At 39.8% G+C, this 137,241-nt stretch overlaps 14 protein-coding genes and 1 non-coding gene across 24 annotated transcripts in view; 7 read left to right on the top strand and 8 right to left on the bottom strand.

Moving 5' to 3' along the window:
• The window catches only part of kdm5ba (lysine demethylase 5Ba), a 19,162-nt gene extending 4,571 nt beyond the window's left edge, over nt 1-14,591 (top strand). The window contains exons 2-27 of the mRNA XM_086292076.1: nt 195-272; nt 637-759; nt 1,606-1,776; nt 3,752-3,877; nt 4,558-4,651; nt 4,777-4,883; nt 4,993-5,151; nt 5,290-5,409; nt 6,510-6,668; nt 6,998-7,179; nt 7,463-7,625; nt 7,806-7,925; nt 8,105-8,299; nt 8,541-8,722; nt 9,083-9,207; nt 9,308-9,458; nt 9,785-9,905; nt 10,100-10,455; nt 10,899-11,037; nt 11,120-11,299; nt 11,446-11,604; nt 12,109-12,528; nt 12,692-12,782; nt 12,873-13,057; nt 13,145-13,408; nt 13,527-14,591. Coding sequence (XP_086148202.1) covers nt 195-272; nt 637-759; nt 1,606-1,776; nt 3,752-3,877; nt 4,558-4,651; nt 4,777-4,883; nt 4,993-5,151; nt 5,290-5,409; nt 6,510-6,668; nt 6,998-7,179; nt 7,463-7,625; nt 7,806-7,925; nt 8,105-8,299; nt 8,541-8,722; nt 9,083-9,207; nt 9,308-9,458; nt 9,785-9,905; nt 10,100-10,455; nt 10,899-11,037; nt 11,120-11,299; nt 11,446-11,604; nt 12,109-12,528; nt 12,692-12,782; nt 12,873-13,057; nt 13,145-13,408; nt 13,527-13,664 — 4,308 coding nt within the window. The 3' untranslated portion in view covers nt 13,665-14,591. The remainder of the gene's footprint in view (nt 1-194; nt 273-636; nt 760-1,605; nt 1,777-3,751; nt 3,878-4,557; nt 4,652-4,776; nt 4,884-4,992; nt 5,152-5,289; nt 5,410-6,509; nt 6,669-6,997; nt 7,180-7,462; nt 7,626-7,805; nt 7,926-8,104; nt 8,300-8,540; nt 8,723-9,082; nt 9,208-9,307; nt 9,459-9,784; nt 9,906-10,099; nt 10,456-10,898; nt 11,038-11,119; nt 11,300-11,445; nt 11,605-12,108; nt 12,529-12,691; nt 12,783-12,872; nt 13,058-13,144; nt 13,409-13,526) is intronic.
• Nucleotides 14,592-16,968: 2,377 nt separating this feature from the next.
• On the top strand, nt 16,969-23,609 carry nelfcd (negative elongation factor complex member C/D). Its single transcript, XM_086292074.1, has 15 exons — nt 16,969-17,179; nt 18,697-18,809; nt 18,894-19,003; nt 19,104-19,213; nt 19,302-19,409; nt 20,289-20,441; nt 20,581-20,711; nt 20,832-20,997; nt 21,088-21,222; nt 21,305-21,444; nt 22,197-22,311; nt 22,397-22,492; nt 22,597-22,737; nt 23,023-23,152; nt 23,266-23,609. Exons 1-15 carry the CDS (start codon nt 17,123-17,125, stop codon nt 23,298-23,300), a joined length of 1,740 nt encoding a protein of 579 aa, XP_086148200.1. The 5' UTR covers nt 16,969-17,122; the 3' UTR covers nt 23,301-23,609.
• Nucleotides 23,610-25,151: 1,542 nt separating this feature from the next.
• LOC147330492 (cathepsin Z-like) lies at nt 25,152-31,071 on the bottom strand. The gene is made up of 6 exons (XM_086292075.1): nt 30,802-31,071; nt 29,053-29,216; nt 28,728-28,907; nt 28,168-28,318; nt 26,124-26,286; nt 25,152-25,928 (listed from the first exon to the last, which is right to left on the bottom strand). The coding sequence occupies exons 1-6, from the start codon at nt 30,927-30,929 to the stop codon at nt 25,803-25,805; spliced, it is 912 nt and encodes a 303-aa protein (XP_086148201.1). The 5' UTR covers nt 30,930-31,071; the 3' UTR covers nt 25,152-25,802.
• A 695-nt stretch (nt 31,072-31,766) lies between these two features.
• On the bottom strand, nt 31,767-36,272 carry LOC147330491 (cathepsin Z-like). Its single transcript, XM_086292073.1, has 6 exons — nt 36,083-36,272; nt 34,887-35,050; nt 34,567-34,746; nt 33,705-33,855; nt 32,744-32,906; nt 31,767-32,548 (listed from the first exon to the last, which is right to left on the bottom strand). The coding sequence occupies exons 1-6, from the start codon at nt 36,208-36,210 to the stop codon at nt 32,423-32,425; spliced, it is 912 nt and encodes a 303-aa protein (XP_086148199.1). The 5' UTR covers nt 36,211-36,272; the 3' UTR covers nt 31,767-32,422.
• Nucleotides 36,273-38,422: 2,150 nt separating this feature from the next.
• Nucleotides 38,423-48,447, bottom strand: npepl1 (aminopeptidase like 1). Its single transcript, XM_086292072.1, has 12 exons — nt 48,231-48,447; nt 46,916-47,101; nt 46,543-46,713; nt 46,342-46,431; nt 45,889-45,970; nt 45,116-45,258; nt 44,447-44,524; nt 44,051-44,151; nt 43,706-43,829; nt 43,420-43,596; nt 41,368-41,478; nt 38,423-39,420 (listed from the first exon to the last, which is right to left on the bottom strand). Exons 1-12 carry the CDS (start codon nt 48,378-48,380, stop codon nt 39,262-39,264), a joined length of 1,572 nt encoding a protein of 523 aa, XP_086148198.1. The 5' UTR covers nt 48,381-48,447; the 3' UTR covers nt 38,423-39,261.
• A 716-nt stretch (nt 48,448-49,163) lies between these two features.
• Nucleotides 49,164-64,565, bottom strand: ankrd52b (ankyrin repeat domain 52b). Of its 2 annotated transcripts, XM_086292071.1 has the most exons (28): nt 64,426-64,565; nt 63,303-63,386; nt 63,100-63,178; nt 62,882-62,952; nt 62,590-62,790; nt 62,223-62,310; nt 61,450-61,592; nt 59,876-60,088; nt 59,704-59,782; nt 59,477-59,591; nt 59,238-59,320; nt 59,024-59,135; nt 58,540-58,608; nt 58,325-58,465; nt 57,786-57,842; nt 57,379-57,490; nt 57,213-57,284; nt 56,910-57,111; nt 56,631-56,718; nt 53,915-54,032; nt 53,567-53,786; nt 53,291-53,378; nt 53,109-53,192; nt 52,581-52,726; nt 52,263-52,345; nt 51,856-51,938; nt 51,287-51,378; nt 49,164-51,185 (listed from the first exon to the last, which is right to left on the bottom strand). In XM_086292071.1, exons 1-28 carry the CDS (start codon nt 64,450-64,452, stop codon nt 50,995-50,997), a joined length of 3,141 nt encoding a protein of 1,046 aa, XP_086148197.1. In that variant the 5' UTR covers nt 64,453-64,565; the 3' UTR covers nt 49,164-50,994. The 2 variants fall into 2 exon arrangements, 1 of the variants encoding a protein (XP_086148197.1); XR_015129089.1 differs by lacking the exon at nt 49,164-51,185 and having other exon boundaries at nt 51,288-51,378; nt 52,162-52,345.
• A 434-nt stretch (nt 64,566-64,999) lies between these two features.
• Nucleotides 65,000-81,861, top strand: slc11a2 (solute carrier family 11 member 2). 5 transcript variants are annotated; one of them, XM_086292067.1, is made up of 17 exons: nt 65,000-65,150; nt 69,473-69,557; nt 71,427-71,563; nt 71,681-71,800; nt 72,528-72,647; nt 72,735-72,841; nt 72,919-72,989; nt 73,072-73,139; nt 73,220-73,375; nt 73,536-73,694; nt 73,813-73,899; nt 74,349-74,468; nt 74,573-74,722; nt 74,823-74,896; nt 75,603-75,756; nt 76,679-76,732; nt 79,994-81,861. In XM_086292067.1, the coding sequence occupies exons 2-17, from the start codon at nt 69,524-69,526 to the stop codon at nt 80,069-80,071; spliced, it is 1,689 nt and encodes a 562-aa protein (XP_086148193.1). In that variant the 5' UTR covers nt 65,000-65,150; nt 69,473-69,523; the 3' UTR covers nt 80,072-81,861. The 5 variants fall into 5 exon arrangements, with proteins under 5 accessions (XP_086148193.1, XP_086148195.1, XP_086148192.1 ...); XM_086292069.1 differs by having other exon boundaries at nt 65,000-65,154; nt 69,504-69,557; XM_086292066.1 differs by having other exon boundaries at nt 65,000-65,154.
• A 710-nt stretch (nt 81,862-82,571) lies between these two features.
• On the top strand, nt 82,572-85,017 carry LOC147330487 (uncharacterized). The gene is made up of 2 exons (XM_086294204.1): nt 82,572-82,709; nt 83,459-85,017. Exons 1-2 carry the CDS (start codon nt 82,588-82,590, stop codon nt 84,687-84,689), a joined length of 1,353 nt encoding a protein of 450 aa, XP_086150330.1. The 5' UTR covers nt 82,572-82,587; the 3' UTR covers nt 84,690-85,017.
• Nucleotides 85,018-87,234: 2,217 nt separating this feature from the next.
• cnpy2 (canopy FGF signaling regulator 2) lies at nt 87,235-88,783 on the top strand. 2 transcript variants are annotated; one of them, XM_086292064.1, is made up of 6 exons: nt 87,235-87,370; nt 87,547-87,653; nt 87,755-87,870; nt 88,080-88,277; nt 88,377-88,473; nt 88,584-88,783. In XM_086292064.1, the coding sequence occupies exons 2-6, from the start codon at nt 87,554-87,556 to the stop codon at nt 88,625-88,627; spliced, it is 555 nt and encodes a 184-aa protein (XP_086148190.1). In that variant the 5' UTR covers nt 87,235-87,370; nt 87,547-87,553; the 3' UTR covers nt 88,628-88,783. The 2 variants fall into 2 exon arrangements, with proteins under 2 accessions (XP_086148190.1, XP_086148189.1); XM_086292063.1 differs by lacking the exon at nt 87,235-87,370 and having other exon boundaries at nt 87,377-87,653.
• Nucleotides 88,784-90,583: 1,800 nt separating this feature from the next.
• Nucleotides 90,584-95,971, bottom strand: LOC147330485 (uncharacterized). Its single transcript, XM_086292062.1, has 2 exons — nt 95,666-95,971; nt 90,584-95,326 (listed from the first exon to the last, which is right to left on the bottom strand). Exons 1-2 carry the CDS (start codon nt 95,749-95,751, stop codon nt 91,192-91,194), a joined length of 4,221 nt encoding a protein of 1,406 aa, XP_086148188.1. The 5' UTR covers nt 95,752-95,971; the 3' UTR covers nt 90,584-91,191.
• A 2,294-nt stretch (nt 95,972-98,265) lies between these two features.
• LOC147330483 (EEF1A lysine methyltransferase 3-like) lies at nt 98,266-100,436 on the bottom strand. The gene is made up of 3 exons (XM_086294203.1): nt 100,229-100,436; nt 100,018-100,129; nt 98,266-98,715 (listed from the first exon to the last, which is right to left on the bottom strand). The coding sequence occupies exons 1-3, from the start codon at nt 100,388-100,390 to the stop codon at nt 98,318-98,320; spliced, it is 672 nt and encodes a 223-aa protein (XP_086150329.1). The 5' UTR covers nt 100,391-100,436; the 3' UTR covers nt 98,266-98,317.
• On the bottom strand, nt 99,677-99,749 carry trnaf-gaa (transfer RNA phenylalanine (anticodon GAA)). The gene has a single exon. It is a non-coding gene; the product is annotated as a tRNA-Phe (tRNA).
• A 2,113-nt stretch (nt 100,437-102,549) lies between the features above and the next one.
• On the bottom strand, nt 102,550-112,613 carry stx16 (syntaxin 16). Of its 3 annotated transcripts, XM_086292059.1 has the most exons (9): nt 112,130-112,613; nt 108,204-108,215; nt 108,004-108,111; nt 107,773-107,913; nt 107,401-107,563; nt 107,199-107,287; nt 106,079-106,222; nt 105,384-105,464; nt 102,550-103,828 (listed from the first exon to the last, which is right to left on the bottom strand). In XM_086292059.1, exons 1-9 carry the CDS (start codon nt 112,253-112,255, stop codon nt 103,727-103,729), a joined length of 966 nt encoding a protein of 321 aa, XP_086148185.1. In that variant the 5' UTR covers nt 112,256-112,613; the 3' UTR covers nt 102,550-103,726. The 3 variants fall into 3 exon arrangements, with proteins under 3 accessions (XP_086148185.1, XP_086148186.1, XP_086148187.1); XM_086292060.1 differs by lacking the exon at nt 108,204-108,215; XM_086292061.1 differs by lacking the exon at nt 108,204-108,215 and having other exon boundaries at nt 112,175-112,612.
• A 2,272-nt stretch (nt 112,614-114,885) lies between these two features.
• dgkab (diacylglycerol kinase, alpha b) lies at nt 114,886-125,079 on the top strand. 2 transcript variants are annotated; one of them, XM_086292058.1, is made up of 24 exons: nt 114,886-115,037; nt 115,738-115,823; nt 117,087-117,163; nt 117,456-117,600; nt 117,993-118,067; nt 118,222-118,271; nt 118,600-118,674; nt 118,831-118,947; nt 119,053-119,170; nt 119,350-119,438; nt 120,362-120,472; nt 120,780-120,878; nt 120,964-121,014; nt 121,161-121,234; nt 121,380-121,454; nt 121,554-121,639; nt 121,721-121,810; nt 121,897-122,057; nt 122,172-122,236; nt 122,374-122,464; nt 122,569-122,749; nt 122,865-122,985; nt 123,095-123,126; nt 124,101-125,079. In XM_086292058.1, the coding sequence occupies exons 2-24, from the start codon at nt 115,751-115,753 to the stop codon at nt 124,127-124,129; spliced, it is 2,085 nt and encodes a 694-aa protein (XP_086148184.1). In that variant the 5' UTR covers nt 114,886-115,037; nt 115,738-115,750; the 3' UTR covers nt 124,130-125,079. The 2 variants fall into 2 exon arrangements, with proteins under 2 accessions (XP_086148184.1, XP_086148183.1); XM_086292057.1 differs by having other exon boundaries at nt 123,095-123,155.
• Nucleotides 125,080-127,937: 2,858 nt separating this feature from the next.
• Nucleotides 127,938-133,985, top strand: LOC147330480 (putative nuclear hormone receptor HR38). The gene is made up of 7 exons (XM_086292056.1): nt 127,938-128,201; nt 129,579-130,420; nt 131,064-131,193; nt 131,435-131,598; nt 131,735-131,937; nt 132,051-132,229; nt 132,324-133,985. The coding sequence occupies exons 2-7, from the start codon at nt 129,581-129,583 to the stop codon at nt 132,584-132,586; spliced, it is 1,779 nt and encodes a 592-aa protein (XP_086148182.1). The 5' UTR covers nt 127,938-128,201; nt 129,579-129,580; the 3' UTR covers nt 132,587-133,985.
• The last annotated feature ends 3,256 nt before the right edge of the window (nt 133,986-137,241 follow it).

Here is a 137,241-nt window from a genome sequence, read left to right as displayed (position 1 = left end):
TCATTTGAGTGTAATGATGATGATTACTGCAAGTAGACTTGGAATCTTGCTGTATATGATGATACCGCTGAAACTGAAAAATGTGCAAACAAAAGCATGTTTCAGTGAGTCTAATCGTCACAGCTTTAGTCTAATCTTGCTTAAAATGGTCTGTCTTTTTATTTTGTTTTTTGTTTTTCCTTTACTCATTTCAGGATTGGCAGCCACCGTTTGCTTGTGATGTCGACAGACTTAAATTCACACCGCGAATACAACGGCTCAATGAGCTTGAGGTACATTTGTCATCTTTATATATTTACAAAATCCAGTTTTGCTCATCTCTTGTATTCAGGTATTGCCTCACTCGCTGTGCTTTTGTTCATTGTCCTTCAAAAAAAAAAAAAAATGGCAGCATCGTCAAAATATCTGATTCACTATCATGTCATGGTGAGCCGTGAAAAGACTGCAGACATATTTCCCTCTTTTAAAAAATGTTAATACTAGTAGGAGAGAATCAAAAAGATAGTAACTCAGTCATTTTGTTTCTTTATTTTTTGTACTCTTCTTTTTGGAGCACTTAGTACTTCTCAGGTTATTTTCTTACAACTCCAATGCTTATTGTTTGAGGAGCTAAACAATTTTTCTTTTTTCCTTAAGGCTCAGACCAGAGTTAAACTCAACTTCCTGGATCAAATAGCAAAATTCTGGGAGCTACAAGGATGCAAACTGAAAATTCCTCAAGTGGAAAGAAAGATTCTGGATCTGTACCAACTGAATAAGGTGTGAAAATCCCCACTAGTGCTACAGTTATGAATCTAAGAGGGTGATCATGAATACGTTACAACTGAATTACAATTGATTTTTATGACTTGTGAATCAGCAGATGGGTGACAAATTAAAGGAAAAACCTGAACATTTAAGTACTACAGTGAGGAGCTGTGAGGCTAAGTATAAGAGGAGGGGGGGATCATTTAGCTCAGTGGCCTCAAACTAGGGTTTGTGAGCCACAGATTGGGTAATTACATTAACACGTTATGGTACCTGGCATGTAGTGGCACGTAAATGCATCATCTGCAGTTGAGCTAATTAGCACAATGGAAAAATATTTAAGTCAGTTCACATTACTAAGTAATACAAAAGCCAAACCAGCTAAAATTAGAAAGTATGACAACATTTACCTCGATCTTGGCTTTATCGAGAATGGCAATGGAAGACCAAAATGTGTTGTTTGTCTTCGAGTGTTAGTAAATGAAGCCAGCCAACCTAAAGCGGCATCTCATCACAAAGCACCCAGAGTTTTATCAGCATGAGGATTTTAAAGGGGTTCTTAAAATTTTTTTACACCCCTATAAGGGTGCTTAGTTAATCTGATTTAACTAAGATTGTTTGGTTTCACTTGTCCTGGTGAAAGTAACACCCTCAATAGTGGCTTAGACTCCAATCTGAGCTGGGAAAAACCTGCACCCCAGCTGGGAGCAGAGACTTGGAAAATGATTTTCCTACTAAGACAATTCATCTCCATTATTTATTTTTTTAAATTTGTCACTTGTCAGTACAACAACTTTCTACACCAGTGAACTTGCCTTACTTGATATTTAATTTATTATTTCACTTATTTCACGCAAGTTGGTGAACGAAGAGGGTGGTTTTGATGCAGTCTGCAGAGAACGCCGCTGGACTAAGATTTCCGTCAAGATGGGCTTTGCTCCAGGAAAGGCTATTGGCTCCCATCTGCGGGCACACTATGAGCGAATCCTCTACCCATATAACCTTTTCCAGACTGGAGCCAATCTCCCTGTACGTACTCTCACCTGTTTTCTTTTTACAGAGTAACAGTAGGCAGTCTGGTTCACAGCTGGCTGGATGTTTATTGGAAGACTCTGCAATCCATTAGTTTCTTCTAAGATGTACACAGGAGATGAACTCAGGAGCAATGACCGGGGACTGCTTGTTTGCAGGCTAAATGCACATGAAATTATTGGTTGGATTATAATGACAGAAAAATAATTATTTTAATGGAATAAATGTGGAATATGATGGAAACAACAGCCTGGTCTTAAGCACTTTAGTGTCTTATTGAGTCTTCTCACCCACAGTGATACTGTGCACAGTTATCAAAGAGTAACGGGGGGGTTTATTTTGTGATTTTTATTTTTTTATTTTTTTAATTAATTTATTTATTTTGTGCTTCAGAGGTTAGATCAACCAGAAGCCTGTAGTACAAAGCAGGCATGTGAAAGTAACTCCAGGGTTAACCCTGGGTTTTCAAAATTGCAATAGCAGTTCAATTCTTGCTGGAGTACATCTCCATGGTAACTTATACTGCAGACCTAACTGCCTCCTGAGTAAGCTATGTTCTAGTTTAGAGGTCAGCAGGTGTGAAATCTACACTTAGTGACTGATCAAATCTCTGGAAAATGGCGTCACAATTCCCAGAAGATTCCACACGGAATCAGTGTGGATGGTCTAAAGAACAGGGCACCTATTTGTGCTTGTTGACCTTATATAAAATTTGCAAGTAGAGTAATTCTACATGTGAACGATGTCTCTATATTTAATCCTTACACTCATATTGTCAAATACCACTGCAGCTGATGGATTGAAAAGGAAAACTATCATAAGCACATCTAAACATTAATTTAATGGAACAACAATTATATTAACTGTCAGACACTCCCACGTCTTAATAATACAGCTGTGATACTAAGAAGGTTGTTAACTTGCAGTGTCAGCATTTTTGCCAGCTTTCCTTCCTGGTTTTAAATAGGCTAAACTTTATTAATGTAGTAGACCTTTTCCAGTCTCACTGGCCAAAGAGCTTTTCGGTGCTTATCCTGTTACAGACATTCGTACCACTTATTTGTAATATACTTTAAGCTTGTTTTATGTGTTAATTCTCCATATTTTTCTAATAGATTTAGCTTTCTTTGTAAAGCCAGCCATTCAGCCAGTGGACCTGTCCATGTTTGTTACTGGTCAGATGCCATTAATGTCACCTCTTTCATGTTAATGTGCTGGTAGCTAGATTGGGGGAAACCCTGGGTTATACTTACTGAGTTATGCGCTCAGCTTCATGTGACCACGTAACCTGATTGTTGATCTTAGGGTAAGTGAAACCAGATAACAGACAGGACATCCTGGTTATGTTAAATTGGCCTTGTAGTACAGACCTCAGGACTACAAAGCATGTAGTACTGTTGCTTAACCTTCATCCAGTACACACCAAAAACGGTGCAGTTCAGTCTCTTGACAGTGTCTTGAAAGCAAATGAGTATGAAGGAATTTTATTTGCACTTGATGTGCTTTTATTGTAAAAGTTTCCACCATGTAAATTCAAGTGTTTTATGACCTTCCATTATGCACACACCAAAATAAGGTATTGTCAGAGTGACTTTTCCAGTGTAAGAAAGACTGATTTTATCAAACACAAATTCCTAAAAGTTAAAACTGACAGTAAAAATTCACTGGGAACAAATTTAGTTGCAGGTATCTTGCAAGTTTGACTTAAACTTTGAGATCTGTTGACAGATCTACACTCTGACTGACATTTCTTTTTTTGATGTCTTTAAATAGAAGCATCACAGCGGTAAAACTTTTGACTTTTTGAAACTCATATACTCAATTCTGGTACTTTCAAATGTTGACAACCATGTTTGAATGTAGAGATCCTCAGATATTTGATAATTAAATCGTTGCCAGTTTTTAATCTTTTTTGGGGGGGGGGCAGGGGGTTCTGTGTGTTTAATTTGGTGTCATTCACTTCTTCCTACAGGCAGCCACCTTGACCAATGACACTAAAGATAAGGAGTACACCCCTCACGACCTGCCGCAGCGCCAATCTGTCCAGCCCCAGGAGACCTGCAGCATTGCTCGCCGAGCCAAACGAATGAGATCTGAGGTGAGTCTGTCATCTTTGACATTTCCCTCTGAATCATAACTTCTTTGTGTTATGGATTTTACTCTGAAATTCTTAAAACTCTATTTAATTGTTAGGCTTTGATTAACTCATTTTCACCTATAAGGTCAGGTCAATAATTGTTACTGGCTGCTGGCAGTAGAGTTCGTTCTCCAGATTTGTGGTTACTTTAAACAACGATGGCCTCCTTTAACCATCTGATCTCCAGCGAAGCTAATTGATGCCTTTGAAGCAGGCAAAGGCTATAAAAAGGTAGTTTACACTGACTGTAATGGAGGATAAAGGAACTGTGAAAGTTGCAGCAAAACAGCAGGAACCAGAAAACCACATGTCTGCTGGGCATTTAGGCAAAACACAACTCCCTGTTGACTGCAGAAGAACTGCAGGAAGGCTTAGCTGACGCATGAGTAGTGGGCACTGTTCCAGTGTGCAGCATTCTTAATGACTCTGCTGCATGCGTTTTTTTTTTTTTTTGTTTTGTTTTTTTTAATTTATTATTAATTTTTTAAAAATAAAGTGTTGTGCATTTGTCTTGACAGGCTTTTGTTTCAGCTCTAAAACAAGATGTTTCTATGTCTTGTCATTATGACAGCATTTTACTAGTTATATTCCCACATTAGTTTTGAAAGTACAGCTGACTCTGTTTCTGACTCTTGCTGCAGAGGGGCTATGTCAAAAGTGAACCCAGAGAAGTTCGTGAGACTCGTCCCAACCTGAGGAGGAGGATGGGAACATTTGTTGCCAAGCCAGAACCTGGTAAGAAAAATAAACCTGACCTGTACTGATATATTTATAAATAGAAATAATTGGTTTGTGTAATGGGTCTGAGTGTTATTGGGGACTCCTGAAGCCTCCAATCAATCTTCGTCCTTGTCTTTCAGTGAGAATGGCAGTCACTGAGGTGAAAAAGGAGCCCATTGATCACAAGGATACAACTGAATATGAAGAAACTGTATTAGATAAAATTATCAAACCTCCAGTGAATAAAGTAAATGTTTCCCTATGTACTAAATTTATTGGCCAACTACTTTTTGTTACATGATTCAATGGATCTATTTTGTACACAGTACATCCTCATAAGTGTTCTGTCTCATCAGGTGGACCACTACATGTGTCTGGTGTGTGGCAGTGGAAGCGCTGAGGACCGCCTGCTATTATGCGACGGCTGCGATGACAGCTATCACATCTTCTGTCTCATCCCTCCGCTCCACGATGTTCCCAGAGGCGACTGGAGATGCCCCAGGTGCCTGGTTGAGGTGAGCTATACCTCCTGCCCCCTCAGGAAGCTCAAGTCACCGTGAACTGGAGTGTAGTCTCCCATCTGACATGTACAATTATAGTATAATCCCAAGTGGCTTGTTTTAACTTCATATACAATCTTTTGGTTTTGACAGGAATGTGGCAAACCAGCTGTTGCATTTGGCTTTGAGCAGGCCAGCAGGAGCTACACCCTCCAAACTTTTGGAGACATGGCTGACTCCTTCAAGTCTGATTATTTCAATATGCCAGTTCATGTGAGTTTTCATCACACATACACTGAGTAGCCTTTAGTCTGTTTTGTTGATACTTGCAGTTCATTTTAGTCAAAAGTAAAGTCTTTAAGTTCCAGTTTCTTGTTTCTGTTTATTGATGTCAGCAGCTTAATAGTTTAGAAATGTAAGCGTGAAGGTTCTCTATATACAACAAAAACGGGCTAAATGGACACTCTCTGAATAATTCCTCTTTTTCAAACCATTCTCTATAAACAGAGGTGGTTTTGTGGGGAAGATTTCAGCACATGAAATCCTCAAACCAGTCAGACTGGCACCTACAACCACACATGTTCAGTGTCATTTAAATCACCTTTCTTCCTCATTTGCGATACTCATTTGTGATAGCTGCTGCCATGTGATTGGCTAATTAGACACCTGCATTAATAAGCAGTTGACCAGACCTATCTAATGAATTGGCCAATGACTTTATGCTATAATAATGTCTTTTAACCAACGATCAACATAAATGAGAATTTCATCATATTTTTCAGCTCAAACATATGAGCACTAATATGAAACACATACTAGATTAAGTTATTACTAAGTACAATTATGATAAGTTGGGGAAGTGGAAGGAATTTATTTAAATTTATTTCACTATTCAGAAATTTTAAACACACACATACAGGCCATGATAGAAATAGAATAACAACAATCAGAAGTGAAAACAAAACAAATTGAGAAATTCTTTAATATGCTCCAGTTTGCTGCTTTTTTTTTTTTTTTTTTTTTTTTTAACCACGTTGTAAGCAACTTTGAGTATTTCTTACATTTCTTACCAGAAGTGATGTAAATCTAGTTTTCCCACAACTTTATTTATTTATGCTATTGAATGTCCTCCAAATGTGACAGCTTGCACAATCAAAACAGAGGCTGCACTGGCTCTTACTAACTGCTTTGTGCGCAACACCATAACAATGTACAAAATGAAAGTATTCCAGTGCACGAAAGTGCCGTTTTCATCATAAACCAGTTTTTTTTGGTTTTTTTAAAAAAAACAAGGAAAACGGCCCTGGATTCCATTATGATTATAAATGCTTTAATATAAATCCTTCATTTATTTTTTTCTTAATTCTATTAAGATGGTGCCTACTGAGCTGGTGGAGAAGGAGTTCTGGCGTCTAGTGAGTACCATCGAGGAGGATGTGACTGTGGAGTATGGAGCAGACATCGCCTCCAAGGAGTTTGGGAGTGGTTTTCCCGTGAGAAACGGCCATTTTGAAGTTTCTCCTGAGGATGAGGTACAAATTGTCTGTCATGGGAATGTATTGTGCCTTCTCTCTGTGAAAATGCTTTGTCTCCTTTTGTTTTCTTTAAAGCATTAAATATCAATAAACAATAGAAAAAAATATATAGTTGTCTATATAAGACTAATATTTTTATGTATATTAATGTTTTTAATTTCTCAAAGCATGGTAACTTTTACAGCTGAATTATCACCAAAAGTGGTGTTAGATTTCTGGCAGGCAACAGTAAAAATAAGCGTGACTGATGTTTGCAGTCGCATATTAAAAGTTTTCTGGGCTATATCTGAGTGAGTGGAGTATTTAGACCTGTGTCTTACCCGCAGCATTACCTGACCAGCGGCTGGAACTTGAACAATATGCCAGTCCTCGATGCCTCGGTGCTGACTCACATTACAGCCGACATCTGTGGCATGAAGGTACCCTGGCTGTACGTGGGCATGTGTTTTTCCTCTTTCTGCTGGCACATCGAGGACCACTGGAGCTACTCCATAAACTATCTTCACTGGTACAGTGGACTTTTTAACTCTATTGTGTAACTGTGATGATGATGATTTTTAATTTGGGAGTTTGGATTTTTTTTTTTTTTTTTTTTTAACTCTAAAAGCAGTTTTGTGTGTGTGTACATTAGAAACTCATCTCATCTGAACTTCAAAATCAAGGAAAAACCAAACGGACAGGAGCGTGTCACTCCATTGTGAAACTTATTTATAATGCATAAAACTGTGTTACATGCGGGGTTACCGTGATTGGGGTTTTTTTGTTACTAAGAGGTTTGTCCACATGTGCAGGGGTGAGCCTAAGACGTGGTATGGGGCTCCTGGTTATGCTGCAGAGCACCTCGAAGCGGTCATGAAGAAACTAGCTCCTGAGCTGTTTGAGTCTCAGCCAGACCTCCTTCATCAGCTGGTCACCATCATGAATCCCAACACGCTGATGAACAACGGCGTCCCGGTAAATAAAAACAGTGAAGACAAATTTGCGCATACATGATTTTCTCACACAATTATGGAAATCAAATTAAAAAGATTTAAATGTCAACATTGTTTAAACTGTTTTACTCATTTGTTTTGAGATTGAATTCATTTTAAAACGACTTCATGGAACATTTCTTTCTTGTATTTTCACCTGTAGATTTATCGCACCAACCAGTGTGCAGGTGAGTTCGTCATCACTTTCCCCAGAGCTTACCACAGTGGATTCAACCAGGGTTTCAACTTTGCTGAAGCGGTCAACTTCTGCACAATGGACTGGGTAAGAAATGTTTTATTATGTATCACATAATACTATACTTAGTTTTCAGTTTGTTTCACTAAGCTTAATCCAGGATTAGACCCTAAACAGAAGCTTGTTGTTACTAATATTACTGTTTTGGCGCCACATGATTGACTCATTCCTCTTGAACACCCCTTGATCTCCATGTTTTCTGATAGATGCCCTTTGGCCGTGGCTGTGTGGCTCACTATCGTCAGCTGAACAGATACTGCGTCTTCTCCCACGATGAGATGGTTTGCAACATGGCCATTAAAGCTGACACGATAGATGTCAACCTGGCCGCCACTCTGCATGAGGATATGGTTATCATGATCCAACAGGAGAAGGAACTACGAGAGAAAATCACTAAAAAGGTGAGGAGCTTCATCCTCAGTATCCAGTGTTTTTAAACATGCACATTACAACCATCAAAAAAGAAGCACAAAATAACAGATTTCATCTATCAGACTGAAATAAGGGAGAACTTAAAATTTTTAAAGATGTTTGTCACAATATAAGTTTCCACTCGAGAGATCTTGTTTTTTAGGTACACATATGTCACATTTGGCTCCTCTGTCTCTTGTGCTGCTCTAACGACTGAATCTGTGTCCCCAGGGTGTGATGCAGTCTCGACAGGTTGATTATGAGGTGCTCCCAGACGAGGCGCGGCAGTGTTTCAAGTGTCTGACCACCTGTTACCTGTCTGGCATCACCTGTGCCTGCAGTCCTGACAAGATGGTTTGCCTGTACCACACCCAGAACCTCTGCTCTTGTCCTCCTATCAACCTCACACTCCAGTAAGTAATTAATCAGAGGAACACTGCATACTCATTTTCATATTCATTTCTCTTCTCATGTACTGTCACAGCTGTGTGGCCTACTTTAAATGTTACGTGAAGTAAAAGTTGGAGCAAATTTTCCCTGAAAGCAAAAACATAAAAAATTAAGCACTGTTTCACAAAAAAAGTAACTTATACTTTCACCAACTACTAGTCAACCTACAAATATTAAGCTGTGCAAGGCCAGCCTGCCTTTTTTATAAAGACAAGGTTTGGAGCTTGCAATGTTTGGCAGAGGCGATTATGACTTTCTGCTGAAAACTGACATGGCAGTTATCAGTTTATTCACCAAGTTTTGTTTTTCTTTTTTTCGTCCAGTTACAAGTTTACACTGGATGAGTTGTACCCATTGATGGCATCTGTGAAGCTGCGTGCCAATTCATATAAAGACTGGGTGTCTAATGTCCAGGACATTGTGGAAAACAAAGGAACCAAGAAAAAAGGTGCCACCACAGTGATGCACTTTCTGTAATCTCAGCGAGTTACTCAAATGTTAACGTGTAGTTTGGACTCTTCTAAGGAACTCTTGTTTTTCCTGGTTAGGGTTGGAGGATCTTCACATCCTGGTAGAGCAAGCGGAAACAAAGGCGTTTCCTCAAAGCAGCCTCCTGGATCAGCTGCGTACAATTGCCTCAGAGGCCGATAAAGTTTCTGTGACGGCACAGCAGCTTCTCAACGGGAAGAGGCAGACGAGGTACTGAAATCTGATTTGAAATGTTCCACGCTGCTCGTGGCTCCATCTTTAGTTCTGTGAAACGGCCATGTTGATTCAGTTTCATATAAGGTCACACAAGATATTACACAATTATGTCATGTTCTTGTTATTTTCTGGAACAACCCGTTTTGTGGGACAGATTTCCAATTTGTGCTAGTGTGAGCTTACTCACATTTATGCAAATTGCTGTTGTTGAGCTTATCTGCTCGGCCGTTTTCTTTATTTTTTTTCTTCTTTTTTTTTTCTTTTTTTTTGCCAGTCAAAGTGCTAAGTGGTGTGTAAATCAGTTTTAATCTGTGTTTCAGGTACCGCTCTGGGGGAGGCAAGTCCCAAAGCCAGAATGAGTTAACTGTGGAGGAGCTGAGGTCATTTGTCAAACAACTGGACAGCCTGCCATGTAACATCCGACAGGCTCCTTTACTGAAGGTTTGTTTATTTAAAAAGTAAATACAATTTTTAATTGTATAAATTTAATTATTCCAAGCTATTAGTCTCTTGAGAAAATTGCTTCAACTTCAGTCCTTATGTGTCCAAGGTTTGGCAGTATCTCTAGACTTTAGATTTGTAAGGTGTGGCCGAGGTAATATTGCAACGTCATACCTGTTGGATGTGATCTACAGGATCTTTTGACTCGGGTGGATGACTTCCAGCAGCGCAGTGAATGCCTCCTTTCTGATGAGTCACCCAGCGCGCTGGAGCTGCAGGACCTGCTGGATGTGAGTCTGGGCCTGGACGTGGAACTGCCGCAGCTACCCCTTCTCAGAGAGAGACTGGAGCAGGCTCGATGGTTGGAGACCGTTCAGCAAGCCAGCAGTCGGCCGGACAGCTTGTGTCTGGACACGATGAGGAGGCTGATAGACCAGGGTGTGGGCCTGGCCCCTCACAGCTCTGTGGAGAGGGCCATGGCTCGTCTGCAGGAGTTGCTGACAGTGTCAGAGCAGTGGGAGGAGCGAGTGCTCAGTCTCCTGGAGGCCAGGTGAGATATGACGGTTCACATCTTCTTTCATGCTCACATCATGATGACAGAAGGCAGAAATGAAGAAAATCCAAGGTTATTGCAACTAATGAACTCTATGAAAATGCAGTAAAATTCACATTTTGTGTTGTGTGAAAGTGTAAAACCAGCTGAAAACTTCAGACGGAGTGAAATGTGCCACATCTGTAGAGCTGGGTCGTGGTGGATAAAAGTGGATTATGGTGCTGTGACAGGCAGGCGAACATTTTTCTTGTAAAACAAAGGGGGGCCTAGCAAAAAAAGTTTGGGAACCACTGGCTTAACCCATTAATAGATAAACATAAACCAAATACTACAAATGAGCTTATGGTCTTTCATTTTTAGAAATGTCTATTTTATTTCTTTATCACTTGTATAAAACCTAAACATCTACACTGTTTTCTAACCCTGACGCCTCTTCACAGGCCATATCAGGGCATAGAAACCCTTGTAGCTGCTCTGCAGGAAGTAGAAAACATCCCTGCTTATCTGCCCAACTGTCTGCAGCTGAAGGATGTCGTCACCAAGGCCAAAAAATGGCTCCATGAAGCTGAAACACTGCAGGTAAAAATCATACTTTATGCTTTCAGCACTTTAGTTTGAGTAATGGGTGAAACTGAATTATTAATCTTGTCTGTGCTTACAGCTTGGGGGACGTATTCCTGTGCTCGACATTCTCTCTGAGCTGGTTCTCAGAGCAGAGGGCATCCCAGTGAAGCTCGACCCGCTCAGTCGACTGGAGGCCCTTGTCAGTGATGTCAAGAGCTGGAAGGAGACGGCCGCAAAGACATTCCTATTGAAAAACTCCCCTTTCTCACTTCTAGAGGTAAATGCGTATGCAAATGTGGCTGACCAATTTAATCATTATGCATCAGTATGAAAATTTAGTGCCAGATATCACAAAACTACAAGTGTGGCAAATTACCTGAACTTGAAAAGCGCCTCTAATAGAATTTGTCATCATGTTTTCAGGTCCTCTGCCCAAGGTGTGACATCGGATCTGCACATCAGAAGTCAAAATCTAAAAAAGTGAAAGAAGCTCCACAGATCATTAAAAAGACTTTAACAAAACTGGACTCTTTGTGTGATGTAGAGAGAGCTCTCTCTGAGAGTAAGGACTCTGCCTCTGCTGTAAGTATGGCTGCATCAAATTTTCTTTTTCTCTGGTAACTTTTTCAGTATAGTTAGGACTAAAAACCAGCTCTTGTATAGTTTCCTTTACTCCAGAATCCTTCTTTGTTAAGAAGTGCTGTTTTTTTTTTTTTTGTTTTTTTGTTTTCTTTTTAACTTATAAACAGATAAAAACGAATCTTTTTATTTATTCACTTGTTCTTCTTTACTCTGTCAGTAAATATTGTCTATGAATGCCATTTCAACCATTTAACCTAGTATTAGAAGCAGTGACTCTGACTCTATCTTGGTCACCTTTAGTAGGTTAACCTAGCATTAAACAAGGTTTAGTAGGCACAAATCTGTGTAACGATGAGTGGAGGGTTCCTCAGAAAATGAATGGGGGGGGAAAAATATGATTTCCTTTATTAGAAGTCTCATCAGGGAAAGTTCATATATTAATAGAGACATTGGCATTAGGCTTCAGATTAGTTTTTAATTTCATCTAATTTTCTCTCCTCACAGATGACCACTCTCGCCGAGGTCCGACAGAGGGAGATGGAGATCTTACTGTCTCTGAGGTCTTCAAACGAGTCAAAGCTCCTTCCTGCTGAAAGCTGTTGTGCACTTAGTGTTTGTGTTTGCCAAAAGGCTCCCTCAGGAGCCATGATGCAGTGCGAGCTCTGTCGAGACATTTTCCACTGCGGGTGTGTTACAACAACCGCAGAACTTGAGTACGGTCAGGCCTGGCTGTGCCCGCTGTGCCAGCGGTCGAGAAAACCACCTCTGGACAAAGTCCTGCCCCTGCTGGCCTCCCTTCAGAGGATTCGGGTCCGCCTGCCAGAGGGCGACGCTCTGCGGTTCCTCATCGAGAGGACTGTGAGATGGCAGCACAGAGTCCAGCAAGCCTGCGCAGATGGAGTACTCGAGAACGTGTCAAAGATGGTCAGTGTCTTTTATTTTGTAAACATTGTTGTTGATTTAAGTTAAGCGTTTGTGGTCTGAATTATTGTGATTCACCATCAGGAGTCCCGTTTTCTAGACACCATCATGGAAACACTAGACACTGAGCATTTACAGTCACTGATGGCGTTTTTAATTGTTTCAGGTGAGAGTTGGACCTAGAGAGTCTTCACATTTGCCTCAGGAAAAAAATGGGTCAGCTTTTTATACAGAGCACAAGTCTGTTCCGCTCCACGGTAAGTGTCAAAGCTTTTTCATTTAAGCACTCTGTGCAGTTTCACTTTTCAGAGCAACTCTGATGCTCATTTTGTTTTAATTTTTCACAGGACTTAGTCCTGAGCTGGAGGAGCTGATGGTGGAGGGATTCCTGCTGCAGGTCACTCTGCCTGAGACGGAGCAGCTGTACAGATATCTACTCTACAAACTGGTCCCCCTGCCCTCACAGAGCCCTCCCTGTGGGAACAGCACAGAACAGGACCAGAAGTCTCCAAAAGGGAGCCCTCAACACAAGGTAACAGCTCCTACTAAGTGTCACACCAAATGCATTATGCCATAATGCTCTTGTTTGTTAAGTCCACTTTCCGTATGTTGTGCTTAGAATGGCGTGTCGAGCCTGAAAAAGGAGGCCGTGAACAGTCAGAGCAAGCGGACCAAGCGACGTAAGGACAGCTCCGATTCTCAGCACAGCGAGAAGGCCAAGAAGTGTCGCAAGAAAAAGCCCAAGAGAAGCAAAGAAAGGACCGAAGAATCGAAGAGAAGCGGTTCGCCCACGCACACGTCATCTGACCCTGCTCTTTCAGATTCAGAAGAGGACTACTCGCTGTGTGCTGCACCGTGGTGCAGAGAGCCAGAGGGTGATGAGGTGAGTTTCATTAGTCTGCTGCATTTACGCCAACTTATGTAAATACTTATGTGCCTGTATAGCTGAAGTTTAAGTGTACAAAGTGAAAATTTATTGTATCTCGTCTTGTCATTTTTAGGTAAACTGGGTCCAGTGTGACGGCAACTGCAATCAATGGTTTCACCAGATCTGCGTCGGCCTGTCTGCTGAGCGTGCGGAGAAGGAGGATTATGTTTGCATAAGCTGCACACAGCCAGAATACAGCAGAGCAGAATAAAGACCAAAAAGTCATGTTGAAGGATGAGCAGATTTACTGCAGATGCTGCAGCACTTAAGTGCACACCTGAACTCTGTGTGTCCTGCGGCTTCTCCCCTTTACCTTCTGGCTTGCCCTCAGTGAACATGGTGCTACTTCTTTTTCCCCAGAGTTACTAAAGACTTCTGTCACTGTTTTGTTTTGTTTGTCACATGGCTGGATTTTCAGCCAGTCAACTAATCCTTTCTGAAACTTTCCAAGACTCGATGCAGATGTGGTAACGTGTTTCAAGAACCAACAGCGCAGGGATTTTTCAACCAAAAAATGTCAGTTTGGCATTTTAGAACAGTTTGTTTTTCTTTTACATGCATCTGAACAATGTGAAACTTATCTTTTTTTTCTTGTAGATTAAATATTATTTATCTAAGCAATAGCTGAACAGATTAATTGAAGGTTCAGTTTTCACCTGAGCTATATTTGTGCGTAGAAAAACTTTGATAAAATGCCTTCCTAAAGCAAAAACCCTGAAGAATTCACTTTATGACCCTATGATACACAGTTCACTTCAAATTTGTGTACACGTCAAAACCGAAATGGATCAACGATCCTTTCACAAACCACTGACTTTGATATAAAGTCAGGTTTTCCTTCTGTGATGTCTGCAGAGGAAAGTAAAAGTCCTGGATCCCATATTCCTGCTGTTGGGTGAGACTCAATTAAAGCCACAAAGTAAGAATGAACTGTCCGACATCAAAGGAATGTACATGTTGTTTTTTGGGTGGATTTTCCCTTTATGGCTGAGGCTGATATATGTGTTGGACTTAGATTTAACACAGACTGTGTGATTTATTTTGCCACGGGTATATGACCTTTTTCCTGCTCCTTTGGGTAAATAATATAATTCATATGTTGCAGTTTGCATTATAAAATAAAACGTTTGTTCCTGTACGGCTGGACTCCTCAGTACTCGGCGTTGAATACCATGAAAGTTAGTTTGTGGATTTTCAGCTGTTTTTTGTTTGTTTTTTAAATTGTGTGTGTGTGTGTGTGTGTGTGTGTGTGTGTGTGTGTGTGTATTTTTTTTTCTTTTTTTTTTTTTCTTTTTTTTTTTCCCCCCCATCCATTTTGGAAGAGGAAAAGATGTTCAGTGATCCTCAAGTCGACAGGAAATTAACACAGGTCACAGGTAAACTGATCGCTTCAGAAACAGTCACTTCAACCTGTTGGGGAGACTTCAGAATTTATTTCGTCTCCTTTGCTTAATAACTGTGAGCTTGTAGCATACTTCATTCAATAGAAAACACAAACTTGAGTGGGGGGGGGCATTTATTTGTGATTGTTTAACAGACACAGGTATTCATTGCCACTAATATAATTCCTCACATGTAAATTCAATTAACTGCAGAAAGAGCTCAGCATACACACACTATCACAGGCTCCAGTGTCTGCTGGCAAGCCAAAAATGAAATTCACTTGTTCTTTCTCAAGCACAACTTTTGACATACTATTCTTTTAAAACCCAATAAAGGGTTGTTTAGTTGGCTATCCTGTTTATTTGAACCGTTCGTAATTTAAAAGTCTATACTGTACTCTGTGGCTCATATGTTTAGATACACTAACTTTGTAAAAATTTATATATAGCCCTAATTTGTGGTCAACGCTAACGTACAGGGAACAGTATGCCACAAGATACAGGTAAGAAGGCTGCTGACCAAAGAGGAGAGGAGTTGTGCATGAGTCCGATGGCTGAGCCAACAGGTATACATCACGGGTGGTCTTACTGAACATTATGTGGATGGAGTCTCCACCAGATTTATTAATTCTATTGAATGAATTATAATAATAAAAAGAGTGATCTATGCACGTTTTCAGCAGAGTCTGAACCAATCTTTCAGAATTAAAAACAAAGTACTAATTTCTGCAATGTAGTATATGACCAATAGAGGGCGTCAAAGTAAAGGCATAAATTACATCGTCCATTCCCCAACTCTCTGTGAATGGTACTCATGGCCTTTCATCAGTGGGCCTTGATCAGTGGTTGTTGATCAATGGTCATGAGAATTTGCATAGTTAGGATGAAGGAACTGACCTCACAAGGATGTTAAACTCGTTTTTTTTTTAGTTTTTTTTTTTTTTATCAAGGGCCACATACAGCCCACTTTGATCTTAAACCGGCCAGACCACTGAAACCCTCCTTTCTATTGTTGTAAAGACGATTACCTGCACATTTAACCCCTGAAATAGTTTAATATAAGAAAAAGAAGTACTATTCTGACAGTATATCCTACATTTTCCACATGATATAGAAATTCTGCTGGAGGAAATGAAAGAAATCTTTCAGTGCTACACTTTGGGCTTAAATTTTAAGAAATGTGTAAAATTACAGAAGAAATTCTGGTAACTCAGCCCAGACAGTCGGTGTTCTTCTCTAAAGTAGACAAGGCAGGACGTGGATACTCTGTTTTGACAGACTCACTTAGTGCACACTTAAAATAGTTTAGGCCTCTGTAATGCATGCATGCAAATCTAAAGAAACTATTTTCACATCCTGTAAAGCTTTACCATCTGCACCTTCTGTAACATATTTTCACTAATCTAAGAGATCATTTTTGTTGGTCTAATGCTATTTTACTCGACAGTCCTGCTGTCGGTTATAATGTGCACAATGTAATATGTGGACTTTTAGTGCCTTCAGAAATGCCTTAAACAGTTGTGCTAATTATATGAACTACTTAGTTTATATTAGTAAGAAGTAAATAGTAAACATTCCTCTGGTTTTTACAAAGGTCTACCTGAAGATAAATTGGTCACATGCAGTACTATGCAAATATTTTAATCACTCCTCATTTCTTTATATTTTGTTTACAAGAAGCCAGAGTTTCTATTGTTTTATTTCTTTTAAGTGCTCTTGAGCAATACTTCACAAAGCTTTCTGAATGTCTTCTTTTTACCTGACCATTTTCAAAGGAATGGGTTTTTTTTGTTTGTTAAACCACTTAACCCTGAACCATGCACTTCAAGAAGGCTGCAGAACTATTCCTAAAGACTACTTAAAAAATTATGAGAAAGCTTGCCTAAGACATCTGAGATTCCAGTGATTGTACCAAATAGTGGCTTTCGAGTTCATTAGCATTGCAAAAACTCAGTTTTTCCCTTATATGTTGTTATTTCCATTTATGTTTTTAAAGTTTAAATAAATCACTGCACCCTTTTCCAGTTTTCCTTGCAAAAGTTTACCATTTTAAGTACTAAACAAAGGAAACTCCAATCGGTTTGAGCCTGAAAGTCTAAACTCAGGGAGAAATCCCACGAATGGGGCGTGGCCTACAGCCTCGCCATTTTCCTCCTGTGTTGTTGTTAGCTTGCTGGCTAAGCTGACTGTCAGCCCGGTTTCTGCTGTTAAACGAGTCAGTGCATGATTTAAATACAACAGGTGTGTTATTGCAGCGGTTACCAACGTCCCTGCTTTCCCCGTGACCATGGACGAGGAATATTACAGCGGTTCCGGAGACTGGGAAGGCACGGAGGGTAGCATGGTGAGATCGCGACTTGTTGCTGTTTGGCTCTCGGTTAGCTAGCCAGCATTAGCATCGCTGGAGTCACAGCAGCTGATGATTAATTGTCAGACCCTCGTTATCTTTAATACAAGAGCTGATGTGCTGAGACAAGTGCTTCCGGTACTCTAAAGATGCATTGTATAGTCTAAACTCTGGCTTTGTTAGCCAGCTGCAGGCTAACTAACGACACAGCTGCTTCATGTTCATGTTACAAACTGGTGATCAACTCGCTATAGGTTCAAGTTTGTTTTATTTCTGACTAAAATATCTGATAAAATAAATTGATAAAACATATTTTATCTCTGATTTGGAACAACAGAAAACAGAATCGACTGTTTTGATAGTGTTCACACAGTCGTGGTTACAAAGGAGAAATCGCACCTGTGTCAATTCTAAGGTTTTGTAAATCAGGACATGATAAAAATTGACCCACTTTGGGCCAAGCTTTAGCTGTTGGACCATTTGACTCTAGAACACTTTGGTATACCGAGGAGCTCATAGTTGACTCAATGTTTACAAGACGCTCAGGTCCTGTGGCTGCAAAACGAGTCCAAATCATCAGCCCTCCACCACGAACTTTAACCTTTAACATGATAACTGAAGTCTGTAGAGTCTGAGATGTAGTTCTTGGGTTTTTGCAGTTTTTCTGAGCATGGCATGCTCTGACTTTGAGGTGAATTTGATGGGATGGGTTCTCTGGGGAACAGAGACACCTGAATGCTCCAGAGCAGCAAACTGCCAGTTAGGGCTGCCACGATTGGTCGACTAGTCACGATTACGTCAACTATCAAGATCGTCGACGGCTGATTTAATAGTCGATGCTTGTTTGAAGCTTTGTAAGATCCCAAAAGACGCAAGAATAAGTAGTAGAATTTAAGAGTGTAATAACGGACTGAAATAGAAGATGGTAGCACTGCATGTACAAGGATGCCAGCTGCCATTAAACCCTGAAGAAGAAGAAGCTGTGTGTGTAATCAACATCGTGAGTGAAGTATTGTGATAACGCATCGTGCAGTGTCTGGTGATTGTCACTTCTAGGAACGGATGGTTTTTATTATGTCCTCATATATAAACTATGACTGTAGAAGTTAAGTTTGCCTTCAATATGGCACCTTGTTCCGTTTTTAGTGTGCATGTTTTTCAAACAGTAGTAAATCAGGATAAGGTGATAGTCACATAGACCTGTATTCAACTAGAAGAGACAAGAAAATAAGCTCAAATTGTTAGAGCTGTGTGTTTTAAGCGAAACTTCTGCTTAGTTACTGAACTGAAGCACAAACCTGATGTCTACATATCCGTGTCTTTTAACTTGGATGATTATTAGGAAACCTGCTCAGAGTCTAATAATAACATCTTGTATAGCACCTGTCGATTCTCCTCTACCTTGTAGCTACACCATAATATGTCACTATATGCAAATGAGAACCAGAGTATTACTTATTATTCCCAAGATAGATGAATCACTTTAGAAGCATCTGCATCACTGTGTATTTCAGGAGGATGGTTACGGTGAAGGAGAAAATGATGGGAAAATCCAGGAAGCTTGCCTGGAGAAATTCTCCAGCAGGGATTACATCATGGAGCCTGCTATCTTCAGCACCCTCAAAACGTAAGTGTCTGCACTCTCATGTAAATGTAATATAAGTTTTGTTAAAAAGACATTTATTGATTAACAACCATGTTGTTTCTGCAGGTATTTTCAAGCAGGTGGCTCTCCAGAACATGTCATCCAGCTTCTCTCTGAAAATTACTCTGCCGTGGCTCAGACTGTTAATCTGCTGGCTGAGTGGCTCATCCAGATGGGTACCTGTCAGACTACTCGTCTTACTGTTGTTGTGTCAGAAAGCTATTTTTAGTTTGTCTTACTGATGGCTTTTCATTAATGTGTAATGTAATTATTCAGGTGTGGAGCCTGCACAGGTCCAAGAACGAGTAGAAAATCACCTCAAGAGTCTTCTGATAAAACACTTTGACCCCCAGAAAGCTGATTCCATCTTCACCGTTGAGGGAGAGGTGAGATCTCTAAACACCCGGGGTAATTACATATATGACAAATGAAAGTGGTGAGAAACCTTGAGAAACCAGTCTCCTGCCCTTTTAGACTCCTGCTTGGCTTGAGCAGATGATAGCGCACACAACGTGGAGAGATCTCTTCTATAAGCTGGCGGAGGCTCACCCAGATTGCCTGATGCTCAACTTCACTGTAAAGGTATAGTAGTAGCTGTGGAAACAGTAAGAGCAGCAGGTGCTGAAGATTAGGACATGAACACAAACTAACCAATAGAAAGAGTCAAGTTAAAGATTTTAACTTTAAATTTGTTTCTGATGTTCTGTCATTGTGGTTTACACTCATTGGACACATTATTAGGGACACTTTGCTTGGAGCAGAACTGCCTTAATTCTTCATGCTGGGAAAATTCCTCAGATTTTGGTCCACATTGATCCTGTGCAACGTTCAAAGTCACTTATATCAACTTTCTTTCTCATTCTGATGCTCGTTTAATCTTCAGCAGGTTGCCTTGATCATGTCTACACACACTGATCTGCCATGTGACTGATATGATTTGTATGACCGATTTAAGAATCAGATATTCAGAGACATTTGCATCTAATTTTTTTCAGACACATGAAACACAGACAGATTTATCTGTGTTTTATTTTTTATGTGTAGTTTTTTTTATTTATTTGTATATGCTCTGTCCAACTCTTCTTAGATCAGTTAGATTTTGTTTTAGTGAGATCCCATGTAAGTATTGGCAGCAGGGAAGTTGCAGAGGGCCCTCTGGTGGACAAACTATGCAACAGTTAATGCCAATACCAATAGATCAGCAGAAAAGGTAATGTAGGCCTGCCAGTAAATCAGTCTGGCTCTGCATGGGTTTGACTCATTAGTTATTTTTGTTAATGTGCAGCTAAACAGGTGCACATAAAAACATGGTCAGTAAGTGTATTGTTGTAATTGTAATTCACACGATTATGAAAATTCACCTTAATAGAATCATTTTTCTTATTTTTTTGATACATTTTTGCAGCTTGATGACTTGGACTGTCACTGCTTCTTTTCAGTATTGTGTTTGTGTTTGTTTAGCTCATTTCAGATGCAGGTTACCAGGGCGAGATCACCAGCGTGTCCACAGCCTGCCAACAGCTGGAAGTTTTCTCTCGGGTGTTGAGAACATCTTTGGCCACGCTGCTAGACGGAGGAGAAGAAAACCTGGAGAAGAACCTGCCCGAATTTGCTGTGAGGATTACTTTGCGTGTCTGTTCTGTCAACCATCAAAGATCTGTAAAATATGTATCTTTTTGTCTCTATGTGCCACTTTTTTAAAAGTGCTGTAAGTAATGGTCTCTGATGAGCTGCGCCCGACTCTTTCCAACAGAAAATGGTGTGTCACGGCGAGCACACCTACCTCTTTGCCCAGGCAATGATGTCCATCCTTGCTCAGGAGGAACAGGGAGGTTCAGCTGTCCGCAGGATCGGCCAGGAGGTGCAAAAGTCTGCACATGAGAGGTAACGTTGTCAACGGATGTGGTCAAAGTGATCAAGCGAATGTGATTAACTGTGAGATTAGAGTTTTGTGGATGAGCTTGAGTAATAAAAACGATGCAATAAAGGTGGTTTATATTGCAGAGGTCACGATGCCAGTCAGATAACCCTTGCGCTTGGTACAGCGGCAGCCTACCCTCGAGCCTGCCAGGCTCTTGGCGCCATGTTGTCCAAAGGAGCCCTGAATCCTGCTGATATAACAGTTCTGTTCAAGATGTTTAGCAGCATGGACCCTCCTCCTGTCGAACTGGTGAGTTCAGAACATTCTTCCTGCTGTTTATGTCCAGTGTTTACTAACTAAAGCACTCTGAATTTAAGCACTTGTCTGTCTTGTCTTTAGATCAGAGTGCCAGCCTTTCTCGACCTGTTTATGCAGTCGCTTTTCAAGCCTGGATCGAAGATCAACCAAGACCATAAACACAAATACATCCACATTTTAGCCTATGCTGCCAGTGTGGTGGAGACCTGGAAAAAGGTACAAAAAACAATGATGCTGTGTGCATTGTTAATTTAAATCATATAATAATGAAAATATGCTTATTTTATCCCAATTCCAGAACAAGCGAGTGAACATTAATAAAGATGAGCTGAAGTCAACCTCTAAGGCTATTGAGACCGTGCACAACCTGTGCTGCAATGAGAACAAAGGAGCCACAGAGCTGATTGCTGAGCTCGGCACTTTGTACCAGTGCATCAGGTGAGTGTTTGACAAGAGCTTTCAAATATGAAATATTGGTTAGTTGGTTTCATCGTATCTAATGCGACTCTTCTATCATCTAACACACTAATCTTAACCCCATCATGCAGTGAATCTTTGTAAAGGAGTGTAAGGGTTATTGAGACATGTTGCAATGGTTGTTAAGCATCGTTTTACCAGGAAAAGATGCACTTTTAATCAGTGAAAATGAACAAGGTTATTTATTAGAATACAGCTCTTTCAGTGCTCACTTCACCATCGTAGTTACTTTCACCTCTGTTTTTCTTTCTGAAGCAACAAATCTAGTGATGTTACCAGACTGTGCAGTTAATTTTGATATTTTCATAGGCACTGAAAACAGTTCAATATTTTGAAGCAGAACCCGTACAGTCGGATTTGTGTGTCATAATGTTTTCATTGTTGTAGAGTAAGGTCTGTAGTAAGAGTAGGAAGTATATTGTGTTAAAGAAGAAACAAAGGGGAAACTTGAAGCAACAGCATTTTTAATATGTTGATCTTCAGTTAATCATTCAAAGCCTGAATACAGCCGAGCTCGAGCTGATGGGCTTCCAAGATTTACCAGAAGAAATGTGCAAATGAAAAATCTATTTACATGTATGATTATTTAGTTTTATACCATTAGACTCTATTGTGTGTATATACGGTACAGAAGGGTTCAAATATTGGTACTTAAAGTAAAACCGGAGTTTGAGAGCCAGACTTCCACACTGACTGACTGTCTGTGTGTTCAGGTTTCCAGTGGTTGCTATGGGAGTTCTGAAGTGGGTGGACTGGACGGTGTCCGAGCCGCGGTACTTCCAGCTGCAAACAGACCACACCCCCGTCCATTTAGCTTTACTGGATGAGGTGCGACACTGCTGCAAGATGAAAGATTAAATTGTGTTTAATTTGCGGAGCTTAAAGTTCAAACATTAAAATTTTCTCTGCACAGATCTGTACATGTCACCAGCTGCTGCACCCGCAGGTCCTCCAGCTGCTCATCAAGCTCTTTGAGACCGAGCACTCTCAGCTGGACGTCATGGAGCAGGTGGGCGTTGTGTGCCTCGCATGCTTTTAATTCCAGCTTGTTAACAGACGCCTGTGTGTTGTAGCTCTGAGCTGACAGCATGTTTGTTTTATTTCCCCCTCCAGTTGGAGTTGAAGAAGACTCTGCTGGACCGAATGGTTCACCTGCTGAGTCGTGGCTACGTGCTGCCCGTCGTCAGCTACATCCGCAAATGTCTGGAGAAACTCAACACAGATATCTCCCTCATTAGATATTTTGTCACTGAGGTAACAGCTGCTTATGGAAATCTGGTTTATGTGTGCACTCTTTCCTGTCAGGTCTGTTCTCCTGTTGTTTGTTCAATTTCAGCTTTGCACAGATTAATGTTCACTGTTTCCATTCCTGTTATTGGATAGTGACGTCTTTACCCGAGTAGTTGGTATATTTGATCTAGAATCTTCATAAAACACCTGAAGTTGATGCTCTATAATTGGTAAATGTGGAAATAAGACACTGTTTCAGTACATCAGACCTTTGTGAACAGAGCTCAGTGTGAGATATTTCTCTTAAAGGTGCTGGATGTGATCGCTCCTCCCTATACGTCGGACTTTGTTCAACTCTTCTTGCCGATCCTTGAGAACGACAGCATCGCAGGAACGATCCGCACAGATGGAGAACACGACGCTGTTGCTGAGTTTATCGGTAAGTGGCGAGAAAGGAAAGTTTATAGAAAGTCTATTATTCCTTTAATAAATAAAAGGAAGTCTTTGGGCTCTCATCCGTCTGAAGCACTAACGTGGGTGATTGTTTTTCAGCCCACTGCAAGTCAAACTTCATCATGATCAACTGATGTGGAATTGACACCCAAAAAGGGAGACGTAAAGGAGGTGGAAGATCTGTTATCTGATAAGCAGGTGCTTGTGGCTGAAGCACATAGCTTGGAGGTGGATTTTTCATTTTGGCAAAGTGAAGTGGAAATTAGTTTCTGTTAAGGAAACATGAAAGCAGATGTGACTGTCGCTGAGCTGGCTGAGTGGTGTGAAAGTAATGACCCAGATTTATCTGACGATGCAGCTGAACGTTGCTTTTTTTACCTGTATATTTGATTTTCTATATTTTATGTTGGTCTGAGCTCTTTTAAAATAAACTTTAAAATGTTGCTTGTTTCTGTTTTTGTTTTTCATACAGTCTCGGACTGCGTAAATATAATCGGCTCCCTCTCGTGCATTTTATTTGCATGAGAGTTTGTTTTAATATGGAGATCTGTAAACCTCAAAAGCCGCATATTTAATTGAAGCAGGTGATTACACACCACTTTTATTTGAAGTTTTTGTTTTCGGTTTGTTTCCAGGCTGACTTTGACGATTTCAGGTTAGTTCTTATAATTTTCATAGTCTTCTTTAGTCTTTTAATGATACGAGATATTTCTCAGATGCAGATTTAAGAAATTTAAAATACTAATTGCAAGGCAAACAGTACTGGAGGTAGTGAACTCACAATCTCAAAAATACATCACCAAAGCCTTTGAAGCTGGTTGTGTAAGACATTTAAATACATTGTTTTATTTTTCCCATTCGGTGTATTGTGACCTCTCCCTCTTTTTAAAGCTAGGGGTCATTAGCATCAGTGGTCCCCTGCTAAGTCCTAGTGAACCAATGACTGTTTAACGATGCAAATTAGACCTCTTTAAAACATATTGTTTAGTTCTACCTTTCTTTTCTTTTGTGTATGCTGACAGCCTTTCTGCACTCCTTACTGTCTTAAGAATTGTAAAATTGTCACTTATGTAGTTATCTAAATACTTACCATTGGCTAACAATGACAAATGGTAGAGGAAGTGTTCCTTTAGGAGAAGCAGCACCTGTGTAGTCAGGTGTATTGAAACACCTGACTACACCAGCAGACAGGCAATCACCACTGAGAGAGGATCTGTATCTGTTAATCTTTATCACTAAAAATGTGTGTTCACAAATGAACATGGGTTCAAAGAGAAGCAACATCTTCCCTGCTGGCGTGTAAGAATGTTGCTCTTCAGATGGCTTGAAGGAAACTGCAACTTTCTGATAAAGGCCATCACCGGGCTGTGCATTTCACCTGCACAGGCTCTTGATTTACAGTTGGTATGTAGTTCATTCTTTGCAGGTCTGTCCCATTAATAGAAAATGCAAGATCTGCTTTTCAGTCTGAATTTTCAACTCACTTTAATTTCTGCTCTCAGGTCCTACACTCTCTCTAGCTTTACCCAGGCCGAGCCACCTGACAGTTTTTCCTTCCCACTGTCGCCACGTGCTTCCTCATAAGGAATCACCCGATTGTTTGGCTTTCTCTGTAAACGAGAGAACTCAATCAGGTGATGGTATAAAGGGCCGTGAGGCGACAGTGATTCGATACTATACAAATAAAATGGAACTGATTTGAATTAACTAATAGAAAACTTGTTTTTACCTTTCTGTGCCTTTTCTCCTTTTGTGTATCTGCTGGTATGAAGACTGCTTATTTTGCAAAAAGCTTCTTTCAGTAAACTTCAGAAGCCTCTGAAATGTACTGGGCAAACTGCATCTTCCAAAGATCATCACTGTGTATTGGAGGAAATCATCTTCACCTGACTGACATCAATTAATGACGTGTGTATTAAAGTAAAGACAGTGGATGGTAAAATAGAAAAGCCTGAGAGGTTTCTATAAAACATTCTAACTCAAAGGACAGATGAAGTGTTTATTGGTACAGTTTGAAAACAAATTGTCACAATGAAATATTTTGGGTTCAAAGTGTTCATCATAAAACAAATTACAAGAATCTATATTTGACTCAAACTGCACACAAAGGCACACAAAGTATGTTTATTTCAGTTTTTGCATTCTTCCCTGTGTAGTGCAACATTTTCAGTAGCAGTAACGCCACACACTGCAAACATTCGGCATCAGAGCAGTGCAGCAGAAAGTGTGATAGTTGTGTTCTTTGGCTGAATCACTGTGAATTTACAAATTAAAACTAAAAGCTTTCCTATGCTGTCTCAATACTGTAGGTTACAAAAAACCCTCTTTATTTACTGTGATGACTGTTGCATGGCCTGAATTTTTCTGCAGCACAAAAACTTGCATCATTCTTCTTTCTGATAAAACCCTTTAAAAGTTTAAATCTGTAAAACAGCCTGCACACCTCTCTGTGGTAATCAGACAGTTTGAATCGGCATAAACAGTTTGATATTCAGCTGGAAGACCCTGATAATGATTTAGGTTTAAAAAAAAAAAAAAGAAAAACCTGAACTTATTCCCTTCTTAACATTAAAACACAAAAAGCTTTTCTTTGGAAGGCATCGGAGTGTCTGCCCACAATCTGACACTGGGCTCCTCTAGAGGTAGTCCTTGGGTACGATTGGGTCTCCGTACATGCAGTCCTCCTCTACTGCCAGGTTGTACTTACTGCCACTTCCTCCCTTGTAGGCACTGGTCACGATCCTGAGCCAGCCCTTTTCACCCTGAAGGCAAAAATAAAGAAGCCAAGACTTAAATAAGAAAGTCATTCTTTTAAGAAATCAGATACAGGATTTCTTTCTCAAATGAAATAATATTCTTGTATTTGTGACCGCGAAAATGCATTTGATTTGATAAAACCGGCTGCAAATTAAACAGCAACGAGAGGACATTTCATTAGCTATCTGGCATCGACTCACCCATGGCTCTCCCCAAGAGTTGCGTACGATCCAGTATTCGACATCGTCTTCCACTCCCCATCCTGCCACTGACACGATGTGGTTGATGAAGGCCTCCTCCTGGTACTCAGAGTAGAGACCTCCAGTGTACGCATCCAGCTTATCTGTGGCCATAATCCCGCAGCTAAGAAATTAAAAATCATTAAATACCACAGGTTACTTCCTCTTTCTGCTTAAAAGTTGCAGCAGTCACTGATGAGTTTAATGCTCTGCTGCACTGACAACATTTCAGCAGCAGATGATTGGATGCTGAAATGATGAAGCCTAGAGAAGCTACTTTAAACCACAGATCTTCTTGACTGCAGATTTAATTTAATAAACATTTATTTCCAAGACAGAAACATGATTCAAAGAAACTACAAAAGCTGCTCAACCCACCACCTTCTAAACAGAGTCAAAATGGGTCAGGGTTGTCAAACTGCCAGGGACAGGCAAATACACTTTACTGACATCACACTATAATGATTGTAGCTTATGTATGTACAGTACGTTCCCCATCACCCCCTAGACGAGCAGACCGACCTTGATGAAACTATATCTATATTTCGCATTCAACTATTTTATGCGATTCCCACAATCGTATATATTGGTACATTTGCTAGTAATAAATAATACAAGGCCCACTCTTACAATCAAACCTTCAACAAAAACTCAACTAGCTGCCATCACACAATTCAGTAAGTGAAGCACAAATATATACTTTGCTCACAAAAATCCTTGTGTAAAAGCGAAACACTATGCCTTTCATTGGGTTTTTACACATTTCCAAAAATCTCAACATGACAACTCAATGACTGGGAAATGTCAATAAAATTGGATGCTTATTAAAACCTAAGAACTACAAATACTCTCATCTGTCATTGCAATCACTTTATAATCTGCAAATAATGAGGATTTGCCCTCTGAGGTTTAAGTTTGACATGTGCCTATAATGCCACAAATGACAATTCACTTTCACTGCAATTGAAGGCGGTATATAAAACTACACTTCTGTCCTACTGAAGCTCAACCCAGAGACAAACGGTTTCAGTATAATCTTTATGTAGCTCCAACAGCTTCACACCTCAGATTTCAACTAACAGAAACGAGACAAGAGGAAGTAGGAGTATTCTAGCTGCACCATATTTAGTACCCGATCACACTACAAACTCTCGTGCATCATGTGCTTATTGTCATCACATTCATATACTGTATTTTTAACAAAATGTGAGTACATTTTGTTGAGTGGAAACTGAGTGGATAATGGAACCAAACCTTGAAAGGGAGAAATGTCACATGAGTCATACTTTTGATTCTTTTAAAAATCTGCGGGTGGATCGATCCAAATATTAATTTTTATAGATACCGGTGCTAGTGTTGCTATCAGATCAATACTTGTGTGTTATGATCCATTCAATATGTAGCCCGCTTCATTGTTTTAAATATATATATTTTGGGGAATTGAAAAAATGATACCTCAAACATGTACTTTGTCTCGACTGTCACGTCTATTTATTTATAGCCTGTACCACATTTAAACAAATGAAAGTTGGCCCAAAGAACAAATTAATTATTAAATCAGCGATTTCATGTTTACAGAATTTGTATATCGATGACAATTTTTCTCATAAATCATGACACACTGCTCTCCCCTACATAAGCTGCCTTTATAGTTTGAAAGAATCGGTAACAGTAGTGGCAATACTGCACTTCTAGTTACTTGGTATTGGACAGATACCAAAATTTGTAGTACTGCATAGCTTTTTTCAAATCTACATTGTTATAAATATTTTAAAATTCACTTTGCTAGAACAAAATTATTTTTTAGAGATTTCTTTTTGCCTTTTTAGCAATTATTAGAAAGGAAAGTATGGAATGACAGGAAAAGGTTTAGGGTGGAAATCAGGATTCTAACTAGTGTCCTATGTTGGTTTGGGATATCTGCTTTATTATTAAGATTGAATAATCAAGTAAAACAAAGCAACCAGAATGGACTATTTTATAAACGTATGAAAAAGCTGCAAACCTGATCGGCCCATGCGCGTAAATCTCTGCCATCATCTTCTCTCTCCCACTGACGGATCCGTAATCTCCCACCTTCCACAGAGTGTAGTTACTCACAATATTGCACACTCCAAAAGTGGTGCAGGTGCCACATTGGTTGAATTTATTGCAATCTTTAGAGAGAGAGAAACAGAACATACATGGCTCAGCCTCACAGGGACATGCAGCAGCCAGCCAGGGGAACATTTTGACCTTAAAAACACAAATGTATTTTCTTCTAACAAATTCTGATGAAGTCCTTTAAATATATTTACTAATCTTAGTTGTTGCATATTTGAAAGAGTCTGTCTACTCTTGCACATGTGGTGAAATACAGTAAATCCTGTGCATTTTAGCCTACACTGTGTAAAAACCTTTTAACGTCAATAATCATATTCCCCTAGGTTATCAGAACAGCATTCATCTATCTTGCAGGAGTGTCCTGAGCCAAAACAGGGCCTCTTAGATTAGCACTGAGTAAACATATGATGTTGAAGCATATGATCATCACTCTGGTCACTGTGTACACTGTGAAAGTCTTACCCTGGTCTTTAGCCTGGTAGTTATTACAGGTCTCATCTGGGATCCCGTGATTGTTAGCATATTCCCAAACCCCAGTGTGGTCTCCTCCGTGGCACGAGCCGGCATCACCGCAGTCGATCACATTCTGGACAGACAGGTAGGCAGATGGCCACGCTCCTTTCCGCTTAATGTTGATTCGATCTGATTTAATGCAAATAAGAAATAAGTAGCAGCCATTACTTTCTGTTCATCAATGTCCCTTCTATGGAAAGAAGAAGTGAAAGCACACCTGTGTCATAGACTTGTGATGTACAATGTGACATAGTTAAGCTTTGCTGAGTCATACCTGCCATCGCACTGGTGCTGCCATGTGCCCAGCAGGACCCACAGTACTGGGGAATGTGCTGGTTGCGAGTAGTGCTGACGTAGTTGGTGCCATTGATGTTCCTCCAGTCCCACGACTTCGGCAGATCAGAAATCTTCAAATACTCGTGAGGACGAGGTGCGGTCCTGTGAACATACGTGTCATTGCACACAGTTACTGGATCAGTCTGATGTTTAAGTTTAATGTCCCCGCTACAACATATAAAGTCTGTTTGAAAATCTTCTTGCTCTTCTGTTTCAGTTCCTCTCTTTAAAAAATAACTTTTAAAGTCTTGATACAAGATGCAAAAGAATTGTCCTTCTCACTAGTCTGATGTGCAAAACCTCACATTACAGCTGCAGTATTGAGAAGAATACACAGATATCGTGTGCTCTGTCAGTCCATACCATATAGATTACACATATTACTGGTATTACACAAATGTAATACCGGTAACATACAAAATGAGCCACCCCTCATTTCTTTAGATTTTGCTCAGAAAATGGGAAATTGGTGCAGTACTTTATTGAAATACAGTATATTAAGCAAAAACAGGGTTTGCACAGTTCTAACTTATCTTTCGGGTCTTGTGTCTCAGGTCTTTTTTTCACTATTTCTTAAGGACATTGTTTATCTGCTGCAGAGAGTTTTTTAAGCCCTGCAACATTTTCATTGTTCCTCTATTTTTCCAGTTTCCTTAATTTTTAAGGACACATTACACTACATGCATATGCCAACTTTCCAGCCAATAGCACAGCTTGTTGAAAAAAAAAAATACTATTTTATATCTCTCACTGTGTGTTTCATAGATTTAACAGAAGAAATTGGAACAAATAATTGTACTTATGCTAGGAAAAATGGTTCTTTTTTTGTAGACACAACACTGGTTAATCCCTTGGTCAGGTCAGATACAATGACTAGACTAAAAAGGAGAGAAAAAACAGACAATGTCCAAAGAAAAACCGTGAAAGACCTTCAGAGAGCCTGAAGAACTACTTTAAAGATCACATTAAAAAAATTACAAGGCAAGTCTGGCTCCTTGGAAGCAAAATATAAAGACACGAGGGGAAGTTTGAGAGTTTGCAAAGCACTGCAAATCCTTCTTTAACATACCGAATATCTATTTTTGCACTGGTTTCAGAAATATGGCACAAATCAGTTCAAGTTCAAACTAAATAGCTCTCAATTTTATTGTTTTTATTTCACATAGAAGCGCAGATTGCACATAAAGACGCCTTGTATTTAATATTTGTTCTGACAGAGATTTGGGAACGACACGTTGTTATTTCTGAACTCCTGGCTGTTTAGCAGCTGTTTTTGAATCTAAATGAGTCTTTGGGGGCTGATGGTTGAGCTGCAGGGAACTTCCGCAAAAACGGATCCGCCAAATCCCGTGACTTGTACCGACCGAGAAAACAGGTTTTTTTCTTTTGTTACACATTCCAAAAACAAAGCAAATAAAACAAGGGATTTAAACGGTCTGATTTTGACTTCCAGTACATCTGTGTACGGCTTATTTAATTCTTTTATATTGAATTATTTATTCATATAAATCTATTAAAGAATAAATAACTTCTTAGTTAAGGTTATTTACAATAGCCAGTTTAGCTAACAGACGGCTGTCGCGAGCCTCGGTTAGTTACTTAGATACTTAAACCCGCTTCTCTTTATAGTTTAAACTACTTGCTATGCTTTATGTAAAAAAGCGACATAAGCTTTTGTTGAACTTACCGCAGTCCAAAGCCGCCTCTCTTCGGTGAGGGGACATAGCACGGCTCCTTCTGCTTAAAAAATACTCCAGCCGACACCTCAGACAGCACGGCCGAAAACAGCACAAGAACCGCGGCTTTGAGAGCCATCTCTGACACCGAGCAGTGCTTTAGTTACGGGACCAGAAGATACTCACTTCTAGAGTTTTAGTCCGCTGCATAAATAACCTGAGAGTGAGTTGGGTGGATGCATGCAGTAAAGATTAACCGGTGCCGATACTAGTCACATGACCCCAACTACGAAAGCCCACGTGATTTACAAGGAAATCACAAGTCATGTTGTGGCATGTGTGAGAATGCTCTTAGTGTCGCACTGTCTGTGCAGCTCAGTTTTAATAATGTTGTAATGACAGTGAAAAACTATCCTAAACTACAAGAGAGGAATTATTAAGCAATGTGACAAGATAAGATGAAATTAAACATATAAGATTCGTTTTTACAATTCTTAAGACAGTAAGGAGTGCAGAAAGGCTGTCAGCATACACAAAAGAATAAAAGAAAGCTAGAACTAAACAATATGTTTTAAAGAGGTAAACTTCAGAAGCCTCTGAAATGTACTGGGCAAACTGCATCTTCCAAAGATCATCACTGTGTATTGGAGGAAATCATCGGGTAGCATAAATATAGTCTGGTTAGCTAACGGGGCCAAAGGTCATCACTAGATTCTGTTTCCTACCTGAGATGCTCTGCCAGCATCTTCATTTGCAGCTTTCTTGAGTGTCTTTCTAACTTATGTCAAAAGCACGCTCTGCTGGGTGAGATCAGGTGATTGTATTGTTATGGAATAATAAAAGATCGCCATGAAACTGACTGTCAGTTCATCTTCACCTGACTGACGTCAATTAATGACGTGTGTATTAAAGTAAAGACAGTGGATGGTAAAATAGAAAAGCCTGAGAGGTTTCTATAAAACATTCTAACTCAAAGGACAGATGAAGTGTTTATTGGTACAGTTTGAAAACAAATTGTCACAATGAAATATTTTGGGTTCAAAGTGTTCATCATAAAACAAATGGCAAATTACAAGAATCTATATTTGACTCAAACTGCACACAAAGGCACACAAAGTATGTTTATTTCAGTTTTTGCATTCTTCCCTGTGTAGTGCAACATTTTCAGTAGCAGTAACGCCACACACTGCAAACATTCGGCATCAGAGCAGTGCAGCAGAAAGTGTGATAGTTGTGTTCTTTGGCTGAATCACTGTGAATTTACAAATTAAAACTAAAAGCTTTCCTATGCTGTCTCAATACTGTAGGTTACAAAAAACCCTCTTTATTTACTGTGATGACTGTTGCATGGCCTGAATTTTTCTGCAGCACAAAAGCTTGCATCATTCTTCTTTCTGATAAAACCCTTTAAAAGTTTAAATCTGTAAAACAGCCTGCACACCTCTCTGTGGTAATCAGACAGTTTGAATCGGCATAAACAGTTTGATATTCAGCTGGAAGACCCTGATAATGATTTAGGTTTAAAAAAAAAAAAGAAAAACCTGAACTTATTCCCTTCTTAACATTAAAACACAAAAAGCTTTTCTTTGGAAGGCATCGGAGTGTCTGCCCACAATCTGACACTGGGCTCCTCTAGAGGTAGTCCTTGGGTACGATTGGGTCTCCGTACATGCAGTCCTCCTCTACTGCCAGGTTGTACTTACTGCCACTTCCTCCCTTGTAGGCACTGGTCACGATCCTGAGCCAGCCCTTTTCACCCTGAAGGCAAAAATAAAGAAGCCAAGACTTAAATAAGAAAGTCATTCTTTTAAGAAATCAGATACAGGATTTCTTTCTCAAATGAAATAATATTCTTGTATTTGTGACCGCGAAAATGCATTTGATTTGATAAAACCGGCTGCAAATTAAACAGCAACGAGAGGACATTTCATTAGCTATCTGGCATCGACTCACCCATGGCTCTCCCCAAGAGTTGCGTACGATCCAGTATTCGACATCGTCTTCCACTCCCCATCCTGCCACTGACACGATGTGGTTGATGAAGGCCTCCTCCTGGTACTCAGAGTAGAGACCTCCAGTGTACGCATCCAGCTTATCTGTGGCCATAATCCCGCAGCTAAGAAATTAAAAATCATTAAATACCACAGGTTACTTCCTCTTTCTGCTTAAAAGTTGCAGCAGTCACTGATGAGTTTAATGCTCTGCTGCACTGACAACATTTCAGCAGCAGATGATTGGATGCTGAAATGATGAAGCCTAGAGAAGCTACTTTAAACCACAGATCTTCTTGACTGCAGATTTAATTTAATGAACATTTATTTCCAAGACAGAAACATGATTCAAAGAAACTACAAAAGCTGCTCAACCCACCACCTTCTAAACAGAGTCAAAATGGGTCATACTTTTGATTCTTTTAAAAATCTGCGGGTGGATCGATCCAAATATTAATTTTTATAGATACCGGTGCTAGTGTTGCTATCACATCAATACTTGTGTGTTATGATCCATTCAATATGTAGCCCGCTTCATTGTTTTAAATATATATATTTTTGGGAATTGAAAAATTATACCTCATACATGTACTTTTTGTGTTGACTGTCAGGTCTATTTATTTATAGCCTGTACCACATTTAAACAAATGAAAGTTGGCCCAGAGAACTAATTAATTATTAAATCAGTGATTTCATGTTTACAGAATTTGTATATCGATGACAATTTTTCTCATAAATCATGACACACTGCTCTCCCCTACATAAGTATGGAATGACAGGAAAAGGTTTAGGGTGGAAATCAGGATTCTAACTAGTGTCCTATGTTGGTTTGGGATATCTGCTTTATTATTAAGATTGAATAATCAAGTAAAACAAAGCAACCAGAATGGACTATTTTATAAACGTATGAAAAAGTTGCAAACCTGATCGGCCCATGCGCGTAAATCTCTGCCATCATCTTCTCTCTCCCACTGACGGATCCGTAATCTCCCACCTTCCACAGGGTGTAGTTACTCACAATATTGCACACTCCAAAAGTGGTGCAGGTGCCACATTGGTTGAATTTATTGCAATCTTTAGAGAGAGAGAAACAGAACATACATGGCTCAGCCTCACAGGAACATGCAGCAGCCAGCCAGGGGAACATTTTGACCTTAAAAACACAAATGTATTGTCTTCTAACAAATTCTGATGAAGTCCTTTAACCTCCTAAGACCCAAACTCTTTCACGGCATGCATTTTTAATTTCTCTTTGATATTTGGGCCGATTGGGACCTGATGAATGTAAAAACAAAGAATTACCAGATCTTTTTTTAACTAATTTTTGTTTCTAAGAAAAATGAAAGCCACATATGAGGATATTCGTTTAAAATTTCGATAGAACAGTGGCAGCATAATGTCCTCGTAAGTGGATATCAGGCCCTTGTAGAGCAAAATTGAGTATTTTGGTCTAAATAACCCAAAATTTGATGTCCACATATGTGGACGCCAGGTCCTAGGAGGTTAAATATATTTACTAATCTTAGTTGTTGCATATTTGAAAGAGTCTGTCTACTCTTGCACATGTGATGAAATACAGTAAATCCTGTGCATTTTAGCCTACACTGTGTAAAAACCTTTTAACGTCAATAATCATATTCCCCTAGGTTATCAGAACAGCATTCATCTATCTTGCAGGAGTGTCCTGAGCCAAAACAGGGCCTCTTAGATTAGCACTGAGTAAACATATGATGTTGAAGCATATGATCATCACTCTGGTCACTGTGTACACTGTGAAAGTCTTACCCTGGTCTTTAGCCTGGTAGTTATTACAGGTCTCATCTGGGATCCCGTGATTGTTAGCATATTCCCAAACCCCAGTGTGGTCTCCTCCGTGGCACGAGCCGGCATCACCGCAGTCGATCACATTCTGGACAGACAGGTAGGCAGATGGCCACGCTCCTTTCCGCTTAATGTTGATTCGATCTGATTTAATGCAAATAAGAAATAAGTAGCAGCCATTACTTTCTGTTCATCAATGTCCCTTCTATGGAAAGAAGAAGTGAAAGCACACCTGTGTCATAGTCATGTACAATGTGACATAGTTAAGCTTTGCTGAGTCATACCTGCCATCGCACTGGTGCTGCCATGTGCCCAGCAGGACCCACAGTACTGGGGAATGTGCTGGTTGCGAGTAGTGCTGACGTAGTTGGTGCCATTGATGTTCCTCCAGTCCCACGACTTCGGCAGATCAGAAATCTTCAAATACTCGTGAGGACGAGGTGCGGTCCTGTGAACATACGTGTCATTGCACACAGTTACTGGATCAGTCTGATGTTTAAGTTTGATGTCCCCGCTACAACATATAAAGTCTGTTTGAAAATCTTCTTGCTCTTCTGTTTCAGTTCCTCTCTTTAAAAAATAACTTTTAAAGTCTTGATACAAGATGCAAAATAATTGTCCTTCTCACTAGTCTGATGTGCAAAACCTCACATTACAGCTGCAGTATTGAGAAGAATACACAGATATCGTGTGCTCTGTCAGTCCATACCATATAGATTACACATATTACTGGTATTACACAAATGTAATACCAGTAACATACAAAATGAGTCTTGAGCCACCCCTCATTTCTTTAGATTTTGCTCAGAAAATGGGAAATTGGTGCAGTACTTTATTGAAATACAGTATATTAAGCAAAAACAGGGTTTGCACAGTTCTAACTTATCTTTCGGGTCTTGTGTCTCAGGTCTTTTTTTCACTATTTCTTAAGGACATTGTTTATCTGCTGCAGAGAGTTTTTTAAGCCCTGCAACATTTTCATTGTTCCTCTATTTTTCCAGTTTCCTTAATTTTTAAGGACACATTACACTACATGCTGTCATATGCCAACTTTCCAGCCAATAGCACAGCTTGTTGAAAAAAAAAAATACTATTTTATATCTCTCACTGTGTGTTTCATAGATTTAACAGAAGAAATTGGAACAAATAATTGTACTTATGCTAGGAAAAATGGTTCTTTTTTTGTAGACACAACACTGGTTAATCCCTTGGTCAGGTCAGATACAATGACTAGACTAAAAAGGAGAGAAAAAACAGACAATGTCCAAAGAAAAACCGTGAAAGACCTTCAGAGAGCCTGAAGAACTACTTTAAAGATCACATTAAAAAAATTACAAGGCAAGTCTGGCTCCTTGGAAGCAAAATATAAAGACACGAGGGGAAGTTTGAGAGTTTGCAAAGCACTGCAAATCCTTCTTTAACATACTGAATATCTATTTTTGCACTGGTTTCAAGCGACATAAGCCTTTGTTGAACTTACCGCAGTCCAAAGCCGCCTCTCTTCGGTGAGGGGACATAGCACGGCTCCTTCTGCTTAAAAAATACTCCAGCCGACACCTCAGACAGCACGGCCGAAAACAGCACAAGAACCGCGGCTTTGAGAGCCATCTCTGACACCGAGCAGTGCTTTAGTTACGGGACCAGGAGATACTCACTTCTAGAGTATCTATCCTAAATTGCAAGAGAGTAATTATTAAGCAATGTCACAAGATAAGATGAAATTAAACATAAAAGATTCATTATGTGCTGCTGTTTTGTATGCACATTTCTAGTGTATTACTGTCAGTGAATACTTTATTAGGTACAACTCCTGGTTGGTTGGAACCTTAGTTGTCATTTGAGTACAGTGACCTCGCTGTCATGTTCAAGAAACCATGATGATCAGAGTGTTATAACATGGTTTATTATAAGATGGGTACACTTTGGTCATTACATAGCTGACAAGGTCAGCAATAGGCTGTGGTGTTGAAACAAAGCTGAGTTGGTATTAAGGAGCCCAAAGTGTGTGCCAAAATGTAATCCCCGCACCATTACACCACCACCGCCCTGAACTGTTTTGGCAGGATGGATCTGAATGTCGCAAGAGAAATCAAGGCTCATCATTCAAAAGTTCATCTTTCACATCTTTTATGATCCAATTTTGGTGAGCCCATGTGATTTGCACCGTTTCCTGTTCTTAGCTGACAGGAATCACATCTGGTGTGGTCTTCTTCTGCTTCAATGTTCCATGTGTTGTGTATTCAGAGATGCTCTTCTGCTTATCTTGATTATATTATAATGAGTTACTGTTACCTTCCTATCTGTTTGAAGCCGTCTAGGGATCCTCCTCTGATCTCTGACACCAACGAGACATTTTTGCTCAGAGAACAGCCACCCCCTGGATCTTTGATTCTTTGTTTATTCTTCTTGTGCAGGAAAATCCTAGTAGTTCAGCAGCTTTTGGAATAGGCCACCCAGCAACATCAACCATGCCACATTCAATCTCACTTAAATAACTTTCCTTCCTCGTTCTGATGCTCAGTTTGTCTGTTTGTCAGCTCATATGAGCTGTTCGCACTAAAGTAAAAAGCACCATCACTTCATGTGCGGATACCCTTTCGGCGCCAGCTGCGGTCGCAAGGCTGGCACGGAACAAAAACTCCCTGATAACGACTGTGTTTAGTCTGTTCCTTCCCATTCCATGCAAGGCCACCTGGGTTGGCTGGAAGACTGTTTACTTAGCCTAGCAGGGTGAAGGACACTGTCTCAGCTGAACTCTGGACACGCACACACTCATCCAACCTCCCTTTCCAAACGCCTTCAATGCTTGTTCCCTCCTGGGAACACGGCGGGTCTGAGCCCACGCTGGAATGGTAGCGCTGGGCAGGACGGCTGCTGTGTTTGATTACTCCTCACCCCCCACCCGACCTTGTGGCTTGTCATGTGTTCCATAAGGTTGTGCTGTGGACATTTATGTGCTTTTTTGTGCAGAGGAGTTTTTTTGTTCTCTGTTCTCATGCTGTCCAGCATGAGTAGAGGTCTCTTTTTTTCCTCTTGTACTTTCCCATTGTAGTGTATATTTCAGTGTTTTTTTTCTGTAACGCTACCGATCTCCGACCTGTATCCCCATGTGATGTCTGTGTTGTGTGTGTAAGGTCGGGGGGGTGGGGTGGGGGTGTCCTATTTCACTGCAGGGCAACCTGCACGTGGCGAATAAAGCCTTGATTGATTGATTGATTTATTGAGCTTTAGTCATACCAAGGTTTAAGCCTAAAAACACCCTATTTTTTGTGACATTATCCAATACAAGAGGTTATTACTCACACACACACCACAAATCTTTAGACACAGAGGGATGTTTTAACCTGGAGATGATTAGGAAATGCTTAATCATCTCCTACTTAATCAAACTACAATGAAATCAGCGTGGTTAATTAAAAAGCTGTAATCTGATGAGAAATTGGTAACAGTAGAGAGTAGATTTGCCTCAGAAGTGTTCTTATGAAGCCTTGTGATGACTATTGCTGTGAGTAACATACACACACACATATATATACATATATAAATAAAATAGAGTTGCACTGAATACTTTTTTTTTTTTAGGTGTTTGGCTATTTTGAAATTTTAATGACAGGGAAAGATGATAACTGGGGATCTGCTACAAGACACCAGCACAGCAAACCGCACTACAAATAAAAGCACTTGGCATGCCAAGTTGGATAGACATTGCTGAAGTCATGTGAGGGGATAAGATCATTTTGTTTGTTTTTGTTTGTTTTGTTTAAACAAACAAGCCTTCAGCTTATTAATTCTGTAGTGACTGAATCTACATACACAGATGACAGATGGCACCACCTTTATTGAAGGACAACACGATTGTCATACGAATAGAAGAAGAAAAAACAAACTTGTTTGTGCTGGAAACGAACACTTCAACTTACAGTTAACGTCTGGCCTGTGTGTTTTATGCTGACAAAGCATGTCAGCAGTCATGTGACAGAGTGAAACTGTTAAAAAGTGCAGTGAGCACTCATTTTGGTCCAGAGATTAGGCAGTCCAAAGATACAAAGCGTTAACAAAGTGCAGTTGTTACAAAAGATAACACGTCTATCTTCACTGATCTTGAGCCAGTGATTTTCAGAACGTCTAAGTACAACATGTATGGCGTTATTCTCTGTTTGCATAAAGCATGAAATTACAAAAATTTCTGCTGATGAAATGGACACTGGAAAGCAACATTTGAGGTATGGGGTTAAAAAAAAAAAAAAAAAAAAATTCAACTGCATTAATTGTAGAATCTGGTAAAAACACAAGAAAAAAAAAAGGAAGAATGAATCAATAATTAATTTAACTCGAAGTTTGCTTACATTTTAATATAACCAATGAGAACTGAATAATGAAGAAGCTATTGAGGCAATCAGTGCGGCAAGTGCCACGTAACGAGCACAAATGAGGGCCTGTGCTTGATCACAATCATTTATACCACATCTGATTGACTCATTTTTATCTGGTTTATTCGGTCAAGTCAAACACAGAACACAGACTCTAAAACATTTTATCTCTAAATTGGACAAGCACTTGCTTAAACAGTTTGAGTGTGTGGTGGCACAGGAGCAGTCGGGGGAGTGAACCGTGGTGTGTTTTCTTTTATTTTATTTCCCCCCCCCCCCTTTTCCCTCATTAGACCAATCTTCGCCGTTTGCAGTCGCGCTCCATGTGGTCTTCGGACGCGTTGGTGGTTGCACCCAGAGGAGAAACTTGGTTCAGCATGGAGTCATCGGATGCCTGACCAAACAGGGCCATGAGCAGAGCAACACCAAAACCTGTGGCACGCTCTCCCTGCAAGAGAGAAGAAAAGCTCTTAAAAACCAATAACCTTATCCTCCACTTTCCATTCAGTTATTGCTGCCATAATCTCTTGTTGGAAACCTGATTCAGCATAAAAGTTGCCACAACAAAGCTTTTTAAACCAATTTCTAACACAAGACAACCACAAATATGGAGATTTATTAGAGAGAAAGCCTGCGTAAGGACTGTTGTTTATGAACTGAATCACAAGACCATGACAGAGCATCAGGAAACCACCTGCAGGAAAGTTATAAAACCAGTTTATTTTAAAGGTCGACCAGTCACAGGCAGTAAGGTCAGCTGATCTTGTTTTGTTCAAACACAATGGGAAGTTTCGCAGTGATTGAGGAAGCATACGCCAGAAAGCAGCTCCTCTAGTCTCTGTGTAGCAAGGAAATCAGACAAGTGTATGCACATCCCTGATAGAAAGAACGTCACGGCATTTACTGGCAACCACTTTATTCCTGTTCTACACGTTCGTTTTTATGCACTTCCGAATACGCTCTAAACCTAAACACCACTGGATTGACACAGCTGGACAGTTTGGTCAAATAACGGTAAAGTCTCATTTTAAATCAGTGCTAATTCTCCTTTCAGCTTTACTCACACAGTCTTTGCAGATTGTGTTTTATAAGCTCAGTCAAAGGTTTCCTTAATGTTTAGCTCAGAGGTGAGGCTTTACAGTGGTGTTTGGTGCCAACTTCCTCAAACATTCAGCAAAGCCCTTTACTTCTTAAGAGTCTTCACTCAATATTTACTTGACTTGGCTGGGAAAAATTACTAAAAATTAAAATTAATTAAAAAATTACTGGCTGGGAATCCATAAAACTTTGTGTGAGGTTTTTAAGATAAAATTTGACATCAATTTTGTAAATTTGTACTTGGGCTTGGTTGCTGGCTCGGTCCGGGGAGGGGACACAAAACTCTTACAAGCGCTATTAGCAGCCAGCAAAAAATCAATAACCAGAAAGTGGTTAAATCCAACTCCGCCAACGCTTGAGGATTGGTTTAATGTGGTTTTCGAAATATTTAAAATGGAAAGATTGACATTCTTTTTAAAAATTCAGAAAGACAAATTCTACAAAATATGGAATAAATGGATTAGCTTTGTGTCCCCCATCCGCCCTTAATTTAGGTAAGACCAGCCCTGAATTGGTGTATCTTGGTGTATCTCCCATGTATCGAACAATGTCAGGTTGACCCTCAACTTCATAATATGTACCTAATGTAGTTTTTGTAAATAAGTTAAACATGCTGCATTATGTAACACATTGTCAAGCCAATGAGTTAATTTTATTTTTTTGCTATCAGAATGTAAAACAAAAGGACTAAGAAAAAGGGTTTTGCTTTTTTCTTTTCCTTTTCTCTTTTTTTGACTAAATAATGTCAATGCACTTTATTGTAACAAGTCCCTTTTTTTTTTTTTTTCCTTTCTTCAATAAGAATATAATTAAAAGACAAAAAAAAAAAAAAAAAAAAGGACTTGGCACAAATTTGTAGGTGTGATTAAAGCCAGTACTCTGAACAACTTCAGTGATGCACTACAATTTCCAACTTGAACCTGAAGCAAAAAACACGCTGCACTCCATCTGAAGCAGGAAACTGGAAATTCAGAATCGAAATTTCCTCCTCAGAAAGTCAGAAAATCCCCACCAACCCTGACTTCACAATCCAATAAACGTAAACAGTAGTAAAACTGAAAACCCTGCACTGTATTATCACTGTTGTGGATTGGTGACTCACTAAATAAGCCATACGAAAAGCAGCAAACAGACTCTATCCATGTGCGTGCTGCAGCGGTGTTTTAAGTGCACCGCACTGTATTGCTGGTGATGTATGAACATGAACAACATAATGATTTATTTTAGTTAACAAAAATGTGTTCATAGGCTTGCTTTTTAAAAATCACATCCACACAGTGAAGCATGGGATACTCACAGCATGAACAGGAGCGGCAATGTCAACATGGACCCAGACACCGGGCCAATCGAAGCCCAGGTGAGATGCAATAAAGAGGCCAGCACAGGAGCTCTGCGCGTTCTCCCGATCCTGTCAATGCAAAACACACACGCACCTCAGCAACCAAGCCTGAATAAATTATAACAGCCATTGAAAAAAATACTAATGCTGTCAGTGTTAATTTTGTTAAAATGACATTAACGCCATAACCGCATTAACGCGGGAAATCTCCGTTAGTGAGTTATCACGGATCGCCCTAAGCTTGGATATTTTGGAAAATCGTCACACTTGTTATCGACGAGTCTGACGATAACAAGTCTGCACAAAATTCACAAAACCATACAACTCATAAAATCTTCTGTTTCTTTTCTTCTCTTTAGCAGAGATCAGTGGTTTTATGTGCTGTAAAAACTTAAAAATGGTGAGGTCACATCTCTTCATCCAACCGTGTCAGGTCACTTTCTGGAAGCACATCTCCCAGATTTTGTCAATATTAAAGGACTTAATGGGGGGCAAAGATAGCTCAGTAGGTAAAGTGGTTGCCCCATGATCGGCTCACTGAAGGCTACCTGGAGGTACCCCTGAGCACTGGGCGCTGCACTGGTGGCTGCCCACTGCTTCACTGGGTGAATGGGTTAAATGCAGAGGAGTAATTTCCCTACGGGACTAACACATACACACACATTATACATTAAGTAAGGAATATATAATGATTTACACAACAATAAAATAAAAATTTCATTGTAATTTATACTGTGCAAAATTCCTGAGCCACCCATGTGATAGTACCAAGATGAACGAGCTAAACTGAGCTTGTTTGAAGTAGGTGGTGAAATCCCTGTATTTTAAATTCTTCCGTGTCTGATATGGATTGTGTCTTGCCACGTAGGGCTGCTCAATTAATCGAATTTTAATCACGATTACGATCTGGGCTTTCAACGATCATTAAAAATGACTGAGCCGATTATTAGCCCCTCCCTCATTTATCCGCGACACCTTAAAGGCCGGTCCGTGAAAATATTGTTGGGCATAAACCGGTCCGTGGCGCAAAAAAGGTTGGAGACCGCTGATTAAGAGGACCCGAGGGAAGCTCGGAAAGCTAAGCAGAAGTTATTTGGAGAGTGACTGCCGTTGGTTGAAAAGAGAGTTTAAAAAAAACAAACTTCAGTGGTGTTGCACACTATTTTATATTATTTTTTTAAAGTCATTGTTAACCCTTTAAAGCCGGTCAGAGCAGCACGCTCCGTTTTGCGTAACTATTTTTAAATCCCTGTAGAACCTGAACCGTGTAAGCTAGCGCAATAATTTGTTTTGCATATGAAACCGGAGGAGTTGTACTTACATCTGATGCCATCAGCTTGTCCTCGGTCACGGTTTCGTTCCACATATAGCTTTGCAAAAATTGCATAAAAAGCGCTTGCAGGAACAAAAACATAATATTCCAGAAACACTATCAGCTGTTCGTAACACTTCCCACAGTGAAATGATGCACATGCTGTTTTCTTTGCAAATCTGCATCATAGGATTGTTTTTTGTTTCTCCTGCAGTATATAAAAATTGCTGTATCTCCAAAATAAAACTATGAAGACACTCAAAATAAATTTCCTGTGGTGGGAAACTATTTTTTGCAACTTTATTGTATTTAAAGTTTTGAGGGATAAACCTCTTAAATTTCTCCAAGTAGAAATATATGTAAACAAAACAAAAGCGATTTTCAATTTTTTTTGTAGTTTATTGCACTTTTTTGCAATTTATGTAATTACTATGGACTTAATGCATACATATTATTAAAATATGGGCTATAACAGTTGTATTGATGTATAGCAACTTGAAATGCTCCCACAAATGGCACTACAGCATGTAAAAAAAATAATATAAGCTCTGGTGGACTTGGTTCTATAGTAGGTCTTAAAGGGTTAAATAAATATCGTCAAATAATCGTGATCTCAATTTCAGTGAAAATAATCGTGATTATCATTTTTGCCATAATCGAGCAGCCCTATTGCCACGCGTGTGGATTTTGCCACTTACTGCCACAGAGTTCTTCATGTCAGCCATAGCAGAGGTGAACTCGCTGAAGTGCAGCTCGGGGCAGTAGACCAGAGGGTGAGCGAGATCCCCGCTGCTGCGGCCCGCACGCACAACTGCAGCTTCCCACTGCTCACTGTTTGTCATCACAGCTGCGTGGTGCTTTCCTGTGGAGATTCCCTGAGCAACAGAAACAAAGAGACTTCAGCTATGAAGCAGCACCTGCCTCACAGTACAGAATGTGTTGATCTGGGCACCTGCAGTGGTTGGTTTAGTGAGAGTCACCCACCTGTGCACCTGTCAGTGTAGCCATATCCAGAATAATATCAGCAGCCAGGTCTTTGCTGGCATACACTACTCCATCAGCCAGCACCAGCCTGCCCTCTGCATCAGTGTTGTTGATTTCCACTGACCTTTAAAGGGAGAATGGACATTTTATACCACTGCCCACATTCATTCCTCTCGAGTTAGCGTGGAAAATGATATCGGACGCAGTTTATGTGCAGTCACACCTTGATGGCAGAGAGACATTGAATACAAACCACACAGGTAATTTGATACCAAGTGTGTCAAATCAATTTCCAAGCAAATGATATATTACTACTTAAAAATAAATAAATAAAAAAAGTCTCACTTTCCAGAATAGAGAATGTGGATATCATCAGGTCGCGTGGCTGCGGGTCCAACTGAGTTCTCTGCGAGGCAAAACACTGCATGGAGATTATCCTTAAAGCCCTGAAACAAACAGAAGACAGAGGCTGGTATAAAGTGCTGCACCTAAAACTTCCTTGTAACTGCCAATGTTGCTAGCAGATTGTCACAGTTGCACATACTTTATATGAAAAAAAAAAAAAAATAATAAAAAAAATACAAGCAGCCAAAACAATCAAAAAGAGGTTTTTAGTGCAGCAGCCTCTTTACGACTGGCTTCATTTAGCAACAGCCAGCAACTACTTCCCAATTAGTCATTTGAGACTGAGGCCTAAATGACAGCCGTGAGAGCTGATGTGGGATCCTTCTGTCACCTCACCTGTTTAATGGTGGCCTTGAATGCTCCCAGAACGGCAGCAGCTCCACCACAATCTCTTTTCATCCCTGGCATTGTGGTCTAGAAGAAGGAAAAACCACAACTTATTTACATGTAATGGATCTCTTCTGCAGTGAGCAGGACAGCAACCCAGTTGTCTATAAATTCATTTACAGTAAGAAAAGCTTTTTGGCTGAACTAGTGAATATAAAAGGTGCTGCTTGCTAACAGATTACTGAGAATAGGCTTAGAGTTTATTTAAAAGATCAGCGTGGAGGTTTCCAGGATCATCCAGACTGCCCAGACAGTGGATGAGCTTACTGAAAGTTGTCAAACTTAAGAGATTACAGCAGACAGAGACTTTGGAGGTGCAACATGGTCCACAAGATCACAGTGAAGATTAATGTTTGGGGTACACACAACAAATTCTGTGCTAACACACCATGACTCAGTGCACTGTTAAGGTGAAATACATGAGTTAAGCCAAATATTGTTGCATTTTTCCACTTGATTAACATAATTTTCTATTCCTGTTAAATTATATTTCTATATACAGACAACTCATCTATCAGCTATCCCAGTAACACTGTAAAATATACTCAAGTGAGGCATGCAGGTCTGTTTTTCTAAATAGATGATTAGTTATCATCTCCACAGGAAACAGAAGCATACCTTTCCCTTAATGCTAAGTCCACCAGTGTCATACACAATTCCTTTGCCCACCCATGCAATTGTTTGGGTAGCGCCTTGAGGAGTGTGACTAAGTACCGCTAACGCAGGAGGGTGCTCTGCTGCCTTTCCAACACCATAAATACCTGAGAGGGTGAAGAAAGAAAAGCATTTTCAGTGATCTGAAATGTTCAGACTTTTACACAATTAAGCTTTGACCCATGTTTTGACTTACAGGCACAGTTTTCTATAGGTGCCCATTTTAGTCCTTAAAGAATAAGTCAATTTTTCATTGAGTGCATTTTTGCTACTACAGCCTGCCACTGATTTGTCCTTTTAGGATCATATTTTAGCTAGCACTTCATTACGGCCTCTTATACGCAACACTAAAACACTAAAACAATATATAGCCTAGCTTCAAAATATGCTACTAGGGATCAGTCCCAAAAATCCATCACTCTGGTGTCCCTAGGGAAATCTCAACCAAGTATTTCCTGTATATATGCATGTTTAGTATTTGAGGTGTAAAAAGAAATGTATTAGATTTTTTTTCTAAATTCTCTCCATGCTTTAAAGCTTGTTGGCGTCTTCAGTTGAAACCAGACACAGTGAACAGCACAGCTGACTTTCTTGTTTACCATTTCTTTCCATTAGAGTTGCACCATGAGTCTCTCTAGCTAAAGCACACTCAACAAAAAAGTTTGACATAGCAATTCTGGAGAACTGTGACAATTCAAGCTAAAAATAAAGCACACAGGCATGCGCAGAGGTCGTACCTCCAAACCCTTTTTGTTTCAGTTCCTCTCCACGAATGATAACTGGAGTGATTCCAAGTTCATTCCCCACAGCCCTGATTTCCTGAAACAGAAATTTATGGCTGTGATGAAAAACTGCAGTAGAAATATTAAAACTAGTTTTAACAGATTTCAACCCTCCTTACTTCTAAATTAAAAATTAAAAAGTATTAAAGTGTACATAAAAAAGTATTGTCGATATGTAAGTGATGCAATGGGTTTGCGAAATTAACTCCTGATATTGTAAACAAATATCTTAAGATATTCACTTTCTGTTACTAACATCAATAAATAGACGACAGTTTGACTTAACTTTATAGCCTAATGTGAGAATGGGCAAACTGAAATGAGGACACAGAAGCTTAACAGGTAACGTTTTCATGGAAACGTGTTACAGGTTAACAAAGTTTATGCAAATCAGAGAATTTCACTAACATCTAAGAAGTGATCTGTGTTCATCTCATTGCATGGAGTGTCCACAATGCGAGCGCTCAGTCGAACTCCATCAGCAGCGTTAGAAAGACACTGAACATGGGATGAAAAACAAAGGCCATTAAGTGATGGCAGACCACCCACACACACAAAAAAGGCAATTATGAGCAGCACTAACAATTAAAACCCAAAACTTTAAAGTACCTCAAGCTCTGCAGCCTCCAGAGGATTGGCATCTTGCCCAACAATCACAAACTCCACGGTCACATGCTTCTTCTCAGTTCTGCGTGAGGATGCGGAGCGGCGAGAGAAGATGGGGAAGGCCCGGGCCATAGCACAGCAGGATGCAAACACATCTGAACGCTCACACACCATCTGGAGAGCAGATGTGTTAGCCACTTCGTGAAGCAAACAACCTCACCACTGGATGACCCAGATTTGAGTGCCATGGGACTCCCAGAAGTCCCATGGCACAGAAAGCGGGCATCTATAAAGAACAGATTTGTTCTGTAGCTTAAAGTAACCTCTGACTTCCCCGAAGAACAAACAGGAAACAATTCTGATTGAAAATACTGACCACAATGCAGCGGTTATTCCCTCCGGGAAGGCAGGAACGGACCAGGCGGGACACAAAGTGGGCAGAAGACGGGCTGTTGTGCCTGCTGACCCTTGAGGGAATGGCGGCCACTGTGGCATAGTTGAGGTACAGGGGGCAGCTGTCCGTGGGGTTTGGGTTTAAAGCACTCAGAGCTGCCTGCCAGATCTGAGAAAACATGAGGAAAAATTGACATTTCTGACTCACCACAAAGATGTTAAAGCTTTGAAAAACATTTTTTGTTAAATCCTCTAATTCTTTTACTCTTTGTAAACTAAGTACAAGCAGTCTGGGAAATCAACAATCTCTGATGATGTAATAATAATCCACTATTAATATTAAATATGTTATTCCAGATGTTTATGACAGGAATCTACAAAGCGGTTTTGGGAATGTTTTGGAAAGACTATAACCAGTCAGCAGTATGTACACAGTGCTTCCACCAGATTAAAATAAGAGGCAAGTGAACCAGTAGGTGATGGGAATTTGAGATACTGGGTTTGAAAAATTCCTAGTGTCACAATGTTTCCAGATGCTTTCACACTTATCACCTTAGAAGGTACATACACATGCTCAGAATAATCAGAGCGCTTCATGGAGCAGGCCAACAGTGTCTCAGCAAATCATTGTACACAAACAGTCCGACGCTGATTGGAAAACTGTCACACTCAATGACTCTGAGCGTATTAGTCTGCCCACCAAATCCACCACCAGTGATCTAATCACTCACCAGGAGCACGTTGGACAAACTCCATCGACAGTATGTCGATTATGTTGAAAATAAGTTTACACATATGCGATATGCTGCAGTAGTACGGCATTAGTTATCTGGATACTGAAGACTGGGACTTTAACCTCGTCAATGCTCCAGTTGCAAAATCCTATTCGGAGACAGGTTAATGACCACTGTCTGGGTTTAAGTACTGCTTTTCTAACCTACAATCATCCAGGAGTTATGTGACAGCCGGGCAACCGTGGAAGTAAGCAAAATACGAATTACTGGTGTTGTGAGATTTACTTCTACGGTCATACTAATAATAATAATTGTGATTATGACAATAATAATGATAATGGAAAAAAAACCCTAAAACAAATAAGACCGCAAACATCTCTTGACTATTGTAGCTCTTAGCTTACTAAGTAGCCTACACTGACACCGTTATAGCTTTGCCCTTTGGACTCTTTTTCGCTAGCTGTGTCATGAAATAACTTAGCTGTGCTAGCTTTTGCTAACTTTTGCTTAGCGTGACGCTAACATTAGCCGGTACCGAGCTTTTGTTATCATTTATAAGATTACCTCTTTGCTAACGACCGGCTGGAGTTTTCCTTTGATCTGGCTCCAGCTGACCTGCTGCAGGTTGGTGTGCTGCCCGATGATCAGGACAGGGCGACTCTGTGGCTCTGAATCACCGGCAGAAACCTTAAACTCCAGCACCACATTCGCCATTTTGGTGACTGAAGGTGCTCAAGTGGACGGCGACGGACACCCCGGACCGGCGACGGCAGCCGGGTGAGGACAGGCTTTAGTGACGTGCTGCGATTTTTATCGACCTCCAGGCACCAGGTGGAACACTATAAGAGCAGACTGTAGTGATTTACACCAAAGTTAATGTAGTAGTAATAATAACAAAAGCTAAACCAAAACGATTTTTCTTTGAACAATTTAGTCCTATAAAATAAAATAAATAATCCAGGAAATGAAGGAAGCGTGTTTCCCCCACTTTTGTTTTTTTTTGGCCATCCACAGGTCAAAATTTTATTTGAGTTACCTCAAAATGTCCCACTAGGTATCATAACATTTCGACTTAATCACAAATTTCAAATTTTGGCTCAAGATTCATGGAGACCATTTAGAGGGTTGGTGTGAGAGAGGAATAGTGTAACACACAGCTCCAGATTAGCTAAAGATCAGGCTATAACAAATAAACAAAACTAAAAGTAATATTTAATACAATAAAAGGGTAACAAGCAAATTCATTCAAGAAACTAACTGAACTGAAAACCAAAATTAAAAAGATTTTCATATAAATCTAATCTGATGTATTCAAAGTTTCGTTGACAAAAATGAATCGAGCCAGCACAAAAATCTGTTTCCTTACACAGCGGGCATCATCTCTAAGGAAGAACACAAGGGTGCAGACAAGACGATGAGCCCAGATCGGTGCTTCCGTTTATCAAACTCTAATAATATTTTGAAATAATAAAATAAAGACAGCAAGACTTCTTCAGATGGTGGTGATTCATTTATTCCGGCCTATTATGAATGCCAGCCACAACCAAACCACACTTTCAAGCTGTGACATCCTCAAATTTGAGTAACTTGTACGGAAGACACAGTTTGCTCACATGAAACACTGCAACAGGGAAATTCCTGAAGTTATTCACAACATTTCATTACACATTGTGTTTAGAAATGCCTAACAGATTTTTTTCTCCCTATTTTTTTCTCCAAACACAACACCATAACCCTAGGAAAGATGCCCTCATTAAATTGTAAACTTTGATGTCAGAGTGCAAATAGTTTAAAGGCATTTTAAGAAAACACAGCGGCTATAACTAGGAAGAAAATATCTTTTGGATAAATGGCATCAGCTGAGCTGCAGGTCTGGCCTTTGACTTTGACTTAAAAAAAAAAGGCAAACATTTGATGCACAACACTATTTATAAAAAGTTTGATCTTTAAAGAGAGAGGCAGTGAGGCTTGTTTGTAGCAGCACAGATAATTTTATGTATCTAAATTAATTTGTCGTCACCAATTTTCTTTATAACAATGACAAAAGTTTGCAAATGTTTAACAGGAACAGATCAACGCTAGCTCCTGAACACGTGCTGTGACTCTGGGTTTCTTCCCCACTGAGATCTTGTATAGAAAAAAACAAAACCCCTTATAACTCACCTAACTGTTCATGCTTTACTGATTAAATCAAACACGAATTTTGATAATACAGCATGTCATTAAAACAAACAAAAAAACAAGCTGGGTATCTGTTAATTCCAACTTCTCAAATGTGTGTGTTTGTGATAGATTATAATCATCTTTGGGTCTTTAAACGTTTATGAGAAAAAATAATTCAAAGATGCTTTGGGACTCGAAATTAATTCAACAATTACCATTTCTACTCGACATTTAAAGCCTTGTGAAATTTTTTAAATGTATTTAAAGTGTTCACAGCAACTAATGCGTTGATTATTTATTTGACATTTCTCTGTCTGGATTATTGAACTGATATACTTTACTCATAGTTTATACGAGTATGTAACATCCAGTCTGAGCAGTGCTTGTTATTGCACCGGGATTACAGTACACACTGACCTGAGGTTAATCCAATAATTTGGGATTTTCAAGGTTAACTTCATTTTAAGAGTGCTATATACACTAAAGTTGTTAAATTCTCATTTAAACTATAAACATGCTTATGGCTGGTAGGCTAACTGAAGTTTAAAATCATGATAATATCAGAATAATAGGTGGCTTTTTATCAGTGTAGTGTTTGCTACACCGTGCGTAGGATAAGAAAATAGTGCTATTAATTGCATAAAAGGTTTACAGCACCTGTTAGATATATTAAAATATTTATATTTAGAAGCAGCATCTAGTAATATGAAAACTAAGCCAAACACACACGCACACACACAGACACTAAACACCTGAGCATCTGTGCACTCGTATCAACTGAAGACAAACATGGAGTTTTGAGATTATGTTGCTTAAATAAAAGTAAATACTGATAGTGGATGAGGTTCAGGTGGGGAGGCTTGTGTTGTGTGCTTATTTTAAACCTTCCATTCATATCTAAAGATTAGTACTTCATTAAAATAACTACACTCTTAATAGAGAGAATAATGTGAAAGCTAATATTAGAGTAAGACTAGGTTTTATGCTACTGGCGAGCAAGCATATGCTGTCATGTATAGAAACGCCATGACACGAGAGACAAAAAGCTATGCATGACCACAGGTGTTCATGGTGACTTTGGGTTACGCTGGGATGAAGCTGCATTTTTGTCACAAAAGTGGCTTACAGGCTAACACTGACTGACAGTGTGAATTTGGTCCTGTGCTCAGGCATGGCACAGGTTTCCACTGGCCCCGCAGGAGGCAGCGATAGTGCAGTTCTTCAGGATGGGGCTGAAGTGGGAGGCTGTGTTAGGACCAGCCTCTCTGGGAGGGAAAGGCTTCATGGTGGAAAGGATGAGGGCCAGACACTCTGCTACGTTTTTGTTCGGGGCACAGGCCAGAGCTGGCGTGTGGCCTGCAGAGGATAAAAAGGCAAATCAGTAACCCACACAATCCTCCGCAGGTTGAACATACCTGCTTTGGTATTCTTATCACAGAAATATAATCCCAACCTACCTTCCTCATCTACAGCCATGACTGCTGCTCCTCTGCTCAGTAACACCTGCACAACAGTCGCCAGACCTTTCCTTGCTGCAATGTGAAGCGGCCTGCATGAGAATAAAAGGTCTGACTACAGTGCACTGAGGACAGATTAAACTACAGTGAGATTTATGTTTTTCAGAACAGACATTCAGATTTGTCACATTTTCTCTTTGTCTGCAGAACAAGGCATGACATCGTGTTAACACACAACTGAATGCTCCAGACTGGCAAAACTGCCAAAACCTTCCCTTTTATAGAGCTGCTCATGCTTGCTGAGAAGCAGTTAATCAATTTTATTTGATTAGCAGCACCTGGAAGCAGTAAGAGTGCACTTTGCTGCTTGAAGACCTGCTAAGGATAAGACTATTTTTTTATTTTGTCAGGGAAGGTGTATTTTCTTTTTACCATGATTATATGTTTCTGGGCTTCCAGTGTGGCCAGCCAATAATACTTGGACAACAAACAGAAACCAGAAACCTTCTTGTGTCTCTGCAGATAACTGTTTATGGAGATCAGCTGACTGCTACGTCAAGACAACTCACATTTGGAGAGCGTTGTTTCTTGCATTTATGAGTGAGGAATCGGTGATCTCTCCCAGGATTAACAAGGCACACATCTCATGACCCTGCAGAATAAAGCATGTTAATGTTGTTAAAACCATCCGCTTTATTCACTGAAATTCAAAACAAGTACTTAGTATTATGAGCCATGCATATGCAGGTTTCATATAAGAAAAACTACTATTAGAATTAGTTCAAATTAAATCAGAATTATACTCCAGACAGGCCGACAAACAACAGTTATGATACATATTAAACTTGATTTTCATGCATTACATTTCTAATCACCTTCTGTGACGGATGTTAAACTGATCTCCTGCTACACTCATGCAACTATTTGTGTGACACTGCATGCATTTAGTGCACCCATTTGTTTGTGTGTATGGGACCTTGCTGCAGGCTAAGTGAAGGGCTGTGTTGTTATTGAAATCCACCAGGGTCAGGTCTGGGGTCGCCTTGTTCAGCAAGAACTCTGAAATACAGGAAGTAAACATCAACAAACCCAGACTACTACACCTCAAGCTGTTGGTTGGTGTTTTCACATGACAGTGCAACAGTGGAACAAAGTGGTTTATTAAAAGAAACCATCACTGAGGGATGTGAGAAAAGAAGCTCTCCAGCTCTAAATAGTCTAGATAGTTTTTAAAGGTTTCCAGGTGCAGAAAGAAACAAAAACATTTCAAAGGACTTCCTTGTTTCACACATACCAACAGCTCTGGTCTGTCCACAGGCAGCAGCAACCATCAGAGCAGAGCATCCACAGTGGTCCACAGCATTAACCTGTGCTCCCTGGGCCAGAACCAGCTGCAGCCCAGCAACGTTCCCTGAATATGCAGCAGCATGCAGTGGGGTCCTGAACTCAAGCAAGGAACACATCAAAATACTAGATGAGCAGAAATATTCACAGCCCACGAAGGAGAAAACACTGTCCAGTTTGGGAAAGGTGATGCAAAAAAATCCATTAAAACCGAATCATACAAAATAACTTGTAGCTTTAGTAGTAGCCCGAGTAGAGCCTGTTTATGTAATATAGAGAAAAAATAAATAAATCACACTGTACATTTCAAATTAGGCCACTTTTAAATGAGTAGCAATCATAAAAAATAATATGAGCAGTGTATTATGACTGCTGGGAAATGTATGCCACATGTAAAATAAACCTAAAACTATTACATTAACTTTACTGACACCTGCTGGCTGTGTTGTATGAAACCGTCTGAATGAAAGTTACCTACCTTCCTTTGGCGTCACTAATGCTGACAATTTGAGGGCCAAAAGTCTTCACTAGAAGGTCTGCTGCAGCTTCGTGCCCTTTAACTCTGCATGTGGCAAACAGAGGTGTTTAAAATGTGAAGAACTACACTAAATTTATTTAAGCTGACTTCTAAAAAGCATGTGTGCGCACATAATAACTCACAGAGCACAGTGCAATGGGGTGAAGAGACTTCCTTCCTGGATGCTAAAAAGTTTGTTTTCAAGTAAAATGCATAAACATCCGTCATGACCTAAGAAAGGTTGGAAACAAATAGAGACATAATTGATGTTTACATTTTTATTTAAATGACTTAATGCACAATAAAACGCAGTGTCTCATGATACACAAAAATGATGTATGAACAGGCAGGTCTATTGTGCTAAAACGGCTTAATTATAAACTGCTCATTTGACATGAAGTGCTGCTCTGATGTCTCACCATGGTAGGCAGCCCAGTGAGTGGGTGTGTAGCCTTTGTAGTCCAGCATGGAGTCCAGAGGGTCAGCTTTCTTTGCAGCCTTTAGCAAAGAGCGGAGCAGCTCCGTGTGACCACAGGATGCTGCGAGGTGCAGCGGGGTCCTCCCCCTAGAGTCTCGGCACAGAGCAGAAGCTCCATGTTCCAGCAGAGCAGACACACACTCCTCACTGCCCATTATGACCTGCAGGATGAGTACACAAGATATCATGTGACAGGAGGCACGAGGGTGGTGGTAAAGGTATAATCTTCTATTTGCAATAATTATTGAGTGCAATGAAAAGAAGTGACGTGCGACATGCACACACTCACAGCTCGGTGTAAAGCAGTGAAGCCTTGTTTGTCTGCAGCATCAGGCTTTGCATTTTTCTCCAGCAGTATGTGGACACAGTCGGTGTGGCAACCGAGAGCTGCCAGCATGAGAGCCGTCCTGTACAACAAGCAGAATTCAGTTGTAGGCATGATTCTGTCACTTCAACTATCTGCTGATTTAGGCTACGTTCACACTGCAGGCGAAAGCGCATCAAATCCCATTTTTTTGACCCTATGCGACCCAAATCCGATCATGGTATGACAGTGTGAACGGCACAAATCCGATATTTTCAAATCTGATCTGGGTCACTTTCGTATGTGGTACTGAATCCGATACATATCCGATGTTTTAGAAAGCGACTGCTGTTTGAATGGTCAATTCGCATTAAATCCGTCTTTTACGTCACTGACACAAGACAAGGCGCCAATTATCAGCTCCGGAGAAGCGCCCGAGAAGACATCGTGAACGCTTCCTGGCCATCCAGTGTAGATGTCAGTGAAACTGTTGGGAAGACAACGTTGGAGAAACATGAACATTTTATTTATACTGTATAATCTGCAGATTCTGACAGAAATCTGCAACTATCCTTTGAAACACCGCTCCTCTAAAACAGCAATAAGGATAATTATTAGGTTATTTACATTATTATGTAAATAACAAAATAACTTAAAGCAAAAATTGGGAAACGTCAAGTCCGAAGTCTTTATATTAACGGCCATGAGTCAAACAATATAGTTTGCTCTGGGTCTAAACAGAGCGCGTTGTGTGTGACGTCTTCTTTTGCGCATGCAGCCACTTTGAGGGTTCACACTAGAGCGCGTTTGCTGTCGCATTTTATTTGTAGTGTGAACAAGCAGACAAAAATATCGTATTTGATCAAAAAATTGGAATTGAGCATTGAGACCTGCAGTGTGAACGTAGCCTAAGACTCATGTGGTGAATCTTTGTAGAACCTAAGAGGCTGTTTTATAATCAGTGCCAGCCCAATAAAAACTAACACAATACTGGGACTATTTTCTCCTCACAGGTCTTCACTCCTTGTGGGGATCAATGTTCCCTCTAAGCTGCGCACGTGCGCAATTGCGCACTGCTGGCACGGTCTCTGCGCACAGAAAATTTGCGTTGCGCACAAAAAAAAATCTAACCTGAAATGAAATTAATACTTTAACAATTCTGTTTTGCAGTGTTAGTCAGTGAGTGACTGGCTGCTCCAGTATGGGATTACAACGATACCACCTTATCCCATAGTCCAGCCAATAACGCGATTCACATTCGTATATACGCAGCTAATCAACGTCGTTGACAGGCTATGACAGCGTCCTTATGTGCCGACACCGGTGTTTTAGCTAGCAAAGCGGCTGATGAGGAGTGAAGCCACGTTAATGACGTGTACAACCATTGGAGATGTGAGCAGGACTGACAGAACAATTGACGGAAAAAGTGTGGACTTTATACCAGTTTTTAAATTGTGTTGATAGGCCACGTAAAACCAGAGTTATGATAAATATTATCTGCAATGTTTGGTTTTCTTCCTGAATACTATCGTTGTTTATATTTACTGCGGGAAGAAACAGTAAAAACGGCATCTTATAAGGAAAATGCTTGAAAGCGCTCTCCGCCTGTGAGCGAAAACAACGCCAGAAAAACAACAGAACAATGAGGCGACTGCTGAGTGCTACAGGTGTTACAGAAGTGATACATCTCCTGTTGTCAGGCCTGCAGGTATCAGCCTGTTGTTCTCCTTTTTATTATAGTGGATAGAAATAATTTTTTGGAGTGGCACAAATCATTTGTGTGGCATCAGATTTGATGCAGAACAGCTGATTGTTCTGTAAATAGTTTGAAATGTTTATTTTAAAAAAAAATGCCTTGGCAGCATTTTTAGGTAAACAGCTGCAAAAAAAACTTTGCTGTTTGCAAAACTCAGTAACTTTTTTGAAGAAGTAACTATATAATTAATTGCCCAACATTGGTCATTATATACTATATTTTGCAGACAGAGTTACAGGACTCTCTTTCAGACCACAGACTCATACTCATAATACAAGTCAGAGCTTTATAAAAATAAAAAAAAAGAAAGAAAGTTGTGTTTCAAGTTATTTTCGCTCATATGGTGTCTGAGCGAACACACTCAGACACATTGTGTTCCCGTGGTTTTTTGTTTTTTCAACGAAAGCTAATCATATTTGACACTCGAGTTTTTCACTTCTTTTTACATTCCCTCACATATGTTCCAGTAGTTTTTGCAAAAAAGTAGCCAGAAATGCACAGGAGGAATCGACGGTAAGAAACAGGCCAATCACAATAGCCTCAGACTGCATGACACGATGACTTTTGCTTCAGCTTTTCACAGAAGCATAAATCCCTCATGGTTATTTGCATCCTTTTGCGGTTTCTCATAGATGTTCAATACTTAATTGTTTATCTTCTTATTTTATTTTACTACCTTAAAAGACAATTTATTATCAATATACACAACCGTTGCTTTAATGCCTGATAAAATCTGTTCCTTTCTGCGCTTACCTTGTTATCACGCAATCAGTATCAGTTTAATGAAAATTTAATCTGGTTGGACCATGACACACACTGCTGAAGACTATTTACTTTATAAGTGTCATGTCACAATAAATAATTAAAATCGCCCACAAATAACCATGTTTACGTGACTAATAAATAAATAAATACACCGAACACAAAAGATGCAAAGTGACTCACTGTCCCTGTGTGTCTGGGCTGTCAATGATGTCAGCACTTTGTTCCATGTTAACTAACAGGAGGATACAGTCCACTTGGCCCTCAGCAGCTGCTCGAGCAGAAGGGACACAAAGATAAAAACATAAGTTTAAAAGAAAAAACAAATCTTAACCAAAAAGCTGCATTGTTTACTTTCAGAACAAAATCAACCCAAATCCATCAATGGGGCACTAAAAAATACAAGATAAACACACTTAAGCATTACTGTATGGGCACAAATATGTACTGAGATGCACACACCTGCAGTGTGAAGAGCTGTCCACTTGTGCTTGTGCTCCTTCAGTGTGTAGGAGGCTTGATGTTTCAACAGTACTTCTACACATGGGGAGAAGCCCTTCTGAGCAGCGAGGTGGAGGGCAGTTTGGCCTTCAATGTCCCGCACATCCAGACTCACTAATGTCTCACAAAGCAAACGCAGAGCTTCACAGTGGCCAAAATATGCCTGCAGTGACAAAATGCATGAAGACAATACAGTTGAAAGCATGTAAACTAGCAGGACCTCTGCTAGTTGCATAATTTTCAAGGTTTTTACTTTATACTCACAGCTAAGTGCAAAGGGCTGACTGGAACATTACTTTCAGCCTCCTCAAGACAGTTGAAAGAAATTTCCAAGAGCTGGAAAAGTAACAGAATTCCAAATAGGTCCAGATTGCAGTCAGTTAAAAAGAAAATGTATGAACTAAATGAAAAATGAGAAGACACCACTGACCAGCTCTAAATGCTGTTTGTTCCCATAAGCAGCTGCATAGTGAACGGCACTGTATCCCTTGCTGTTCTTCAGAGTTGGGTTCGCCCCGTTGTCAAGCAAGTAGTCTAAACACCTGAACGAAACAAGTTCACAGTCTCAACACTTAAACTTTACAAGAGTTTAATGTACGTTAATGTACAAGTCTGTGTCTTTATGAACTAACGTCAAGTTCCATTAAAGTCATTTTTCTGTCCTCTGATTTTGTTCCTATCAACTCTTTAAATAATTCCTGATAAAGAACATTACTAAAAGTTACCCAAACTACCTCCAATTGTCTGTGTAATTTTAATTTAAAATGATAATTACTCTAGATTCTGCATGGTAAAGCACAAACAGTATAATATATAAATGTGACGTATATGACTTACAGAGAGGCTTCATGTTGCTTTTCCACGTTGACGTCTGAGTCAGAGTTTGGACCCCCTCTGTGGAAAAAAAGATGAGCACTTTTTAAGCTACTTCAACAAAGTGCTGGAAACATTCCTCATATTGGTCCATAACAGCATCACACAGTTGCTGCTGATTTGTCGCCTGCACATCCATAGTGAGCATCTCTCGTTCCACCACACTCCAAAGGTGCTTTACTGGAAGTCGTCTGAGTGCAGTGAACTCATTGTCATGTTCAGGAAACCAGATTTCAAGCTTTGTCACAGATTGTTTTATCTTGCTGGAAGGAGCCATCAGAAGATGAGTATAATGTAAACATCGTCAGGAGCTATACTCATGTAGGCTGTGGTGTTTAAAAAATATTAATTGGTGCAAAATGGTCCAAAGCGAGTCAAGAAAATTCTGCCACACGTTACACCACCATCAGCAGCCTGAACGATTTATACAAGGTAGGATGGATCCATGCTTTCATGTTGTTGAGTGAAATGTGCAAATTTAAAATGTCAGTAAAGACTCTTACCCAGAGAAGGTGTGTGAAGCAGCAGCATAGTGCAGGGGGTTGCAGCCCGTCAGATCCAGCTCATTGACATCTGCACCAGCTCTCACCAGGGAGATGGTGCACTGGCTGTTCCCATTTGCTGCAGCGTAGTGCAGAGGAGATCTGCAAAGCAAAACAGGACACATCAGGTAACACCAAAGTTCAGTTCTTACCTCCAGCCATTCAGGACTGCTTACCTTCCCAAATTGTCTTTTATATCCAGCTCAGCACCGCTGCTTAACAGCAAATTAACACACTCGACATTCCTGCAAAATAAAAAAAATAAAGACTTCAACTGAGAACCAAGTGTCTCACAAGTGCAGTGCATAACTCACAAATATTTCTGAAGTTTATCATTTAAGCTCATTTTCTGTTGATTTATTTCTGCCTCAAACCTTATGACTCGGAAAACAACACAACAAATAATTGGCATTACGATCTTTACAATAGTTTTACCCTCCTTTGACATTCGTAGTGTATCGCTGACTGACCTCTGTGTTGTGGCTGAACAACACAGAAAATTCACAACATTACTATGTTCTGAAATTTACACAGCTACTGATGACTAATAATACTTGTCATACATGGATGCACTTATAATTCAGACTTCTATTTACAAGTGCACGAGGACAAAATTGTGCCAGCTATTAAAAGCATTTACTTAGAGTCTGCACCACTCACCCTCCAGATGCAGCTGCATGCAGGCACGTCCTTCCATGATCATCTAACATGTTTATGTCGAACCCCACACTTTGGTCATTCGTCAGCATTGGCGCCATGTTGTAAAACTGGCCTGAACAAAGACGAACAACAGAAACGAGCTGGTGTTAGTAATTAAAATGTAACAAGAAAGAAATGTGATTCTGAAACGGGGTGACTCAAAACAGATTCTCACCGTTAGACAGTAACTTGCGACAACAGTCTGGAAAGCCGTAGAGCGCCGCCAAATGCAGTGGAAGCATCCCATTAATTCCCTGTCTGCAGAGATGATGACATTGTTACGTTTGGTAAGTATGTGCCAAGTTGGAAAGCTACTTGACAGCGACAGAGTCACTGCAAGGGGGTTGCGAGGAGGCAAGGATGTCATAATTTTGAATACATTTTATACAACTGATCAATGACTCACAGACCTACCTGCCTTTATCAGCACCGTTTGTCAGCAGAGTACTGACCAGCAGCTCCTGACCATGTCTGGCAGCAACATGAAGAGGAGCGTTTCCATTACTGTCAACACAATCGATCTCTCCCCCTGTGTAAGTGGGAGGGAAAAAAAATGCGTGGATAGGTGTCTCTCGAGCTTAGATATTTTAAGAACCCTTTTCATTATCAGTCACATTACACCAAATTTTGCACTTTGTTACCATTTTGGATGAGAATCTGCGAGCCAGTGAAGCGTCCGTGCATTGCAGCCATATGTAAAGGGCTCATGTCTTTCTTATTCTGTTTATTAGACAAAAAGAAAACATTCAGTCTTCCAGCCAATTATCCCCTCAACCAATAGATGATTATTTTCTTATTTATCATCCTTTTAACCTGTACGCTGACATCAGCACCATTGTTGACTAGGAGCTCAAGACACAACACCCCGCTGGAGGAGGCAGCTGCCAGATGTAATGGTGTGTTGCCGTTGTAGTTGGGTTGGTTGATGCTGGCGCCACTGTTCACCAGTTCAGTGGCCACAGTGTCTTGCCCTGTGTGACAGGCCATGTGGAGCGCTGTGTTCCCAAAAATGTTGGGCTCATCAATCTGGAAGCAGATATCAAAATATATAGACAAATACATAAACCAATGGAGTATAAAACAGTTTGCTGTAAATAACAAGAGCCATATGCCCAAGAAATACTGCAGATTATATCAGTGGGCGGCTGACGTAGATCATTATATGTGAGGTTTTAAAAAAGAAATAAAAAATGTAAAGAAGTATTTGCCCCCTTCCAGATTTCATATTTCAGATCATCAAAAAATGTAATATTAGACAAATAACCTGAGTAAATACAAACTGCAGTCTTTAAATTATGATTTAATTTATTAAGCGGAAAAGGTATCCAAATCTACTTGGCCCTGTGTGAAAAACACTATTATAGCCATTTATAAATGGCTAAAAATGGAAATGTTAACTCTTTCCAGACTTGTCATCAGTTGCTGAGTTTCTTTAGCTCGCTGCATGATGCCTTTCTTTTTGAGATCTTTTAGCCTGTTTCACTTTGTGAGACAGGTTCCATTTAAGTGACTTGATTCAGTGGGTCTGGCACTAATTAGGTCTGGGTGCAGTAATGAACTTGAACTCAGCTTTCCAAAAAAACATGATTATTCAGTTATTTCATAGTGCAACAAGGGCGGGCATTAACTTTTTCAAACAGGGCCAGGTAGGTTTGAATAGTTTTTTGTTTCTTCATAAATGAAATCATTATTTAAAAACTACATTTTGTATTTACCTTGGTTATTTCTGTTTAATTCTGTCTAATTAAAAAATTTGATGATCTGAAACATGTAAGTGTGACATATGTGCAAAGAAAAAAAAAGGAAATCAGGAAGGGGGCAAGTACTGAATTTATGCATCTATTTTGGATTCACTCACAATGCAGCAGCATAAGTGTTGGTACAGCCTGGAAAACAACATAAAGCCAATCCTGGAGCTCCACACAACACAAGTTATTTATGCCTCACCTTTTATCAAACCATTTATTACCACTGACTGTCTGGTTTGGGGTTTAAAATTGAGCAGAAAGTGTCTCAATATCTTAATTCTGAAAAAGAAACTCAGCAGAAAGCTTAAACATATTTAAAACTTTTTGTCCTGCACATAATAAACCAAACATTAAAAAAATACCAACTATATCCTCCTGAGATCCAGCTTATTCTTTTATTCCTCTGTAATGGAAATTTGTTTTGATTATCTTTTGATTTATTTAAGCTAACCTACTAAGTCCTGATGTGCTGAACAGAGGACATCCTGGGCTTTTCATTGACATCTCATGGCCTCTTTTAGCGCCAAAGAAGCAGCAAATCACAACAAAAAGTTAAACTGAAAGATACTTTTTTGTCTTCGGTTCTTCGGAGGATATATTGTGGGAAAAGCAATGTATCCCAACCACAGTAGACTTTACCTCCACCCCCAGTCTCAGCAGATATTTGACTACGTCTAAATGTCCGCCGGCAGCTGCAACGTGGAGTGGAGTGTAACCACGCTTGTCTTTGCACATCACATCTCCACTGTGAGACAACAGCAGCTTCACAACCTCCAAATGTCCTTAGAAAAAAAAAAGAAAAAAACAAGAGCGAGAGATTCATATTTACTACAAATATTTGTGACGCTAGTACATCTCAACACTTGCTAGTTACACAGCTGGATTAAACGGCACACAGTCTGGCCAACAGCTGGTCTCATTTGAATACACTGGTTATGTGTTTGGTAGCATTTGAATGCATGTGTGTTATCTTGTCTATAAACAAGAAAAGTTTTGAATGAATTCTGATAAAACTTCAAGGTCAACTGAATAATTTACTGGTCGAAAGTTGACAGAAAGACTTGTAACTTAGAAACTATGATTGTTACAAGTGTGGTGTGTATTGTCAACATATAGAAACTACTGTATAAAGATTTAAAATATCTCACATTTAAACCTCTGACCTCTCCTTTCTGTTAAAGGACTCTTGCACACTTACAATTGTGTTTTCAGCCAAGCACAAAACATACACTGGTGATGACAACAGAAAGTGTTATTTTATCCCAAAAGCATCCCACTGTTAAGGTCAAGGCCAATCCCTTCCAGTTTGTACATACTGTTAGTTACTAGAAGACTTCTGTTATTCTTTAAAACTCATAAAAGAAAATTACATTCAAGATACATTTGTGTCTGTTAGGAGCGTCTCTACTCACCGAGGGATGCAGCCCAGTGGACTGCTTGCCTTTCCTTCTTGTCCTTGGCACATGCATTTGCACCTTTACGCAGGAACACGTTCACCATCTGTTAAAGGCACAATATCAGGATGTAGCCACTTCATCTATGTAAACTCATCTATGCTGATGAATACAACCTAACAGGTAATTTTTTTTAAACGTGCTGCAACAATTACCCAAACCCCAGAAACGTATCATTCACTTTCCTAATGGAAATCAATGTAAAATGTTATATATAATAATATAAAATATCATAAATGTTACCTATTAAAAAACACCAAATTAAAAGATAGCTTTTAATAGTTTTAAAATAGTTAAACGTCAGTAAGAAGACTCTTCAGCTTACCTCCCCATGACCACTGTGCGCTGCATGATGTAGCGGTGTCCTTCCTGCCTTGTCAGTTACATCCAGGCTGCAAACATGTGGTATCAGGGCTTTGGCACAACCTGTAGCCCAGTTTGCAGCTGCCATGTGCAGGGGTGTATGCCAGAACTTGTCCCGTGCATTAACCTCTACTTTGTGTTTCAGCAATAGCTCCACAGCCCTCTGACAGGAAAAACAAAATAAAAGGATAAGTCTAACATTAAGAGCTAACTGTCACTGACTTTTTAAAATCCATTTGACAATAGTAATTTACTTCATTTCTTGAGGCAGCTGCTCGGTGTAAAGGAGTCAGCAACCCCTGGTCCTTGGCGTTGACATTTGCACCTGTAAGAGAGCACAAAAAAGCAAAACTAGGTTTTATTGCTTGTGCAGTTTTGAGGTATTACAGTTCTTTTGCATACGACTAATTTATATCAGTCATTACAACAAATATTTTGTTCTTACAACCACACAATTTTTTTTGTCTTTTACCTGAACTAATAAGTAGGTCCATAACAATGACATCGCCCATATAAGCAGCAGCATGTAGTGGTGTGCTTTGTTCTTGGTCCTGAGATTTAAAAAAAAATATATAAAATTATAGTCTAAATACAAATTTAATGTGCAATCGCAAGTAGCCTTCAGCATGTTGTAATTTGTAACACAACTCCTGAATTAAAACTGAGTAACACTACCAGTGAGTTGACATCTTCTTTGTGGTTCAGTAAAAATGTCACATCTTCTGTGTTCCGGCTGAATATGGCCTGGACCAATGGGGACTGAAAGAAAAATTAGTACAGGTAAATCAAACAACTTTTTTGTAGACATATACATATAGGACCAATTCAACATGAAAATCAAAAACTACAGGGACATAAATACATACATGCACAACCTCTTTCATCAAAGCTATATTTTTAACGCTAAAATATAAGTAATGTGGTTACCCACAAAGTTTCAAATTTACTTTTTTACAAAAAAGCTGAAAAAATTGTAAAGCACATCATTAGTTTTTGATTAAGATACCAAATTAAAGTTATTTAATTTAATTATTAATTAAGTTATTCCAAAATGGAAAAATTTGTTTTAGTTGTTGAATGACCTATCTGGCTTCTCAGATAAATGTGCAGGCTCAAATTTAGGTAGAAAAATGTGAATTCAGTTTATCTGCCTAATGACCAACTACATAATTATTTTGACAGATTTCTAAAACTGTTTTCTTGTTTTTAATGACAGTTGGTGTAATAAATTTGTTATGCACTGTACAGGAAAGATTACAATGACTCAGTTGACTTTCGTAAAAAGTATAATTAGACTTATGAAGCCTGCTTCAAAGACAACCGAAGAAAAAACAACAAGCATTTTAATTTGTCACATGTCACTAAAGAAAAAGAAACTGAACTGTCTCAAGCACGTCCACCCACACATCCATTTTCTTCCTACTGGGAATATTCAGAATGCAGTGGCACATAATTAAGTGTGGACTAATCAAATCTAACCACTGTACAAACGACAAATATATGTGAAATGTATATTTACAATAATTTTTGTGGGTTTTCAACTGTATTTACAGGAATACCAATGATCATAATGATACAGTTTCTAAGTACATTGCAAAATTAATGCATTAGACATCTAACTCTACAGAAACTCCAGCTTAAACTACATGTATCTTTACGGGGTGAGGAGTCTGTGACATTAGCCATCCTTGCAGAAAACTTTGCTCGTCACGCCGCTAACATGACTAGCCAGCTGATTGCAGTTGTGAGAACCGACAGGTTATTTAATGTTAAGTTCAGAAAAAGCTGTATTTACTACCTGGTCCTTGATATTTCTTAACTCCATATCCCAACCACCCGTGAAGCCCCTTCACTGATACTTGGTGTGAACTTGACTACATTGCAATCAATAAGTAGCAGCTAATTTAGCTTTAGCTTAGATAGCAGCTGGGATTGTATACAGCAAAGCTCCCAGAACATCGCGAGAAAAGTTAAAGAAACGTGATTTAAGTGTTTTTTTTTCTTTGGCTGTCTTTGACGTAATGTTAATAGTAGTAATGTTAGTAATGTAAATTTTGGTCAGATATTTGTTCTCGTATTTTTTTATAAACATAAAAAATACGATGTATTTATGTAATTTTAGTTTAAGCTAAATATGCAATATGCTATTAGCTTGTTTCTAAAATCCTGGGGAAATATTTTGCCTTTAACGCAACTACATTTATTTTACTCATTAGACAGTCCCTATTTTTTTTTTTACTACAGATAATCATTTTACTTACTGATAACTTTTTAAACCTGCCAGGTTTCGCTCAGGGCAAAAAAAAAAAAAAGTGTAAAATCTAGATGACGTCACTACTTACAACATTTGCGCACATGCGCAGTGTGACTATAGCCTGCTGTTAACATGGGAAGATACTTTGCCGGATTTTAGCTTGGTAACGTGCTCAGCTACTCTCAAGATCTAAACACATGGAACAACTTTACAACCAGCCTTAATTTTCACGGTCAAAACGCTGATTTTTTTTGACCCGCACAGCACACGTAGGTACGTTTCGTTTTTGTACTTGGTTGAAGTAACATTGGCCTAGCCATGCAGCTAATATATCATGGAAACTTGTTAGCTTGGTGGCTCATAACAGTAGTACAGTACTGTAGATTTATATGTTAGCGGATTTGTCGGGAGGATAGATGCCTGAACTTGTTCTGGAGTTCTGGGTAGTGTTAGGCAGTCATGTTTCTCTCTTTTTTTAATAGCTTCCAGGTTCACCTTGATGCAACATAGTTTATATTTAGTGTGGCTCACTGGCATGAGTATCAGGTGGACAGTACTATGGTGATATAAATTTTGTAGCTAGGAAAAAGCAAACAAAAATAAAATAGCAAATAGTGAGTAGAATAAAATAATTGAACTGATGAGAAATATTAGTAGATAAAGAGAGGGAGACTGACTGACTGAATGAATGAATGGCTCATTACTGCACTTGAAGGTGAAAACAAGGTGCTAACAGGATAATTACCAACCAATATCCGTAAAATCAAGTGAAAGCAGCATCCCTAATTAATATAGTCACTGGGTGACAGTTAGTGGAGTTACCCCGTTAATAAGGATCATTGTATAACCCCAAAGTGTCTTAAATGAAGAAGGATCATCATCTCTTCTTACGACTTTTAAAATGACAAAAGATGCCATAATAACCTAATAAATGCAGTAAAAACACACACTAAATTACCCCTGTTTTAAAGTTTAAGCTTAGTATCTTAATTTTAGTTGATCTTCAATCCAAACTAGGGCTGCCACGATTTGTCGACTAGTCACGATTACGTCGACTATCAAAATCGTCGACGACTGATTTAATAGTCGACGTGTCGTTTGAAGCTTTGTAAGATCGCAAAAGACGCAGGAATAATAGCAGGATTTAAGAGTGTAATAACGGACTGAAACAGAAGATGGCAGCACAGCATGTACAAGGATGCCAGCTGCCGTTAAACCCCGAAGAAGAAGAAGCAGCTGTGTCCCAGAATTCATAGCGCGGCCCAGCTTAGTTTCCAACAATGGCGGTAGCTAGTTAGTTTTAATATTACTCTTATTATTCTTTCTGGGTCACAAAATAAACGTTTAACATATTTTCAGGCGAGAATGTAGCTGTGTAAACCTCAAATATCTGCTCAGTTTATCAGGACACCACATATTTTCAAAAGCGCTCCGACGTTTTCGGAGACGTCTGTTACCCACTAGCTCGATAGCTAGCCGGGGGCTAGGTCACTAGCGCCGTGAGAACACCGGACTCCCGGCAAATTGTTTTCAAACCCACCGCCGTCTTTCGCGACTCAGGTTAAATATATATGAGTCACTTAGATAAATTAAAAATGTTATTGTTTGGCTTTTTTTTAGTATTTTATTTGTTCCTGAGTAAATCGGTTTGGCTGAGATTAAAGTTATAGTTTTTACACAGCTGAATAAACGTCAAGCAGACAGCTGATTATCAGAAGTGTGAGATGCTGGAGAATATACTCCGGTGTCCTGTTATATTTTAGATAGCAAGGAGTTTATTAAACTTTACCGAAACAATCTGCAAATTTCATTATAATTGAATAAACTATCATCTTGTCTTTATTTTTAGTTAGCACCTTAAAAGCTTAAAGCTGTAAGCTAATGATAGTTATATAAGAGCAGATGCTGCTGGTGCAATAAGCTGTAGTTTTACGTCCAGTGGATGATGATCTGATTAGTCGACTAATCGCATAAATAATCGGTGACTAGTCGACTATCAAAATAATCGTTTGTGGCAGCCCTAATCCAAACTCAAACTGGGCTTTTCTAAAGTAAGGATCACTGGCTCAGTTAATACTGCACGTGAAGTGTGTGCGTTTCCTTGATAGACCGGGTTTTTGCAGTAGTTTATCCTGGTTGAAGAGTTTAGCTCTCATTCGACCAGACAGACCTGTGTGCTGGCATTGGATTTGGATATATATTTGGATTTTATATTTTGGGAACAGTTTTGGTTCTGCTTATTTTTCATATTTTTTTTAAATTGTCATGCGACAGAGAGGTTGGTGTATCATGATCATTCTTTTTTTGTTCTTTTGTTTGTTAGTTTTTTGCTTATTGTGGCTTATTTATGTAAGATCTTTTTCAACATAGGGCGTAAAAGTCCTTGAGGGCTGTGACATTAGAGACCAGTTTCTGTTTGGGAGTTGTCTTGTATGTAGTGATAGGAAAAGCTGCATCTTGCAGATTAGATTCATTAATGTTCATTGGGCTAAGTTAACAAATGGCTGACTAAGCAATGTGAATTTTTACTACTCCAACAATTTTTTCTTTTTCAAAATTAATTTAGATGAAGAAAGTAAATCCAACTTTACAAGGTGTTCAAATTTTAATGTTTGACAGAACTGATGAAATAAGTTGACGTCTTTGCAAATGTCACACTGGTGACATTAATAAGTCATATTTATATTAAATGCAGAATCACGTGATTATGATTGAAATCAACTCACTACTGCTGGAAAGCTGATTTTCTTTCATCACCGTTTAAATGTGTAACTGAAAGAGTTACACAATCTATGATTCTAATCAAGGTCACGCTGGGACTAGTACAGCACACATCCACACCGGAATGTGAGGCGTAGGGCAGATAGCTTTATTTAGTTTACTTTTTTTGCTGTGTCTGTCCCTTTTTGCAAAGCTGCTTCTAGCAGTGAGCGTAATAATAAAGTTGTTGACGTGTAGCAGTCTGGTGTCACACATGACTGTCAATGCGCAAACTGAGATCTTGGCAATAAACAGTGGACCTGAGTGCGTCAGTGCAGAAAAAAATAAGAAAACAAAAAGTATACACACACACACACACACGTGCACGTGGAAGTGACAGGACAGTTAACTGAAATTTCTCTTACTGCTGTTTATGTGGAGAAACAGAACCTTTGCTTTAAGACATGATGGCGTGAGATCAATTTTATGTTTAAAAACTTGTGCAATGAGTGATGGGAGAGGGGAGTCACATGGTCATTAAGCTCAGGACAATGCATGAGTGAGAGTGAGGGTGGTCTCTGTTAAGGGACTTGCTGTGCTTTTGTAAGTCCAGAAAGTGATCCCTATGTCAATAGCATGACTTTGATCGTGAATTGTTTATTAGCAATTGCTTGTTCATATTTCATGGTTATGATAACTACACAATAATGCCACTCTGCATAGTTGCAAAGGTATTTGAAACCTTATTTTCAGTTTCTCCAGTTGTGGCTTCTGGCTTTGACCACAGGAGAGCACATGAGGCCGGAGAGGCTGAAAATGAAGAAAGTGTTTTGTGGCCCAGAAATCAGCAACTTAAATCCTGATGGTTAGATCTAGACAATTACAAGCTTCATTTAAAAAGTTCATTATGTATTTATTTATTTTTTGATTTCTTCATTCATTTTGTGCAGTTTCACAAAGGTGTGAAGAGGTGCAAAAACAAGTAAAAATAAAAATATTTAGCAGTCTGTCTCCAGCTGTATGGCATGTCAACAGGAACGAGAAGGATCGTGGACAGCTTGATGTGGAAATCTGATAATTTTTCCTCCCAGGGATACAATCATAAAAAAAAACTTGCTGCTCTAAATGAACTTTTTAAACAGAAAACAGGTGGAAACTAAAGGCTTGAGGTAAAAATTTGATCGTTTTAATAGCTTCAGTAGAAATGTCAAATCACATTGTCCAAATAAATACATTAAAAAATATTTTTGAATTTATTTAGTTTATGCATTCCCTTTTACGTTTTGTTTTGTTTCTTAGCTTTCTGCCACATCTTTAAGACTGTTAATTTAAATACTGCTGCTGAGGAAACATGTCGTCTTATAATGTGCATTAATCAGGTCACATGATCAGGTGAAAGAAGTGGCACTGGAAACTTTGGTGGTTGGAAAAGCTGCCGAATCTTCACCATCTGCTCCTTGTCACATGGTCCTGCTGTGTGTCATGTGCTTTCCGTGGCCCTTTGCTCCCTCTTTGTCAAACATCATGGTGTTATAAAAGTTATTTTGCAAGACTGAGGTTTCACATTTCATTCCTCAGTTTCCGTTACGAGCAGCACAGAGTGTGTGGTAGAAGTGAAACTTGGCTGACAGTGGTCAGCTCAGTGTTTCCTGTTAGACGATCCCATTAATGTAGTGTCCTTTGACTTGCTTTTAATGTTGCTTAGTCATTGTTATGACCTTCACCGTTCAGTGTTTTTCAATTTGTTTTCTTAAAGAGGAACAGAAATTGCTGCACAGTCATGTCTTGTGTTAAATAGTTTGTTCTTCCTTTTGAAAAATGTGTTTTGTTATAAAATTTTTCTTTACTCATGTTTTAATTCTCAGATTATGCAACTGTTGTCTTTTTGCAGGGAGGCTGATATTCATCCCTCATCTTCCCAGGGATCCCTCAGCCTGCCCTGATGAAGCCCAAGCAAGACGGAGACCTCCTGGAAGGTACACGTTTAAGATGACTGAAACATGACCCTTAAAATACAGACCCACTCAACATGTTGTCCAATATTAAACACTTTGGACATTTGGCTGTGGCTGGAGGCATATTCTAAGTCACAGGGAGCTTAATATTCAGATTATAATCAGCAAAAAATCTGAACGAGAATAAATCAGAAGAAGAATTGTAAATGACCCCGATTACTTCCTGGCTGACTACTTTATGCACACCTGTGGTGATATCTTGTCTTCCCAAAAAATAGCTTCCTCCCAGCTGAAATGATTCTCTGTGAAGAGATTTAAGAGCAGCACAACAAAACCTGAACAGACTGCAGATATTCATGTTCAGAAATCTGAACCAACAGGTGTCAAAAAACTGACAAGAAAGCAATTTAAGAAGTCAAATGCATTTTTCCGTGTAATCCCCACTCTGTATTATAATTACGCCAATTATGACCGGTAACATGAGCCAGTGAGTACACTGATAGCTGCTGCAACAGTGTTTTCCTTTACGACTTTAAATTATTTATCTTAAAAAGATAAACATGGTCCATCTTTTTAAAAGGCACACAGTGTGTTTACTGTGATAAACAGTAAAAACTCTGACGCTAATAAAACTTTGTCGCTAACTCAGATTCTTTGAAAAACTGTCTGTGCTTTTTTTCCCATGTGTGAGAAAGGGCGGGTTTTGTAATGTATTGACTTCCTCGAGCACATAGTGCATGCGCCATATTTACTTCTCTCTCTGTGTGGGTCATTTTTAGAAAGGCGGGGTCACAGTGTCCTCGTAACAGCTCATGTCTAAAAAAAAAATGATGATAAAGGCAACGTCATATAAAAGCTAATACTTAGGCAACTGTGGACTTTAGGACCTTAGTGAGTTGGAGATGGAGGGGGCAAGACATGAAAAGTCCAAACTCAGTGAGTAGCAGTTCTCTGCATTTACATGCACTTTGAACAAACTATTATAGATCTGTTTCTTATTTTAATCTTGGAGTTGTTTTTTAGTTCTTTTGTTTTCTGGTGTTTTCATGTAGTTCTTTTCTTTTTTGCTCGAGTTTCTGAGGTTAACATGCAAACAATGTGGAGCTAATTACAGGTTAATGCTCAGCGAGTAAAGGCTTGTAATTTAAAGTCTTAGACCAAAGTGCTTGTGTTGCATGTAGATTAGAAGCAATGAGTTTTGTTTGCCTTTTTCCAGAGGGTGTACTTGTGCTGTTAGAAAGCCCCTGGATCCCAGACAAGTGTTAGATTGTGTGTCTCAAACGTTTTTCCAAGTGCAGTTAGACTGACAGAGTCAATATTTGATTATTTCAAGTATTTTAAGCAAGCTGCAAAACCTGCCAAAAAAACCCTTCCCTTAATTGTCAGAATTTAATGCTTTATGTGTGAATTAGTGAAATTAGCTGAGATTTTTTTCTATCATAGTGATTATGCCACATCCATAAATCAGAGTTTCACAATAACTATACAGAGTTTAAAACAGCGCTTACGTCCAGATATAATAATGCGTCGCACTGGCACAAACTGGGTTCTGGCTTAATTTTTCTCAATGCGTAAAATATAGGGAGGAGAACATTTAAATCAAGCAAGTGTTCAGAAAACAGCGCAACCTTTTCAAATTAACTGCAAATTAACCACGCCTATGACCGCCATTTGGGGATTGTGCTCACACGCTATTTTGCCCTCTTTAGTAAATCTGGCCCTCACAGTTGTTTTTTTTAACTACATCTCCATTGCTGCAATGTGTTTGGTCAACAGAAAACACGGGAGGATGTTGATAATGAATGAAAAGACATGTGTAACGCTACCTAAGGGTACTCTGTGTGATGACTAATGAGAGTCCCTCTGTTTGTCCTGCTGTGCTTTCATCAGAGGACTCCCCTCAGGAGAATGGAGTCCACACAAACCAGTACAGCTCCATCTCCCCTCCTGCTTCACCTGTGGCCCAGGATGAACCCTTCTCCACATACTTTGAAGAGAGGGTGCCCATTCCAGACAGTGAAAACCAGGTACCACTGCCATCACAAATAGTGTGTTTCATTTAGACACACAGGAAAAATATTTTATTTGTAAGTATATGTTTTGCATATTATTTGATTCAAAAGGAAAATTCTGTTTCTGTTCAGTTGTTCAGTTTCCGTAAGCTCTGGGCTTTCACTGGACCGGGGTTTTTGATGAGCATTGCTTATCTGGATCCGGGGAACATCGAATCAGACCTGCAGTCTGGAGCTGCAGCTGGCTTTAAGGTGAATGAAAACGTTAATCCACCCAGAAAAATAAACTGTGGGTGTAGTTTTGCAGGCAGTGGAGGTAGATTTAGGAAAATAACAACTATACTTCGAATGTTTCAGGATTCAATCCTTTCACTTTATATTTCAGGAAGTAATTCTGTCTTCAGATACTTTCAGATACTTTTTCTTTTAAAAATATTACTGCCTTTTTTCTTCTTCTTCTTTTTTTTTTTTTAAGAAACCAGGGTCATATTTTGTCTCTAGCTCAGTACTTCACTTGTATAATAAGCTGCATGATTGCTCTGTTGTCTGCATCTATGATAACTCCCTTTTATTAATAAATAAATAAATATGCTGTGTTGCAGATAAAATGCTAATTTGAAATCTTAGTTTTAACTCTTTACCCCTTGAAAACTGATTAGAAGTAACTCTCGAGGCTTTTTTAAATCTGATCTGAAGGGTTTATGTCATATTTCAGGCCTGCTTATAAAACAAAATGACTGGGTTTGCATCCGACGTGAGGGAGGGTGATCTCTGCCCTTGCAGCTAAATCTTTGTTCATTATTTATTGAAGTGTTCAATCTCGTCATTAAGGGTACAGGGGAGGTTGTCAAAGGTCATTTTTATGTTGGAAAGTCTTAATGCATCTCACTGTATTGAGCAAACATGAACTCATACAAGAAATCTAGGGGTCTGTGCAGATGTGGCCACATGTGCTGATTTCGTGCTTCGCCTTCTTCAGCTCCTATGGGTTCTCCTTGTATCCACTATCATCGGGCTGCTGTTGCAGAGGCTGGCTGCTCGCCTCGGGGTGGTCACAGGGATGCACCTGGCTGAAGTCTGCAACCGCCAGTATTCCACCGTGAGCACCCCCCTCCACCCTCAAGACACATCTGAGTCACATCTTTCTTGTCTTTCATTATTTATAATACATTCTATTTAATTTCAGGTTCCTCGCATCATCCTCTGGCTGATGGTGGAACTGGCCATTATTGGCTCAGACATGCAGGAGGTCATTGGCTGTGCCATAGCTCTCAACCTCCTTTCTGTGGGCAGGTAACGTCTTTGACACTTGTATTGGAAAAGTTTATATGATTTTGCAGATTTACAAAAAAGGATTCTTTCTCGCTCAGGATCCCACTGTGGGGAGGAGTTCTCATCACCATCACAGACACATTCGTGTTCCTCTTTTTAGACAAATATGGTATGTGATTTGTTGATGCAGATATGCAACTGATGCAACCAGATTGGAACCCAAGTGATTACATATGTTTATATCTCTGCAGGACTGAGGAAACTTGAAGCTTTCTTTGGCTTTCTGATCACTATAATGGCTCTTAGTTTTGGTTATGAGGTACGTTTTGGTCACCTGAAGCATTTGTCACCCAGTGTGTGGCTGCATCACAGGGTTGATTTTGTGTTTTCTCCCTGTAGTATGTGCTGGTAAAACCGGACCAGGGGGAGTTGCTGAAGGGTATGTTTGTACCCTACTGTGCCGGCTGTGGGCCTGTGCAGCTGGAGCAGGCAGTGGGAATTGTAGGTGCTGTCATCATGCCCCACAACATCTACCTGCATTCAGCCTTGGTCAAGGTTAGAAACATCAATGTACTGTTGTGTGTAGACTAAGAGAAATTAGATTTTCCTAAATGAATGTGAAAACTGTTTCATGAATAACCTTATGAGTGGGAAAAAAAACATTTTAAAGTAACGTTTTTAAGCTTATTGTTTTTTATCTCCCCTCCTTATTCAGTCTCGGGAAGTCGACCGCAAAAATAAAAAGGAAGTCAAGGAAGCCAACAAGTACTTCTTCATTGAGTCTGCTATCGCCCTCTTTGTCTCCTTCCTCATCAATGTGTTTGTCGTCGCAGTCTTTGCTCAGGCCTTCTACAGTAAATCCAACATGGACGTGGTGAGTGTCCATGGCGCCATACTGAGGACTGTTGAAAGCGTGTGTGGGTCATTTTGAGATACAGTAAATTATAAGTGAAACAGTGGTGATCAAGTTGTTGCTGACTGTGTTCCTGCAGAATGCAATGTGCAATAAAACTGGCAGCCCTCACACAGATCTCTTCCCTCTTAACAACAACACACTCGAAGTGGACATTTACAAAGGGGTAAGTCCACAGTCTGTAAGTCTCTGCAGTTCTGATGAGCAGGTTGCATAATGTCTCATTTTGGAGCTACTAAAATAATACAGAATAACATCAGAGAGTAGAAAGGGAAGGAGCATCTAGCAGTTTATGGCTTGATTATCTAATTTTTTTAATTAAAAAAACAAACAAATGTTTTCCCCTTGTGTGACATTAAGACAGTGTAAACATATCATAGAGGTATTTTCACAAAATGGCTCCTTGGGTGTTTAGGTGTGTTTCTAGAGTTGAATCAAAGTGTTTTTACTCTTTACTTTCCTATTAATAATATCTAAAAAGGCTAATTTACACATTGTGTGAGTACCAATTTATTTTACCATTCATCACTTTGAAATGGCTGTTTGTCCTAGATTAGACTTTACCCAGATGAACAGGTGTGTTGACACTTAACTTTGTGTGATACATGTGTTCAGGGGATCGTCCTGGGGTGTTTCTTTGGACCAGCAGCTCTCTACATCTGGGCTATCGGTATTCTGGCAGCTGGACAGAGCTCCACCATGACGGGCACGTACTCTGGACAGTTTGTGATGGAGGTAGGAACACATGTTGGCACAGTGTATTTTACTTAGATACCACTTTCCTCTGTTTAAAAAAGGAAACAGCTCTGCACTGATGTTTCTGCTTTCGTGTTTTTAAGGGTTTCCTGAACCTGCGGTGGTCTCGTTTTGCACGGGTGCTGCTGACCCGCTCCATCGCCATCACGCCTACACTGCTGGTCGCCGTTTTCCAGGATGTTCACCATTTGACTGGGATGAATGACTTTCTGAATGTGCTGCAGAGCCTGCAGGTCAGCACGAGTATCTTCCCCTCAGTGCAGTTTGTACTGAAACATTTTTGATGGTCTTTTTGTGTTCTTGTTAAAAATATTCACTCTTCTCATCCTTCAGCTTCCATTTGCTTTGATCCCAATTCTGACCTTCACAAGTCTGAAATCCATAATGAACGACTTTGCTAACGGATTGTAAGTGAAATAAATGTTTTAATAGTTTTTATTCTCTTCTTTATTAAGTACAAACTGTATGCATTTTACTCATAACTGACAGGATAATTATCTCAAGAAGCAAGCTTTTCTTGGCCCTTCATGTAGTTGAAGTCTGTGTACGATCAATGAATTTAACACAAATGAAAACATTAGCAGCACAGTCCAAAGCATCTCTTCCCGTAGCCTCGGAGTTTAGGGAAATAATGATGGACTGAGGCCAAGGAACAACTGATTTAGCGAAGTCCATTGTTTGACCCTGTTTGGTCTTTATCCAAATATAAAACCAAGCAACACAAAGTCCGGACCCCCAACTGTATTCTCTGGATGTTTTACTCAGGTCAGCATAAAAGGACTGGACTGACTCAGGTGTAGACGTGGTGTCATGTGACATACAGTCGACTCTGCTCAGAGTTGTCATTGTGACTGTTTACTTATCTAATGCACAGACGGGTCATTTATTAAATCAACCATATATTTATATTTAAGCTGTCTAAAATGGAGTTGCGCAAAATAGGAATTTATGCAGCAGTGTGACTAACTAACAGAAGTGAGTCTGTGTGTTTCTGGAAAAAAATGTGTTTCTGGTCAATTTGCAGTGTTAGGAAGTACCGGTATTTTGAGGACTCTGTTAGTTTAGAAAGCACAGGATTTCCCAATTGTCTAATCCAAAGTCTGTTTCCTCTAGGGGGTGGAAGATTTCGGGAGGTATCCTCATCCTGGGCGTTTGTGCAATCAACATATATTTTGTGATTGTTTATGTGACGGCCCTGAACAGCGTGGTGCTCTATGTTTTAGCTGCTCTCCTCTCTGTAGCCTATCTGGCCTTTGTGGCATACCTGGTGAGTTATGATTGCTGTTTCATGTCTAAATTGTTGTCTGTTGATGCCTGTAGTCTAATCTCATGTTGATAGGACTGCAGAGCATGTTTTCACACATCTTATTTTCTAATAACCAGAATTAGTCCTGGGTGGTATAACCAAAAGTCTGTCCATCCATCTATTTTCTGCCATTGATCTGGGTTCTGTTCATGGGAACCCAGATCGCCAGACCTCTCTCTCTCCAGCTCCTCTGAGTGAGACCGAGGTGTTTCAAAGCCAGCTGAGAGAAGTAATCTCTCCACTATGTCTCGGGTCTGCCCCATAATCTCGTCCCACATGCCCGAAAAGCATTACCCAGGAGGTATCCCCGTGAGATGTCCAAGCCCCCCTTCAATTGGCTTCTTTTGATGGGTGCCACAATCATTTCTTAAAAGATTTCTGCCTTTTTCATTTTGTATTACAGAATTATCTTAAATTTTATGCATTTCTTTTATTTTTATTTTTTACTGGTGTTTTTTTTTTTAGTAGGTTTACAGTGACATGCTTCTATTGGGATTATAGATCAGAAAACATTTGAATGTCATCAGAAAAATAAAGTAAAGAATGGTAAAAAAAAAATCTATTTTAAAACACCGTGTGTGCCCACAGCACAGAAGCAACATGACAAGAAATGAAGCAAGATGAGTCTAAACTTCATAAAACCCTAAATTCCAAAAGTTGAGATCACAGTTGTTATACTGGCAAATACAATATTACACTAAATCTTTCTGGCTGTGTATTGATGGCTGGAAAAAGCAAGATAACCCACCCAGCAGTAATCAGAACATATCGGTAGCAAATGAATAATATTTTTTTCAAAAATTTGAATGCTTCACTTTCTAGACATTGAAAAGGTGCACACACACAAAGTCTGTAATGTCCTCTCGCTTCTTCCTCCTTGCAGGCTTGGCACTGTCTGGTTGCCCTGGGCGTCTCCTGCCTGGACTGTTGTAGCAGGGTAAGCAATCGGCCCGCTGTGCTCATAGAGGAGCAGTCAGAGTACGACTCCTAAAGCTGAACACGACTGTAACCAACAGCATGTCTCTTTACTCTGGGCGCCCCGTACACAGCCGGGACTCTTTAGGATCTTGAAAGCACATTTGACTTTTATTTTTTAAAGGGCTGGATATCTTGGGTTTTTTTTTAAGATATCTGTCTGGGAGCCTTTTTTTAGGCTCTCAGACATTCATATGACACCAGCACAGGATGTTATCTTCCAGCATTTGATACTTCAGCCAAGTAGAAATGTGATGATTTTTAAACTCTAATTTAACCTATGATTTGTCCTGCTCTTAATCACCCTAATCCTCCCAGTGTGAAGCCACACTGCACATTTTATGATTCCCACTCAGTCTACCTCAATATCCTTTATTTTATTTTTTTAATCTCAGAGTCAGCTCTCTTCAAGTGTGACTCATTAGCTTAAAAAACAAGTCTAATACTGCTAGATAATGTCTAAAAATAATATTATGACACATGAGAGTCAAATGTCCAATAGATATCCAGCCCTTATATTACAGGGGTTTTTTTTTGTTTTCAGCATTCTTGTCTAGCATATCGAAGAATTTACAGTGGCATTTTTGAGCATCATGCACATCTTTCACTTGTTGCTTCTTGTGTTTGGAGTCCGAGCTTAGAGTGCACGTGTAGTTAATGCACAAGTCTGTAAAAATACATTTTAAATCAGAGCCAGAAAACAGAAATCTGACTTGAATGGAGGAAAGTCTGAAAGTCACCTTATCATTTCCAAAATTGGTGTGTGTCTGGCCCCTGAAAGCTGCTTTAATAATGTTTTTAATGCACAAATGATGGATGAAATTAATTCCTGAGTGCACATTAGTGACACAGGCAAGCAGGTGAAGCTTTGTGTGACTGCAGCATCATCCCCCGAGCCTCTGTTAGCGCCTCTGTAGTTTATGATGCCAGAGACTCAGGTTGAAGTGAGCCCATCAGTGAAATCATACTTGTGTTTTTAGCAGTGTGCAGAAGCGTCCTTTGCTTTCAAGCCTTTATTGCATGTGCAAAAATAATGATTTTGTGCATTCTTTTTATTTTTGTTTGTTTTCTGCGATACCAAGTTAACCTCAGTACTATATTTGTTATTTTTTGTTGAACTTCAGGTATACAATAGTAAGATGTGTATAACTGATGGGGAAGGTGGATTTATGTGCATGTGCTCTAGTACAACACTGTAATCATTTAAAGTTGTTAGGACTGTGTTTGAGTAGCAGCCATGACAAAGGATGTTGTGTTTATGTATTAAAATCCATAACCACAAGTTTGTGTGTGCGGTACAGTGTGTAGAGCACACAAGTCATTTATGAACAAAGTTTAGAAATCTCACAGCTCATATTAAAATGCAGATTCACTCATGTGTATACATTATACAGTTTCCCAAGCTAATGACTCCACTCTGAGACCTCCTAATGTTTTACTGTGAAGTTAAGTAGTCACATGATAGCGTGATTATCAAGTGGGGAATAAAATAGTTTGTTTTTGTTGCCTTATTTATTTTCTGTCCTGGCTTTGTTAGTCAGACCAGTTTGCAGGACAGTTGTATACCCTGTTTTTATAGAAAAACAACAGACACATTTTTAATAAAGCAATAAAAGATTATTCAGGTGAGGAAAGGTGGATTTAATTTTTTTTTATAATTGTTTATGTTTCGGCTGTCACCATTTGTCAGTTCAGTTTCAGCTGTGACTGATGTAAGCCTTCACACAGCCCTCACTCAGCTGCTCTTTGTCCCGGTAGCATGCTCAATATCAGTAAAGTGACGATGATTAGACTGTGAATGAGTTTTAGCAGCCAACACTGACGAGCCTCTTCTTCCAGTTTTACAACAAAGAAGATTAAAATTGCTGTGACATTGCACAATATAATAAACTGTATTAAAGCTCCTGACTTGGCAATATCCAAGTAGCATGTACATACTGACCAATAAGATGAGAGTACGATGAGCTGTGTGGGGCACTGTAAACACAGTAAAGGCCTCGAGTTTTTTTCAGATGTTTTTGTGTTAAAATTCTCTCTCTGGCGTGGTGGTTCAACATTTCTGCTCTTGTATAAAGTTCTCAAAAGCTTTTCTAAGATTTCTAAAGCTGTTCTTAGACGTGATAGAAATATGTTTCAGGTGAACGTGAGTTTGTCTTATATAAATAACTTCTCTGGCAATAAAACAAACATGACAGACGAACATTTGAACTGTTACAGAGAAAACTGTGTCTACTCTCAAATTATATCATGTGGTTCTCTGGTCATTTCTGTTTTCTTCCCTCTTTTGGAGGTTGAATGAAAAGCTGTTATTTTTCTGCTGCTGGATGAAGCCGCTGTGTCTCCGAAATAAATTCACATTATGGATATAAGGACATTTGTTTGCGTCTTCTGTGTGAAAGTCCTAACATGGACTCAGGATTACTGTGTTTTTAACTTTTAAGTAGCTGAGTAAATGATAATCTTAAAGCCCATCTTTGTTTTTTAAAAGATAACTCTCCTCACTGTAAAACCCCAAACAGTAGAGTAAAGGTGTTAAACTGATGTGTTTAGAATAGTTAGCTAAATTACAAAAATCTTCATTTCTCCTTACTGGTGCTGTTTGAGGGTGTAGCACCTCCTAGTAGGCTATAGAAATGTTCTTTTTCAGGACTTTCCAGGATTAAATGAGGAAAGTCTGACCCAAGGTGAGCACATTTTAATGAATCTGCAGTCATAAAACAATCAATATCAAATCCTGAACTGATTTAACTCTATTAATCACCAATTACAGTGCATTGTTGATTGCAATGATTTAGTTTAAAACTCTGACATTTCATCCTGTTTGTAAGTAAAGAACCAACACCTGGCAATCCATATTCTCCAGATTTATGGTCGAACTAAAAAAGAGTGAATAATACGTATGTAGAGTAACATAAAAAGGATTTGGTAACACAGATGGTTTCCCGAGTCATCAGAAGAAGAGTGTGTGTGTGTGTGTGTGTGTGTGTGTGTGCGCGCGCGCGCGCTTAGTTTACTATATTTTTATTTAAGCCGATGCTGACTCTCCACTGATTTCTCTAAATGTTAACATATTTTAAGAGCTTACATTTTCTATGAAAACCAAAACAAGTTCTGGCAAAATCAAATAAAAATGCTTAACAATTAAATCATGCTCAGCTGATTTGTCTTCAGTGTGTGACTGTTCCTCTGAGTAATGAGAGCTCCATGTCCTCTTCTCTTCCAGATGCAGCTGGGTGTGTCGCGTCACACAGACATGTACTTACTGAACGATATGGACTCTAATGCATTGGTGGACAGATGAAGGACACTCAGAGCAGGTGCTTGACTGTGGTGTAGACACCGTTAGATGACCCGACTGAAGCGTGGGACCACTGAAACTCGGCTAGTATGTGTTAGTCTTCACCCCCTCGGTGCCTGAGGTGTTTTTAAAGTGTCCTTACAGAACGCCCACACAATTGATAGAATATATTGAATATGTACATAACCCTTGTTGATCTTATTTATGTGTCATTAGTCAACATTTTTCCCCATGTTTAAGTCTCTTTTAATATATTGCATATAAAAGAGGTGACAGTTTTATGTCACTCTCATTCGACAGCTGCTTCGTCGTTGAGATGAATCCCTCCAAACTTTCTTTTTAAAATTAATTTATTTTTTTAAGTATTAAGTATTCAAGATCTCCTTACTGCAGTGGGATTTAATAAGTGTCCAAAAATATTTTTTTTAAAAGATGCAGACTTTAAATTAAATATTAATGTGTCCAGTTTTAGCACATTTACATTCCCATTAAATGCATCTATGAATTTTCTGTCATAGCAGTGGTTCAATATGACTGATCAGTGCAGAGATCAGAGTCCAGTCAGCTCAGTGTTTCTCTTTTGTTAATTAATTTTTGTGTTATTCATTCTTCCCTTTTATTGTTCTTAGTTTTTCTTCAAAGTTAATCTTATGGTCAGTTTATTCCAGTATTTTATTTATGCTATTTGTTTTAAATGCTTTTTTTTTTTTAGCTTTGGCTTTTGAGAGTGTTAGAGCTGCCTTTTTTTTCTTTTTTTTTGATTATGCCAAATGTGTGCAGAGGTGTGATGTTCACTGTGTTATCTACAGAGAAACAAAGCGATTGTTTAATTCTGAAATCTTACTGGGAGAGTAAAATTGGCAGCTGAGGGGAGCCGGTGGAAAATGGTGTATCTCCAAGCCATCAACTCTGGTATTTCTTGTTGCTGAAAGCTGGTTTTCAAGTCCTGGTGGAGTTTGTTTCCAATATCAGAGAAGACAGTGCCTAACATCAGAGAGCTTATATGAGAAATTGTGATCAACTGTGAAACACAGATGCTTGTTCGTTTGCTCCACAACAGTGAAGATGTAGTATAGAGAAAGCACTGGTCAAGACAACGGGGAACTGGAGAAAATAATAAAATGAAACTATAAGCAAATCTGAAATAGGACACTTGAGAAGCAGTTTAATGAACCGAACCTTTCCACTGACCAAATATGAACTGTAGGTTATATTTACTGTGCAGATGACCACAGTGCCTCATGTTTTTACCACTGTGCCTCATTTAGGGCATCCTGAGCACAAAAAGAACAAATCAGCACTTGATTGCAAAAGAAGCGTATAATTGAAAGAATGGAAATTACACTTTAAGCTGTTTGTTTGAGGGTTTATTTAATTTGGAGGACCATTAATGGGTTAAATGCTAGAAACGTGTGTGGTCTTTTATGCAAATGTCACTGAACATATCTCCATGTTGAGTTGTATTTGTTAGAATAAGATGTACGTCTCTCTATGCCACCTTGGCAGTGTTACGAGGTTTTCTCTGATTGGTGCATCACGTTTCACGTTGTAAACATGATTTGAATTCAGAAACACCTGCCGAAGACCATTTTTAGGTTTCATGTCTAGACAGAAAACTGATGCTGTATTATATTGTGATTTTTTTCTGGAACTCTAAAACTGTTAAGTGTGGCACAGTATTGGAACGTCTATCTAAAGGGCCACAGTTTAAATTACCTGCTGTCTGTATGTTTTTTGTTTTTGTTTGTTAGTTTGAATGGTGCTCTTGGTAAATAAAAATAGACTTTATTTCAGTTTCTGTCTTTCCTTTGTTAAATTCATACTTGGACTGAATGTTGAACAACTTCTTACTCTTTATCCCTCATAACGTTTTCTCTGTATCGTTCTTCCTGGTGTTGGACTTTTTTTTAGCATCTAAGTAACAAATATGAAATTAGTTCATGTTGACAGTCACAGAATGTAAATGTGACCATCAATCAGAGCATTCAGAGATATTGCGAAATTGAAAGATTTAATAATCACCTAGGAAAGGAAGAGAAAGTTATTAGATTTGTGAACGTGTTTCCAGTATGTTCCGAGAGTAACTTATAACTTATTACAAGTAAAAAATTAAGTGTTTATTGATTTTTATTTTATTTTTAAATCTTTTACATAGTTTGCTGTCTGACAAGAAAAAAAACTAACATTAGTATCAGTTGCTCATTATTCTGGTGGTCTGCATTTGGTTTTATAGGAAAAGAGTAGGAAGAAAAAACAAATAAAATCAGTGCTTTTGTTCAGTCTTACTGTCCAAAACCACCAGCCAGTTGTTTAAGGACAAATTTAATGTGTGAGAAAAAGAAGTGCAAGTCTCAGTTTTTTTTTTGCATGATAAAGAAATGTTGCTGCATTACATAAATAAAAATGTACCAGCATGAATAAATTAATGTTTAATATTACAGATTATTAAAATTAAATAAAAATCTATCGTTAAGTGATGACGTAATTTCCGTTTCCGGATCCAAACACCCGTGTTCAACATGCCGCAGTGCTGTGTTCCTTTTTGTTTTAACTATTCTGGATCAAAAAAAAACACGAATTTGTCATTTCACCGCTTTCCTTGTGACGAGAAAGAGAAGCAGAAGTGGCTGCACGCGATAAGGTACGTTACAATTCCAAAGTGAATGAATAAACTTGTAAGATGAACGCAAGTGTGGTCTTACTTTAGTTAGCTAATATAGCTAGCGTTGAACAACTAAAACCCGCTAATAAAAAAACCATCCTACTTTGGCACACCGTCCTACCGTACAGTTTATGAACATTTCTGCTCTCACACAATAATTCCAGCAATTATGCAATTAATTTTACCCGTCAAATTATACTTCTAGCTCATATTCACAAACGGGACTGTTTGCCACTTAATTTTGTGTTGTGCGCATGCGCAGAAACAACCGGTAGGACGGATTCCCAGAACATCCTGGCTTCTACGAATTTTACATAGGCTATGGATTTTATCATGTTTTCTTATTACGAAGATATCAACGCGGTTTGGATGTCATTTTTATTTCTCTAAGCAAAGATTGAAAGCTATGGGTCAATTTGCCATAACTACACAGCTTTCTACTCTTGGAGGATTAAAAATGACACATGAAAAGCGATCATGTCTTCATAGTAAGAACACCCACTAAAATCCATAGCCTACGTGAGAGTTAATGACCAAAACAGAGACTTAACTACCAAATGGTTAGCTATATGTGTCAGCATTTATCTTTCTGGTAAGCTTAAAAGCCAATAATACACAAAAAAAAAGTTGTGTAAGATTATACTAATTACGGTCACTGTTAAACATAAGTAACAAAGGGCTACCATGTGATGAATAATTTCTCTCTCCCTTTTTAAACACTTCTACAGCCGTCTTAACTTCACCCCAAACTGCAACTCAAGAGTCTGCAGCTGGCATTTCCCTGAAGGAAAAGCTGCGGGGCCAACAAGATTTGCATGGAACGAGGAGTCTTTTCACTTCTCAGATGAAGAAAAACACCCTGTGCATAAAAAGAAAAAAGAACAGGTCCCAGCTAGTGGTGAAAATGAGTGTGAAAGATCAGATGAGCTACATCACTCCAACAATGCAGATACACAGACAGCTACTGCAAGCTCCTCAAGTTCTTCCAACAGTCTTGTGGTGCTTGAGATTGAGAATGATATGCTAAGACAAGAGAATGAAAAGCTAAAAAAACAATTGGAGAAACAGAAGCAGACGTTCTCATTCAGTCAAATATCTGACAATCCTGAAAGAGTCCAGTACTATACTGGATTGCCCGATACTGCTACTGTCCTGTTTTTAGAATCCCTTCTTTCCAAATTTGAGCTCAAATATCATTCTGGTTGGACTGTCCAAATGTTGCCCATAGTGGACCAGTTATTACTAACCCTAATGAAGCTCAAACTTGATTGTGGCCATGTAGACCTTGCAACAAGGTTTACCTGCAGCACAGCCACAGTAACTAACATTTTCACAACAATTGTTAGTGCACTGCACGACATTTTGTATGTTGGCATGTTGGAAAAAAACATTGCCTCGAGAGCCAAGAATCAGACATCGCTGCCGGATTGCTTCCAGCCATTTCCTAACTGCAGGATTGTGCTTGACTGCACAGAAGTTTCTGTTTCTGGCAGAGAGAGTCGTGACACACAAAGTTGTTTGTATAGCCAACGCAAAGGACGGATCATACTCAAGGCTCTAATTGGTGTGGCTCCAAATGGTGTAATAACCTTTGCAAGCAACTTGTACAGTGGAAAAACCTCAGATAAGGCGATAACAGCTGACTGTGGAGTACTGCGACATTTACAACCAGGTGACATGGTCATTGCAGGTAAGGACTTCACAATTCAGGACATCCTCCCAGAGGGGGTCTCGCTGAACATTCCGTCTGTCAGCGGACAGTTCGCACAGCAGGAAGTGAACAATAACAGGCTGATCTCCTCTGCAAGAGCACATGTAGCACATTCCATTCAAAGACTGAAACGTTTCTCAATTTTGAATCTCGTCCCACATCAGTACAAAAAAAATATTAATAAGATACTGAAAGTATGTGTGTGTCTTACAAATTTACAGACACCCGTTATCCATGAAACTGAATGAATTAGACCAGTGAAAGTGCAGAGGCAAAATTACATGGTGTCACTGTCTAACTACTTGTGGACCCGACAGTACAACTGTTGAATATGTTTATTCTTATTGTTTGTACCTTTTTAAGTATTTTGGATTGTTTTGTGGATATAGTCAGGATGTTACATCATTTTTAGTTGCATAGTTTAAAGTTGAAAATTCTCAGTTGTAATTGGTAAAATGTTTAATTTTACTCTAAGTGGTTTTTGTTTCATCAGTGGCTTGTTATATTGTTCATTTCATTCCAGCTTCCTGATTACTGCCTAGTTGTTTTGCTGAACATTTTCATTAAAAATAAGGAATACAAGATAAATGTGTTACTCTTTATTTTCAGAAACAGTTTTTGTACAAAACATTTTCTTGTTAAAATCAAAACTTAATTTTAATAATTTATCTGAATATAATTACAAATGTACAATTTACAAATATTTATAATTTATTTAAAAATGAACTGAAAAGTGCTGGACCGATGCATCGCTTGTGCAGATATGAATTCATAGCTGCGATAGACGGTTGGGTAAAAGAACATTTCTAAAGTTTCAGTGTTAACAGCCCAAGTTTGTTCTCTATCAACAGGCAAGATTACAAAGTCACATGGAGTCCAACCAATAAAGTGACAGCTGTTGGTCCCCTGTGAGATGTAGATAGTTGTGATGCTTTTTTAATACCAGGGAACCACTTGCCTCATCCAGCTGTAGGAAAAAGTCCTTCCTTTCTACAGCCTGCAAGACAGTTTTGGTTCTGGCTGACCATGGGCATTTCACCTCAATCGTGCAGTCATCAGAGATTGTCCCATCTGGAGAACTGCCAAGCAGGCCACTGTTGGTTAAAAACAGTCCCCTCTCAACAACTGCACCAGTACAGTCAGTGTACAGCTGCCTTTGGGGATGAGACTATTACTTAGTTATAAATGCATTATTAGAAGCACAGACCCCTTTTTACTGACAGCTTACTTTAGATCCTTCTGTCAGGTTGTACTGGCCAAGCAGAGTCTTAAATAAGGAATGGTATGAGCTCTGCTGGACTACACCTAAGTTGCTGGCCATGATTCTCTTCTTGCGATATGCTGCCCTTTCATTAAGAAATACAAATTAAGAGAGATGGTTCACTCAAATTTCTTGCTTAACACCTAACAGAATTAATTTCAAGGCCCCCCCCCCTTTTTTTTTTTTTTTTTTTTTTAACCACAATACGTTCTCTGTTTGCCCAACTGTTGCTTCCTCAACCTGTTTCTTCTCTTACGCAGTCACAGTGAGTTATGCCAGTACATAGCAAGCCTTGTCTTCTGCTTGGCAAAACTCAGGTTCCTCAGCAATCCATCAAATGTCTTGGCTGGTAAAGTCTAGATTTAAAGCAAAAGGAAAAACAAATACAATGTGAAAAGTTTTTAATGGGACCAAGAATGTTTGACCACAGAGTAGAAAAAGTAGAGTATACAAAATACATATAAAATTAAAGTGGGGATAGTGAAGACAGACAGTCTGATGTCTGTAGTTTACAAGAGTTTACATACACGTATAATTTATACTATGTATTAAGGTAAATATCAAATTACCTTATGGCCTTCTGGACTTATTTAGGAGTATTCACTTAAAGCACACGTTTGACATTTTTTGATGAAGACTACATGTGTGTCTCAATATAAAACACAATGCTTTACATAAAATTAAGAGAATAATTACAACAAAGACAGAATTTTAAATAATGACCGACCTTGTGTAGTTGATGGCGTCATCTCAGCAATTTCTTTTGCTTTCACACATGTTCCACCTAAATCAACATTGCGATATAATGGCACTTATCTTTGCCAATCAGACACTCACGGGAGCTGAACCTCACTGACTGACCCTCAACATGCACCCATATTGAAAGCAAATTAATGCTTACCCCAAACATTCTAACAAACACCAGAAGTGCTGCTGTGTGTACCAGTACCCCTGTAGCTAGCCAATGGGCAGGAAGATAATCTCAACTAGGCTAACATAACTAACTCTCCAAAATCTCCCTGTTTTGTAGATTTCCATCTTGGTTTACTTCCACTGTTATAGCAGTGCTGTATGCATGCGTGTTTTATGAAATGCATCAGCCAGTACAGGACATATCATGTTTAATCATCCGTTAGCTAGCTTACTCCTAACCCATCGTTGTTTATTCAAGAGCATTTGGACCCGGAAATGTCAGCTATGTCACCCGTAACATCAGACTTAACAAGCAGATTGTAACCAGTAAAAAAAAAAAAAAAATAGGAATTTTATTGGGTTTTAATTGTTATTGTTTATCTATTAATTAAATACTTTGGCATAGTATGTATGGCATTGATGGAAGTCAAAACAGCAGGACAAGCTGTAAAACTTCTGAAAACATAGTTAAATGTCAAAAATATAACACTTCCTTCATATATTCCAAAAACCTCCAGATAGGAGTCTACCGGGCCGATTTTGGGCCCCGGGCCTTATGTTTGACACTCTTGCTCCAACACAAATGACCCTGGCTGCAGAGTAGGGAGCCAGCAGGGATCTTCCCGCCCACGTGGGGGCGCTGCACGAGCTGTCTCACGCTCCACGTACCCGGTTGCTACGTCACCACATTTCACCGAATACGATGCAACAGCGTGGAAAAGCGTAAAGGTGTTCTCCTGGCGGCCCACAGAAACAGTAAGTTGAATGAAAAGTGGAATAAAGTGCATCTCTGCGTCAGTATTAGTAACCCGGCTGCTGAGCTGCAGAGGGTTTTATAGCAAACGGTGGCTGAGAGCCTTCCGGCCGACTTACTTGAATGTTTTTGTTTTTTTGTTTGTTTTCCTGTGTGATGCTAAAATGTGCGCGTTTAGAGGCAAAATGAGGGAAGCTGCTCTCCTGCTCACACACTGCCTGCTTGTGTGTCTCCTCCTGAGCTCCAGCCAGGCGGCCAGACAAGGACAGGACCTCAGATGTGGAGGTGAGTAACCGATTTGACGCGCAGCCTCGGCCGCACGCACAAAGAAAAGTCCTAATGTAATCGGTGTCTGACCTCTGCTGCACCTCCCCTCCCCTCCTCAGCCTGCAGGGCTCTGGTAGACGAGATGGAGTGGGCCATTTCCCAGATAGACCCGAAGAAAATGATCCAGACGGGATCTTTCAGGATCAATCCAGATGGGAGTCAGTCCATCAGAGAGGTGAGGCTGCAGTAGCATAGCCACGTTGTAGTCTGGGTTCAGCCCCCACTGTAGACTGCATCATAAGTACACAGTGTTGACCACAAAACAGGGCCATACTTTTATAGAAAGCATTGCCTGCCTCTGAAGGTCATTATCTCATTTTAAAGATATCAGTTAGTTTCAGTGGGTTGGCAATAAAAAGAACTTCTGAACTCTGACACCACCAGGTTCCTCTGGCACGCTCAGAAGGAAACCTCCTGGAGCTCATGGAGAGCATATGCGAGAGGATGGGGGACTACGGCGAGCGCACGGATCCCTCCACAAACAGGAAATCGTACGTCAGGATCAAGTCTCGGAGCGGCGAGGCCATGGACCTGTCGGAGGCCTCGCTGGATTCAAGGGTTACAGCCAGCATGAAGTTTGCGGTGAGTATAGTTTTTCCCGCTTAGACCTCCAGCACACCCCAAGGAGGAGCACAAAAAAAAGGATGTGGTTTAAGTGTGTATTTTTCCTTTTTTGTTCAGTGTGAAACAATAGTGGAACAGCACGAGGATGAAATCATCGAATTCTTCGCTCACGAAACGGACAACGTTAAAGACAAACTGTGCAGCAAAAGGACAGGTAGGTTGAGGCCAAATGCATCAAAATGCAAACATTTCTTTCTGTTCTGATGTTCCCCATGCGTTCAGCTGTTAATTCACCGTGTTGTTTCTGTGCTGTGTGTCCCGCAGACCTCTGTGACCACGCTCTAAAAATGACCCATGATGAGCTTTGATATCCTCTCACCATAGCGACTGTCTCTCCTCAGCTCAAATGGAGACTTCTGGGTGCTGTAGTGTTTTCTATTGCCACTTATCACCTGTTTGTGTCAGGGCAGTGGGACAATCTGTATAAAAATCCTTATGATAAGAAATAAAAACAAAAAGCATTACTCCTGTGATCATGGACACTTTGAGGACTACTCTGCTACTCTTTGGGAAGTAATATCTCATTTTATGTGACACTGTAAGTTATTAAAAAGGCTCTTATTGGTCTCTGGATATAAACTGTGAAACTGTAAAAATGAATTTGGACTTTATGCGGAGGCTAAATTTGGTTGGGTGGTCCTTCGAGCCCTCATTCACGCATGATGGAAAAATTCCTGAGGTCGAATCAAAGTGATGCTGAAAGAAGTTGGCCTGCTCTTGAATTACACCGCTATATAATGATAAGTGTGACTTTCAAGTTCAAGCTTTAGAAGAGTTTTTTCATGCTCGTCAGTATTTATTTAACTGCCCATGATCACAGGATTAACTGATACCAGCTTGATTCTCCTTCTTATATACCCCCATGAGATACTCGTTCAGGTAAAACGAAAAGTTGAGGGCCTCGGTTTTAAAAGTACATCGTGTAAAAATAACTTCAGATAGGGTTTCAGTGTAGTTCGAACGATAACGTGCCTTCATCACCAAACAAAATTTCCCAGGTAGTTTACCCCCTCCAACAGCAGCGACGTGCTCTCAGCAGTATGCTTTATTTATCCTAAATAAATTTGGCTAAAAGACTCATGTTCCTAAACTGTTGTATTATAACCAGAAATGTCTTCAGGTGTTAAAGTGCTTAGTACACAACATTTGCACAATTAGTATCCACATTCCTGTGCATTAATTTACTGTTTAACCTCCAGTGACTTTAAAACACTCCTACTGCTAAATAAACTGCCTGCATCTTCTCAAGTTAAACCTCTCACATGCTGCTGACAGAGCACAACAATTATCCTCACATGTTGGAGCCTAAACTCGCGCACACAAAACTTCTTTGCTCATTATTTCACATTACCTCAGAGTTAAACACTACCGAAACCAGCTGCGATTTACTTGAGCTCGAGAATCGAGATTGTAGCAAAGTTTAGATTTCCTGGCTTTGTAATAAAACTGACCTCCTGCGTAACCCCACCAGAGTGTGCTGTAGGCAGCAGTGCGAGCACACCAGTACAGCCACAGTAGAAAGATCAGGAAGTATTTTTGGTGTTATTGTGTGAAAATGAATTTTCCGTTTTGTGATCATTCTCCTGAGATGTCTTTTTAATATAAAATTTGTACATTTTCTGACTCTGCTTTGTCTTCAGTCAATGGAAATGTTTGGTTTTGTTTGTTTTTCTTAATAACATCAGCACTCCTCGATCCTTCCAACATCTACTTTGTTTCAAGGATGATCTTATCCTTAATTTTCTCTTGAATTTTGATGATAATCATCTGTTTGACTCCATATAATCCACATACAGTTTGAGCTTAAATAGTGTTGAAATTTGGGAACACACAATTAACCATAAAAGCAGTTCCTGAACTATTTGTCTTTTTTGTTTTTGTTTTAAAAGCAGCTATTATTATTTAAAGTTTTGATGCCTATAATTACAAAAAACCCACACAGACACACTTTTAAATGTAGTTTCAGTGACTGCCAGTCTAAAACCTGTTTGTCTTTATCAGGTTCTAACTACATCAGAGATTTGTGTCTCCTCCCGGGATCAGCACTTGCTAACATGTATGTTAACTATTACACAAAATGTAAAACGAATATTTAACAATTAGTGGTTAAAAATGGCTCCGGTAAATATCCTTGGAATATAAACCTGAATAAAGATCATGAAAGATTTTTTGACCTGGGGAAAAAAGTAATCAGTCGATCCATTTAGCAGCTGTTTCAGAAATTTTATTCATATCACACAATCATACTTCACAAGTTTGTCTAGTTGCAGTAAACATGCAAAGGTTTGAATTTATTTATGATTTTGTAACTCTAGAAAAGTATTTTTTTTTTCATCCCATTTCAGGAAGGAAAAGTTCTTCTCCTCTTCGCTGTCTTCCATTAAAGATCTGCGAAATCTTTAAAGGAAACAATCTGAACATGTTAGTTTTTTATGCACTCCAGTGTCTATTTACATTCAATACACACCTCTGTTATGACTCTATTATTACCATAAAACCACTCCTTTTAAATCACCAAATATTACCGTCTTTGCTTATGACTATTTTCATTATCTCACAACTGCACAAAGCCATGGAAATAGAAACAGACAAGGAAAAGTACAATAAAATGTACTAATCGTTTAAAGGTAAACTGTAGTAAAATAGCCTAAATAAAGAGCTTTTAAATATTATTGTCAAATAGAGAAGTCTCTGTAACAGTGGTCCTTTTTGCTCCTCAGACATCCAAGCTAAAATCTCCAAGCTGATGTCGAAATAAAGAAAAAAACCCATCTGTTTCTGAAAATATGTGCTGTGAAGTGCCATGGAAATACGGATTCATGTTTGAGTGTTTAACGCACTGGACCAGCTCTTTGATTACCGTACTGTCATGTCAGAGCTCTATAACCTCACACTCGACCTCCTTTTCCATGATCTCTGGTGCACACTCCGAACTCAAAAAAGGCTCATTTATGTCTGCCTCATCTTCCTCCTCCTCTTCTCCTCCCTCAGCCTCGACGTTTACTTCACTAGAGTAATGCAGCTCTGCTTCAGCTGTCTTAAACACCTCGCTCTCCTTCTCGGTTCTTTGCTCCATCTCTGCGTCACGTGCTGCTTCCTCCGCCTCGTTCTCATCTGCTCCAATAACAGTGTCTCCAGAGCCGTGGCTGCTGGTGCTGCTGCAGGACAGTGTGTCTTCCTCTATGTCTCCTCGTACCTCTTTGTGATCATGCTGGATGTCTCCCACCTCTGCACACTCCTCTGAAACCTGTTGCTCGACTTCATCAAAAGCAGTCTTTTCAGAGGTCGTGTCTGCTGCCACATTGTGGGATCCTAAGTTCTCTGGATCCCACAACTCGGTCACCTCTTCCTCTTCATTCTCGGAGTCAGGTGCTGTGTGCTTTCTAATGCGATTTACCACATCCCACAGCGATTTTGGATACTGTAACGCTTGTTTGTGTGCCTCAGATTGGAGAAAGTCAGGGGATAGAGTAAAACTTTCCTCTTCGTAAGGAGGAGTAGAGCTGGGAGGCAGTACAGGGGGTGATTCAGAGAAAGAGGAGGGTGAAGCCTCTGGGGAAACTGGAGGAGGGAGAGTTTCGGGGATGGCACCAGTAGCAGCAGTGTCAGGATGTAAGGGTGAAGTATCCAAAAGACAAACACACTCGCACTCAAACGTTGACTGATGAGGAGAGGGAAGCTGAGGGAGGAAGAGCTCATCTAAAGGTAACAGAGACACCTCACAGTCTGCAGCCAAGGGAGGAGAAGAATTAGACAGATCAGTCTGTGGGTCAACATCCTGCAAAATTTCAATCTGTGTTTCACTTTGAGAGTCTGAAGAGTTGTTTTTGCACAATATCTGTTCCCTAATCTCTACAGTAAGTTCATCTGAGTTTGTCTGTAACTCATTTTCAGTCATGTGACTCTCTTTTATACAAAAAACATCCTCATCTTGGCCACAATCAAGTTGTTGAAGGACTTCGGCCTCTGTTTGACCTGCATTTTCCTCACATTCTTCATCTACTTCAGACGACTCTGCTGGAAGGCCTGCTTCAGGTTGTTCTTCACTCACATGACTCTCCTTTAAGCACAAAACACCCTCCGTTTGGACACTTTCAAGATTTTGCTGCAAACTGTTGATGTTGTTTTCTTCCAAAGGCTTGATCGACTCCTCGTCAGCTCGATTATTTTGTTGCTCATCATTGACGCAGGCATCATCATCCAGTTGACCACATTCATGCTGTTCCTGTGACATCAGCACCTCCGGCTCATTAATGAGGTCACTTTGAGTTACATGTAATGTTTGTGCCTCTTCCTCCTCTGGGCGAGATGTTTCTACAGCTGGTTGATCAGTTAAAACAAGAGGAGGAAGAAGACACTGGGAATCTGCGTGGGGACTGGATAGTGAGGAAGACTCACCATCCAGTGAAAAAGATGGCAGCTGTTGCAAAGGAGAAGGGGATGAAGTTGCAGGAGGAAGTGCAATATCTGCAGTATTAAGAGCAGCCAACTCAGGATCAGGCTCTGCCTCTGCGTTTGACTCTGAGATATTTGAGGGAGAATGATGATCAGAAGGTATTAGTGAAAGAAGGTCAGAGGGTTTAGGAGGCTGAGTCTCACGATCGTCTTCCCGACCATGTTCACTTGTACCCTTTTCATCAGTGGATTCAAGCAGGGCATCCTCAGTCTTTTCAGTTTCACTTAAAGTTTTGTTGCCTGTTTCGAGCGGGACATCTGTGTCACTCCTTTCATGCCTGTCTGATGCTTGGTCCTGAGATCCCATAAAGTCACCACCATCTTCACTTGCTACCTGATCTCTGGAGTCACTGTGGTCGTTTAAAGTTACGCTGTCCTTGGTTTGGTGATCCTCCAAGGGATTCTGGTACGGTTCGTCCTCTGCTGCGTCCTCTGGAGTTTGTTTAAAAGCGTCTTCAGTATCTGTTTTAAGTGGAGAAGGCTCACCCCCCTCATCCTGGTCCTCTGCAGACGACTTGACCAATGGCATGCCAGTTTCAGGTTCAGTGATGCAGTCGTGTAGAGGGATCCCTAGTATACGTTCTGCACGCGCCTCTAAGGTTTCTCTTTCAGAAACATGAGATGACAGTAAGCAAGGCAAAGAGATTAAACTTTCTTGTTTGCCTTCCTCTTCCTCCAAAAGTGTTGAGTCCACATCGGTCTCGGGTTTTTCAATCTTGCAGGAGGAGGCTTCTTCTGTGCTTTCATCAGTTGTGACATCTTGATTTAGCTGAAAGTTTAGTTCAGGAGAAATATTCACTTGAGCATCAAGCTGACTCTCTTCAGCGAGTGCTGCAGTGCTTAAAAAGTGAACCCGCTCTTTTGTAGGCGAAGGAATCTGTTCCATTTTCACAACAACGCAGGTTGTGTCGACAACCAGCATGCTTTTAATGTCCTCAGCATTCTCCTGGTTGTCCAGCTGCATTACTTCAGTATCTACTGGAGGACTGCTTACATTAACACAATCGTCTGACAGTTTATCCTCACGGTTTCCTTTCAAACAGCATGTGGGGGGACTCTCAGTTTCAGCTTTGCTTGTGAAACTAGGCTCCCTCCATGAAGGATATTTTATTGACACCGGCTGCACTGACTGACCTCCCTGTCTGCAGACATCATTTGCATTTTCTTTTTGGGGGGGAACAACATTGGCCTGTGCTTTCTTTGCTTGATTATTTTCAACCATGTCCTTCTCTGTGCAGGGTGGCGTCTCCCTCTGTTTCCTTCCAGCACCGTTGTCTGACTGCTCTGTGAGAGTTGGCGATTTGAAGTCCACTTCGTCTGGAAGTTTTTGAGTAGCCTCAGTCGTGACTCCCAGAAGTTTAGAAGCCTCTCTTACGTCTGTGTGTTCAATGTTCATTTTGGAGGTGCAAACTGGCAGAGATGGGGTCTCGGTGGGGCCGGCTATTCGAGAAACCAAACAGAATATTGTCATCCCTCCTGTCTTTTTGCTTAGCCTGAATTTCCTTCCTTCTATGACCTTTGAGGAGGTTTCCCTGTTTATTTCTGAATTCTGAAACACTTGTGGATGTTGCAGATGCAGTGTGCCATCATCCTGTATGAGTGTCTGCTGGACACCGATGGGGCAAACCGCCTGTAAAGCATCTGCTTCAAATCTTTGGCGTTTCAATCCTTCAAACTTTGGGCAGGTTTTACTTTCACACAAATTTGTCAGTTCTTCTTTTTCTCCCTTGCTCTTATCTTGCAGCTCTGCAGACACATGCTGCTTTCTGTGTGTGGGCTGCGAGTAGCAGTGTTGCTTCTTGGTGTCCTGCTCCCAGACCGTGTCACTGCTGTGTGTCACAGGTGAAGGTTTATGTGGGCTGTTGTAGGGAGGAGGAGCAATATAGCCAGGAGGTTGGTTATATATCTTCCTTTGGTAGCTTGCATTTTCCTTCATGTCCAGCACGTTGCTTGCGTCAGGAGCAGGAGCTTGTGATGGATAGTAGGTGGGAGTTTGCTGTCTGCCTCCTCTGTCCCACATTCCAGGTTGTTTGACATGTTGGGGATCCAAACCTATCCTGGTGCTCTCCACCAGCCCCTGAGAGGCTCCCCTTAATTCTGCTTCTATACGCCTTCTTCTTGGCAGGGAGTGACTGTAGCGAGCCGCCCAGGCCTCCAGCTCTCGATAGCTGCTGTCGCTCCTCTTGGTAGAAACTTCTCTGTTGTAGCGGACAGGGCTACAGGTGTCCCACCTCCTCTGCCACCCCTCCCTTAGAAATCCTCTCTCATGATCCCTCACGGGTCGATGGGTTGCTTTCCACTCTCTGTCTCTGGCTTCTTGGAGCTGGTACTCTCCCAGATCTTGGTGGTGCTGAGTGTGGCGTCGCAGAATGAAAGGGAAATGGGAAGAAGGAGGAGGGGCACTGAGCTCTGGGTCTGTCCAGTTGGTGTACTCTTGTAGAGCTCCTGCTGATCTTGATCCTGGTACAGTCCAGTATGTGGACTCCCTGCTTTGATCCTGCTGCTCACCATAGTACAGTGGATAATGGGTTGGCTGATGTCTGTCGTGATAGCTGGGAGTAGAATAGTAGAGAAATGATAGCAAAATTTAGCAAGATTACATAATTTCACAGACCATTTTAAATTAGTCTACATGGTTACATTTAATAGATAACACAAAACGTTCTGCAGGATTATGTGGAACAATATTCCCATCTTTTCAGAGCTTTTTGCAGAGTGTCAGAGGTAGTGGAGAGCTGGATAATCTTGGAGAGAGCAGGCAAAGCAAATACTTTGTGTCAGCCGGAAGTTAACTATCATTTTTGTGCACCTCAAATGTAAACTTGCCAAACAAGCAGTGATAAATGCAAAGATTATACTGGCCCAAGCAATTTTCATAGCATCCAACTCACTTCTGTGTATAGTTTCTCCCAGGAATGGTACCATATTTGGAGTACAGATTGGACTGCCCCTGATTCTCAGGCCAGAACTCCATCATTTGGTCTCATCCACAGATCTGAAGCATGAAACTTAAAAAACAAAAAACAACTTAAAAATGCATTTACTTAGATCGCCTTAAATGAAAGGATTAAAAGCATGTAAACACGTACCTCCAGCTACTGTTTTGAAATTCTTGTCCTGGCTGCTCATGAGTGACACAAGGTCTAATGAAGCCCAAACAGGACAACTTGTTTTAAGAGGACAGTGGTTTCCAGCACCCCCTCCCACTCTTCTACCACACACACACACACACACACACACACACACACACACACACACACACACACACACACACACACACACACACACACACACACACACACACCATTGCCACTGAAAGCCCGTCCTCTTTTCATCCAGCCAACACACAGTTTAAATACCACTGAGGAAGTTTTTAATCAGCTGCTTTAGAAGAACTAGAATCTCTGGCTCAATCATTTTCTCTCTAAACTCACTCAAATTTAAAGGGAAGGCAAAGTGTGCGTCACAATTTTCAAAAGTGTCTTTAATTAACATGTATTTGGGTGTAAAGCTTGTAAAATTTAATGCTATTGCTTCTCAAATTGAATACAAGCATCAGGTTAAAATACTTTTAATATTATTTTACCTTATTAACAGTGACTGACTGACAACAGCCAGTGCTGACATATAGTGGCTTCATCTACTTTTAATGAAAAATGAGGTGGACAATAAAGTTCCCATGGACTAATTCAGATCTTATGCAGATCGCACATTTTCTTATGTGTCTCTACATCATCACTTCCTTGCAGCACGCAGGTTTCTTGCAACAGTCAATATCAACCAAACCCAGCTATGTGCACAGTCGCGTGGGAGGTGCTGGGGCGTGAGGGCGAGCAGACTCTGCATGGAGATAGGGATCTGTTGTTTTGTCGGCTGAATTGTGGCACAGAGAGGGACGGGCAGCCGTTCGGCCGTCTCCCTTTTATTGAAACTCTCCAGCGTAACAAACAGGCTTTCCTTTCCTGAACAGAAAATCTGTACATCAGCAGAGTGCAGCAGAGAGGGGATGAAAGACGGGCAGACAGCAGGCTGCGGGAAGGGCGGGCTTTAACAGAATAGCTTGGAGTGAGATTTATTTTGGATTCAATAAAACCAATGTTCTATTTATTGTCAACAATCATATGTCACATGGTGAATGTTTCCATGCCCAGTTAAGACCTTCTTTATTGCAACAAAATTATACAGAAAACATGTTAATAGTAATTAAAATGACAGTAAGATACCAACAACATCCTGTCCATCCCTTCATGACAGTGTACCCATCATGCGTTATGTCACAAAACTCAAATAATCTCAAACTGGTTTCCTTAACATGATAAACAATTCAATGTATTCAAATAACTGCCAAGGTCTCCAGACCTCAATCTAATAGAGAGGCTTTCGGATGTGGTGGAATTGGAAATTCACATCATGGAGGCCAACAAATCTGCAGCCACTGTGTGATGCTATCATGTTAATGTGGACCCAAATCTCTGAGGACTGTTTCCAGCACCCTGTTCGTAAAACAAAAGGGGGTCCAAGTCAGTACTAGTAAGATATACCTAATGAAGGGGGAGTGAAAGTAGGTTTTCATGAACAGATGTTGCTTTTGGAGATTTTATGGTATATGAAAGATTTTTTTATCCACTGCACTGGGAGAGAGGGATGTGATAGCTGGTTTAAAGTTTTTTTGACTTTTCTGTTATAACCATACAGAATATTCATGACTAAATCAGCAACTATTAAAATTAAAGGTGTGATAAAAATCTAAACTTAACGACAATTTAACCATTTAATACATACATTCAAACTTTTAATTACCAAAATGTCTCAAGGAAAGAATTACTCTGGCAGAAGATATTAATTCATGTCAAAATCAATAATAGTAAGCACTCTATAAACAAACATGGTTTTCAGGGCTTTTAAATCTGTGACTGTTTTCAAGGTAAAGATGCTGCTGTGCACCCTGTACTGACAACATGAGAGATCAAAGTGTTTTCCAACCAGAGGATAATCAGAAATATTGAAAACAAATACGAATTTTTGAAAAAACAGTTCTGGAAACGCACCTTCAAGCTCATCTTGGTGATGCATGACGCCTGCAGTGGGTAAAGGTTAAAAAGAAGAACTGTAACTTTAGACCTGATCTTCATCTCACGGTAAACATGGTGAAAACACTTTAGTCCAATGACTGAATTTCCAATCAGACAAAACTCAAGGCTGATTTATATAAAATCATGCTGTTTTGTCTTATAAAATGCATTCATAGTGTGTGTATGTTTGTGCTTGTATGTCATTAAAGTTCTGAAGTTCATTTTCTTCCCAAATCTCAAAAATCACAGGACACATTCTGAATACATTCGCTTTTAATTAAAGACAAATGACATGTGTAACTGTTTAGAGATAAATAAAAATAATATGATTACATTTAAATTCATTTAAAATAGCTTTAGCTTTTATAGGTTCTACAGTTAGTGGGATGTGAAACTCAAAATAATTTAAATAACAGACAAACTCATAATTTTATTTATTTATAAAAAAGCAGTAGGCCGTCCCTCCTGTCGTCACTGGCCTGTTCTTAAAGACGCCCTGTAGATATTATTGTTTTGTTTGTCGTCTCGGTGCACAAGCTCCACATTGAATCTGCTCGGTAGATGCTTCTCATAGAAAGCTGCCGTTTCGTGCTCATCTCGCATTTTGGATGAGAGATACGCTGCGGCTCCTTTACCACACAGGTGAGCTAGTGTCTCCACTAGCGGGAGGTATGTCTCTGGCAGGTAAATGATATCAGCACAGAGCACCAAGTCCCAGTCAGAGGAGAAGTTCATGTGATCCTCACCCCAGGACAGAGGGAGGACAGTGGGAGGGAGAGAAGGCCACCCGCTGGAAGGCTTGTTAGCAGAGACATTAGCATCAAGCTGTGGAAGAGCCAAAGGAAGGTCTGTGAGAGTCACCTCTGCTCCTGAAAGAAGAGGGATGAAAGCCTGATCCCACATGCTGCTGATCAAAGTCTTAAATTAAGATCAGAAGAAATTAAAAACATGAGCATGTGAAATAACAGACATGGAACAAACAACAAACTAATTGTTTGTTTTCTGTAGTCAGTTTTCTGACTACAAATTAAAAGCTACTGACGTGTAGCTGTAATCAAAACACTGCCTGCCCCCCAAAAGAGTAATGACTTGGATTTAACTAAGCTAAGAGATAGATAAGGAGCCTTCCTTTGGAGCATTATTTCTGTGATTAATATGGGCTTGCAAGAGGGTATTTAACCTTAACTGATAAGTGGGTTCTGAGTTTAAGTAGAGATCACTTACACATTTGGTGAAATTTCATAACTATGTTTAATAGTTAAAGTAAAAGCATTTCTATCCGCACAATGGAGCAACTGAAAAGGGTCATGTGGTCTGATGAGTCCAGATTTGATGGCTGCAACATAATAAGAAGACAGGTGGATAAGGTGGTGCATCAACAGGCCTAGTGTCTACTGTACCAGCCAGTTTTGACAGTGTTATGATCAGGTGTTTGCTTCACTTGATCAGGATTATATTGAGTGAAAAATTAGATGAGTTGACCAGCTAAATATACTTAATGACCAGGTTTTTTTCTTCAAGGGCAAGGGCATATTCCAAGAAGACTGTATGGGCTCAGACTGTGGAAAAGTGGTGCAGGAAGCAGGAAAGATGTTTTCACAGATTCATTTACCCCTTTCAGAATGCTTTGAATAATAACAACGTGGGCATTAAAGTTAGAGGTGACCCAAAGAAGTTCTGTGTGACTTTTTATTTATTGGGCTAGGAGTTTATTTTATTTGTTTTGTTTTAATTTCCCACCAAACAATGCTTTAAAAAAATATTTATTAGAATAGCATTGCCTCTTATTGTCGGCATAGAACGAAACTGAGGGAAAACAACCTTTCACACTGCCGAAACCCGGGATCGAACCAGGGACCTTTAGATCTTCAGTCTAACGCTCTCCCAACTGAGCTATTTCGGCGACAACATCGCTGCAGGCAGGAGTTGTTATGGATTCAATCATGTTTTACACAGCAGAAAACGCTATATCTATTTATATACACAAAAAATAAACACATGAGTAAGTGAACTTGATAGTGAACACCATGTGGTTCAGAAGCAGCTGCACATGTGTGGGGGTATAATGTGACACTGAGCCACAGGAGAATCCCACTCAGAGACACATTAGTTAGTAGTTAGTTTGTATTTAATATTAGTTACACGAGTTATTTTACAAACTCCAAATTTACCCAAGCGAGCTGCCACAATACCGACCACACCGGTGCCTGCTCCGAGCTCTATGAGCCGCTTTCCCCTCAGCTCCACAGACTGATCCTCCAAGTAACGGCATAGGTGTAACGCCTGCGTGTGTACACAGACACACACATAGATTTCATCACTGCACAAAGCCCAGGTTTACGAAGATCATCTAAATAAAGTGAGTGCCTGTCTGCTCCTTACAGCCTCCCAGACCGGTGCAGCCACGCCGAGGTCCGCACCGAACAGCTGTCTGATCTTCACCTCCTCTCCCATCAGCGTGTACACGGACTCCAGAGAAAACGTTTCCGTGAACAGACAGTCATCTACAGGAAACGGGTCGTCTTCGTCCTCGGTGTGAGACATGTTTATTGGCGCTAAAGTCTATTATTGTTGGTAAGAAAACCGGATGTTCTCGATGCGGGAGGGCAGCTGCTTTTAACTTCCGGTCAAGTAATAACGTTATAGCGAATGTTTTGTTTTTGTCATAGACACCATAAAAATGTTGTTAAAATGTTTTAGTATTAATGTTAAATATTTTAAAATAAAATATTTATTTTATTTACTTCTTCTCATTTTTTATTTATCGCAACAGAAAAATAAAAAACATAAAATTCGTAACTTCACAAAAAAACCCACAAGAAAACTAAAGTGTTTTTTTCATGTTGTATCAAGCTAGTAGTACTATAGATGTAAGACTACGAGAGGCTTTTACTTTGAAATGTAACACGCATATGCCAAAAGAGGTGCACATCAGAGATTGCGGTCTGAAATGCAGCGGGTATAAAACAATCTTAAATATATTCAAATTATACATTATTTTTGCTTTTAAATAGTGAATTAATACTTATTATTTTATCAGATATTTCATTATTTTCATTTTTATACTTCTACATGTCAGCTTGTTGATATTGTTAAAGGAAAATAAATGTTGTTGACAGTATCATGACTGGATAATACACTACAGGATTGTTTCTTTGTTTGTTAGTTTGTTTCCTTCTCATCACGAAAAATCCTTTGGTCACTGGTCTCTAGTAAAGCTATGGCTGCATCCAGCAGTTATTTATATCATCAATTAATTCTTCTTCTTTCTTTTTTTTTCTCTTTTTAAGGCTCAGCACAGCAGATCATCTGCCTCGATCTGACCCTATCCCTGCCATCCTTCTCTGTCACACCAACCCTCTGCATATCCTTCTTTGCCACATCCACAAATAGTGAATATTCTCTGTGGACTGTCATATCCACTGTATGAAAATCTTAACATCTTATTATATTTTGTTTTATTCAGCCACTATTCCGCATACGTTTATCCAAAACATTTTCTTTCCAAGTATCCAGGATATCAGTACACTGTGCCACGGACATTAAATTAAATACCAGCAAAAACCAGTGTTACCCCCCCCCCCAAACAGAACTAGGACATCAGTTTCAAAATCCTGTGTGGTATCTCAAGTTATTGCAGTCACATCTCCAGAAAGCTTGACCCCTGAACTCGAGATCTGAGCGGTTGGTTGAAGTTTTTAACAGAGTTTAGATGTTTTTCAGTCCTGAACATTACATGTGGCTCAAGAATGCAGTTAAAAAAATAATTTGAATATCACAAAATTTCAACCCATTCATGTGTACACTCCAGGAATTTAATAACATCCCACTAAACTGGTTTGTAAATAGAGTGGTGTAGTTTTACTTGTATGCAAATTACCACTGATATATTGCATCTCATCACCTTTTATTGAATATCAAAACCAACAAAAATGTCAACAAGCATAAGCACCATACACTGGTGAAGCGATAAAACTGCAGGGTAGTGTCCCCCCGATCTTCACTGATTATGGAAGTAAGTGTCTTCCTCATGGACAAGCACAAGCTCTGAAAATCATCCTGTGGGACCTCAGCCCACTTATCAGTCAGTGCCACCCGGAGATGCTCCTGAGTCTGTGGAGGAGGATTGCGATGTCTGTCTGTCATGCCATGCTTTCCATGGCGTTTATATCAGGGACTTATTGCCCTGCAACTTATCCATGACACTATACCAGTCAGGTTGTCATGGCATTCTTACAGAAGTCATTTTCTCCAAAGCTGCGGTGCCTTTTTCCAAGGTTGGTTGTGTTTGATAGAGGAATGTTAATTTTGGTTTCTCCCCCAAATTGTGTTTTGAGAGACAAGACTACTCACAGTAATGAGTCGGGGATGACCAAATCCCACATGTTGGGAATTATCCCCAAGCAAACCCTACATGCACATGGGAAAAGCTCTTCCAAAATCAAACTGAAAATAGAGCAGTGCATTATTAAATCCCTTGAGTGGGATTTTGGGCACCTGCAACTCTGGAATTTTAGTGTGAGGTCAAAATTTTCATGGCTTCATTAAATGCGCTAAAGTTTTAAAAAGAAAAAAAAATCGTGTTAGGTAGGTGATTTTTCATGGAACAGATGTTTAAATTAATAGTTTTTAGTGTTTAATGTGACCTTTGTTTGCAGTTAGTACCATTTGTGCAAGACGTGAACACACAGATACGCACCGACTCATGTTCCAGGTTTATTTTTTTAAAAATTAAGCTGCTGTCTCCTCACCCGTTTGGTTTCCAAAATCAATACTTAAGTAAAGTACCACTTGGACTTCTTCTTTTTTACATACAATTTCACATCAATGACAAAGATGATTTTACATGTAAAGTGTAGAGTTGAGTACATATATTTAAAAAAAGCGCTCCATTGTTTCAGCTCATCAGACAGCCAAATGAAATGTAATGTGTAAATCTGAACAAAGAAGAAACGGGGAGAAAAAAAAAAAATCACAATGCGGTCTTCAAATGTCTCTTCATTGTGTTGTACTACATCCATTTCCTCAGTGGAGTGATTATTAACTGTTGTGCTCAGACTACACATACACTCTATTCAATTTACAGCAAACCTGACAGAAAACAAAAAAAAATCTCTGGGTTATATGAAGTTACTTGAAAATAAATAATTTGCTTATCATACAAATGACAGTAGTATTACATCCACGACACCCCGACCCATTCCTACCCCTCAGGGCTCAATATGTGCAAACTGCAAGGGTTTCTTAAAAAAAGGTAGCACTTTATGCAAAGACCATGGAGAACAAAAACGAGTGTTTTTAACATGAGCACTTCATTAGAGCGCAGCAAGTGTTCAACAGGTATGAAGTTAAAATGAAGTGGAGGAGATGTATGGCTGCATAAACCCTCCTCAGGCCAACCGTGTGGTAACAAGGACCTTAGTATTATTATTCTAAAGTGAGGAATAAACTGATAAAAAACAGATGGTCCTTTGGTACTGAATGGCTGTTCTGATCTTAAATGGTACTGCCCTCATTTAAAAAAAAAAAAAAAGTTCTCAAGTCTTTCACAGTAAAATACTGAGCTGGGATGTAAATATAATGCTAAGATGAAAATGTCCGGTTGAACAAACCTCTGTCAAAGTCACTTAGGAAAAATAGACACTGTTGATTGTTTTGCTTTTTTCATTCAAATCCGTCAAAAATAACAGAAAAAAACAAAACAAAAAAAATCTAACTCTCCCATTAAAAAAAACCCCATCTCCACTAACCCACAGTGTCCCCACAAAGATTTCTTCTTAGCATTTCCCGGTTGGTGTGAAAGACGGTAGAATCAAGTCCAAGTCCACACAGTTGCACAACAAACACCCAGGCAGAAAACAAAAACGGAGGAATGAGTGATTAGAACTTTGTTCCAAAAAGAATAATAATTAGAACAATGACTATGATGAAAAGGATCAAAATGACCAGCATCTTTCGGTTTTTCTTCTGATACTGTTCTGCCTGAAAAGAAAATAAGAATAATTTTACATAACACCATTCACTTTTAATGAATAAGTACAGATGGGGTCTTTTTACACCACAGGACAGAAAAAACATCTGGTCAACAGGCTCTAAAATTTCCTGAAACATTACATAACAAAACATCCAACAGCTTGTAGAACGACCTTTAGCAGCAACTTGGAAGTAATCGTTTTCTGTATGACTCTATCAGTGTCTCACATAGATGTGGATCAATTTTGCTTCACCTTTCTTTGCAACGTTGTTTCAGTTCTTTGAGATTAGCAAGCCTGTCTCTGCACAGCTCTCTTTCAGTCAGGCTGAGGTCTGGACTGTGATTGTGTCATTGCAATACCTTGATTAGGATCGCTGTCCTGTTGCATAACCCAGTATAGGGCTGTTCGATATAACAATATATAGCGGATGACGACATTTTCATTTTACGCTATCGTTTGTTTCATGGTGTCGCAAAATAAACGTTTACGGCAATATTTTTTCATGGTTTTGATGGTCACTGTAGTGGCTATATTAATTTCTTAAAGTTCTCTCTTTCTCTTATATTTAATATAACCACACTACGGACGGACAAGCGCCTGTTTTTATGCATTGTCGTTAGCAACAACGACGGTAAAACCATCGCGTGTCCGCTGGTTTAGTTTCCACATAAACCTTTGACAATAAAGCTCAAGATCCTGTTGAGACTTTTCAAAATAAACTGAATCACGTGAAAGAGGATGCAGAGTATTTATGGATGAGAAGCAAAAAAGAGCCGTCAGGTGCTAAAAAATAAACCTTGGACTCACACGTTAGAACTGTTTTTTTCTCGCAGCACGCCGTGTAATAAATACTCACAAAGAAAACGGCGGCCGTTACAACTTATGTCTAAAAATATATAGTTTCATGCATCAGCTCAAACACTCAACTCCAGGTTGGACGATAGACGTCTTATATCGGGATATGAGATTTTGGTCTCATCGCACAGCCCTAACCCAGTATTAACCATACTTTAGCTGTTGGACAGATGACCTCACATTTGAGTCTAGAATACTTTGGCATACAGAAGAGTTCATGGTCAATTTAGTGCTTGCAAGGTGCCCAAATCCAGGACCTCTTCTCCATCGTGCTGACAGCTGGTATGAAGTGTTTGTGCCGATATGCTGTGTTTGTTTTTTGCCATTATGGTCAAACATCTCCACCTTAGTCTGTCCAAAAGAACACTGACCCTCATTTGCTAACACTGTGTATATCACACACATGAATGTTTCAGGCACAAAACAATAGATTCATTTTTTTGTACTTTATAAATACATTTAGAAGTGCCTCTGAGCATGTGTATGAACAAATCACAGCTTGGCTTTCATAAGAAATTTAAACAAGTCTTTAAAATAATTTCTACTACTAATACCGCTACAAATAATTATAATACCTATTATTTCACTTTGGTCATTATTTACAGTTTTCATTCCATAAGCCAAAAAATGTTTTGAATTACTTAAAAAAATGAAATTGCCTGGAAAAAAAAAAAACAAGACACTAAATAAAGAAATTTAGTGTTTACCTTTTGTAACTGTTTCAATCCGTCTTCTGTTTTAACACAAGCCTGCTCCACATTGAAGTCGATTCTATCAAGAACGGTGCCCTGGAAGGACAAAAAGAGTGTTTTTTTGGTTTAAGGGAAGAAACTCATTATAATTGTAGATCGTGTTTGCAGTTTTGTAGCAAAACTCCTCACAAGTCTATGTATACTCTTCCTTAAAGATCAGTTCAAAGTGTTTTTTAAAAATAACATCTTAACAATAATATTTATATTTATAACAAGGTGCAATAATAATTAATGTGCAATAATAACAGTGTGCAATACACATACACTTATTCTTCTTTTTTATACTAAGTTAATATACTGTGTTGTGTTGTTTGTTACGTTGTGATGTGTCATATCGTGTCGTGTTATATGTAGTGCTGACGTAGGACAGTTTTTCCAATTTCATTGTACTACTGTACTATGTATGACTGTGCAATGACAATAAAGAGTTATCTTATCTTATCTTATCTTAAGTTATTTTGTTCAAATACTATTTATACAAACAAAAGTAATCTGAAAGCTCCTGCCGAATAGGATCAGAATGAGCTTAACTTAGCTCCTTTTTGTTATTAATGATTGATAAAACTGATCTTTTTTCCATTTTCACATGTGGCTGAAGCCTGTGTGTGCACGTTTTTCCTGTGGTAGCTCAGTGAATTTGCTTCAAATACCTGCTCCACCACCATTCCTGCCAAGTCCCGGAAAATCTCATTCAGATCTGAGATAGACTGCACTATCTGTCGGATCTCCCGCTCTCGTTCTTCAACCATGACTGTGTTCTGCTCCACCATCATCAACTGATCGTCCGTGAACCCCTGAAAAATGACAGATTCAAGAACAAGGCTGAATATACAAATGTTACAGACTAGATGGACAGCGGCAGGGTAATGAGCTGTTTTTGTTTTATTCAGACCAATTTCCATTTCAATAACACAGAAGATTTTACAGTAGTGTGGTGTAGCCAATGTGTTGCATGGCCAACACACAGAGGCTGACAACCATTCCCACTCACATTCACACCTACAGTCAGTTTAGAGTCTCCATTATAACCAACAACATGCGCATCTTTTGTAGAGACTCCACACAGAAATGGGTGACTTTAAACCCAGGACCACCCATTTTATAAACAAAGCATTTATTTAATTCCTCCACTGAGGCCATTTCCTGTCCGTTAAGAAGTACCTAAACTCAATGTAACTATTTTTAGTACAAATTGGGAGTTAAATGTGTAAACATTGGTAGATGTACAGATTATTTTTTTGTTTTTTTAAATCTTAATGGTACTGATAGTCATGGATACTTCTGCTTTTGGTTCACTGTATACACAGAGCAGCTGTGTACACAGTGTCAGCATACATGCATTGTGTTCAGAGATGTAGGCCAACAACCACTGGATTTATCTCAATTACTGTGTTTTGTTTTAAAATATCCTAAAACTCTGAACTGGTGACTTTATCTGAGCCAGAATCAATTTTAGAGCCTTCTTATTGACAAACGCATCAGGCATCCTGCCAGGAAACACCAAAGAAAATAAGGAACAGATAACCCAAAAAATAAAAAAACAACACAGTCTGGTTTGCTGGACTGAGACGTGCTGATGGGTTTCTTTGATTTACTGCTTATAATGAAGAAACACTGTTAAAAAAGCTGTTTTCTTAAACTGCTCATCATCTGGAAAAGGCGTTTGGTTTGTTTGTTATGATTATTTTGCACCCGTTTTACCGGTGTGTTCCATTTAAACTTAAGAGCAGCTCTCTGTGGACACCCCAGCTCTAAACATGCTGTCCTCACCTTGTCATATAGAGCTAAATCTTCATCCTCTTCCATTAAGGGCCCCGAGTCAAAAAAGTGCTTTGATCTCTCCTCTCGATTCTTCATACCTGTCAGACAAGCCAATGGCACAATGCTTAGACGGCATTAAAACATCATGAGGACAAAAATACTTAATAACAGTTAAAAAACCCAAACATGTAACATGCCATGCAGTCCTTACGTTTTAGATAGCTGGACTGTGTGTGCCTAAAATTGGTTGACAGCTCCTGCAGGCTCTGTGCCAGAGAGGAGACCACGTTTCTCAAGAGTCGCTCCTCCTGCTCTGTGCAGTGACCACAGCGAGACTGCAAACCAGTCACGGCTCGCTGGCATCGATGGAACATCTGCAAAAACAACAACGACTCTACTTGTTTCATTTCTAAATTCACTTCAGGCTCCATACTAGAGCGTGCTCTCACATAAATACTTATGTTCAAATAAAAACAACAGCTAAAACATATCCACGCAGATTTTCAGCTGAAAGAAAAGAATCAGCATTTCAAGTCTAAAAATAGGCAGCATACATATGCACAGTGCTGCTAAATTATCTCACCTGCGTGATCTCCTGAGTTGTGATTTCTATGGCGTGCTCTTCTTCGCTGCTGTCATCCAGTGTGGGACGATTCATGTGCTTGTCATGAAGCAAGGCCAGTTCCTTCATCTTCTGCTGGATCCTTGTGATTTCATACTGGATCTGAAGACAAAATGTATTAATTTATTTGCTGAATTTCACTTTAAAGAGACACTGAAGTAGCTGCAAATTTCTACTACAGTTTCAGTTTACCTCATCTACTCCATCTACCCATTTGGGGGGCAGTTTCTTGGTGACCCCAATCGCGGCTTCGGGATCCAAACTGATCCCTGAAACCAGGGCCATCCGATCATCGGCCAACTTAAAGACACAAGAGGATCCATTAAAACGTTTTACGTGATAGAGGGTGAAGATGACGGTGTTCCGTCTTTTAGTAAGAGAAATGACAGTACCTCATCAAGCTCCTAATATGATTGGCAGATATCAGAGCGGTCCCATCCAACCGAAAACAAGCAAAAGGAGAAAAAAAGGAATAGAAAGTGAGGCCCATGAAATATAAATATCCATCCACTCCCACTGTTAAATTACTTTGAATTAGGAATAATAATCACTGTAAAAGAGGCTGTTGACATTCATTGTACATTCAGTGTACAGTTAAACTAAATATAGAAAAATATCGTCCAGAAACCTTTTCCAAATCATTTTACTTTAAATCAAATGATTACAAGGAGGAAACAGTGTGAGAACAGAGAGAGCAGAAACCTGTGAGTCTAAGAAAAGGAAAATGAGTTTAAGAGTTTTAGATTAAATAGAGTTCATTGTTAGTTGCTTTGTCTTCTTCAGTGATTGATTTGTCAGTAAAAAAGCGAGAGGCGACTTGGTCTGCTGCCTTCTTATTTCAAACCTGAGTGTTCAGCCAGCAGCAAAATGTTCTTCGTTTCTAACAGCTAACGCAATTTTAGACGCAGCTCTAAGCAACTTAATGGTCCTGCTGCAACAAAGCAACTAAAAACCACCTGAGCCAAATATTCTAACAGCTTCAACGTGATGGCTTGATAACGGCCGACTGGTCTAATCAGTTTAGCCCCTCATAATTTTAATGACCAAGCCTGTGAGACATTTAAATCAACTGTGTTTATCCCCTATATTGATGAAGCGTAACACGACGCCAGTGTCAAACAGACGTTTGTTACAGTACAAGAAGGAGACTGAACCTGCACTTCACACTTCTACCTGTATTTTTTAGCCATTTCAGACATAAGATAAAGTGGTTGGAGCAGTTTCATTGAAGAAGAGACTAAACAATTTGAACAGATATTGAGAAGATGCTCATTCGGGCACAAGAGATCGTTTGTAAATCCAGAATTTCGATTCTGTTCCAAGATTTCACTCATTTCTTTACTGTTCTTCACTGGCAGCTAATATCCTGCTAGGTAAAACACTCATTACAACATTTTCACTGTGAATAGTTAACAGGGAACTAAATCTATCTGAGAAGAGATGATGGACACAGAGATAAAGTCAAAAAAAAGGTGTGCAGGCATGCAGAGGAGGTAGGGTTGGGATGGGAACCGTTCCAGTTGAGAACCACTATCAAATTTTCTATTCCCCTGGAATCTTGTGCCTCAGAGCTTAACAATGCCTTTCAATAATGCTGACATGTTTTTCTGACAGCTGACAGCAAAGTCATTGGGCTGGAGGGTTTCCATTAGTCTGTTTCTACACTGTGTTTGGACTCAAGAGATTTTTCAAGCAGAAAATTAATAAGGAATGAATATATAATAAGAATCAATGATGGAATTGGTATCAAAATTTTTTTATCAGTGTATGACCCAACACATGTGGGGAGTGTAACTATCCAAAGCCAAATTTCTGGGCTCTTTTACACCAGCTGTTCTGTAGATGAAACAAAATGCCAAGAACCGACTGAGTAATCTTTTTTTTTTTGTTTTGGTTCTTGGAAGGAAAAATAACAGACAGTGTATGACTAGCTCATGTGCCCTATTAGGCATGAATCACCCTCCCAAAAAATGAAGCCACAGCAATGCTTCTATCTTCCTCACTCTGAGCTTGCTCGCTGTTGATCCTGATCTAAACCCAAACAGGACACTCTTACAGAGAGGTAGTGTTGTTCCAGGAGCCACAGCCATTTAAAGGGCTCCACTCTGTAGATGTGCCTGAAGAAATCACTTGTGTTACTGAGGATACGTCCACACGTACACGGGTATTTTTGAAAACGGAGATTTTCCGTTTTCGTTTTAAAAAACAATCCCATCCACACGTAAACGCAGAAATGAAGAAAAACGCTGCTAGGAACATGCCAAAGCAACAGGTGGCGATATATTCCTAACCGTGTAGAAATGTTGGCCAATCAGAAGTCTAGAAGTCTCGGCGGGAAATAGTAAACAAACAAAGATGGGGCATAGAAGCAGAACCCAGTCGTATGTGTGGAGGGACAGTAGCTGTGTGTGTATATGTAAGCATTTAAACACTGCAGAGAGTACAAGTAACAGTGTTGTAGAAATTCATTTCACCGAAACAATAACGTGGCGCACAGTGTGACGTCAAAAAAGGAGCACACCTTTGACCCCGCTGTTTCTGTCCACACATAAATGCAAAAACTGAGTTTTCGAAAATATCCACCCTGGCAGGCGTTTTTTAGAAATCTCCATTTTCAGTGACCGAAAACGCCGTTTACGTGTGGACGAAAGGCGCAAACGCATAGAAAAATCTGCGTTTTCAAAAATACCCGGGTACGTGTGGAGAGATCGGCATTTCCACTTCGCTCAGCGCCATGAGGAGTGGCAGCTAAGTAACAAAGGCCGGTTTTGTTACTAAGAATTTTCCCCAAACAAATGCAGAATGTGTTAACCTTAAAAGTTCATGATCTCTGGGCTTCCAGCGGGAAGAAACTAATCTACACCAGCGTGCAGGTAGCACGATAAAATGTTCACAGCAGAGTGTGAATATTCACGTGTGGCATACACCTGCCCGCCTGAAGAAGCTTCAAAACTGTGTCAGGGAAAGTAATAACTTTTGTACTGTGGTGGAGTTTAACCTAAAAATATAAGTAGGTCATGGCAGGATTTTAATTTCTTTCTTTTTGTTTTTTTCTGCATCAACATTAAATTCAGTGTTTTATCACTGCTAGTAAAAACAAAACAAAACATGCCAGCATTTGATGTTTTAGCTCTCCAGCAATAAGCTCCATGCAGCGACTGCTGTTTTTAGAAAAAAGAAACTAAATCATTATTCAGTGTCACGGAAATCACTATCAGAAAGAACAGCTCTGCTATAGAGGAACATATAAATATATTCTTCTTGTATCGTGATCACTAAAAAGCTCGCTTGTTTTTAATTATATCTGCATTATATAGACAAAAGTATCTGGCCACATTTCTTAATCATTGCTTTTATGTGCTTTGGTCCTGAACTCTTACTCTTAGGGAAATCTGAATGCCCCATCTTATCATTAATTGGAAAAATCCAAGTTGGAAGCTTGGAATTGTGCAGCGTGGTAAAGTTCATTTTCTGTTTCAGTATGATTGTGCCCTAGTGCACAAAGCATGGTTGGATGAGTTTGGTGAGAAAGAACCTCACTCGTCCACCAACACAGAGCACACTGAACAAGAAGAGAGACTGCAAGCAACCAACATCAGCCTCGGACGGCACAAGTGGCCTTCTGTTTAAATGGGCAAAAAAAAAAAAAAAAAAAATCCACGTGTTGAAATGGAAAAGTGTGGCGAACAATTTAGAATGGGGTGTTATAACAGCTACGGTGACATGCGGGTGGCCCAGTACTTCTGTCCATATAATTTAACAATTAAAGGATAGGTAGTATTTCTTAGTGACAAACAGTTTCCAGGAAGCTTTACGAGCATTTTCATTGCCTTTGCTTTTCAAATTACTGTATTTATTTTTAATAACTGCAGAAGAGAATCAGCTACACTCTAGATCAGTTACAGGTCACGACTCAGTATGATGCGGGCTTTTGAAAGGCCACAGCAGGGTTTTTTTTTTTTGTTTTTTTACAGTGAGGCACACGAGAGGATGCGAAGAAAATGAAATCAACCATAACCCTCAGTTAACCTTGACCTAAATATATATATATAAAATATATATTCTTGTCATTAAAAAACGGGCGGTTATAGACATTAACTAGCTAAAAGCATGCCTGCAACACTTCTTCATCCTCCATCATCGCCCCACTGAGTCACATCACTGTGAACCACTGAAACACTAACGTCGTGGAGGTCATCCAGGATAATAACTAACAGCAGCTACAGCTATCACACACCTGGATCTAGCTAACAGGGATCGGTGACTGGCTATACGCAAACACACACAGTAAAATGTCAAAACGATGCAGACCACTCACCGCAGCATTGCTACGTGTACTCAGACGGGGGTCGTATGTACTCACTTGCTCAGCCAATATCTGCCGGTTTTGGATTGCATTGTTCCGCATTAACAAGAAGGCATCTGTCAGACGCCTAGTGGCCATGACTGCCTTGCGTGATAATCTAAATTAACAAGGGGGCAGAGTGCGGATCGAAAGATCCTTTATTAAATTGAGCCAACTGCCTCTGACCAGCTGCTAACACGGCGCTAGCTTTGCTTTGCCTGCGATGAATGGTGAGAAAAACTCGCGATGCAGCGCCTACAGCGGGAGACACATGGCCTGAATCATGTTGATCCGCTAAGCCGCTCTAATACTGAGGTAAAGAAAACTAAACATGACCGAGATTTTCTGGTGAAATGTCCGCTTTAGCGTCAGACTGGTAACGTTACTCCGCTTTAGGTAGCTACGGAAGTAGGAGAACGTAAACATCTGCGTGAAGCAATTCTTCTTCTGCTCATTAACTGCGCTATCATCTGTAACGGAAGTGACTCTTCGCCACCTACCGCTTCAGCTGAGAACATCAGACAGAAGCGTTTCCAGGGCGGTACCAGAAGGGCCAAAACCTGTTAGGGAAATTGGAAATAAAAACCAAACAAAAGCTCTTGAAAACTGGTTGTAAATTCAGTGAGTTTACATTAGAATACATAACAGCCTAGTTGTAAGATAGCGGCCTCCTTGAAACACAAGGTTTAACCGTGTTATACCGGGCTCATTGAAGACATAACAAAGAAGAGACAAACAAATTAGAAATTTTTACTAAGCCAATTTATTAATCATAGCCTGAGAGAAGATGAATATAAGAAAGCTAGGTGCTAACCTATAGACTTAAAATAGGAAAAACTATGACACAATGAAAAGAACACCAAGTTAGCTGCCTGAAAGGCACCAGCCTTCCTAGGCGAGGAGAGCCTTCTTGGAAGGAAAACAGCTTATATATGCCATGTTCCAGGCACCTTGGAACTTGAATGTCAGGAATTAATGTCACTCCCAAGTTAGCAGTTTTCAGAAATAGTAAGGAAAAACAGGATTTGTTTTGGTGTTAGCAAGGTAGAGTCATTCAGGTATCAGCAGCATTATACTGCAGCATATACTTGGATAGAGCCAGGACAATGCTCGACATATGACAAATACACAATACTGGCAGTACAGATTAAACGTTTTACAGTTTTACAACTATTTACTTTCATCTTTCATCTTGGATTGTTAAATTAGGCTTGCTAAGGCTGCTCTGATTTTCCAAGTAGGAAATCCAAGTTGTTGGTGTTCAAGCTTTCAAAAATCTAGAAACGTTTTATTTTCTATCCAGAATATAAGCAACATAGAAAATGGGGTGCTACACCTCCTTATCCGGCTTTCAAAAACAAGAATTGGGTGCACAAATTTAAATTTAGTTTGGCTTTTCCCTTATCCACACGTTAGGCAATTTTTTAGGCAGTTTCTAAATGTCTCTAGTAACGTCTTTTTCCCCACATACTCATTTCAAATTGAGCTTTTTTTTTAGACTGAAAAGGAGAAATACTGGAAATGTGCTTATGTGGAGATTTACATATGTTTATACAGAATAGAGTGTTCTGCATCACGATGCTACCAAGGAATAGATTTTCCTCAGTTTGCAAACCTGAAAAGAACCACGCAACTTTATTTTGTTGGCTTCATGAGGGCACCTGTTTAATTCATCCTGAGGTACCATGAGTGTCTGTACCAACCTTTGAGTCAATCAGAGCAGGACTGATATTTCAGAATGGCTGATAATTGTCAAGTACTCCTTTACAGAGCACATTGTGAAAAACAATAATTTCAGCAGTATCTGCAGTACATGTAGCAGAATAGCATCAACCAATCACATGGTGGTGGAGAGGCATCTTCACTAAATAACTAGCACTGTGAAATTCATTGCTAGAACGTAAAAACAATGCCTCTGTCATCTTTTCAATATAACTTTAACAAACTGTATAAATATAATAAATATAAATATATAAATTTATATACTCACCCATTCACTGCACTACTGCTCTTTTAAACAAATATGTAATCATGCAATCACATGGCAACAACTCAATACACTTAGGTATCCAGACATGGTATGGTCAAAATTTGGTGTAAATAATCTGAAAGCATGGATCCAGCCTTCCTTGTATTATGTATAAGGATTTTATTATTCTCTAAATATTGGCATTGACTCAAAAACCCACTGGTAACACCAACGAAAAAAGAACACAATTGAAGCCAAGGACATTTAACAGTTAAACAGCTGTCCCCCTCAATAAAAAGATCTCTCGACCCCACCAACGTCTGTCTGTGGCATAATGTATACATGTGAGAGGCAACAGTCACGTTTTGCACCAGAAGTCCCGACTTACGATAAAAAGTCATGTTTTGCACCAGAAGTCATAATTTACGACAAAAAGTCAAAAGAACATTCAGGGTGGAAAACCAGTATACTGTGAAGAGTCCACGCACAAGTGGGACTAAACTAAAAAAACGACACGTGAAAGCCGCTTCACCGGTTCGTACTCTGAGTTTTCATTCATTCGCACCTGTTCATGCATTCCGCTACATTCCAGCGTCCAGGCTGAGAGCCGCAGTGTTTAGATAATTGTGTTGACCTGTTGTAAGGGCACAATAGCGCTAACGAGTGTGCGCGCGTGCGCCTTTCTGTCCGTGCACGCGCTAGGCGGTGCCACTATCTGTAATTATGTCGCTAAAAGCTCCTCCTCCGCCCATTCTTAATCCCTTATCCGCTAATACCGCAGTAGACATTCACCCACAACCACCAGCTGCCATCAAACAGCATAGCAGCGGTGTATGCTGCTGGAGAAGCTACGAGAGACTTTATTCGCTTCTATTTCCCCCCCCATCCTCCGTCCCAGGAGAGAGAGTCAAGGTAAGAAGCCTGTTAGAGTTCACGAGCCCTCCTCCTTCTGTCCGAGCACCTGTGCAGCACTTCGAGAGCCGAACAAGTTAAAATATTATGTAAATGTGTGCCTTTGTGTGTGGTGTGTGTGTGTGTCAGCCAGGCTGACATCCTGTCTTCACATTATAATCCTGTTTGACGGATGCCCCCTTTTAAAAGGGGTCTTAATTGCTGCTTTGCTCATTAAACTGATGGGAAGTTAAAAAGTGGTTTTAGCCGGACAGGTACACCTGCACAACCAGAAAATCTACAGGCCAGTGTTACATCTACTCCTCCGCTTCTCTGCTGCTGGCAGTTGATCGTCAGTAGTCACAATCTGGAGCTCTTGATGTTATTACTTGTTACTCCTCAGCTCCATGTTTACAGGATGATACAATCTGATTTTCACTACTCTTTCCTTAAAATCAGCAGTGGTCAGTGAAGCAATGTTGTTTTAATAGCAAGTTTTTAGATTGGTATCCGTTAAGAAAAGTATGCTCTGTTCATTAGTGGCAGTCCCAGGAATGGAGGCAAACCAGTTCTGCTGACACAAAACACAAAACATGACGTAAAACATGTTACATGTATGGCTGCCTCCTAGTTTCTGCAGTCTCCTTGGCCAGGTTAGTGCTTTATCTGGGTGTTATTGACACCTCTGTGAATGTCCAGTCACTGTTCCCTCATTCTTCAGGGAGCAGACCAGGATGGCCTCCTCTGATGATACAGAAGGGTCTCTGACTCCTGTGGATTTTATCCAGCTGCAGCACTACATGGAAGGTAAGTTTCCATTTTCTACATTGTTTTTTAACCTGTAAGTAAAGTAAACTGGAACAATAATCGTAATAATAATAAAGTTGACACGTTTATTACAGATTAAAAATGTATATACAAATCCCTTTACACCAAGCACTTGATGCACACAAGATACACTGTTGTGTTTGTATCAAAGGCATAAAACTAAAGCAATGAGTGATTACTGAGGCCAAAGACGACAGCGTCCAGGACAGAATATAAAAACAATGCGTGCATTAAAACTGTAATTAGAGCCACGCAAGTCTCAAGTGCATTCTCACTAACAAAATGCAGTGTAACTCAATACTCTGGCAAATTTCTCTGTTAAATTAATAAAGCAGCGGTAGCTCAATATGCCATTTATTTCACAGTGTCAGTTTATGACTGTAAATGTATTTTTTAAAAACTCCATCCATGTACACTGAATTCAGGCTTTCACCTTTCTGAGGATGAACTGGCCAGATGTGTTATGATAGCTCCGCTCTCGATCTGTGTAACTGTCTTCCATCTAATCTAACACTAACACTAACACTCTTCTTGGCTGCACAGACACTGGAAACCACATCACACATTTACAAAAAAGTGTAATTTTTACTTTACTTTACACTTTTGTTTCACTCCTTTTTAATGAATTAAACATCTGAGCACTGGATAATGTCAGAATAAATATCGGAAGTCTTCAGAACGATTTATGAAGGCAGTGAAAAAAAAAGCAAGATAAGTGGAGACGGGAGTGTCGCAGGCAAAGTCCAACAAAAATATGAAAAGTTAACTTTGTAGATCCTAACCTGCAACACATGTGCACTCTGCTCCTGCATGTAGGCGGAAACATTTCAGTTAAAATTGCAGTCGGTATCACTGCCTTACTTTAATGCTACTCATTCAGCAGCCACCCAAAATCACAAGCGGCAACTCCCAAACATAAGTGCATGCTGCCCCTTCGCTGGGGCTGGAGCGAACGCAGAATTACATGCACGTGTTGACAAAAAAGTGTGTGCTAAAGGGCTGAAAATAATCCACTGTCCACTCAAAGGCTTTAGAAGAAATGAAATGGGTCTGTAGGCTTTTAGTGTTTGCATGCTGGATAATGGATGAATGGATAATTACACTTGCTCCTCTCCAGACCTGGGAAAGGTAGTGTGTGCATTACCTCACACTGCAAGGCCCAAACCCAGATTTAATGACTGACAGTCACAGTGTATCCACATCTACAGCTACGTTTTGACCTCTCTGATCTTCTCCCTGCAGAGAGCAATTTGAGGGTGAAAGATGTGATTAAGGAGTTTCATCCAGGCGGTCGATTCTCTCAGCACAGCTTTGGAGAGGTAACTTTTTTAGGCAATCATATACTATATTTCCCGTGTCAAATGTTCCTAATACTCTACTTATTACAAACAAATCAAACATGAATTTATTCATTTGTATTATTAGTTGTAAAAGTTTGCTTTACCTCTATTTTTAACAATGTTCTTGATTAAAAACGCACACGGTCTTTTTAGGAAGCTTTCTACCACTTTTTTATGACATTTTCTAAAAATCGTAGTCAGACTGTTGCTCTGAATGTAAATGTTTTATCCTTTTGTCTCATTTGGAAATAACTTCAACTTCTCTCTTTAGTGCGTCGATGCCGAGGGCTTCTGTCTCTTTCTCAAGACCTACTTAGAAGTGGACGACTTCCCTGCAGATTTCTGCCAGCGGCTTTTTCGTTATTTCCAAAACGTGGAGCAAAACGGCTCCTTGAAGAGCCCTCAGCCCAAAGAAGGTAAAGACTTTTTATATTCTGACTTTGTTGTCCTTTAACAAAACTGTGCAGCACAGAGTTTGGGGGAAAAATGTTCTTTGCACTCCTATTCAGTCCTGGATGTGGCTGGAAACGCTGCACAAAACTCCCAGAAAACTATCAAAAGAAAGACTGATCTGCTAAGGTAGTATTTTTTCAGTGACCACCTGTTTGTGTGCTTATTATTTTTTTCATATCTTGCTGTCTGGTCACAGTAATGACGCTGAAGGCCGAACTTTGCAGATTAGTGCACCTGGTCCAGCAACAAAACTATGATAAAATACTTACTTTGATATCCCACCAGTTTTCATCTGCTGTTTTTTTAAAAAAAACCTCACTAAATCTGAGGACTGTGTTCGTTTCTTGTTTTTCAGGTGGAGTCTTTCTTCGTGATGTGTCCTGTTACTTCTCAGTGTTGGAGAAAGAACAGCCGCGGGAGAAGCTCGAATGTTGGTTTGACTTATCTTTTGATCATATTGGGAGTTTTTATTGTAGTTGCAGCTGCATTTAATCCACATTTATTGCTGAGGTCTTAAAATTGAGGATATGCGACTGTAAAACCCACGGTTAGCTAACTGACTAACTGACTTTGTTTGGTTCTAGTTACATTCAAACTTTACGACAAAGATGGCAACGGACTCCTGGACAGCTCTGTAAGTTACTCAAAATTACTGACAAGGGGATAGATATAGATCTATGTGTATAGTGTAAAAAAACCTGTTGATTCATGTTGAAAAAATTAAGGTACTGAAATTCATCTCTCTAGAGTTAGACTTATATCTGTACATGTGGACTCAGTTTTGGCCAGTTCTTCGCATATATAACTTCTCTGGCTGTAGCATACATAATGTTTTAATTTTGCGATGTTTTAAGTGCATTGCACTTGGCGCCTCGCTGACTGTCTTAGATTACTTTTGCGCGCTAGTTTGGATGGATACAGTTACACCCAATCTCACCAGAACTCTTTTGTCTCTCTTTCAGGAAGTGGATCGTATAATCACTCAAATGATGCGTGCCGCTGATTATCTGGGCTGGGACGTGACTGAACTCAGACCAGTATGAGTCTTTTTTTCTGTTTGTTTCTTCTTCTTATTCTGCATGGCTTTTGAACTTTTTTGTTTACCAGCCCACGTAAAGTGTGGCACCTGAAAACACAGGCTGAGGGTGTGACAGAAGATTCGTATAAATTTCTGGTGTTTTGTGATGGAACAGGTGCTCAAAGACATGATGACAGCGATTGATGTGGATGATAGTGGCACCGTCACTCTGGAGGAGTGGCTGAAGGGAGGCATGAACAATGCACCTTTACTTGTTCTGCTGGGGCTGAAGGTGAAAAAAAAAACATTTTATGCAATCCTTCCTTTCTTTGTTAAACTGCCTTGACTTAACTAAAAGATCTGACCAACTGCTGTTATTTTCTCTTATTCCCAAAAGATGACGGAAAAGGATGGGCAGCACATATGGACGATGAAGCATTTTAACAAGCCAACCTACTGCAGCGTGTGTGAGAGCATGCTGCTCGGCCTTGGGAAGCAAGGACTCAGCTGCAACTGTAAGAGCTCACAACCGCCACCAGGGGGAAGCCAAGCTCCTCTTACACTGTATAAATGAACTGGTGGAGACGTGCATTTTACAGTGACACCTGTACACTCTGCTTTCTATCAGCATCGCTGCAGTTTCTGATATTAAACGTTAAGAACCTTTCTCACCCACTGCATTTTCTCCTTCTAGGCTGCAAGTACATCGTCCACAGCCAGTGTGCCAACAAGAATCCCGAGCCCTGCGCTCGTACCTTTGTCAAATCTAAACAGGAAATTGGTGTAAGGAACACAATGATTGCTTTTAATTTCCCTTTGGTTTATGTATATTTCTGCTTTTAGATATCCGGTTACATTTACAACAGCACTTACGTTTTATGCAAAATGCTATTTTCAGTGCGTTTATGGGGATATAGTCGCATCTTCTCTCTTCACCTGTTCTCTTTTTAAAAACCAAACGGCAATGACCACAAGCACATTAAGAACAGGGAACTTTAGAGTGCATTAGTCAGTAAGTGCAGCCTCTGTTTTTTTCACTGTTTTTAAAAAAAATGAGGATTACTGCCTGCACAATCTGCTCTGTACATCTGTTAAACGTCCCACTTTTGCACAAGCACAGATAGTGGCCTGGTCACTTTCTTTCCTGCAGCAGTAGACACAGTAAAAAAAAAAATCCGTAATGAGCTGCTGTGGGAGGTGGAACTGGTTTGTTTTTATTCGATCTGCCAGTTCAGTTCAATCATGAAGCCATAAATCTGCAGCTATTTTCCACAGCTGCTTAGGAGCAGGGTGTATTCTGTACTGAGTCCTTTAAAGTCAGCTATAACATAAGTTTTCCTGCAGCCATGCAGGGATGGGTTGCCACATAAGTCGGCTCGAACAAGCCAGCATGAATGAATGAATGAATATGTGAACATAGCGCTACCCATCCATGCTGTCAAATTAGTTGTTTTTTCCAGATTTCAAAAAAGAAAAAAAGTGATCCCAGTGATTTCTTCTGTGATGTTTATACACTAGATTAAAGCAGGTAGGTTCTTTGGTTCACCCGCATCTGCTGGTTGAACTTATCCACCTTTAAAACTGAGTATTCACTTTCTGTAAATATTCATGACTCACAATGTGAAAACAATACCAGACAACGTTACCGCTGGTGCTAAGTGGCAGTTTGTGCATAATGCCTGTTTCGTGCCTCCTCTGCATCTCAGATACCAGCTCATGACTGGATCAGAGCTGATTGCGGTGCCAGCAAGTGTGATGTCTGCAATAAGAAGATCAAAACTTTGGCTGGGAAGCGCTGCGTGTGGTGCCAGGAGTTGGTGAGTACGTTAGTGAATACAGAGATTGCATGTGATCGGGCCTGTTTAGTATCATATCACTGTGGAATCGGAGGTAGAGTGGGGTCCTCCACCAACTGGGTGGCTACCAGCTGGCTCCTCCAGTCAGTATGTCGAAGTATGATGACTCCATTGGAGTGCGAGAGTGTGTGTGTGCACTCAGGCATGGAAAACGGTGCTTGTATGAATGTGTGTAATTGGCTGAAAAGTATTGCTCTGTCTATATAGCTGAATGAGTAAGAACAGATTACCATTTTTAATTTACTGAGTATTGTTTTGTTTTTTTAAGCGTCACGATGAATGTGTTTTGCGTGGCTTATCGAACTGTGACTGCGGGCCGCTGAAAGATCATATACTGCCTCCGTGGGCCATTTACGCTGTCTCAAAGGTAAAATGACTCTAAATTACTCTATGAATGTAGATTTTTAGGCCATCTGTCTGTGAGCTGGTCACTAAGTTTTTGTTTCTGGCAGGAGGAGGACACCAGCCTGTTGAATGTCACTCTTGATGGCCACATCCTGCAGGTCTCCCAATATCAAATCTCACTAAATAAACTGAATTTAGAGCCACCAGAGCTATTATATGTATATAAAACATATAACTCAATGTCTGTGTATTTTGCAGATGATTTACATAATCTAATGGATCCTAATCTGTGGGATTTTTTCAGATTGTTCCTGTTCCTCGTACCCACCCTCTGCTGGTGTTTGTAAACCCAAAAAGTGGAGGAAAACAAGGCGAACGGTAGGCAGCACAGTCCTATGGGATCAGAAGTTTCACGCTCCATACTAAAAAATCTGACATTTTGGAGATGCTTGCTTCCATATCAATACATAGGATAATACTGTGTCATTGGCAGTTTATAACAGCTTTTGCTTTGTCTTTGCAGAGTGCTCAGGAAGTTTCAGTACCTGTTGAATCCACGCCAAGTATACAATCTGTCCGATGGAGGCCCTGCTCCAGGGTACAGCAGTGCACATTAAACACATTATAGGACTCTATAGGATTTCAAATGCACATGTCATTTGAGTATATTTATGTTAATGCTGACTCTGTCTTTCAGTCTGCACTTCTTTCGTAATCTGTGCGACTACAGGATCTTGGTGTGTGGAGGAGACGGCACCGTTGGGTGGCTTCTGGATGCTTTAGGTAATGCGTGTCCTGCTGAGTTTCAGACAGCAGGTTGAGCTAACCGTCTGAAGCACTAAATAACATCTCTTGTGATTTTAGACAAAGAAAACCTCCAGGTGAATCCTTCTGTAGCTGTGCTGCCTCTGGGCACTGGGAATGACCTGGCTCGCTGCCTACGCTGGGGAGGAGGTAACAACAATCAAAACAGGAACTTTAATGAAAGTGTCAGATGTCAGTTACATATTTAAGCTGTTTCTATCATAATCCCATAAAAGGATACGACGGGTCAGATTTGAAAGAAATCATGAAAGAGATTGAAGGGAGTGAGTTGGTCCCCATGGACCGCTGGAGTATCCAAGTGATACCGAATGACCCTCATGAGGCAGGAGACCCTGTGCCCAATGAGATCATTAACAACTACTTTTCCATTGGAGTGGTGAGTCACGAACTCTACAGGGAGTTTGTGCATTCATCAGAAAAATGAATGCATTGCATGAAATATGATTCATGATCGTTTTTCATGTGATTGCACTTTCATCCTTGTGTGCAGGATGCTTCTATTGCTCATCGTTTCCACTCCATGAGAGAGAAACATCCCCAGAGGTTCAACAGCAGGTACGAATTTATGTTAGCAGTCTGAACCTTTTCTCATAAGAGGTGTAACAGAGCTCAGTCTACTTCACAAATAAATTCATGGCTTTTTTATTTGTGTGTTTGTTTTTGGTCAAATTCTTGTTCTCTGTCGTTTTAAGAATGAAGAACAAACTTAAGTATTTTGAATTTGCCACTTCGGAGACCCTCTCATCGTCCTGTAAGAGGCTGAAGGACTGTCTAACGATTGAGGTCGGAATTTCTGCCACAGTCAGGCTGTTTTACCAGAACTATGCATATTTGTGAATAATGCTGAAATGTTTTTATTTTGTTTTGTTTTGTATTTGCAACACCAGTGCTGCGGAAAACCTCTGGACCTGACTCGTGTCTCTCTAGAGGGCATAGCTGTCCTCAACATACCCAGCATGCACGGAGGCTCCAACCTCTGGGGTGAGTCTAAGAAGTCTGATGGCGTGGCAGGGCTGGAGCAGAGTGAGGTTATCACTGACCCTGAAGCTCTGAAAATAGTTTCCCAAGGTGAGACTCAGCTGTTTACACTCCTGAATCCTCACATATCATTGTCATAGATTGTAGTCCTGATTTGACATTTACAAACACTGTTAAATTACTCTGCTTTTTAACAACTCCTCAGATATAAGCGATAAACGATTGGAGGTGGTCGGGCTTGAAGGGGTTATAGAGATGGGACAAATCTATACTGGGCTGAAGAGCGCTGGGCACAGACTGGCACAGACCTCCCAGATTACCATTAGGTTGTGAACTTTACCTACTAAACAACAGGAATATTTTTCAGTACCATACAGTGTGTGTACATGTAGTGCAGTATAATTACACATTGCTGTTATTGCTCCCTATGTGCAGGACATCTAAAGCATTTCCAATGCAGATCGATGGTGAGCCCTGGATGCAGCCTCCTTGTACTGTAAGCATTATTAAATAATATGATGAGGGGGAAGAGAAGAGACAACGGCAACATAATGCAATCTAAAACATTTATAAATGTCTTTTGATCAGAAATTGAATCATGTTACTTCTACAGCAAGTATAACCAGAATTGATTGTGATTAATATAACTTAAAAGAGATACTTGAAGCAATTTGGAGGTCAAGTCCAAGTGTCCATCTTTACTGACCAGCAGATATTAACACAAGATCATTGGCTCTCGCTTAGAACTGAGTGGCAGCGCTACTTTCAGACCACCTCACAATTGTTATGTGGGTAAGACAGAAAGAGGCAATCATGTGCAAGTATTATGGGGATGTTCCAAACTGTTTCCTTTTTGGAGACATGTTTTGGATTTTGTGGGCCAATATTTGAAGTGCAAGTTGCCCTGTTCACAAAAAGACTGTGTCCCCTTGGGGACAGGGGTGTCCTAGCACAGCTGGATAAGTCTGTAATGAGAGTATTAATGATTGGTTTAGTGACTTCTGCTAAAATGTAGACAGTTAAAGAGCAATGGGAATGGTTTCTGTGCGTTCATATCCAAAGACAAATTAAAAAATAACTTGATATGAGCCACATAGTATCTACTGACAGCTGGGCAAATGAATAGTTACCCAGCAACAACAACAACAACAACAACCTTTATTTATAGAGCACATTAAAAGCCTAAGCATACCAAAGTGCTTTACAGAAAAACAATAAAATAATACAGTTAAGAGCATTAATATCAAATATAATAAGAACAGCAGACAATGTTCACAGTAGAAAGCCACTAATAAAATGGACTGCAGCACATAGATTATAGCAGACCCAGTGCCGCATGATAGAGAACACCAAGAATGAAGGAATAATAAAAAGCAGCAACAAAGAAGGAGCTCTGTGGCTAACCTAAACTAACCTAAATTGCATCTTTTATGAATTTTAGATCCACATAACTCACAAGAACCAAGCTAGCATGCTAATGGCTCCACCTACCAAACCATCCAGCTTCTTTCACCTCAAATAGAGTCGTGGCTCCTACGTCCTCTGGCCCTCTGAGGATCACTGCAGCTCACCAGCGTTGGATTGAGTGTGTAACCGTGTGTTGTCATTGTTTACTTCCTTTGCCCCCAGTTCCTGACATCATTTTAAGATACTGCTTTCATAGAGAGATGCCACACTGACAAACCAATATCAAAAGTGCAAACTTGACAAGTTTGACTGCTGCTTTTGTGTGCCAATTTTCATGCAATGCATTATGTTTCTATAGATAAAGGATCAGAGCACATTGTGTACCTACAGTATAAGCACAAGGAACATGTATGTACTAGCTGTATTTTATGTTGTGATGTTTTGTTGTGCTAAATCATATTTACAGTAGTATCTGTACTTCCTTGTGCAGCTTGTGACAAAAAGCAGTTCACCAAATAAACTGTCCTGTGTGTTGACATGTATTTCATTGCCAGTGTTCATCCAGTTGAGAGACAATAAGATAGATAAGAAGATATTCATGTGAATGTTTTGACTGTTTCTTAAAGAACTGTTGATAGAATAATGCAAGGAACTCTTGATTGAATGTAACTGAATATGGGTTTTTTTGGGTTTTTTTGAGTTATGAAAGTGATAAAGAGAGAGGCATTCAATACAGCCCTCCCATATTTAACGAGTTTAATGGCAGCAGCATTCCACTGTGTCTAATACGCCCGGTGTACATACCTGAAATCATATTTAATGTTAGCTTCTTTACCAATTTTGTCCTGTAACCTCACTTTGTCAATTTAATTCTTTGTGTCAACACTTTTATTAGACTCCTTCGCACTGAAAAAGCTTCTCAAACACACAGACATGACTGATGAGGTCATGCTAACATTGGGTGGAAGCTAGCCAAAGTATTCTACTTTGTGATTGAATAAATAAAGTTTAAAGCTAAGATATTGTTTTGGCAATGTGTTTTCAACTTTCAGTAGTCTTGTGTTGGATATTGAGTGTACTTGTTTACACTTGTAATGTGCTTGTACTGGGCTGCAAACACTTTTTCTTTCAAAAATGCCTAAATTCTTCTTGGAACTGATTCAACAAGTTGCTGGAAATATTTCTCAGAGAATTCGGTCCATGCTGACATGATAGCATCACAGTTGCTGCAGATTTATCAGCTGCACATCCATGACATGAGTTTCCCGTTACACCATGTCTCTAAGGTGCTCTACTGAATTTAAATCTGGTGACTGCTGAGACCACATGAGTGAACTCATTGTCATGTTTGGGAAACCGGTTTGTGATTATTTGAACGTTGTGATGAGGGATGTTCACTGTGAAAGATGAATACATTGTGGTTGTAAATGGATTAGCAACAAAACTCAGGTAGGCTGTGGTGTTTAAACGATGTTCAGTTGGTACTAAGAGGTCCAAAGTGTTCCAAGCCACTGGCCACTCTCCTTTGACCTCCGACATCAACAAGGCTTTTTAACCCAGAGGACTGCTGCTCACTGGATACTCATTTTACTCACCAGATGATTGTGTGGGAAAATTCCAGTAAGCAGCAGTTTCTGAAATATTCAGACTGGCACCAACAATATTAAAAGTTGCTCAGTTCTCAGTATGAACTTGAGCAGTATGTCTTGATCATGTCTAAATGCACTGAGTTGCTGCCATCTGATTGGCTGATGAGACATATGTGTGTGGTTGTTTAAGTCTATTCAACAAATACTTTTTGTTTTCTGTCCTTTGGATGTGTGTCTACACTATAATGTCTCCCCATGAAGGTCTTGCAATAATTTTCTGAAGATACAAAAGAAAAATCTCTTTATTCTTATTGTAAATGGGAGGTTAATTGAGATATGGAATCTGCTACCTGTTATTGTTATATTAATTCACACATTTATTTACCTAATAGGCATGACTATGGAGCATTTCCCTTGTACTAAAACAGGTCAGCCTGGAGTGGGGCAGATTTTGCGTTGGCGTGGGAGGAAGAGCACGAGGACTAATCCCAAGGTAGGCTACGTAGGTTTGGTGGAGAAAAAAAAAAGGGCAACAGCGGAAGTTTGGTGTGACCTGTTTGGCATGTTTGGGCAGGAAGCGTCAGGCGCTACCAGAGAGGAAGATAGCGGGTATGAAAGATTAAATAAATTTTTTTTTGCCATTAAGCCATTTTAAAAACATGTTCGCAATTACAAATGATACGAGCAGTAATCTTATATTTAGATATGAAATCCTCTTTGACTTTATTTGAATACACAGAGATGATTTAACGCTGCTGGCTCGCGTTAACAGTTCAACAAAAATTCATCGAAAGCACAGCAGCAGTCACTATTTATCGTATTTATTTTCACAAAATCTGGCAAACGAGAAAAAAAAGTTCATTTTTAATGAAACCTATTAAGCATGCTACGTAAAGGATTCAGAAAACTAACACTGGATGTGATACTCTCCCTTTTTATTCGCGTGTGTGTTTTCCACCGTGAAAGATAAAACACAAACCCCCGTAATTATCTCTGGTAACTGCAGGCAGCATCTACAGCTGCGCCATCGTCAGGTCTCCGGTCTCAGTTGCTTGAACAAGCCCCCTCACTTTCTTTACACAACCTGGATCATGCCCAAGTATCCCCAGAGAGGGTTCAAGTGTTCAAGAGCGTGCTGGTTTGCAGTGGGCGGGTATTAAGTGATGTTTAAACTAATGCTGACAAATTTACAAAGTAAATGTAAGTTTAAATTGTTGGTTTTGACAATAGTTTATACAGGACTCGGGGTATTTATATTCTTGTAACAGAAGTGCTTAATAAGCACAGACGAAGAGATTTAAAGGTCATTTTTGATCTCAGAAACATCAATTACAAAAACAAATCTAAACAAATTTCTGTTTGAATATTACATATCTGTAGAGTTAACTGACAGCTCCAAAGAAGTTTACAGAGTTAACAGTCAATATGCTTCAGAAGTCACTGACATATTTGGAAATGTGTTTCATAGTCCCGGGTTTGGACATGGAGTTTTGAGTCTTCTGACTGAAGTCTTGCTATTTGATGTTCTGTTTGGTTCCTAATACTTTTTACTTCCTTCTTTATATTTCGAGCCTTTAGCACTTTGTTTCAGTGTATTCCCATTTGTATTCCAGTTATTTATTTTAGTACGTTTGCTTGTATTATTTTTCCTAGCTTGCCCCCCAATGTTCTTGTACGCAACATTTGAATATGTTAGTCATTGTCTCATGTTTTTTATATTTACTTTTCCTTTGTATCCTCATCCCTGATTAGCCTCACCTATCCTTCTTCACCCAGCTGCCACTCAGTCTTATTAATAATTATTATTAATTTTGCATTTGTAATTAAAAATTGTAATGGACGACGCTCTTGAATAATTTCAGCAATTAAAAATGCGAGTAAAAGTATGAAGTAAATATAAAAACATAACAAGTAAAAAGTATATTTCCAGTTAAAACGTTTAAAAGTGCTTGTGATGATTTCCCCCCCAAAGCGTTTAGTTGCGAAACAGTAGAGACTTTCTATTTTCTGAAAAATTGAAAAAAATATGCAGGTGTTTCCCGGTCTGATACCTGATAACACACCCCGCTGGTGTAAACTTGTATAATATCTACATTTCCAGCCAAAAAACGTCTGCGCCTCCAAATTGCGGTTATTTTTAGAATTTTTCATCCAGTAATAGCCCCACGTGAACGCCGCTTTCGTTGCGGTGTATTTTTAGCAGGTACGCTCCCTCGGATCTTGCGTCAATGGAATCCCGTGCGTGCGTCACACGGAAGAACGTCTGCGTCGAGCCCAGAGCTGATTGGCTGCCGACCCGGAACGTTCCACCGCCCCAAAACCATGTTTGGGCACAGGCACGCCTTTTTGTCGATGCAGCCCAAAATAAAACAAGAGTGTAGCGGAGTGGAGCCCGTCTGCCTCGGTCTGACCCGGAGTGTGTTGTGTGTGAATGTGCCTGAATGAGTGTGTCTGCTGACAGAAGCTAACCGAGGTGACATTTATCTTTTTTTCTCTAATTTGGAATAAATGAAAAACGTCAAATTCGGGATATTTGCATAAACCAGGTGAGTAAAAAGTGGACTTTTAGTGAGTTGTTATTGTTTTTTATTTATTACTGCTGCTGTTAGATGCGCATGTTTGCATCTTTACTTCTAAATAAGTATCTCTGTCATAGCTTAAGCTCATAAGGCAAAATGGTTATCAGTAGCTTGAGGTTTGCATCAGTTTACTTACTAATATAAAAACTAATTTTTTGATGGTGTCATATTTGCTCTAGTTCAACTACCTGCCGGAGGTCATGATTTTAAGTGTCCACTTGATTTGGCTAGACCCTCACTGGTATAAAAGAAGGGATATGAGTGTTATATTTAGCCATAATAAACTTAAACAGTGCAGACTGATATTTTTCTAATTCTTATAATATGATGAAGTGAATTATGGGAGTGTATTTTGATATTAACGTGGACATTTTACGGTATCTGCAAGTACTAATATGACTGCTGTGATTCTACTATTTCCATTTGTTCAAATTTTGTCCTCTGTTGTCAGTATGTGCTTGTGTTAATGGCCTTCATGCTCTATAACACTGTTGGGAAATGAGAAGATTCATAAAATTGTTTGCATTTACATGCTGAAAACTATTTGGGCCCTTCGGCAGTTTTGTTTCCACACGATTCAAATATAGCTGTGCAAATTTAAGTTCAACTTTCAAAGAACATGCTTCAGCTTCTGTATTGAGAAAAAAAATAAAAAGCTATAAAATGAAGAAGTAAGGACACTTGTAGATACACGCCCATCCACCCATGCACATAAACAGACTTTGCCACTATTCCCATTTCAGCTGGCAGTCAGCCCACCCCGACATACAATCTGCAACACACCCCAGTACAGGCGTTGTGAAAGAGGGGTTGCCCTCTACTGAAGGAGGTTTTTAGAGCGTTAACAGCCAGTAACACAATATCTGACAATACCTGACTGCTCCGCTGGACCACCCTCTGCATTTTTTTCAAGGGGACGAATAGGCCCCTTGATAAAGTTAGAGGCATGTTGGGGAAATGAGATGGACATTTCAGGTGTTAATGTTGCCCTCTGTTTAGATTGTTATAGAGGAAGCATTAAGAAATGCTGACCATTATATATCCAGTAGCAATATCTAGTTTCTAACACATGTTTAAAGAGTCAGCTCATTACTGGGGCCATTTGTCTCGAGTGATTTAACTCACTTGGTTTTATTTCGAAAAATGATCACAAAGTCATATTTACTGCACTAATTTGAGATGGGAATATCTGACTTAGACTGTGTTGCTTTAAATCTACCTCACAAAGATGCAGTGTTCAGATAGAGAATTTAATAAAGTCGTGTTTGTTACCCAGAAATGAATCAGTATTTATCTTTAAGGATTTATTTTAGTTGTTTTAAATGTTGGTTTTCTCTTTCCTAGCAATGCCCTGTGTACAAACCCAGTATGCATCCCTGCCCCATGACAACTACTTCAGCTCTGAGTTCTTGAATCCTGACCTCAGTGCCACACTGGTGATGGACTTCAGTGGCCAAAAGGACCAGCTGTCCACATCTTCATTGCCCAGCATCAACACTTTGGTTGGAAATGGCTATGTCGGGGAGTTTGATGCATATTCCTGTAAGATTACCACCTCTCCTCCTGCCTCTACGGTTTCATTCAGCCACACAGGAGTAGCTGAAAGCACCAGCTCTCAGATGCACAGCCAGGCCTTCAAGCTGGATGATCTCCAGGTGTATGGCTGCTACCCAGGATCCTTTGCACTCAACTGCCTTGACGAAACGCTGTCGTCATGCAGCTCTGACTACTATGGCAGCCCAGTCTATGCCACTGCTTCTCCTCCAACACCAAGCTTTCAGACAGAGTCTGCACCTGTCTGGGATTCCCCTTTCAGCCCCTACCCCTCAGCCCCCCTGACCTCTGTGGCTGACAAGGCTGCCATAGCTCAGCAGCTTTCCTTTTTCACCTTCAGCTCTGCACCAGAACAACACTCCCCCATGGGGCAGCAGCACCAGGATGCTCAGCCAAGCCAGGAAGACCACTTCTTCCTGTCTCCTCAGCAGCATGTTTCCCCACTTCACTGCCCCCCAGTTTCTCTGGAGCATAGACTTCTAGAAAGCCCCAAGACAGCGGAGGGTGCCATGATGTCTCCTAAAACGCAAAACCCAGGATCCAACGAGAGTCGCTGTGCAGTTTGTGGTGATAACGCTTCCTGCCAGCACTATGGAGTCCGTACCTGTGAGGGATGCAAAGGTTTTTTCAAGGTAAAAAAAAGAAAAGAAGATATTTAGCAGCTTTAAGATTACAGATTTGTTTGACTGAGTACATGATGCTGCAGTCATCAAGGAGAATAAACCTGCAGTCATAGCTGATATCTCAGTGTGTGTGTCATGTATGCAACAAGTAACAAAAAAACTGCAGTAATTATGCATGTGTGCACATATGTTTCATATATTTAAGATGATTTAGATTCACTGACAAAGTGAGCAAACCACATCCACCAGAGAGCAGTCATGTTATATTTTTTAAACTGTGCAATCACGGCGATAATTCTTCAGAAATATATTTATAAAGTGAGTTTGTGTGTGCTAACGTAAGACACAAGTGCACAGCTTCAGTATTGGCAAATAATAAAATTATTACATTGTTTTAAAAATATTTTTAGCACTTATACTGAGCAGTAATGTACCAGTTATCACTGTATCTTTGTTTAAGAGAGGCTCACAGTTGATTGAGCAGAAATCCATTAATCTGTTTTCTTAACCACTCATCCAAGTCAGGGTTGCTGGTGATCAGAAATTGATGCTATAAACAAAAATAAGACTTGTGCATTTCAGTCACTTGCAGTCGTATATGTTTGCCACATTATGATTCCATATTAATGTGTTTTCTTTGTGTGTTTGACAGCGAACTGTCCAGAAAAATGCAAAGTATGTGTGCCTTGCCAATAAAGACTGTCCAGTAGACAAGAGGAGGAGAAACCGATGCCAGTTCTGTCGTTTCCAGAAATGTCTTGCAGTGGGAATGGTCAAAGAAGGTAATGCAATGTGATACTCTTTCAAAGCTCGCAGTGGCTAATGCATGACAGCCACAAATCGGGGTTGGTAATGACAGTTTTGCAGCAGCAAAGCCAGGAAGCTCAGAGACATATGTAACCAGAGCTTTACATTAACAGTTGAAGAAAAAGGGAAACGTCAGCTGATACAGCTTTTGTTTTTCAAATGCCGAAAGAGTCATGTAGGAGTCATAAACATGTTCCTCGCCTTGTCCTCTTTTAGTTGTTCGTAGGGACAGCCTTAAAGGTCGCAGAGGTCGCCTGCCCTCCAAGCCCAAGATCCCAGTTGAGGCTTCATCCACGACCCCCAGTGTCAACATCATAGCTTCGCTTGTCAGGGCTCATCTAGACTCAAGCCCAACCATCGGAAAGCTTGACTATTCCAAGGTAACTCAAAACTTGTAGCTAACCCATGTCTTCTTCATCTGAATTTACACTGGTGACAATGTAGAGTCAAACCAACAGCACTAAATAGCCCTCTGAAAATCTCTTTAGCTAACTAACCCTTTTTTCCCCTCCTCAGTACCAGGAGACAGCAGACAGCTCGAAAGAGAAGGAGGATGCTGGTGATATCCAGCAGTTCTATGATTTACTGACTGGTTCCTTGGATGTGATAAGGAAATGGGCTCAAGCCATCCCAGGATTCACGGACTTCTGCACAGAAGACCAGGAGCTGCTCCTCGAATCTGCTTTTGTTGAACTCTTTATCCTCCGCCTGGCTTACAGGTCAGTGTTCTTTCTTCTGCTGTTAAAAAAAAAAGTGTGGTTCACTAATATTTTGCTACATTCCTTCACGTTGGTCAATGCTCTCACTGACGTAATGGTTTAAAATAATTCAGGTCAGATCCAGAAAAGAATGAGCTGATCTTCTGCGATGGCGTGGTGCTCCACCGACTACAGTGCGCTCGCAGTTTCGGTGACTGGATCGACTCCATAATGGATTTCTCGCACAGCCTTCGCCGCTTGAACTTAGACGTCTACTTGTTTTCCTGCCTCGCAGCCCTCGTCATCATCACCGGTAAAGAAGCTTTGTCTGCTTTTAGTGAATTTCATCGCATTTCAAGGTTGTCGTTATATTTGGGGTTTCTCATGGAAACTTCTTTTGCCCTTAGATCGTCACGGCCTCAAAGAGCCCAAGCGGGTCGAGGACTTTCAAAGTCACCTCATCGCTTGTCTAAGGGAACACGTGAGTGGAAATGGATCAGAACTGAGCCGGACGCAACCCAACTATCAGTCTCGCCTTCTGGGCAAACTGCCTGAACTGAGGACTCTGTGCACACAAGGCCTGCAGCGCATCTTCTACCTGAAACTGGAGGACCTGGTGCCTCCTCCTCCGATAGTGGAGAAAATCTTTATGGATACGCTGCCGTTTTAAAATGAACAAAAGAGTTCAAAAGCATCAAACGTGAGGTTTTTCACTCCACTCTACTAAACCTCCTTCTAGCATACGGAGGTGTGCTAGCATAGTTAAAGAGACCATTATTTTTTTTATCTTTAAGTGCTATTAAATATAGTACCTGTGTGAATGCTGTAAAAGATTGATATTTCATGACACTGTTTATATATATTTCGTGTGCATTGGTAAAGGTGACTTTTTTGCAGTGCTATTTGTGAATCCTGTCCTGCTATGCAGCCTATAACACATGGATATCATGGTAGATGCCATGCAGTGTTAAATACTCAGAAACACACTAATTTTTTTAAAGCATGTTTTCAGAATTGCTTGATTGGCCCACTCAGAGGCCGAGATTGGAGATGACAGGCAGCTGTGAAAGAGTCCCACTTTTCCACAATAAAATACTTACTTATATCTTTCTATGGAAACTATAGCCGCAGTACTAAACATGCTCATGTGGAAGGTCTTGGACCAAAGTTTACCAAAGTTTTTATTTTGATACTACCAGTTAAAAACCTAATTGCCTTAAGCTGAAGAAAAAAATCTGCCATATCACTTCGCCTGTCACTTTTCAGCACCTTTTAAAGGCTGATTCAGGCGGCTCTCCTGTTAAACTGCATACACCTGTGACGACAGGCTTCTCGGGCTTTATGTAAGAATGAAAATTGACTTGCTAAGTGAAAATACAAAGTGCCTTTTCATAAAACCTCACTCCATCAACCACACTAAGTGAACCTTTATTCCAAACATCACATATAGCAAAGCCCTTTTATCACAGGCATGAGTCACTCTCAGAATTCAAGTGTTAGTGTTGCTAGTGTTAATGCAGTATGTCAAAGAGTGTCCAGTACGTCACACTGTTTAAACTGGAAGGTCATTAAGTTGTGACAGGCTGTTTAAGACATGTAAAATTAAATTGTTCTGTTACAGAGGCACTGAACGTTAGAACCACGGTGGCGCCGTCCAGATCGAGTCTTGTATGATTTGTATAAATTAATGCCAGAAAATTCAAATTCGCAGGCAGACATATTTCTTGTCTTAGGCATCAGATACATTACATGTTGTGGACCTCAATTCTGTGACTGTAAATCTCTCCACCTGTCTTCCATATTTTTCAGAATTGTGCAGTTTTGTTTTGGTTGTTTTTTTATATACATGTTGGATTTATATTTTTTATTTCAAAATGACCGAAAGAAAATTCTTAAGGAATCACGGTGAAACGTGATGACGTGAGCAGCTACGAGCACTTGAGTGTTCAAATGGTATGAAAAGTACTTCTTCTGTACGAGTTTGTGTGCGTGCAAAATAATGCCAGGCCTTTTGTAAAATGGTGCAAAAAAAAAAAAAAATTAAAAGGCAGCGAATACTTGATATTGAATCTTTTGGAAATCACCTTGAATTGACTTTGTTTAAATGTTAGGAAATAGGTAACTGCACAGATTAGAGTTTCTACAATTATCTAAAAAATGGTTGAAAGATAATTTAGCAGTTTTCACGTTCACCTAAAAAGCAATACATCTGCCGTTTATTCCACGAGAAGCAAATGGGATTGTGTTAAGAAGAGCATGTGATGTTAAAATTTGCCACATCAAAAGTGTGGAGCTACTGTGCTGTGGTGACTTCTTGTGAATAAGGGAGCAGCCAAAAGTAACTTTTAAGCCTAAAGACAGCCCAGGAATAAACAGTTATACTTATTGAAAAGGCTTAAAAATGACCACAAAAATAATTAGGAAGGTAGTTTCTAACAGTTCTTAGCTATTTTTTAAATGATGGGTTTGTTTGTGTCACATGGACTATCAGGATATTGACAGTCAATTATAATTAATTAATAATTGTGGGTTCCTTTCTTTATTCCTCATCATATGCTAAAGTAAGATGAACGAGTAAGAGCTCTATGCTGTGGTGGGTTACACATTTACTTAACAGCAAAAGGTCCCCGGTTTGATCCTGGCAGGAGACATGAATCTCTTAGTGGCTCCATCAGGAAAGGTATCCGGTGTAAAAATCTGCCAAGTCAAATATGCAGAGCTACCTACACTGATGATCCCATGTGACTAAGGGAGCAGCCAAAAATGGCTTTTAGGTTACACTAAGATTGCTAGCATGGTTGAGATCTCTTTCCTTCAATGTACATTGAAAATTTCCACCTTAAAATAGCAACCAAAAGTCATGCAGTAGCTGTGAAACCATAAGCATTGAGGCCCATTAAAGAGACACTTGAGAAAGAGAGGCCCGAACGAGATTTAAAAAATGTAAGCAAAATGCTTTCCTCCCTCACTGAAATGGAAATTAGAACAAATAACAGGGTTATGACTCAAAGGTTCAAAACCTCAAATTTGATGCAGTAAAATTAAGAATTACACATTAGTTCTTGTTGTACCAGTACGTGGCGGCCTCCTCGCTGACTCTGCCAGGTTGCCCTTGTTGCATTTTTAGAACAGCACGGCGGGGACCTCCAGGACTGAATGCTAGCATGCCAACACTGTTGATAAGTTAGCAAGCTGCTGTTAGCATTAACTTCAAAGCATAACTGTGTCTAAATCGAGCCTCTCAGAGCTGTGTATTTAAAAAAAGTATGACAGACATTTAAGTAGATTCAGTGTTGTTGTGCTATAAGAACAAAACTGTCTAGTTGGTGGTTTCAGTGCAAGAAACAGCGCTTAGACTTTATTTAAGGCACTGTCCACTGTGCTGCTGCTTGCTACATATTAATGATGTGATGAAAAGTGACTAAACAAAGTCCTTTTCACCAAGTCTATGTTGTTTTGTCATACATGGTGTTAATGTTGGCAGCACCCTTGATGGGAGGAAGACGACACCGCGGCGCTCTCAGCCACAGCGATCTGTAGCCGCGGCTGCATTCAGCCAGTCGACACCTGATCCTACTGTACACCACGTACTGGTCAGCTGGATTTTGGTGTTGGCAGACACAGTGGAAAAAAAGTGACAAGGGAAGAAAACAGGAGGGGGCAAGAAGTGTTCATTATGTTACAAAATGGCAAACGTGCTGCCCAAGTAGGGTTGCCAACTCCCTGAAAAATAAATAAGGGACACCTCGTGGCCAGGGCCGGGCGACCCAGTTGTCTTCACCCTTCCCAGTGTGGTGAATTTTCTAGCTCTTTTTTTGTGTGTGAAATTATTTTTTTAACCATTTGACTTGAAGTTGATTTAAGTAGATGCATATTCTATTCTTTGTGATATGAACACATGTGAAACAAATGATCATTTAGCCATTTATTTTTAGCTCAAAATGACAACATTAACACAATAAAACAGGTCTCTTTCTTGAACAGAAGCCTGTCATGCTTAACTTTTGAGAATATAAGTAAATCTTTCTTTAAAAGAACTCTGTCCTGCTTAACTTAAAATAATAGAAAACAATAGAAAGAAAAATATTCTTGTAACAGTGCACATTTAGTGCATTTAGTACAATTGGCTTCAGTTGAGGTATTATTTCAGCTTTTCTAATGCTAATCAGCTGCTCCTGTTTGTAAACCCGCTTGTTCCCATGATTAAGCATCTTAACTCATCATCATTATTCATCTATGTATTACTTTTATGTATTAGTGATCTATTTGTTGTAATCATCTATCCTTGCAGTTGTTTATTACACAAAATAAATTATATTATCACACTTCTGGCCACATAGCGCTGATTTTCACTGCACATGCCCATATTAACTTTTTCCAGCCAGGTGTTTTCCTTTTCCCATTCTTCCCTTTCTCTGAGGGGAACAAACATTGCTGCTCTAATGCTGGGCTCACACTGTGCGGTTTTAGGCCCATTTTGAGACGATTTTTGAGTCGTGCGACTGATTTGGTGATCGGCCCGATTTTGGCCTTCATCATGCATCGTGTAGTATACGTGGGGTAACGAGAAGCGATTAACACCTCACGACCAGCTCCTGATCATCAATCGCTCGTGACGTGTCACCGCAGCCGCTCACACTGCTCACGCGCAAACGTAAACGTTGGTGAAAAAGACTGAGCAGCACGGCTGTGCAGCGTGTGATCTGGACACAAGCAATGGAGGCACAACTTGTAGAACTTTGGAAAGCTCATCCGAGCCTTTTCGATGTGGCATCACAAAATGATCACGACCACAACAACCTGAAAATAGTTGGATTTACATTGCTGTTCAATCACAGCTGCCTGATCAATGTTTTTCATTAGCAATTTAGCAAAGTTGATGGTGGTGGTGTGTCTGTGTGAGTGAAAGACAGAGAGGGAGAGAGAGCGACAGATTTTCTGTTATAACCTTCATTTTATGGAGGCACAGTGTGAGCACTCAGGTCGCATCAGAGCATCGGGCGGTATAGTGTGAGACCTGCATCGTGACCTACCAACTTCTAACCCCTGCGAGTCAATCGTGCAGTTTGAAAATCGCACAGTGTCTGCCCAGCTTTAGGTGTACTGTCGTCCGAGACTTGCACCGCAGTGTCGGCGTTTGTTTCCCTGTTGGCCATGCTTCTTGTTGTGGTCATCTGTTGTCTTCCGGTATTTTCTCCGCAAGCGACCTTTCCTCGACCAATGAGATGAGCGGTAATCTGAATTGTCATACTCGAATTGTCATAAGTGTGCTGTCAGCTCATTGGTCACAAAGCAGGAGAGGGGCTGGGAATTATGTTTTCCAAC

The sequence above is a fragment of the Aulonocara sp. 'chitande type north' Nkhata Bay genome, linkage group LG5 (assembly GCF_057382095.1).
Source record: "Aulonocara sp. 'chitande type north' Nkhata Bay isolate Kocher_YH1m ecotype deep benthic linkage group LG5, A_spYH_male_GT1.1, whole genome shotgun sequence".
Lineage (NCBI taxonomy): Eukaryota > Metazoa > Chordata > Actinopteri > Cichliformes > Cichlidae > Aulonocara > Aulonocara sp. 'chitande type north' Nkhata Bay.
Note: the sequence above shows the minus strand (reverse complement) of the source record. Positions and strands in the feature narration are given on the sequence as shown.

What these genes read in the sequence shown, in the direction of transcription:
- LOC147330487 (XM_086294204.1), top strand. Translation starts at nt 82,588, where the DNA reads ATGCCGCAGTGCTGTGTTCCTTTTTGTTTTAACTATTCTGGATCAAAA. An exon ending in AAGTGGCTGCACGCGATAAG is followed by an intron (nt 82,710 to 83,458) that starts GTACGTTACAAT and finishes ACACTTCTACAG; the next exon opens with CCGTCTTAACTTCACCCCAA.
- LOC147330492 (XM_086292075.1), bottom strand. Translation starts at nt 30,929, where the DNA reads ATGGCTCTCAAAGCCGCGGTTCTTGTGCTGTTTTCGGCCGTGCTGTCT. An exon ending in CAGCACCAGTGCGATGGCAG is followed by an intron (nt 28,908 to 29,052) that starts GTATGACTCAGC and finishes GCATTAAATCAG; the next exon opens with ATCGAATCAACATTAAGCGG. An exon ending in TACGCGCATGGGCCGATCAG is followed by an intron (nt 26,287 to 28,167) that starts GTTTGCAGCTTT and finishes TTAATTTCTTAG; the next exon opens with CTGCGGGATTATGGCCACAG.
- LOC147330485 (XM_086292062.1), bottom strand. Translation starts at nt 95,751, where the DNA reads ATGATGGAGTTCTGGCCTGAGAATCAGGGGCAGTCCAATCTGTACTCC. An exon ending in GGGAGAAACTATACACAGAA is followed by an intron (nt 95,327 to 95,665) that starts GTGAGTTGGATG and finishes TTCTACTCCCAG; the next exon opens with CTATCACGACAGACATCAGC.
- npepl1 (XM_086292072.1), bottom strand. Translation starts at nt 48,380, where the DNA reads ATGGCGAATGTGGTGCTGGAGTTTAAGGTTTCTGCCGGTGATTCAGAG. An exon ending in ACACAGATCACTTCTTAGAT is followed by an intron (nt 45,971 to 46,341) that starts GTTAGTGAAATT and finishes TTTCTGTTTCAG; the next exon opens with GAAATCAGGGCTGTGGGGAA. An exon ending in CTACACTGACAGGTGCACAG is followed by an intron (nt 43,597 to 43,705) that starts GTGGGTGACTCT and finishes TCTGTTGCTCAG; the next exon opens with GGAATCTCCACAGGAAAGCA.
- LOC147330483 (XM_086294203.1), bottom strand. Translation starts at nt 100,390, where the DNA reads ATGTCTCACACCGAGGACGAAGACGACCCGTTTCCTGTAGATGACTGT. An exon ending in CTGCACCGGTCTGGGAGGCT is followed by an intron (nt 100,130 to 100,228) that starts GTAAGGAGCAGA and finishes GTACACACGCAG; the next exon opens with GCGTTACACCTATGCCGTTA. An exon ending in TATTGTGGCAGCTCGCTTGG is followed by an intron (nt 98,716 to 100,017) that starts GTAAATTTGGAG and finishes CTCTTCTTTCAG; the next exon opens with GAGCAGAGGTGACTCTCACA.
- slc11a2 (XM_086292067.1), top strand. Translation starts at nt 69,524, where the DNA reads ATGAAGCCCAAGCAAGACGGAGACCTCCTGGAAG. An exon ending in CCTCTTTTTAGACAAATATG is followed by an intron (nt 72,990 to 73,071) that starts GTATGTGATTTG and finishes ATATCTCTGCAG; the next exon opens with GACTGAGGAAACTTGAAGCT. An exon ending in AAGTGGACATTTACAAAGGG is followed by an intron (nt 73,900 to 74,348) that starts GTAAGTCCACAG and finishes ACATGTGTTCAG; the next exon opens with GGGATCGTCCTGGGGTGTTT.
- dgkab (XM_086292057.1), top strand. Translation starts at nt 115,751, where the DNA reads ATGGCCTCCTCTGATGATACAGAAGGGTCTCTGACTCCTGTGGATTTT. An exon ending in ACGTGACTGAACTCAGACCA is followed by an intron (nt 118,675 to 118,830) that starts GTATGAGTCTTT and finishes GTGATGGAACAG; the next exon opens with GTGCTCAAAGACATGATGAC. An exon ending in TCTGAAAATAGTTTCCCAAG is followed by an intron (nt 122,750 to 122,864) that starts GTGAGACTCAGC and finishes ACAACTCCTCAG; the next exon opens with ATATAAGCGATAAACGATTG.
- stx16 (XM_086292059.1), bottom strand. Translation starts at nt 112,255, where the DNA reads ATGGCCACTAGGCGTCTGACAGATGCCTTCTTGTTAATGCGGAACAAT. An exon ending in ATTTAGCTCTATATGACAAG is followed by an intron (nt 106,223 to 107,198) that starts GTGAGGACAGCA and finishes GTCATTTTTCAG; the next exon opens with GGGTTCACGGACGATCAGTT. An exon ending in CAGGAATGGTGGTGGAGCAG is followed by an intron (nt 105,465 to 106,078) that starts GTATTTGAAGCA and finishes TTGTCCTTCCAG; the next exon opens with GGCACCGTTCTTGATAGAAT.
- LOC147330480 (XM_086292056.1), top strand. Translation starts at nt 129,581, where the DNA reads ATGCCCTGTGTACAAACCCAGTATGCATCCCTGCCCCATGACAACTAC. An exon ending in GATGCAAAGGTTTTTTCAAG is followed by an intron (nt 130,421 to 131,063) that starts GTAAAAAAAAGA and finishes TGTGTTTGACAG; the next exon opens with CGAACTGTCCAGAAAAATGC. An exon ending in GAAAGCTTGACTATTCCAAG is followed by an intron (nt 131,599 to 131,734) that starts GTAACTCAAAAC and finishes TCCCCTCCTCAG; the next exon opens with TACCAGGAGACAGCAGACAG.
- LOC147330491 (XM_086292073.1), bottom strand. Translation starts at nt 36,210, where the DNA reads ATGGCTCTCAAAGCCGCGGTTCTTGTGCTGTTTTCGGCCGTGCTGTCT. An exon ending in AGAGGCGGCTTTGGACTGCG is followed by an intron (nt 35,051 to 36,082) that starts GTAAGTTCAACA and finishes GTATGTTCACAG; the next exon opens with GACCGCACCTCGTCCTCACG. An exon ending in ACTCTTGGGGAGAGCCATGG is followed by an intron (nt 32,549 to 32,743) that starts GTGAGTCGATGC and finishes TTTTGCCTTCAG; the next exon opens with GGTGAAAAGGGCTGGCTCAG.
- cnpy2 (XM_086292063.1), top strand. Translation starts at nt 87,380, where the DNA reads ATGAAAAGTGGAATAAAGTGCATCTCTGCGTCAGTATTAGTAACCCGG. An exon ending in CAGCCAGCATGAAGTTTGCG is followed by an intron (nt 88,278 to 88,376) that starts GTGAGTATAGTT and finishes TTTTTTGTTCAG; the next exon opens with TGTGAAACAATAGTGGAACA. An exon ending in ACTGTGCAGCAAAAGGACAG is followed by an intron (nt 88,474 to 88,583) that starts GTAGGTTGAGGC and finishes TGTGTCCCGCAG; the next exon opens with ACCTCTGTGACCACGCTCTA.
- ankrd52b (XM_086292071.1), bottom strand. Translation starts at nt 64,452, where the DNA reads ATGGAGTTAAGAAATATCAAGGACCAG. An exon ending in GGACCTACTTATTAGTTCAG is followed by an intron (nt 62,953 to 63,099) that starts GTAAAAGACAAA and finishes GCTCTCTTACAG; the next exon opens with GTGCAAATGTCAACGCCAAG. An exon ending in CGCACAGTGGTCATGGGGAG is followed by an intron (nt 62,311 to 62,589) that starts GTAAGCTGAAGA and finishes TGCCTTTAACAG; the next exon opens with ATGGTGAACGTGTTCCTGCG.
- nelfcd (XM_086292074.1), top strand. Translation starts at nt 17,123, where the DNA reads ATGGACGAGGAATATTACAGCGGTTCCGGAGACTGGGAAGGCACGGAG. An exon ending in TGAGTGGCTCATCCAGATGG is followed by an intron (nt 19,004 to 19,103) that starts GTACCTGTCAGA and finishes GTAATTATTCAG; the next exon opens with GTGTGGAGCCTGCACAGGTC. An exon ending in ACCCTCCTCCTGTCGAACTG is followed by an intron (nt 20,998 to 21,087) that starts GTGAGTTCAGAA and finishes TCTTGTCTTTAG; the next exon opens with ATCAGAGTGCCAGCCTTTCT.